Genomic DNA, 120,881 nt, shown 5'->3' with positions numbered 1-120,881 from the left:
TCTCAGTCGTTTGTGCTGGCTTATCCACAAGGACCTCTCTCTGCTCATAGTAGTCTGGCAGGCTTCCCAACTTACATAGCATTCAAGGTGGGTCTGGGATAGGTTCCAGGGGGATGTTGGGGCCCATCTGGAGATAGAGCTCTGTAGTCAATTTCTTTATTGATAGAGGAAATATTTGGAGCAACCTACCTTGAATGCTGTGGAAGTGCCTCTAACTTAAGGATCCATGATAAATCTGAGGACCCACTTGGAATGCTCTTTTGAGTCAGGAAACCCTCCAGACCCAAATGGGAGCAGAGAGAGGTCTCATGGATACACCAGTATAGACTCTCCTGAGGTAAGAATACCAGTGAACTATCCTCTCTTTTCTACCTTGCCAAATTTCCCTACCCTTCGGGGCCTGGCTCAAATCCTCCCTCCTTGGGATAAAGCCAGTGTAGACTGAAGCAATCCCTTCTCTTAACCACACCAATTACTACTGCAATTAATCTCTTAATACCTTGAGGCTACTGGTGTTAGAGGGCTGGCCTTTCATTGTAGTGATGGGAGGGTGCATTTCAGCATGTTGCTTTGTAGCCTGAACATTTGTTAGCCTGGCAAGAACAGCACGAGGACAAGAATTACAAGCCAGGATATGGACCTGGTCGATCTCCACCTCTGTAGGCACCTTCTTCTTTCCCATCAAGGGGGGACAGGCCACAGAGCACCCGCCTTCTTGGCTTCTCCTTGGGAGAGGGTCTGACCAGGTGAGGAACACCAGGTGACCGCATGATGCCGACCTGCCCCTGCAGCAGCTGCCCTGCCTCTTGCCAGGATGTCACCCACTGCCGAGTTCCTGCATGAGGACTCAGCAGCAAGGTCCCTGCTCATAGCCAGGTGAAGGAGACAGACACACAGACTGGAACCTGTGTGTGTGGAATGCTGGACGAACTGAAGGGCTCCAGGGAGGGTGGAGCGCACAACTTCTCCCCCTCTTTGTTAGGTCCTCCCTGTCCTCGACTGGAGAAGGTGTGGGCAGGAGGAAGCCAAGTCACACCTCTTTGTAAATACTGACTCGCCCGGTCTGGAATCACATACAGGAGGAGACAGGTGACCCACAAGCGACTTGGAGAGCTCCTAACGCTGGACACTCGGGAGTTTTCTTGGTACCAGTCATGAATGAGAGACATCATAGAAAAGGTTATTTTTTTATTATTTCAAGGAGGTAATACATAGCTCAATACGCCAAAGCACTAGGAAATTAGAGGCAGCAGATGGCCATAGTTTTTGAGATGAGCCTTACGCTGCATCTCTGGGTCCCCATCTGCCCACAGCCCACGGCTGCTTACAGGAAGGCCAGACCAGCGACATGGAGCTTGCTGTGACCATCGGAGTGGGGTGAGCCAACACCACCCCCACTAACCGAGAAAGGGTTGTTCTGTGTGGGCAGCAGGGGCCCTGCCAGGCTGGACACTCTGGGCAGTGCTCAGCCCTGCCCTGGCAGCATCCAGCTTATCTAGCACTAGGTTTTCTTTCTCTGAGCCTGGAGTAGGCAGGATGTGAATAAATCCTGAGTCAGAAATGAAGGTGAAAGACTTAGTAGTGTTAATACTCGGGGTGAGAGAAGACAACACTGTCTTTCAGAAGGGTGAGCAGGGAGTCGGGGCAAGAAAGACGGAAACAGCCTGGCTGAGGGCTGAAGGTGCTGCCTTGCAGTCTTCAGAGGGGCTGTTCAGGGCACGTGATGGGGTGGCTCTGGGGCTGCTTCCTCTGGCTCAGAGTTGAACAAGAAGTTCGTTTTCCATTCATAATTGGTTCCCGGGTCTAAGCTACCACAACTGGGGCCGAGGAAAATCCTGCCCATGCGGCACGCTGGCCTTGGAGATGTGTGGTCAGTGCCCAGTCTGGAGAGGGAGGGACTCACACCTCCCGAGCCCTTCTCCCCAACCCTAGCTCCTTCCCCTTGCAAGTAATCAGGCTGGGAGGCGAGGACCTTGGGCACCTCTGAGTGAAGCCCCAGCACGTTATTTTCCTGGAGAACTCATTTTGGTGAGACTCAAAGCCCCTGCCTAGGCACGGAGCAGACTTCTTTCCACCCACAGGAGGCCATCTTCCTGGTGACGCAGTGGTAGCACACGTGAGAATCGCAGCAACAGCTCTGAATGCTGCAATACTCAGACGTCATTCATTTCGATGGACAGTCGCGCTGGCCAGCTGGCGGGGCGGGGCTGCTATTCCAGCATGCACTGCTCCCCAGCCAACCCTGGCCGGGCCAGAGCCGGGTCCAGATGCTACACAGCTGGTAGGTTTTTGGTAGGACGGGAGTGGAAAGAATTTTTAAAAAACCACACCAATGTGTTCTCTGAACCAAAAGCCATCAGTTTTGTTCTGTTTAACAAAAAAGGACAAAGAACCAAGCTTCACAGCAGCCAAGGCTTGTGCAGCACAAAATGCAGTATGTATCGACATGTATAAACCTTGGTCTGACTGGGGAGATGGGTGAACACAGAGCTGCAGGACCCCGTGTCCCCTAGTTGGTGGCAGGCTCCGCTGATGCCTCATCCTCGTGTTCCTCAAAGCCTGGAACCGGCTTCTGCAGAAAGTACATGGTAGCCTGGATCACTTTGTCTGGTCCAATATTGTACACAGGGTGAGTGGGCTGCTGCAAAGAGAAGAACAAATGTCAATCAGTCACCTCATCCATGGTCCTTGGACACACGCACAGCCTTTGCCCATTAAATGCACTTGTAAGAATATAACAAAAATCAGAGCTACACATGGAGATTTATCTTACAAGGCCCTAAGGTTCAACAACAGGGTACTGGTAAAAACACGTTCTAGCACATGGGACACAAAGGAATTATAGAGCCATTAAAAAAAAATATGCTTTCAAATATTTGATGACATTGCCAAGTACTTACATTAAATGAGGATAACAGTATGTGTGAGATCCCAAACTTACTTTTTAAAGTGTTTGTAGATGTGATGTATATAGAATATTCCACAATAGGAACAGTGACATGACTATTTAAAATTTTCTAATTTATACTTGTATATATATCTCAATTATGAAAACAATGAACAGGCATTTATATTTATAATCAAGAAAAAGGTACACAACCCTAACATTTAAGTAAATGTGTCAGGCCATATATAAATTATTTTATCCCACTGCACCACAGAGACTCTGGTTTGAGACAGGGTACAGTCCTGGGCCAGTATTCAGGATTCTTCCACTCTGGGACAATGAAGAAGGGGACATAATTGCAAGAGATTAAAAAACTTCAAAGAAAATACCATCCCCAGCTTCATGCCAAAATATAAAAATTTTGATAAACTGAGCAGCTTTATAGAACAATATGGATTTTCAAAACTGCTCCAGAAGAAATTCTTTAAAATCTATATGAATAAGTTAAATACCAATTGTTTATTCTGCTACAACCATTTCCCGCACGCCACCAAATACTAGGTCTACCTGTTTTCTCAAGCAAGTGTTAGCTTATGATCTCTAACTTACACAAAATTTTCCAAAGAAAAAGTAGGGTAGGAAGATACCTATCTAATTTTATGAGGCTATATTATCCTGAAACACAAACTGGAAAAGAACAGTACCATAAGATCAATCTTTCTCATGAACACACATGCCAAAAAAAAAAAAATCCTAAATAAAAACATGAGCCAAAAATACCAGTAGGGCAACTCCAGCAGCGTGATAAACCAGCACACACACACACTCTCTATTATAACCAAGTAGGGTTTATCCTTCTAATGTAAAGTTAACATCACAATGTGTATTAACAAAACATAATACAGATTAAAGGAGAAAAACCCAGATGTGGAAAAAGCATTCAATAAAATTTAACACTAGATTATGATTCAAACAAAAAACAACTCAGCAGACTAGGAAAAGGGGGGAATATCCTTAACTTGACATATTTATCAAAACCTCACAGTCAGCATCTTCCTGAATGGTGGAATTATAGAAGCCTTTCCATTACAATCTGAACACTTTCTATTACCACTTCTGGTCAACACTCCACAGAGCATTTAGCCAACATAGCAAGATAAATAAAATTATCTTACATGGCAAGATAAATAAAATTCTTAAGCATCAGGGAGGAAATGGCAAAACTGTCCTTATTTGAAGATGACAGTATGGTCTAAATAAAAAAATCCAAGAGATTCTGTAGACAAACTATTAACAACTATTAGGAGGATTCAGTAGGAATTCCCTGGTGGTCCAGTGGTTAGGACTCCAGGCTTTCATTGCAGGGGGGCTGGATTTGACCCCTAGTCAGGTAACTAAGATCCCATAAGTTGCTTGCTACTGCTGCTGCTAAGTTGCTTCAGTCATGTCCGACTCTGTGCGACCCCAGAGACGGCAGCCCACCAGGCTCCCCCGTCCCTGGGGTTCTCCAGGCAAGAACACTGGAGTGGGTTGCCATTTCCTTCTCCAATGCATGAAAGTGAAAAGTGAAAGTGAAGTCGCTCAGTCGTGTCCGACCCTTAGCGACCCCATGGACTGCAGCCTACCAGGCTCTTCCGTCCATGGGATTTTCCAGGCAAGAGTACTGGAGTGGGGTGCCATTGCGTTCTCCAATAAGTTGCTTGGAGCAATCAAAAAAAAAGAATTCAGCAAGGCTGCTGGGTGCAAAGTTAAACAACAATTATCAACAGCATTTCTATACATTAATAACAGCCAATTATAAAATAAAATGGAAAAAAATACTGCAGTTACAATAGACCCAAAAACTATAAATTTCTTAAGACATAAATCTAACAAGATATGCTAGTCCTTTGTGGGAAATGATAAAAGACCATTAAAATATAGGTAAAAAACCTGAAAAATATTAAGGGAAGCCTTAATATTAAAGTCAGTTGTCTCCCATTAATATTACATTCAGTGTAATACAAATTCCACTAGCTTTTGTGTTTGTGTGGAACTTAATAAGCTGATCCTAAAATGCACAGGAAATCCTAAAATGCAAAAGGCAAAGGATAATGAAAACAAAAAAAAAAGAATGGGGTAGGTGAGTGAGACTTGCTTACATGCATTTAAGATATGATAAGACAGTGAAGATAATAAAACAGACCCATGGAACAGAGTGTCCAGAAACAGAATCAACTCATAAACAGAAACTTGAGTATGTAACAAACATGTGATACACATCAGTAGGAAAGGTTGTAAACTTCAGTAAATGGTGCTGGTCAACTGGTATCCAAAACAGGAAAAAGGTAAAATTATATCCAACCCTCACTACAGATGGAAATCCATTCCAAAAGAATTTTAAAAATTACATGGGAAAAGCAAAATTTACATTGTTTAGAAGAAAATGTGTTTATGACCTCAGGTAGGAAAAGATTTCTTCAGTAACCCCATGCCCACCCAAACCTTTGAAAACCAAAAAGGCAAATAAAATTATTCACTTCAGAGTTAAAATCTTCTATTCAACAAAAAACACTAATAAGAAGGTGAAAAGTCACAAACTGGAAGAGACTCACCACACACACATACCACTGACAAAGAGCTAGTATCAAGAACACACAAAGAACTACAAATCGTATAAGAAGAGAGCAGACAAAATTACAAATCAGTAAGAAAATGAGCAAAGGCAATTTGCTGGCAATTTACAGAAGACGTAACACAAATGGCCAAAAAAATGTTTGACAAGATGCTTAGCCTCACCAGTAACCAGGGAAATGTAAAACAAAACTGAGATAGCACTAGTCAAGTTAGCGGAAAGGAGATATCTAACCACAGCCTGTGTGCCTGTGTCCCAGAGTCTCGGACCCAGACCACTTGTCATTAATCCCCATCCGAGGAAGCTGGCTCGGAGGCAGTGGTTTCTGCATCTGCAGCAGCAGCCCCTCCCCATGTGGCTGATGTCTTCTCTTGCTTGGTGGTGTGTGAGTGAAAAATAACCCAGTCACACAGAGGCACGGTTCAGGGCCATCCAGTGAAGATGAAGGTGGATGTCCCAGAGAAACTGCAACAAGAATGTTCACTGCAACACCTCGTGTCACAGCACACGCTGAAACCATCTCGATGCTGACCAACAGGAGGCTAGAAAATGCAACGAGTACACCTAGACAGGGGGATACCATACAGCAGTCGAGATGAAGAAATTAAAGCAATATACATGAAGTCGGCTAAACCTCAGGGCAATGTCAGTGAGAAAAGTGATGCAGAAGATACCTGTTATAAAGCAACAGAAAGCATACAAAACAACTCTCTTATTTGTGGATACATACCTCTGTAGTGATAGCACAAAAACATCTGCAGGTATGATCAATGATGGATTTAGGATGGGGTTACAATGAGGAAGGAGGGAGGGAAAGGAACGCAAGAGGGCTGAGTAGCAGGCAACCACATGAGAAAGCTCAAGGGTTGCTACTTGGATTTTCTCAACTAATTAGAGAGGCTGAGCATCTTTTCATCCACCTACTGGCCATCAGCGTTTCTTCTGCTGGAATATTTCATGGCAGTCTGCACGGGCACATCATCTGACGGCCAAGGACAGTCTTAGTCAGAGCGGTGTCTCAGGCTCCTGACTAGGTTCAGAAGCATCACCTGTGGCCAGGCTGGCCTGAGGCTGGATGCCGCAGTGAACAACCCGCCCACAGGGGGCTGATGGTTTTTGAGGGAAGCAGACAAAACCCAGTTAAACACACACATGACAAATTGTGCTGGTGCTATAAGGGGCACAAATCGTGCTCTGGCCGAGCGTTTCTGGGCATCTCATTTATAGACGGTGGTCTGAGAGGGTTTCTCTGGATGCAGGGCTGCACGTTGAGAGCTCCAAGAGAAGACATCAGCCACACGGGGAGGGGCTGCTGCTGCAGATGCAGAAACCACTGCCTCCGAGCCAGCTTCCTCGGAGATGGGGATTAATGACAAGTGGTCTGGGTCCGAGACTCTGGGACACAGGCACACACCCTCCATCGCAGGCTGGATCCCTGCTTAGAGCCTTGAGTTTGCCGGTCAGGTGCTCACAAATGGGGAATGGGCTGCAGACGGAGGGGGTGTGGGGATGGCAAGCTCACCAGCCCGTCCATGGGGGACACTCGTGCCTTCGGTTCTGGAGGCCCCACAGGGCTGCTCTGCCCTCCTGCCAGCCCCGTCCTGGGGGCCCTGCGGAGAAGCGGTGGTAAGCCCCAACCCCGCCACATCCCGCCTTACCAGGGCGTTTTCAGGTACACCCAAGACCACATCGTGCAACATGGCTCCGCTGCCGAAGTGCTGGGCTATGGACAGGCCACTCAGGCAGTAGCAGGTGTGGTAGAAGTCCCGGGACCTGCAAGGATGCGGCAGCTCTCAGCAGGTATCCTCTGCTCCCCACCCACCTCAGCACAGCCTCAGACGACAAGGCCACAGATGAGGCCCAGGAAGCACTCCAGCGACCAAACCTGCCCTCCACAAGCCTAAAAGCCTGGCTTCCCCCAGCAGCAGTTTTCAGAGCTCCACCCTGCCTGACCGCAGGAACTGTAGGTCCTCCTGACTTCCTTCTAGGAAGGGCTCTCCAGGGTAGTGTTGCTAAATCCATAGAGTACTTTAAAAAAAAAAAAAAGCCATCCATAAACAAACCCCACACCAAAATTTCTAGAAATGGGTCAAATTCTTTCTTCAAATGGGTCAAAATTTACAAATGGGTAAATTGCTGGGGGCCAGCCTTCAGCTGAGCCTTCCCCTAGAGGCATGCAGGAGGAGGCAGGGTGTGTGTGTGTGCAGGGGGCAGGGAGGGGGTCGGGTCAGGGGATGAGGGGAGTGAGCAGCAAAGAGAACAGGACTTGACTGGCTTCCCTTTTTCTTTCAGTATGGCACCTAAAGGTGTTCAATCTACTCTATGAAAGCTGTGATTATAATCTCTGTTTATGACATTCTTGAGAGTCCCTCAGACAGCAAGGAGATCAGTCAATCCTAAAGGAAATCAACCCTGACTATTCATTGGAAGGACTGATGTTGAAGCTGAAGCTCCAATACTTTGGCCATCTGATATGAAGAGCCAACTTACTGGAAAAGACCCTGATGCTGAGAAAGATTGAGGGCAGGAGGAGAAGGGGACGACAGAGGATGAGATGGTTGGATGGCATCACCGACTCGATGGACATAAATCTGAGCAAACTCCAGGAGATGGTGAAGCACAGGGAAACCTGGCGTGTTGCAGGTCATGGGGTCGCAAAGCGTCGGACTCGACTTAGTGACTAAGCAACAGCGTGACACCCAGGAGTTTTAAAACCCTGTATCCTGATCTATTTAGGTCAGTTTGGTTAAATAAAAGAGGAAAGAAACATTACCCACGAAGCAATCTGTTTACCTAACTGGTAAGGGGGTGCAGGTAAGCCAGGAAAAGGAGGGAGCTGGAAGCGCAGGATGGACGCATGGTGGACAGGGCTGCTCCGTGCCGGTTGCTCCCACGCCCTGTGGGCACTAAGCAACTGCATGGAAAGGGCTGCCCCGTCGGGGTCTGAGCAGGCTGGCGTGCTCAGTCCCCTTGCCCCGCCCTCCCCAGAGACAAAGCACTCACTTGCCGGGTTTATCCAGAAGCCCCCCGGTGGGGCATTGGCAGCACATCAGGATGTACTCCTGCAGGGCCTGCTGGTGAAACATCCAGCGGCTCATGCTGAGGGCAGGGTCACCTGCAGAAGACAAAGGGTCAGTGCACGCCTGGGCCTGGGAGACGTCCAGCGGCAGATCAATGCCTACTTTGTATTTTATGATCCAACAGGAAGTCAAGGTTTCCCCCCCGTTCTGCTTGGACTAATCTTGAAAATCACATTCTTGGGACACGTCCCTTCTCCGGAACCTTAAAATGGGTCAGAGAGCAGCAGGTCAGAGCAGCACTTGGCTTTACCTGAAGCGTCTCCTTCTCCTTACCTTGGATGGCAGTTCTAAACCACATCCCTTGCAGGCACAGACGAGCTTTTTAGCTCAGCTTTCCACACTGACCTCTGCTACTGTGCCTGACTGGGTTCACAATTCCTCCCCTTGGGCTTCTTAAGACTTTTTCTCTAGCGCGTCTCTCTTGTCAACCAGACTCTTGATTAGCCAAGAGAACTCCAACAGGGGTAATACTGACTGTTGCTTCCATTTCTCTTAGCCTGAATTTAATCCATCTCTAAAGGGAATTCTCCAGCTAGTCTCTTGGCTCAAAAAGTTTCTCTAAGAAGAAATCTAATAACCACCCTCCTGCATCATATGATAGTCTAAGCAGAAATTGGGATTCTGGTGATAATACTAAAGCAACTGAGCTTCTTCACTCTGAAGTTCAACCAGCGGTCAGAGAATCTGTGGACACGGTTATCAGGGGAGGAGGAGGGACAAATTACCACCCAGCAGATGTGCATGGAAACGTTTATATGAGAACTGTTTTTAAAAATACACATATAGGATGTGCATTAAGTCTTCGGTCAATTTTATACTTTGATGCCTTGGCTACAAAGGTAGTGAACACCCTGTAAATGGCAACTGAAAGATAATTTTTCTTTCTTTTTTTGTTTTATGCATTTTTCTATACAGGTATGATATTTTCTATACAGGTATGAAAGACATATGATTATGTCTTTCATTTAACTCTAGAGGCATACACTTTTCTGTTCTGCTACATAATCTTCATAACCATCATTCTGAAAAGCCACACAGTATTTCATAAGCGGACACATGTCACGGCATCAATATAGGCACTGGACCCAAACTCGCACATATATGCGTAGAGAATCTTCTATGGTAAAAATTCATCAAAGTTTATAGCAAATGTGGTACATAAAAAGAACTTTCCAAAAGAGTTAACTTTGGAATATTCATATACATAGACTACTACAGAAAATAATCATTTTCAGATTTCTTAAATGAGAGATGGGAGGAGAGATGGGGGCAGTTGGAAAATGACCGCTATCCCCTGGGTTGAGTCCTGGATGACGTGCACGGTCGGCTGATGTTTGGGGGCCACATACAAAAGCCACTCATCTTCAACACTCAAGTCCCGCCCGGCCCCTGAGATGCTCACACTGGAAGAGGCACACGGGAACTGAACCTAAGGAAGAGGAGCGCAGTCAGGGCCCCCTGCTTGTGCTCAGCCCAGGACACATGCTTCCTGAAGTGCTCACAGTGTTATAATTGCTTTCCTCCACCTGTGAGCACAGCGCTGTAGGAGATACACACAGATATGATGGGACTTCTCTCTAGCCTACTTGTTGCCAAGGCTGTTTCCAGTTCCTTGCAATCATAAAAAATGCCGCAGTAAACACCTCTGTAAATTTTCTTGAAATAGATTCAAAGGAGTGGAATGATTCAGTTAAAAAAGAATAAACATTTTTAAGGCTTTTCATAGATACTGATAAACTGCTTTAAGACTTTATATAGCTGCCAGTAAAATTTAAGATTTTTCCTGTACTACCTCCAGCATTGGTTACTTTTAAAAAGTTCTCAGTGATGCATGTATAACTGAATCACTTTGCCATACACCTGAAACTAACACAGTTAATCAACTATGCTTCAGTATAAAATAAAACATCATATACGGAAATAAGTTTTCAGCATTTAAAATGTTAAAAAGAAAGAGTACCCAATCATTTATCTTGCTTTTAATTACTAATTAGGGTGAAATTTTTTCATAACTTGCTTACTAGTTGTATTTCCTTTGTCTTCTGAGATACAAGAGTCGATTTTATTAACCTAACTTTTAACTATATTTACCCTTTATCTGTATCATATGGTATACTTATTTCTCCCTTTTTGCTCTATTTTTTGGCTAGATGGGTTTTTTTAATTACATAAATATAGTTTACCTATATGCCATATGACACTTAATTTTTCCTTAGTGATTTCTTCTTTTAAGAAGCACATTCAATGGGCACAGGGATTGCGGCGGGGTGTGGAGGGGTGGGGGGGGGTGCATAAAAATTCTAAAACTGATCGCAGGGGTGGTTGCACAACTCTGAAAACACTAAGAACTACTAAATTGTACACTTCAAATCAGTAGATTGTTCAGCCTGTATATTATATCTCAAGAAAGCTGTTATTTTAAAAAGCATATTTATCAAACTTTAGGATTAACTGTATGAAACATTAGTATAAAGTATACCTTTATTTCATATCCTATAATAAATAAAAGACTGTTACCTTAAGGTAAATGATAACCTATCGCTAAAATTGGAAACTGAGAAGAAAATGCTATGTTTATTATTAAATAGATTATAGTGTTGCGGTTACCTCCTACATTTCTCAAAGTTCATAAACTCTACAAGAACTTCCTGAGATCCTGAATTCGCACGCATAATCACAAAGGGATAAAAGGAGATATGATTAGAGAGTGATAACTGTGCCTTTTAAATCCTTTATCCCTCTCCCTTAAAATACAGATCCCCATTATAATGTTATTTTGCATTTCAAACGTTCCTTTTATCTGAGAAATCAAAAGTTTTCCCAACAGTAATTGACAGGTACAGCCACATGGAGCTCAGTCTTGCAGGTGGACAACTATGGAGTATTCCCAAGCCAGCAACTAGTAACTAACAATCCAAACAGAAACTCACAGGCCTGCTATGGTCTTACTGCTCCACATCCACACGAAAAAAAGCGACTTAGCATTGGACATTTTAAATATATTAATAATAATTCATTCTTCTACTCAAATACTGTCTTCTATGCCTAAGGCAGCCACCTCATGGACTACTGACGGCCTGACGACCACTCGCCGAGTCAGGGATGGCCTGGGTTCTTGTGCCACAGTGTGCTGGTCCCACGGCATCGTTTTAATTATCAGTGTTAGCATCATCACCTTCGAAAAACATGTTTGTTCACTTACTAAAATAAAAGTAATGCACATGGTAAAAGAACTGTGGTGTTGGAGAAGACTCCTGAGAGTCCCTTGGACTGCAAGGAGATCCAACCAGTTCATCCTAAAGGAAATCAGTCCTGAATTTTCATTGAAAGGACCGATGTTGAAGCTGAAACTCCAATACTTTGGCTACCTGATGCGAAAAACTGACTCATTTGAAAAGACCCTGATGCTGGGAAAGATTGAAGGCAGGAGGAGAAGGGGATGACAGAGGACGAGATGGTTGGATGGCATTACCGACTCAATGGACATGAGCTTGAGTAAACTCTGGGAGCTGGTGATGGACAGGGAGGCCTGGCGTGCTGCTGGCCATGGGGTTACAAAGAGTCGGACACAACTAAGCAACTGAATTGAACTGAACAGTGGGATATAAAACTTTAAAAGTATATTTCCTGGGACTTCCCAGGTGAATTGCATACATACTGCTTTGAAACCTAACTTTGACTACAGTATATTGTGAATATCTTTCTACATCGCATCTCCTTCTGATTCCCAACATCAGTATTTTGTCCGCCACTCAAAACTTCCTCCCAGATCCCTGCCTGGTCCAAGTCCACTATTTCCTGAGAAGTGAGCTACAGGCCTAATATGGGCCTCCTCCCAGGGAGTGAAAAAAGCTAGAAGCACCAAAATTCACAGACAACAGACTTTCTTCCACAGGCAAATGTGGAAATCTGACCAATCCTCCAAAACTTGTGCTATAAAAAGCAAAATGTAAAGCAGGGACCCTGTGAAGACTTGGGCAGGTAGGGCTCCTGTCATCCTCTCACCAGATTCTCCCGACAGCTACAGAATGACTGCATCTTATCCCTTCCAGGGACAGGCTTGTGAAAGGCGGAGGTATTACCAGAGGTTTGACCTCACCAGTTCCAAAAACAGAGATCACTAAAACCCCAAGTTATTTCTTGTTTTGAAACATTGGACTCTCAGGGAATTTCTGATTTCCTACTATAGTGTCCAAAGCAGAGACCATGCAGGCTCCAAAGTCAGCAGGAGGCCTCAGCTCATCACCTTGAAAACTGGGCTCTAGGCAGAGGAATCTTAGGACAGGCTGCAACAGGGAGGGTGGGGTGACGGAGACACAGGAGAGAGCCTCGGTTTACTTCAAATAAGAAACTAATGCAAGGGACTCAGGAAAAAACAGCCAAACAAGAGAAAGTTGTGTGTCCGGCAAGCGGGTGGGCGGGAGGATGGGGGGCAGTAGAAAAGAATCGTATCTCTACATTTGAGCAAAGAATAACCCAACTACTAAGCTTTCTTCTGGGCCAAGGGCTCATACTCCGAGACTGGTCAGCACGCAGCAGAGCCGCCATGACCTCCCCTCTCCCACCGGTTTCCTTCCTGTTCTCATATGAAGTAAATGAAAAAGATGATTCAGGTGGCGGCCTGAGATTTTGAGAGGTAACAAGGGAAGGCTCCCAGAAATGTGCTATTTCCCTGCTTGGATTTGCATTCCCATCTGAGGTCCCACAGAGATGATGAACCTAGGTCTCTCTACTCCAGTGGTATGGGGGTTGGGGGTAGGGATGCAGTACTAACCTGCATCCAGGATTCTTCAGTGAATTTAAAATATGACACTTCTAAAGGCAGCCACCACGCAGCCAGCCTGGCATGGTGGGTCTTTGCTCCAGGGGTTCTTTCTGCCTTTTTGGCACTGTTGTGACCACATGCACAGTGCGGGTTTTCAGTCTGGCATGACTCACACAAAGCTCAGCATCGGAAACTATGGCTTCACACTCAGCTGAGGTGGCAGTCACCACAGCGCCAGGCACCCACCTCCCCCACCTGCCACAGCCGGTGTGAAGCAGCAATGACCTCTGAACCCAAGGATGAAATCCTAGCTGACACACACGTGCCTAGGGCGAGAGGGTCCACACTGGGTACTCAAAATCCAGGATGGACAGAGCCTGTTTCAACCCCTCTAACCAAGCACCCTGGCCTCCGACTCGGTCAGCAGCGGAGGGGAGCCGCCAGCCCCGCCAGCACCCCAGGCTCACCTTGGGCGTGCAGCGCACGGTGAAGCAGGGGCAGGAGACCCGCCTGCCAGAAGGAGTAGCAGCCGTCCACCAGCTTGTTGCAGCGGCCCTGAAATCCACCTTCAAACCTCATCTGCCGGCTTGTCACCCATTGCTGAGCGTGAGACAGAGAAGAGAGAGGCGCCAGAGGTTAAAAGAGACACGTGATCCAGCCAGCTCTCCAGAGGCCGGTCTGGGAGGGAGAGTTCCCAGGTTTTGGCTTCTCAGCTCCTGTTCCCTTGCTTTGACCTCAGACATCCTTGCCCTCAACATCACAGAGGGCTCTACACTGCAACAGCTAGTTTAACCCTCTGGAGGCAACCAACATGAATTCCTGCTCAGGGCCTAGCAGACAACTAACCGCCTGTCCTGGGTTCCAAGAGGGTTCTGGTGCTGAAAGAACAAAGGGGCCAGCCTGGCCTGGAAGGAGACCTGCAATAACGCCTCTTAATAAACAAGGTGTAACTGGGAAGTTTCAGGCCAGACCACACGGTGGCTCGTTTCTATTCACTTTCCTTGCTCAGGGAAGTTTATTAAAAGCAAATAAATGGAATTTTGTGCCACAGATTATCAGAGGATTTCACACCATTTTTGGCAAGGAAATTCCCCCGAGGTTTCTTAGCACAGCCCTCGCCCCTTGCAGAACCAGGGGCAGAAGCCACCAGCCCTGGTGAACAAGGATGGCTCCGTGGGCTCCAGCCACTCTGCTGCTCCAGGGCAAACTGGCTGGCTGACAGAAGAAGAGCCTTTACCCTGAACCTGTAAAATGGCTCTTGGTACCACTCGGTGGTCACACATGATACATTCCTCCCTTATCTACAAGTTTTCTAAACACACTCTACTTTGAACATCAAGATAGTCAAGGGCTTGGCCTCGAGGAATGAGCAGACCAACTGGCTGAGCAGATAATATTTCCATGTCCCTCCCAGCCCCTCAAGACAGTCGCAGCCACCAGCCAGGATCTCAAGGAGCTGCTTCACCAAACTGAAAGGTACAGAGGAGGGCATTCCCCTGGACCTACGTTTTACTACACTGAGTTCCTGAAAAGAGTCACTGAGGACCTCCCTTGGAAGAACCAGTCCAGGCCTCCTTTAATGAACAATTGTAGAGTTTAGATTATATCCCTGTTCAAGGCAACACCACCCATAGAGTCACAATCCTAAAATTCTTAGAGAGACGCAAAAAACACTGCAGGTACACCCACTAATATATCCGCAGTCAGTCTTACATGAGCCAGTGCTTTCGGACTGATGCCATCTGAGGAAAGTAGGCGAAGCACGACCCAAGAAAACAGGCACTACAGTAGGGAGTCTATGCTTCATTTTTGCTTACCCCACAGATTAAGTGTTTATAAGCCAGACTAAATAATGTTTTCCAGTGCCAAAGCCCATGGGTTTATTCTGTTTCCCTTGGCTATATGAATTCATAAAATCCTTCAGATATGGGTCCTAGTTCTCCCAGAGCAAACAGAAGGGAGGGAGTAGTCTGGGTAAGAAGGATGCACCTACTACATACCCGGCTGTTTTATGCATATTATCTTCTCTGACCTTCAAAGAACTATTACCTCTACCTTATGGAGAAAAAGAGTTGAAGTTAAAACAGATTAGACAATTTTCCCAAGGTCACATGGCCATGAAGTGGCAGAAAAAGGGTTCAAATCCAAAACACTGCTACTGGAACTGAGACATCTGCTTATTTCTTATTTCTGCCTGGTAGATGGGGCTTTTACGTTTCACACATTGTTAGTGATCAGGTTTTTAAATGTCTGATAAACTCTAAGTCTATGCATAAAGTTGACCATTTGGGCATAAACCCTTCAGGCTTTAAGAACCTTCAAGAAGAGTATGCTACAGGAGGAGGCTTCCTAAAGGCCATGACAAAATGCCACTGGTCATATCTGTACAGGGAAAAATATAAACTCTCTTGGGACCCCATGATGGGTCTCACAACAGTTCCTACAATGGCAACCTGACATCTGAACTTAGGGAGAGGAGATGAATGTCAGTTGCAGCTGATGTGCTTTGAGGTCATGATCAGGGAGTAAAAGTTTTACCAAAGACAGCTCCTTGGTGGCTGTGTGTGTGTGTATACCAGGCCTCCAGTGATAATTTAGCTACAATCTAACAAGCCCCTGAAGCTGACTGCACTCTGGATAATAAGTTCACTCTGTATAATGGGCAGGAGCTTGGAGTTGAGACATAAATGCTTGGGCCACCGGCTCCATGTATTCCCAGCTGTGACCAGCTCGTGTAAAGGTAGCTACTAAACACTCACATGGTGCGGAGGATAATAAAACCTCTTCTCATAACTTCTTCTCCCAGGAGAATCTTTCTAAGACACGTGAAAACCTCTAGTTTTAAGAGACTGAAGCTATACTCTCCTAGAAGTAGGAGGCAGGTACTGTGGCCCTCCCCAGATGTCTGAGGGACTCAAGAAGGGTCTGGGGTTGGCCTAACACATGATGTAGAAGGTTCAGAGCAGGAAGAAGGAAAGGCAGGCAGAAGGGAGCCGAGACCGAGAGCAGATGTTCACCCCCTGCTGGGCGATCCAACAACTGCATCTGAAGCTTTGTTAAACGACTGTCAGCCCAGAGCTCAACGTAGGAACTGCTAGCTCTTCACACAGACAAACGTCCCTGAAACCAGCATGTCCGAACGGTCACATCCCAGGGGCCTGGGGCCTGAGGGGAAGACAGATCACCAAGTACTTACTAGTAAGCTCTTCAAGTTCAAGGAGCGCTCCTTCTTGAGGATGACCAGCGCAGCCAGGCCACAGAACGTGTAGCCACCATGGGCTTCCATTCCTGGTACCCCGCCAATTCCACCTTCCCAATTCTGACACCTGGGAGGAGGTCGAGAAAACCCAACTGAGTGTCAACCAGTGAGCACCCTGGATGGCAAAGAGTGAAGTGGCTCCACTTAAGGCATAGACTGCTGCACCTATATTCAGTATCTTGTGATAAACTATAATGGAAAAGAATGTGAAAAAAGAATATATATATATATATATATAAATATATATATATAAAATGGAATTAATTTGCTGTACACCTGAAACACAACTTATAAATCAACTCTTCTCGACATGACTGAGCGACTGAACTGAACTGAATTCTATTTAAAAAATTGCAACTATGAATGGAAAGATGCCAGCTAAGTAACTTTTAGAAATGCCTTTTCCTCCACCTGCAATGTGGGAAACCTGGGTTTTATCCCTGGGCTGGGAAGATCCCCTGGAGAAGGGAACGGGTACCCACTTCAGTATTCTGGCCTGGAGAATTCCATGGACTATACAGTCCATGGGGTTGCAAAGAGTTGGACACAACTGAGTGACTTTCACGCTTTCCTCAAAAAAAAAAAAAAAAAAAAAGGAAACACAGTCTACTAATGAACAAACAGAACCTCAAATCATTACTTTTTGGAAAGAGTTATAAACTCATATGTATACTGTGATAACCATCAGGTTAAAATAAAATTGAAAAATAATTGCTAATGATGGTTATCTTTTAATACAAATCTATTGCTGATACCTTTCTTCTTTATTTTTCTGTGTTTTCAAAAAGCTTCCAGAATGAACATATATACCTTTATAGCTATCCAAAGTAAATTTATTTCTCCAAATTACAAGTTCTTATATTTTCAAATTATTACTATAATAATTATTGGGATTATAAGATAATTAGATAATGCAAGATAATATAGAAAATATGACTGTATTTTCTAGTCATAAAAACTTAATACTCTTTGGCTCAGCAATATTAGGGTCATTTCTAGGAATTAAAGGGATTCCCTGATAGCTCGGTTGGTAAAGAACTCACCTGCAATGCAGGAGACCCAGGTTCAATCCTTGGGTTGGGAAGATGCCCTGGAGAAGAGAAAACCTATCCACTCCAGTATCCTGGCCTAGAGAATTCCATAGACTGTATAGTCCATGGGGTAGCAAAGAGTCAGACACGACTGAGTGACTTTCATTTTCACTTTTCACTTTCTAGGAGTTAATTCTACAAAGTAAGTACAAATGTGTCCAAAGATCAGATTATAAGAATGTTTATTATATCCCCATTTATAATAGTGAAATGTTAGAAACTCAGAAACTCAATAGTAAGGGACTGGTTATATAAATTATGATGTATCCATATAACAGAATAGTATATAGTCATTTAAAATGATATTACAGAAGTATACTTTAAAATGTTCCAAATATATACATGAAAAAGTCATAAAATGATAATGTACTGCATGATTTTTCTGGAATTCTGGAAAGATAAGAAACATGAGTGGTTGGTGACTTTAGATTTTCTTTTTGCATGTCTTAATAAACCTGTTTCATCTGTGATATAAAGAAATTTTCCTTCCTATATATTTTCATATAACATAGAACTTTACTCCCAGTGATCTACAGATGTGTATATAGAGTCACATTCCCTACAGGTATATCTGCCTCACAAATCCTCACAGGTATACAGGTCAATGAGCACTTAATCCAACTTCTGGGTGGAAGAAAAAGGAATCTGTAGTACTTCCTGTCTTCCAGGCACCTCTCATTAAAGGAGAGGCCTTGGGAATTCAGAGGCCTTTTCTGAGAGGCCTGATAACCTCAGATATGCAGATGACACCACTCTTATGGCAGAAAGTGAAGAACTAAAGAGCTTCCTATGAAAGTGAAAGAGGAGAGCGAAAAAGTTGGCTTAAAACTTAACATTCAGAAAACTAAGATCATGGCATCTGGTCCCATCACTTCATGGGAAATAGATGGGGAAACAGTGGAAACAGTGACGGTCTTTATTTTGGGGGGGCTCCAAAATCACTGCAGATGGTGATTGCAGCCATGAAATTAAAAGACGCTTGTTCCTTGGAAGAAAAGTTATGATCAACCTAGACAGCATATTAAAAAGCAGAGACATTACTTTGCCAACCAAGGTCTGTATAGTCAAAGCTATGGTTTTTCCAGTAGTCATGTATGGATGTGAGAGTTTGACTACAAAGAAAGCTGAATGCCAAAGAGTTGATGCTTTTGAACTGTGGTATTGAAGAAGGCTCTTGAGAGTCCTTTGGATTGCAAGGAGATCCAACCAGTCCATCCTAAAGGAAATCAGTTCTAAATATTCATTGGAAGGACTGATGTTGAAGCTGAAACTCCAATACTTTGGCCATCTGATGCGAAGAGCTGACTCATTAGAAAAGACCCTGATGCTTGGAAAAATGAAAGGCAGAAGGAGAAGGGGACGACAGACGATGAGATGGTTGGATGGCATCACCAACTCAATGAACATGAGTTTGAATAAATTCCAGGAGTTGGTGATGGACAAGGAGGCTTGGCGTGCTGCAGGGGTCACAAAGAGTAGGACACGACTGAGCGACTGAACTAAACCGAGGCCTAGGGAGTTCACAGCAGAGTCAAAAACTGGCTGCTGCCCCCTGAATAGCTTCTTCAGCATCCTCCATCTCTCAACCCCATGGCCACCCAAAGACACACAATCCAAATTTTCTCTCCAACGCATCTGGCCTTTTGGAGCATATGAACAGCTCAAGTTTGAAAGGTCTGATGAGCGAAGAATATGCAAGGGACCTCTTAATTTTTTTTCTTAACTTTTCTTAACTCATCTTTAAAACACATACACACACACAATATGCATTTATTTACACATTCCACTTTCCATCCCTTTGTTTTCACATGCATGAGAGCAATTTAGCAAAATTCTTTGGGAATTTCTTCTAGCTAAATATAATGGATTGAAAAGAGCCCAGTAAAATGAAAGTAAAGGAATTTTTAAAAAGGATAAACCCATAAGGATAAAGAGAATAGAAGAGGATATGAATACAGACAGGAAATAACGAAACTGTGAAAGCTGGAAAAGGATGAAGATAAGAAGTAACTGACTTAATAGAGCTGAGAAACTTACGCCAGCCCTGAGAGGAAAGGAGGGATGAAGCAACAAAAAGCAAGGTGATGTTCTCCGATGACAAGTTGAGGGACGTTAGCTACCCCTAAAGTGGGAAGGTTTTTAACTGAGTTGACTGGTGGTAAATTGTTAAAGAGACTCAGTTAGACCTCCAGGTACCTAGCAGATGGGAGGTTGCAGGGGCTTAATCAAGAAGTGTGAATTCCAGGATTTCCAGCACAGCTGAGAGCAGGCGGAGGCACTGTACTGAGCAGGAGGATTCAGTGGAAGTCTCTGACCTGAGCAAAAGCACTCCCAACCCCTTTCCCTGCTGTCATTGTTGTTTAGTCACTATGTCGTGTCTGACTCTTTGCAGCCCCATGAACTGTAGCCTGCCAGGCTCCTCCATCCATGGGATTTTCCAGGCAAGAATACTGGAGTGGGTTGCCATTTCCTTCTCCAGAGGGTCTTCTTGACCCAGGGATCAAACCTGCATCTCCTGCATTGGAAGGTGGATTCTTTACTGCTGAGCCACCAGATAAGCCCCCTTCCCCTATTAGAATTCACAAAGCTGGCTGCCAGCTTCATACCATAACCAGGAGTCTGGAAGGTTCTCCACAGAAAAATCCTATGGACACTGATATATGAGAATTCCCCATGAATGGCTGGATCCCAGGCCACTCTGGCAAACATAGCTCTCCATCAGCTTTCTAGCACCTGACTCTTAAATATGAACATCAAACATTTAAGCAAAGGCTCTTACGTGAAAGAGATTTTTATGTAAACATGACATAGAAATAAAACAAATAAAAATAAATTGGAGGAAATAACATAAGGAGCAGAAGTAAACTTTCTAAACATTGTAAAGACAAAATACCCCTGAAACAAGAACAAGAGGGTACATAAAAAAGAAGTATTCTTTTTCTATATAAATGGAGATTAAAAATAAGCTTTGAAAAATTTTACATAGAATTACAGAAATAAAAACTCAACAGAAGGATTAGAAGATAAAAGGTAAGGGAACCTCTTAGTAAGTATGGAAGTAAAGTACGTGCAATTCTAGACTGAAGATACCTGCTGAGTACCCAGCACCATGAACAACAACAATAAAATCCTATCATGGCTCATCATGAATTTTCCAAACAGCAAGAATAAGAGAAATAAGACAGAAACAGACAATGGATTGGGAATACAGTGGACGGGGAGGCGGTAACGCACAGTGGAAACCGTAACAAGTTTTACCACTTAAATTTCTTTGTATTTCAGCTTAATATCAAATTCAATATCCCATCATTTGACACATATGGAGACTATGACATGGAGAAGTTAAACAATTTGACTAAGCTAATAAATGACAAAACTGGGCTTCAAACCCAGGCAGTCAGAATCCTGCAAATATTAATAACTACATGCTCCGAACAAAACACACTAAAACTACTTCCTGAAGTCTCAGCAAATGAAAAAAGGTAGGGATTTGAAAGTTGGAACAGTCAGTCCCTCCTCTCCCCCATTCCTCCCTTTCTTCTTGATTTGCCCTGAGGATGGCTACAGTTGCCCAACAGTGGCAAGCAGGTCAGTGGAAGGCAGCTGAACTGAAAGCCCCATATTTCTGGCAAGAAGAACCAGAATAACAGAAACTGATGAGGAATCCCAGAAAGAGGAGAGTCAGAGAAGGAAAATACCAAATTCCACGTTTAAACTTCGCTCAAATTTCTACCTGACCCTGAATCACGCCTGTACTGGACAAACTGAAAGAAGTTTCTAAGAACTGACCCAAGAGCTGAGCCCCTGCCCACTGCAATCAACTAACCAAGATGATTGCCTGCTAGAAGAAAAAGATCAACCCTCTTTAAAGCAATCTAATGACTCCAGTTTCTACAACATCTAGTAATGCGAGCTAAGTCATTCCAGTCATGTCTAACCCTGCAACCCTATGGACCATAGCCCACCAGGCTCCTCTATCCATGAGATACTCCAAGCCAGAATACTGGAATGGGTTGCCACGACCTCCTCCAGGGGATCTTCCTGACCCAGGGATTGAACCCATGTGTCTTATGTCTCCTGCATTGGCAAGTGGGTTCTTTACCACTAGCGCCACCTGGGAAGCTGTAATGTCCAGGGTACAAGCCCAACACCACGTGACACAGGCACTCAGGAAAAGGTGACATGTCAACTCCAAGATAGCCAGACGGTGAAATTTCCAGGCAAGAATTTTAAAACAGATATTGTAATTGTATATTTATCTGTATGAAGAAAAATATACTTGTAATGAATGAAAAAATGGGAAATCTCAACTGAGAAACAGAGATATAAAAAAGAACCAAACCCAGGCCATCTAGCTCAAAAGGTTATATTCTCAATGTTTAAACTAGAGCTCCCTTACTATTAAGTATTACACGCGAAGTCCTCAGTAAAGGCTGGCCATCATTACGATCAGCCTTTTTAACAATGACACTGGGAGCCATAAGATAATGGAGCAAGGCTTAAAAAATCTGAACGAATACAATTTATAGTTTTCAATTTAGAAGTCTCTAACCAAATAAACTAGCCATCAAGGGTGAGACTAGAATAAAAATAATTGCAAAATCTTAAAGATCTATCTCCCAAGTTCTCTTTTTGGGGATCTGTTGAAATAAATGATTCATTCAAATGAGTAAGGAAACCAGGAGAAAGGAGGACTGGGGCTTTACCAAAGCAGAAAAGTGAATTTCATGCTGAAAGGAAGCTTCTGGATGCCTGCTGTGCAGCTAGCTGAGATCAATATGTCCAGACTGAAGCAGGAGGGCAGAGGCCCAGGGGTAGACGACTCAAAACACACGAGCACACACACGTACACAAACACACACACACAAAAGAGAACTGATACATCACCTGAATTGTTTGACCATATTGAGAATAATTTTATAGCTCTGGCAGAAAATGTGGGAATCAGGAGGTAATGATTAATTCCAGAGGGGAAAAAAGTCATACAAAAAAAGTAAATATGATCATAGTATATCATTTGGTTTAGCTGAAAATTGTATTTTCATAGCAGTTAAGTACTACTTTGATAAAAATTAAGACATGAAAAATAAAACAATACAGCTTAGATATAATTACTCAATAGTATAGATAAACCTACTATACCTTTTTTTTTTAATTATGAGATAATTGGAGGGATCCTGGAAAGTATAGCAAATAATATATAGAACATATGTGTATCTAACACCAACCTTTGATTTATGCATTTCAGGTTTCTTTTTTAAAAATTTTAAACAAATAAACAGTTACAGATAGAACTGAGGTCTCCTGAGTACAAGTGTGCACGTGTGCATGCCAAGTCACTTCAGTTGTGTTCAACTCTGCGACCCTACAAACTGTAGCCCACCAGGCTCCTCTGTCCATGGGTTTTTCCAGGCCAGAACACCGGAGTGGGTTCCTGCGCCCTCCTCTAGGGGATTTTCCCGCCCCAGGGACTGAACCTGAGTCGCCTGCACTGGCAGGTGGGTTCCTTACCACTAGCGCCATCTAGGAAGCCCGAGGAGAAGTGCAGACTTTCTGTAATCTCATTTTTTGTTTGCTTTCCTCCCAGAAGTAACCACCGTCCTAAATTTGGTGCTTATTCTTTCCAGCATGTTTTTATATTACTACATGTGATTCTGCCATAAAAAATACAGAATTGTTCTGCATGTTTTCAAATTTCCAGTCAATGTGCTAACCTGCATGTTTTCTTTAACATTTTTTTTACACTAGTTTAACACTATCAAACGCAACAGTGTTCTGAGATTCACCCATATTGATACATGTAGCTTTAGCTTATTCATTTTAATAGCTATATTATATTCTAATGTGACTACATCACGACTCATTTACCCATCTCGTGCTTATGAACGTTTACTCCGTTTCTAGCTTTATTTACTATTATAAATGAGTCCTATGTTTGTCTCTCTCATGCATGTGTGTGAGTTGCTGGAGGAGTGGAATTTTGGGGTCATCAGCAAAGACATTTTTGAGATATTTCCAAATTTCTCTTCAAACTGGTTTAAATCCATGTAGACTCTGACTAATACTGTTTACCCAGAGTTTTGATCCTTGCCAATCACATTAAAGAAAACTAGCAAAAAGAAAACTTTTAAAGTATTTTTGAAATGTAAAATCTTTCAACCATAAGATGTCTCTTGTAATTTTACATTCTCTTCTGGTTCCTCTGCACTTCCTTTATTTTTCAGAAGTCTTGACCGCCTGCTGTCTAAGAAATGGGACAAATCCCAGCATCTCTCACCTTGCGATCCATTCAGCAGTGCCCTCAAACAGGTCTGGGGTGATGATGTTGGTCAACGAAGCTACCGAGGCAGCACAGTACGCACTTCTGGAAGGACAGAAACAGAGGGGCAAGGGTCACACTCTCAGGAAGAGCTCAAACAAGGCTCACTGAACTTCTTGGGTGGATTGCTCTCTGCCTCATAAGCTGTAATCACCACCTGTCCTCACTCCTGGTCTCCCACCAGGAGCTCCGACATTCCATTTGGATCAAGTTCCTCACAGCATGGTCCGAGAGAAAGAACATGACATTCTCTTCTCCCTACCTCCACACAGTCAAATCTACACCACACGAAATAACAGCCATATCAATTTATGTCAACAGTGAATTCAGCTCTTCTTCCAAAGACCTACAGTGGCTCCCAGAATTCCATGCTGTCATTCAGGTATTTCTGAGATGCTCCTTCATCCAGCTGTCAGTACTGTCCTTAGATCCAGGACTTGCCATGCTTATGGCATGGCCGCATTAAAGGTTAACCACATTTCTTTCAGACAGACAACCTCCAATGCAGGCTGCCAGACCACACGGCTGCACAGACCAAGCAAGAGGGACCAGAACAGACGAGCTACTCAGATCCATTCCTTAGACTTCTAAAGTGAGAAAAGAGTTTTGATTTCAAGCACCGCTCCAGTACACACACACACACTTTAAATAGAAAAAAGAACACATCCCACTTGATTTGGAATAATTCTTGCCATTCCATCCTGCCAGCCCTAACTCTTCTCAGGACCCATTTTATTTTAGCTTCTCCCTCTATGACAGAACACATCTACAAACTGTCTTTTCTTTTCCACTATGGGCTTCCCAGGTGGCGCTAGTGGTAAAGAACCTGCCTGGCAACGCAGAAGATGCAATAGACGCAGGTTCGATCCCTGGGGAGGGAAGATCTCCTGGAAATGGCAACCCAATCCAGCATTCTTGCCTGGAGAATCCCATGGACAGAGGAGCCTGGCAGGCTACAGTTCATGGGATCGCAAAGAGTCAGACACGACTGAAGCAACTTAGCACATGGTCTTTTCAAACGTCCAACATCTCAGCTTCATTTTATGTTGAAGACAAACCTGTTTGTTCTATTTTCTTTCAAGATCCTTTATCTAAGGGCTCCTAAGGAATATAAAAGAGAGGAGAGAGAAGAGTCTAGCTTCCATATTGTTCAATATGGACATAATACTAAGTCAAGCACACTGAAGGATTCCAGTGAGCTGCAGGTTATTATTCTCCTCCCAGCATTTTAATCAGCCTGCTCACACTGGCCAAAGGCACAGCAGAGGCTGAGTTAAACCAGCAGGCATCAGAAGCATGCAAGAATCCTTTCTGCCAAGTGTTATCATCTACCGTAAGCTAACTTCGAAAGTCTGACCTAACTCCTCTCAGGTCTTGAGTCTCACAAGGGGGTTCAAAAGTATTTGCTCTTGAATGTGAATATAACCTCTGAGGTAGGGAGGCAGTCAGCAGTGTGGCCTGTTTCATAAATGGAAGACCTGAGACCTGCTGCCAGATCTCACACTGAGACAATGAGTGAACAAAATACACTTTTCTTGAGCATCAGCTTCCTCTGTCTCTCTGTCCAGTCATCATCCTCTCAAATTTGTCAGCTGCCCTCTAGCCTCCTGCTGTCACCCAAATCCAAGTCATCTTTAATCTGGGTCAGTTTCCTGTCCAGTCTTCCTCCCTCCAGCCCTGAAACCAGAGGATTTTCACTAAAACACCATAATGCATTCACTTGTTCCTTTTAGTCGCTATGTCGTGTCTTTGCGACCCCATGAGCTATAGCCTGCCAGGCTCCTCTGTCTTGCATGGAATTCTCCAGGCAAGAATACCGGAGTGGATTGCCATTTCCTTCTCTGGGGGATCTTCCCGACACAGGGATCAGGCACAGGGATCAAACCCAGGTCTCCTGCACTGGCAGGAGTTTTCCTCACCGCTCAGCCACCTGGGAAGCCCAATGTATTCCCCATAGAACTTCTAACAAAACACGAATCAGATCATGTCACTCCCTATTTAAAACTTGTCAGTGGCTTCTACTACCTTTAAAATAAGCTCCAGACTTCTCAAGGAGACTGCAGTGCTCCTCGGGCTATTCCCAGCCTGGCCAGCCAGCTTCATTCTCTGCTTGCACCCCTCTGCACTTCAGCAACACTGACCCCCTCCTTCCCCAAACACACTCTACACTCTGTTGCCAAAACTTTTGAAAACGCTGGGTCCCTATCTCCCCACTACCCTCCCGGAATACGCCAGGTTATATAACCTAGATTAGGAGGTCAGGAATAAATAATTGCTCCTTTCTTAAGAACTGAGGGGAAAGATGGTGCTGGCTACAAGTTGGCTTGGATTAGCGGCAGTCCATGGGAGCTGTGAATGCCTGAGTAAGCTCATCTCAGAAATGAGGACTTGTGACAGGCCTAGAATATCAAGAGATCGGTTCTAACCCAGAAGACAGGCTAGCCTCCAGAGGTCCCTATCAACCGCTGCTTCTCTTCAGGTCAAATCCACCTGGCAGCACTCAGGAGTAACTGCTGATGCTCCCAGGCAAAGACAATTAAAGGAAAATCAAGTGAAAAGCGATGGAACTGGGGCACGAAAAACCATGCTGAGCAGGCGAAAGGGACGCAGCCTGCTAGGTTACATCCATCGTTCGCATCTTTAATCCTCTGTAAATGAAAAGCATGGTTCAAATGGCAGGACGTTACCAGAGGAAGCATATGGTTAAAGAGCTCAACAGAAACAAACCTATTTTATTGGAGGAGATTCCTCGCATTTGTCTGGCAGATATGAATAAGAACACAGAAGGAAACCGGCACCGGAATGAATAAGTTAGAGAATAATCATATCTGAAAAAGGTAAGTGATGAAATGCCGAAGCGATCTTGCCAGTGTTTGTCTGCTTTCACCTATAATCTCAGGAAACCTTAAGAAGCTACATTTGGAGTATCTGCACAACAGGATGAAAATGTAGTGACCAAGAGGGGAAAAGCATCCTTTAAATTTTTTTCTAAAGATGTCAACACAATACTGCTTCTCCTCAGTAGTTATATTGGCTTCACCGGCACTGTGATCAGTTGCTAAGTTGTGTCCGATTCTTTGAGACTCCACAGACCATAGCTCACCAGGCTCCTCTGTCCATGGAATTTTCCAGGCAAGAATACTGGAGTGAGTTTCCATTTCCTCCTCCAGAGGATCTTCCTGAACCAGGATCGAACCCATGTCTCCCGCATCTCCTGCATTGGCAGGTGGATTCTTTACCACTGAGCCACCCGGGGAGCCCTCACTGGCATATACAGTGCTAAAAAACAAAACAAGAGGTGCCAAAAGGAGTCCCTTATGCTAAACTCCACATCACCAAACCAAGACTTCATTATGGTTTCTGCTTTCCCAGAAATGGGATCTTCAACCAGTCAGTCAGGAACCACCTGATCAGCATTAGCGAAATGCTCTGCCGGTCAACCCCTGCAGTCCCGTCAAGGAAAGTGGCCTTGCAACAGCCAACCCACTCTTTAAGTGCCTGATGTCACTTTCTTGTCCCTGCTCCCTTCTGCCTACAGAAGTCTCACTGTGCACAGCTCTCCTAGGGCTTCCTTCCTATCTGAGAGATGGGATGCTGCCCTATTCGAATCAATTTTTGCTCAAATAAGTTCATAAAATTTTTAACATGCCCCTGTTTACCTTTTAACAACAGATACTGGGGTATTGTGATATAGTAAAAAACATTATTTGGTCTTTTCAGCACAGAGATCATAAAACTAGTGGAATTTTTCCTGAGTAATGGGGTGAGAGTCTTGTAATTCATAACATGCCCCATTCAACCATATCTGAGTTTATGCTACTGAGGTGACTCCTGGAGGATGGGGGCTGGCTGCCAGAGGAACCAACCATGGGATCAGAGGGTTGGAACTTTCTGCCCCACTCCCCAGAAGACTGAGTTAGTCACCAATGGCCAATTAGTTAATCAATCATGCCTACATAATGGAACCTCCACTAAAACACTCTGGATGAAGAAGTTCAGGGAGCTTTGGGGTTGCTGGCTGCACCCAAGTGCCTGTCAGGAGGGTGTCACACCCCAGCATCATGGGAACAGAAGTCCTTAGACTCTGGACCTTTCGAGACCTCATCCTATATGTATGCCCCTTCATGTGGCTGTTCATTTGTATCTTTATGATATCCTTTATAATAAATGGTATTAGAAAAATGTTTTCTGAGTTCTCTGAGCTGTCCTGGAAAATTACTGAACTGACAAGGGGGTCATGGGGACCCCCGATTTACAAATCAGGCAGAACTGGTTAACCAGGGAACCCACTATTTGTGACTGCTGTCTGAAGCGCAGACAGTCTTGCTGGACTGAGCCTGTAACCTTGTGCCAACTCTGAGTACTTAGTGTCATTACTATGAGGGTAAATACCCCCACATTTCAGGTCAGAGGTGTTGTGGGCAGAGAAACAGTTTTCCAGGTACCCAGGTTTCCAGATACCTAGTCTTATTTTATGGTTTGAACAGACAGGTTCATGAAGGTCTCTGCAGATAAAGGTTCCCTCCTTTTATCTGCAATGTGTTCTGTGCTCCACAACCTTCATGTGTTTTCTTGCCCTATATTTTCAGACCAATAGTTAAGCCAGGGTATTTATCAACTCGTGTAGAGGACAACACATTTACAAATAGGCAATAAGATGGCTTTGCTATAGAAACCTCATAACGATTTATTTATCAGACTAAACAATAATAATTTGGTATATATCTCAATGATCCACTGCTTGTGAGAAATGACTAATTCAGTGAATTCCCTAGATGTTTTATAGGGAACCTCCTGCCAGGTGAGTAAATGACTTGCTAGGTACATCAGACAATTCTTGAAAAAAAAGTATTATTTTGAGCCAATTGATTCCAATCAGTTAATGCCACTGTTTTTCAGAGACTCCACTGGCCCCTAATGGTTTCTGCATTGCCCAAAGCAGTTCTCACACAGGTGTTAAACATTCTCACGCTTTCATCAAATGCATCCAGAAAATATTTACTTAGTCCCCACTGGGCCTTCGCCTCCCTTCCCATACCAAAAAGATGAAAGATTATATTACACTATACAGTTACATCTATGGTATAGCATCTCATGCCAAACAAATGTATTTTTCATTTTTAAAACAAAAGCATTTGATTTTGTTTTTGTGTTACTTATATTTGGCATCTACATAAAAGAAATCAAGTGACAATGAGCCCTGAGGACATCTGGCCCATATTTGCAGGGATGATGAACCATGTCACTGACACGTCTCTCTGTGTGACATTCGGTGAGACAAGGTGGCGATGTCCTGTGTCCTTCCCTGGGTTTGGCATCTCTGATGGCAGATAAGCCTGAGAATCTGCTGATACAGCAGCCTGAGAAAAACCCCACTCACCTCACGTCCACCTCACCTCCATCGTGCATGAGAAAAGAGCCATCGGGTTGCTTCAGCGAGTACAAATACTGGAGAAGCTTCTCTCTTGAGAAGGGAGGGAGGTGATAGTCAGCGCAGCGTCAGCAGATGGGAGCCCGGCTGGGTGTCCGGCCCTGCTGGCTTTGGCTGTACCTGTTAATGACGTCATAGGCCTCCTCGGTGCCAATGATGCACAGTGCGTTGACCGCTGCATACGTGGGTGCAAGGTGTGGGTACTGGCCAGGGCCCCCTCCAAAGCCGCCTTCTGGGCTCTGACACAGCTCCAGGAACTGACACACGCTAGGCACACGGCCAGAGGGAAAAACAAAGACAGCATTAATTCCAAAACACCGAATTCTACCAGAGTCCAGGCCTTTCCAAGGCTCTGCCCTGCCCAAAGAGAAGAAACACCCTCCCACCTAGTGAATATATATTGAATACATCTGTAAAGGATGTATTCTCTATATCCAAAGGATGAATTCTCTACCCTGCCTCGATCAGCTTTGTAGTTAAGCATTTGCCCGGCTGTGAAGCCAGGAACACAAGGCCGGGCAGAAACATATAGCCCTTCAAAGAACTGGAGTGAGTCTCATGCTTCTCGACCCAGTCCTTCCCATACTTTTCTCTCAATTTGCCACCCCAGAGCTATGGAACCAGTCTCTTCTCCTTGCGTTTGGGGTAGCTCCGAGGTTTGGATTTTGCCTAAATCGTGGTGATACTCAATTACTTTTTCCCCCACTAACTATGCTGGTCTAGAGCCCTCACATAGGCCTATCAGAAATATTTAAAGAGGTGCCTTCTCACTCTCGTTGAAGCCTCAGCCCTGGTGGGCTACTGATATTTATTCGTATCACTGACAAGAAACAAGCTTCCAATGGAGTCTGTCTCCATGGTTAGGAGAATGAGAGGTGGGCTTCTGCACACTGAGCTCATGGTGGCAGACTTAAGCACTGCCAACTCCTATCACAAGAATGCATGCCAGGGACTTCCCTGGTGATCCAGTGGCTAAGACTCTATGCTTCCAATGCAGGGGGCCCAGGTTCAAACCCTGGTCAGGGAACTAGATCCCGCATACCACAACTAAAGATCAAAGAGAGTGTGCCACGACAAAGACCTGATGCAGCCAAATAAACAAGCAAATACTTTTCAAAAAAAACAAAAGAAAAGAAAACAAGAATGTATCCCCAGCTGTGGGCTTTTGAAGAACTTTTCAGAAACTCCAGCGCCTTCACTGAGGGAAACTGCTATATTGAGGGTTGGCCTCTAAGCCCTTCCTTCCAAGCATGTTGTCAGTTTGCCCAGAAGTTATCTGCTTGCTCTAGATGAAACCAAGAGAGCCCCTCTTTGTCAGAAGGTCCTCTGAAGTTCATCGGAAAGGAGACCCCAGGAGAATTCTCAAGCTGTTTCCCCAACATAGCAGGATCCCAGCTTCCTATTGGGACAAGGCCTCAGTTAAAAGCATGCGTGCGTGCAAGCTCAGGTGCATCCCACTCTTTGTGACCCCGCGGATTGTATGTAGCCCTCTAGGCTCCCCTGTCCATGGGATTTTCCAGATAAGAATACTGAGTGAGTTGCTATTTCCTTCTCCAGGGGATCTTCCAGATCTGGGGATCGAACCTGCATCTCCTACATTGGCAGGTGGATTCTTTACCACTGTGCCACCTGGGAAGCCCCTCATTTAAGAGAACCAGGGGCAAATCTGAGTCCTTCTAGTGCTCAGACAGCCTTCTTTTCCTGGGCTTTTCCATCTCATTCCTTCTTATCCATGCTGCCAAAGAGATCACACAGTCTTCTTGATCTCAAGTAAGACATGAGTTAATGGCTGCTCTCTCAGGTCATATTTGATTACTTTTGATTTCAGACCTGCTACATCACCTGGGCAGGGACAGCCATAGAAAATGCTGCTGATTTCCTAGTAGAGTCCTGAAACTGTCACAGGTTAAAAGCAATACACACTCACTTCATGTTCCACCCACAATTTTACTGTAGGAAGCACACAGATTGAAACTAAAGTTGATGATCAGAGAAGGAAGACAATTCTGTGGCATGTTTTTAATAGCAGTTAATTTTTGCAAAGAAAATGAGCTTGTCACTAACGTTTCCCAAACCTTCATCAATTCTTATCCTATTTCCCGGAAACAAATGGCAAAGGAATTCCCGGTCTAACAAAAGTTGTCTGCACAAAAAGTTTTCTGTATCACAAAAACAAACTTTTTTTTGACTGATAGGAAACAGCACATGTTAAAAAAAGAAAAGGAAAAGGAAAAGTCATCTAGTTACCCATTCCCTTCCCCAGCTCCCATGACAAAATTACACCAAATGCAATACTCCTGACCCTGAGGCCTAAAGTCTGGAGTAGGCTGGGATCTGAATGTACCAGAGACATCATTAAATCACCCCTCCACGCCAACTGTCCCCAGCTGACAGGCTACATCTGAGTGACTCCAGGGCTGTGTTGGGGAACTGGGCTCGGCTCTTCTCAACTCGGAGGCACTTCCGAACTACAGAACATTTTGATCCATGGGCTTTCCAACTTGTACCTTAATGAACTGGCACACTGACCACGAAGCTACCAGCTGTTGTGGGCACAACTCCAAGCAATTCTGAAAAGCAAAATGTGAATGACACTCTAACTATCCAAAGGGGGAAAAAAACTTAGCTTAGAGACCAGAAATTCACCAATTTAATTTAAAAAATCGCAAGCAGGAAACACTGAGCCAACACCCAGAGGGGCACGCTTTGTGAAAAACAAGTATCATAGATCACTCCCTCACTCATAGGGGTAAGCAATCCAGTAGATCAGTTTTCTTTCAAGTCAGCAAGGCATTTCGTTCTCACTTACACGACAATTTCCAACAAAGTGGGAAACTATCTCCTAGATCAGGGTTCTAAATAAACCCCAAATGCATACATTGGACTCACTGGAGGGCTAATGAAGAATACAGAGACCCAGGCTTGCTGAAGCAGGAAAGAGCTGGGCCTCTGTATTTTTACCAAATTCCCAGGTGATGTGGATATATACAAAGTTTGAATACCACAAGTCTTTGCTGTGTAATTAGAATCACTTTGGGAATGTATTTAAAAAAAATTCCAATGCCCAGGCCATACCTAGTACCAATTAAATCAGAATTGCTGACGGTGGGCCCAAGTGGCAATAGTTCTAAAAGTTCCCCATGTGACTCCAGTGTACAGCCAGGTTTCAGTGCTTCTCTAACTTGAGAGTGTACAGAAGCCACCCAAGGATCTCATCAAACTGCAGATCTATTTCAGCAGGACTAGAAGGACCCAAGATTCTGCACGTCTAGCAAGTTCCCAAGTGACGGAGATACTGCTGGTCTGGGGACCACATTTTGGGTAGCGATGTGATACATCTGCTCTGTCCAACAGGTAGCCACTAGTCACATGAGGCTATTCACATTTTAATTATATTAATTAAAATTGAGCTCCTCAGTCACACAAGCCGCACTGCAACTGCTCCATAGCTACATGGGACTAGTGGCTGCCACAAAACATAAAACATTCCCATTGCTTTAGGAAGTTCTATTGAACACTAGTGCTCTATCATCCAGCTATTAGAAAGTACATAAAAACTATAAGAGGATCAAGTTCAAAGCAAGAGTATCAACGATTTACTCAGACTTTTAGGGGATGATTAAGGACAGATCTAAAGCTGGTTGATTCTGGACAGCACTGTCACCAGTGTGGATGAAGGGCTTAAAAGCAAATAATCAAAACAAGCAGGAAATCTGTAAGGAGAGGAAGCCCAGAATAATAGTAAATCAGAAGTCAACAAGAATAAAACAAATGAGGGAGTTCCCTGGTGGTCCAGTGGTTGGGAATCCTCCTGCCAATGCAAGGGACACGGGTTTGATCTCTGGTCCAGGAGGATCCCACATGCCATGCAGCAACTGAGCACCTGTAGAGACCCACGTGCCCCAGAGCCCATGCTCCTCAAAGAGAAGTGACCACAATGAGAAGCCTGTGTACTGCAACGAAGAGTAGCCTCTGCTCTCTGCAACTAGAGAAAGCCTGCGTGTGAAGACCAGTGTAGCCAAAAATAGCAGAGAATGAAACAAATGAAACAGATGTAAGTAGCAAGTAATGTACTCAGGGATGGCAGAAGTGGGGGACGAACAGAGTATATAAATATAAGGTGGGAAACAACAAGGAACACAGCAGAAAAAGGACCAGAGGTTAGGGTTCATGAGTTGTGAACAATAATGAAAATGCTTCTTAAAAGCATCATAAACACAGTATTGGTCAGAACTATAACTGGTTCAAGACTCCATTTTCCAACTCAAAGGAAGTTGAGAACAGAGTTGTAAAAATGTCTCAATATAGAAGTGATTCCAAGGCTTATTATTACAGAATACCAAAGTGAGGGAGCTACCCAGCAAAGTACCTCAAGTATACAAAGGATAGGGCTTCCTGGTGGCTCAGATGTTAAAGAAACCCCTGCAATGTGGGAGACCTGAGTTCAATCCCTGGGTCGAGAAGATCCCCTGGAGAAGGGAACAGCTACCCACTCCAGTATTCTGGACTGGAGAATTTCATGGACAGAGCCTGGCAGACTACACAATCCGTGGGGTCCCAAAGAGTTGGACATGACTGAACAACTTAAAAAATAAAAAATACAAAGGATAATTACACAAATTTTCGGTAAAGAAATGAGAATTAAAGCTACTCTGTAGCAAGAAGAATTATATCTAAACTAAGATATAAGAAAAAATTAGTTTAGATTTAAGAAAAACTGAAGATGGTTATTTTAGAGCAGAGTTTCACCACTGCGGCACTATTGATATTTTGGGCTGGACAATGCTTTGTTGTAGGGACTGTCCTGTGGAGAACATTTAGCACCATCCCTGACCTCTCCCTACTAGATGCCAGCAGCACCTGGCCAAAAATGCCCAGAAGACAAAAGAAGACATAAGCTATCTTCATTGAAAGATAAGGAAACAGACAGATTAGATTTAAAATTAAAAGGAGAGATATTTTAGGAGCTATTCGAGAGACAAGCTACTGATAAACTTTCTAAAGGGAAATGACAAAACACTGGCACATGAAAATTTAAATTTAATATTTGGGAAAACTTTACAAATGGAAAGGTCCTAAAACAATTTTTAAGTTAAAGATAATTTTCAGATCTTATAGAAGCTAAAAGACCTAACTTAACATTGCCATGGTTTCCCTGGGGTTTTCATTTTACTCCATGTGTTTCATTAAGTAGCTTTCAATAACGAAGCAAGGGATTCTCATTTTTAAAAAAATGCTTCCTTCAGTGCCAAAGTCATTAACAAAGCAAATGTACTTAGTGTGTTTCCAAAATATTAATTTATTTGAGGTAAACACATATATAAATTTATGGATACACTCTCTTAAGAAGGGCACACTTAATTCCTATAAATACATTATTATTGAATATATTATTCTTGAACTGAATATATCATTCCTGAAAGGTTTGACACCAGCAGTAAAAGCCTGGCCTTGCTGGTTCTGGTCAGCCGTCACAGGAGCTGACAAAAGTGGTTTGTCCACTAGAGGGACCTCAGCTTGTCATATTGTTCCCAGGACAAATGGAAGCACAAATGTGAACAAAACAGGAAAGAGAAAGAAACCCATGTGTGTGAATGTGTGTGCGTTGCACACTAGGTCGGGGAGCAGAGACAGAGGACAGTAGAAGAATAAACTCCAGAGCTAAACACACCCTCTATGTCACCTTAACATTTGTATAAAGGAAAAAAAAAAAAATCTGACCACATTTTCCAAGCATTTCTTCTCCCTGTGCAAAACAAATAAAAAAGCAATCTCCAAAATTAGGTAGTCTTTAAAAAAAAATCCCCATATTTTAATAGAAGTCATTAAGATTTTTCTATTTCTTACTAAAAAGAGTTTATACTATTATAAGTCAAGCTACTAGGCTCTGTTCCTAACAAATATTATTAGCACCTAGAATTAACTGCCTGCTAGGCATAAGACAAAGTTCATTATTGGAAAGTCTAGGTAATTCTTTAAAAGTTTGTTAAATCAATGTTCAGAAGAACCACAGGTAAAGCTTTGAAGGTGGCTGTGAAACAGAAAATTTCAGTCATTAACTATCAAGCAGCTCTTGCAATCAGGACAAATCAGCTTCTAAATTTTAAAACATTCTTTTGATTACAAAACAATGGATTCATTGTAGAAATTTTAGAAAATGCAAATAAGATTAGAAAAGAAAAAAAATTACCTTTAACCCCATCGTCCACACAAATAACTCCTATTGTGTTATCCTATACATGTTATGCTATACATCCTTCTGTTTATTTCTATGTGTAGAACCACCTTTAATTTTAATCTATAAAAAATGAATCTTTAACTACCTTTTCTCATTTAAATCATGAGTATCTCTATTAAACACACACATTTTTATATATAAATATAGTACAGTATAGTGAAAGTTGCTCAGTTATGTCCAACTCTTTGCGACCCCATGGACTGTACAGTCCATGGAATTCTCCAGGCCAGAATACTGGAGTGGGTAGCTGTTCCCTTCCCCAGGGGATCTTCTCAACTCAGGGATCGAACCCAGGTCTCTCGCATTGCAGGCAGATTCTTTACCCTCTGGGCCACCAGTGAAGCCCGTATATAAATACACACGATTATGTGTATATACAAATTTTTAAGTGAGGTACAACTGACACGTAACATTAGGTTCAGGTGTACAATGTTATGATTTGATATTTGTATATACTATGAAATGATCACCATAGGCCTACCAAACACCTGCTAACTTTTTAATTTTTAAGTGGCTGCATAATATTTCACTGTATGTATCACGACACAGAGACTTCACCTAAACTTTACACTTACGACATCCCCAACTATTGATATTTATGTTGTCTTCAATTGTTCAGTGTGAAAAGCCCTTCAACGGGGTCCTCTCTTCCTAGCTGATGTTGTCACAAAAGCTGCTCCAACATTTATTTCCTCAGAAAAGCTTTACCAATACAACACCATAATGCACTGAAGAATTGATGCTTTGAAACTCTGGTGTTGGAGAAGACTCTTGAGAGTCCCTTGGACTGCAAGGAGATCCAGCCAGTCAATCCTAAAGGAAATCAGTCCTGAATATTCATTGGAAGGACTGATGTTGAAGCTGAAGCTCCAGTACTTTGGCCACCTGATGCGAAGAGCTGACTCATTAGAAAAGACCCTTTCCCTTCTGGTAAGACTGAAGGCAGGAGGAGAAGGGGACGACAGAGGACGAGATGGTTGGATGGCATCACTGACTCAACGGACATGAGTTTGAGCAAGCTCCAGGAGATGGTGAAGGACAGGGAAGCCTAGCGTGCTGCAGGCCACGGGGTCACAAAGAGTCGGACACGACTGAGAGACTGAGCAACATACAACTCCGAGTACAGAACCTAGAAAAACCCAGAACTGATGCTGATCCAGGTTCTGCCACTTCAGGAAGCCCTTCACCATCTTCCCACTTCCGATCAGCTTACACCCACAGGGGGCCTCCTTCCTGCTCCAAACCGCTGTTTCTCTAGGGGGCGTCTGTACTTCACTCTCACCGACTCCTCCAGAGTCTTCTGTCTTCTCTCACATCCGATTTTCCCATTCCATCTATCTCGACTGTGTATGTGACGGGTGGGGGGAACTTCCCAAACAACCCCCAACCCCCAACTGGTATTTCAAAAACACACAGGCCTTTATTTTGACAATTAAATTCCTGTTACTGCAGAAACTGTGTCCAACTCTACATCCAGAGCTAGAAGCAACTAGGCTTGCAGCAGCTCTGTGATGTGGAAGACAATGCGTATTTTTCCTCTCCCTCTGAAAGCACTGTACACATCACAAGGGTTAATGGCCTAATTCTTTATTATCTTTTCTATCCACATTCATCACAAGACACCCTGCCCAGGAAGGCAAGAATGAGAGGTTATTGTTAAGACGGAATGAATGAGACAATGTGTGGTTCTGTTCGTCTGACCTGACAGCGTGACCCAGGCAGAGGGACTGTGGCCAGGGAGGAGCACAGGCTGGCCTCCACGCACCCCGGCACAGCCGCCCCTGTGCACCGCGGGCAGACAAACCTGGCCCCAGGCCTCCCTCCGACTCTCTACCTTCGGAGCAGCAGGGGATGCTGTTGAGAGAAGGTGCTCTCTCTCAGTGAGAACTAGGGCATCAGAGCCAATTCCTGGTAGCCCCTTACTACCTTGGGTACCCCTCAGACTAGAGTGATGATCAGTTTTTTCCCTTAAAATATAAACTGTGGGGCTTCCCCAGTTCAGAATCCCTGGTTCAGAATCCCTGGTTCAGAATCCGCCTTACAATGCAGGGGACAATGCTTCGATCCCCAGTCCGGAAAGATCCCGCATGTCATGGAGTAACTAAGCCCATGGGCCACAACTCCTGAGTCTGTGCTCTAGAGCCCACAAGCTGCAACTACTGAGCCCACATATGCAACTACTGGAGCCTAAAGCCCGTTTACAGCAACGAAGACACCCAGTGCAGCCAAAAATAAATAAAATCTTTTTTTAAAAAAATAAATGAAGTGTGATGAATTTCTAAGGATGAGAAGCCACAATGAGGACACCCTCTGCGGAAGCACTTTGGGAAGAATCTTATTCAATTAGTTGCTTAGATCTCTAATCATTAACGAGAAGTTTAGGAAAACGATGTCCTGACATCTGTACACCAAGCCAGTAACACATCCACTGCCATCAAGAGCCAGACCGTCCCCCAGGCATTGGCAAGGAGGGACTTCTGGGCAGGTATTTATGGAAAGCAAAGGCATTTTTGTCCACAGGGTTGCCACATGCTTCCCCATAGATGCTATTCAAATGTATACTGTACTTTCTGGAAAAATCAGGTTTTTCCGGCGTTGATGAAGACTTTTCTCAAAGACCAGAGCAAGAGCCCAGAGAAAAGGCCACAGAAGAAACAGAATCCTTCTCTTGGAAGTTCAAAGTCTTGCTCTACCCAAGGGCACACAATGGGCTTCTGAAGCGGAGGAGTTTCAGGAAGTTACTGGAGGTCAAGAGAAGGGCAATGGTTTTCTTTGCAGCACTCTTGTGTTTTTCATTCAAAAGAAATAGAACAGAAACTGAACAAAAAGAACCCTCAAATTCAACACCCAATTTCAGGGGACACCAGGAGCGCCCCAAAGCCAGACTCACTCTGCGGCCACCATCTGGGGGATGGGCTCATCCAGGAGTTCCAGGCTATGCAGGATCCAGTAGCAGAGCCATGGGCGGCTGGCATCCAGACACTGTGAAAGGGGCAGGGCAGAAAACACACCCCTTATTCAGAATCGTTCCAAGACCCTGCTGACAAGGCGACATCTGTCTCCCTCCCAGCCGCCTGGCAAGGAGAAGGGCCACCTTGGAGGGATGAAGGACACTTTGCCTGAAGGCCTTATCCCGGAGCTGAAGTGACCATATGTGAGCAAAAGACAACGGGACAAAGGCGTTTAACCTGAACCCAATGGGTCCTTCCCTGACAGGCACTGAAAGAAGCCAAGCAGAGGACTTTTCCCACGGCAGAAACTCAAGTGCTATTGTTTTCTCAGTGTAGACCCAAGGAGAGCCACAATTACAAGGAAGGATTTCCTGTATTAACTCGTTTATTGATTTAGCAAATATTTAATAAGTATCTCCTCATGCCCAGCACGAGGGGCACAAGAATGAAAAAAATTCAGTTCCTTCTGTTGAGGTGCTTGGGTTAGAATGCGTGCGGTTATCTGTAGAGGAGGAGGGTGTTAGACAGACACGGAAGCACTAGTGTGTTTCTGGAATACGGCAGAACAAAACAAGTGCACACACAGAGCTGGATAAATGCTGTAATGGGCACAAGGAAGAAACTGGCTAATTCTGCCTGAGCAGCTAGAAAATGTTTCCATAGGTGACCTGTGAATAGGTCCTGATCCTAATCCAAGCCATAAATACTCAAGCATTCAAGCCTAGGCAGGCAGGTAGTATTATCGCCCCAGTTTTACGAATCTAAAGTATATAAATGGTGTATAAATGAGATCCAGAGAGATGAACTTTTTCCAGATGACAAAGACAGTAAATGTAAGAAACAAGAACCCAGGTTTTTAGACTCTCGATCCAGTGCTCTTTTCATTGGCCTAAGCTGCCCTCTTCATAAACTTGCTCACCACCTAGGGGCAGCTGGTGTGCTGACAGAAGCTGTTGCCATGGGTTTCAGTGCCAGCTCCTTCTCTCATTAGCTACGTGGTGGTGGTGGTTTAGTCACTAAGTCATGTCCAACTCTTTGTGACCCCCATGGACTGCGGCCTGCCAGGCTCCTCTGTCCACGGGATTCCCCAGGCAAGAACACTGGAGTGGGTTGCCATTTCCTTCTCCAAGGGATCTTCCTGACCCAGGCAATGAACCCACGGCTTCTGCTTGGCAGGTGGATTCTGTACCATTGAGCCCCTCACTAGCTATATGCCTTTGAGAAAATTAATTAATTAATCTTGCTAAGCCTATTTCCTAATATAGAAAAAAATACTTACCTACCTCCTGGACTAGCTGTGAGGATTAAATGAGACAATGAATGACAAACGTTAGCACACTATTCCATGAACTGTTAGCTTTCATGGTATTAACTGTATCAGGACTGACTTGACCCGAACCATTAAGGACTGAATACTGAAAGTCCACAGGCCAGATGTAGCCCATGGATGTGTTCTGTTTGTTCCCTGTAGTGTTTTGTTTGTTTAATTAGGATTAGTTGTAACAGCTACAAGTTGAGAGATCCATAGAGAAATCTGAATTTCTGGCTTCATTTCAAAGAAGAAGAAGAGATCCGGCAACCCTGGGTCTGCAATGCTGCTTGACAGCGGCTGGCAGGAACAGAGCAAAAGCATGGTCCTCCGGTTTGCCTCAGTTCTGCTCCCCCGACCATCACCCACCACCGCAACCCAGCCCACATCCCTGGCTTATGCCACTTGCCTGAGTCTATAGGCCCAAACCCTTGTGGTAAATAATCAAATGTGGCCCAAAGAAAAAGCAAGTTAAAAGCAGAGCTGCTCTGTGGAAAGTGGGGCAGAAGACTGCAGCCTCTGGTTCACATGTACCCTCTGCCTGTCACTCAGCCCCTAGTCCCAACACCCTTCCCCTCCACTTCTGCTGCCCTCCCCTGAGCCCCTCTGTAGACCTCAAGGACTCTAAGGAATATTGACTTAAAATCCACTTCATGTCTGAGCATTTTTACCGTGTTAAATTGCAGAGTAGTTTCTGGGACTTATACACTGGTGCTTTGGCCAGTAGAGAAATTAGATCTGCTTACAGGGCAATGGGGTGAGGATAAACAGGTGAGGATATCTAGACTGCCTTTTAGCTAATAGTCAAAGAGCATCTAGAAGAATGCACATGAACCCCCCTCAGCCACGATGTGGGTGGAAGGAAGCCCCCCGGCCCCGAGCTGGGGGCTCCAGTAGCTCTGAGCAAGGAGAGACTAGAGGAGCTTTAGTTTCAGAAGTAGGTGTCCCAGCTCTGTGGGGCCAGGCAGCTGTGCACCTGGATCCTACCAGAGCCACGTGGACAGCAACCGAACCTGCAACAGGCCAAGCCCACACATGCCTTTTACATCCAAACAGAAAAAAGAAAAGAAAGATTAAGGCGGATAATCTGATAGAGAGAGCTCCTGGGCGAGGAGTTTACCTCGTAGGCATCTGTCAGCTGTCGGAGGCCTCTTTTCAGATAATGGAAGTGCTTCTCTCTCTGCAAAACAAGCCTGGAAAGACAAAGAGCTTTAGTAAAACTACTCTCACAGCCCCTGCTTCCCCCAGTACAGAACACACGTGTGCACACGGGCACACCCGCACATTCACACCCACACACGCACTCTCACCTTCTGGTTACCCCCCCACAGTCAATGAGTAGAAAACAGCAACCTGTTCAGCTTCCCAGGACACCTACACCTGAGAAAAGAGGCCAGCCTCTGAATGCCTCTCAAGTGTCTGCAAATCATACTGACCAATGTTTGGGGGGATCCTCTCCCTTGTGGCTGGTAGATTTGGGCGAGAAACGCCACCATAAGCACACTTAGCCAGGCAGCAAGAAACCACCCAGGAAGTTCCTCTGGGGTCCAGCTGAGAACAGATACGTTGTGGCTCTCCATCCTGAGCCTCGCTGTGTCCCTGACTTAGTTCACCTCTATCGTTCCAGTCATTTCTTCTGGGGTCACTTCTCTGAGGTCTGAGGTTTGTACTCTGCCTGCCCCTCACTCATCCGTCTGTTACTGTGCTATGCTGTGCTAAGTCACTTCAATTGTGTCCGACTTTGTGACCCTACGGGCAATAGTCTGCCAGGCTCCTCTGTCCACGGGATTCTCCAAGCATGAATACTGGAGTTGGTTGCCATGCCCTCCTCCAGGTGATCTTCCCAACCCAGGGATCAAACTCACGTCTCATGTCTCCTGCATTGGCGGGCAGGTTCTTTACCATTAGCACCACCTGGGAAGCCCTCAGGCTATCATTCCCTCCCCACATTCCACTTCCACGTGCTGCCCCACAGTCCTGGCTGGAGGATCATGTCTGTACGCTGCAGCCAGTCGCTCTCCTTGGCCCTGATGTCAGCAGCACTGGCTCTAAGATGGACTGTATCTGCTGTGACCACCTGCACAGGCAGGCGAAGGGCAGGGGGCGGCTGTTTTTTGCTGGGTCTTACAGAAGGGGGTCTGTCTGTGTGGTTACAGAAGGAAAGAAAAAAGCAAAGAATCTGAGACATTCACTGTGCTTGCTGATTCCAGAAAAGAAACGAAAGAAGAAGCATTCTCTTCCCTAGGTATTCAATTCAACAATTGTTTATTGAACTCCCACGGTACTGTGCACAGAATAAGTAGTCTTTACTTCAAAAAGGCTTCCAGTTCAGTACTGGAAATGAGATAAGGACATAAGTGGTTACAAGATGATGAAAAAAAAAAAAAAGGGTAGGTTTCATAAAGAAAAAACATATAAAATGTTCCTGAGGCTCTCAAGTGGTTGGGGGAGGCATCTCATTCAGAAAGAAATGATCAGGGGAGGCTGCGTGAACAGGTGGAACTTGAGGTGGCGGCCCTGGAAGAGGGAGAATGTTTTTACAGGTAGAGGAGAAGAGGAGGTGAAGTGATGGTGGGAAGACAGCTCAGCCGGAAGGAAGAGAAACAAAAGGAACCAAACCAGGGCCATCCGAGAGAACTTGCAGTGATGATGAAGAGTCTTTGTCTGTACTGTCTAACAGGAAGCAACAAGCCTCGTGGGGATACTGAGCACTTGCAACGTGGCTATTGTAACTGAGCAACTAAATTGTAAACTTGGTTAATTTGCGTTTAAATGGGTGCAAGTGGCTAACAGCTTCACTACATCCTACAGATGAATATAAAGCATGCAGGGGAAGTGACAAGTTGGGGACTTGGCCAGGCTGTTAGGAATGAAAGAGGAATGGTCAAGAAGGGACCTGGGATGCCAGCTAAGAAATTTAACACTCAAAGGGAACCGGCAGTAACATGGGGAGACTTGGAGGACATTATGCTAAGTGAAGTGAGTCAGACAAAAAGATGAATACTGCCCAGTCTCACTTGTATGTGACACTCGAGGGCTTCCACCAAAAAAAAAAAAAAAACCCTGAGCTCATGGATACAGAAGACAGACTGGTAGCTGCCTAAGGTGGGAGGTGCAAGGGGATGGCAGTGAAATAGGTGACGGGGGTCAAAAGGTACAAAGTTCTAGTTATAAAATGAGTAAGTCATGAAGAAGTGATGTGCAGCATGGTGACCTTAGTCAATAATAATACTGTATTGCTTCATGTGGCAGCCTGAATGGGAGGGGAGTCTGGGGGAGAATGGATACATGCGTATGTACAGCTGAGTTGCTCTGCTGTGTACCTGAAACTATCACTACATTGTTAATCAGCTATACTCCAATATAAGATAAAGGGTTTTTTTAATTTATATAATAATACTGCATTGCATATTTGAAAGTAGCTACCAGAGAAGACGTTGAAACTTCTCATCATAAGAAAAAGAATTTGTGAGTACATATAGTGCTGAATGGGCTTCCCTGGTGGCTCAGAAGGTAGAGAATCTGCCTGCAGTGCAGGAGACCTGGGTTCAATCCCTAGGTCAGGAAAATCAAGAAGGAGATGGCTAGCCACGCCAGTATTCTTGCCTGGAGAATTTCATGGACAGAGGAGCCTGGTGGGCTACAGTCCATTGGGTTGCCAAGAGTTGGACACAACTGAGTGACTTTCAATTTCACATGGTGCTGAATGTTAATTGGACTTACTGTGGTGACCATACTGCAGTATATACAAATACTGAATCATTACACTGCACACCTGCAATGAATATAATGTTAGGTCAGTTATACCTCAATAAAAAAAACTGGCACAAGAAACCTCTGAGGATTTTCAGCTGAGAAAAAAATAACTACAATCATGGCTTTAGAAAAATTATCCGATCCCACTAGGTACTCGGTACGTATTTACAAACTGGACTGATGAAAACACTTAGGTGGGAAGATAGATGAAGCAGGAAGACGGGGTAAGACACTGTTAAGAATCAGCCAGGGGGTGGTGGGGTGGGAGCTAGGCTCAAGAGGGAGGGGACATATGTATGCCTATGTCTGACTCACACTGGTTTGTTACTAAAGCTAATATACAATACATGGAAGAAAGTAAATCCGTAAGCATGTGAACAGTGAGAATGACTAACCAGAGGGAAGGAAAAATTAACTTTTATGGGAAAGCAGGACGCTGATAAACAAAACTGTTCAAAGCATGGTCCAAAGCCTTCTTGGGATGGACCACCTCACTCCAGAGAAGATGCATGTTTCACAGTCTGAGAGCAAGGAAAACCATTTCTGGGATGAGGAAAAAATGGCAGGATGTAACAACATTCAGCTTCAGCCTTGAATTTCAGCCAAATCTTCTACTTGGCAGTGGCTCTGAAAGGCTGAATAGATGGATGCCTTCTCAGAATCATCCCTGACATCCCTGGGCCAGGGCATGGCCAGTGGTCTCAGGAGTATGTGTGTGTTTCTATCACATCCAATCACCATCATGACCTCAGAGACACAAACAAGCTGTGTCACCTAGATTAATCGCTAACATCTGAATATTCACTGTAGCTAACAAGGAAGGTTTATTCCTGCAATATAATATCAAAATTTTTAAATTTGACTGATGAAATGTTAAATATTATAACTGTGACAGTAATTTAAAATGCTGATTAAATTTTCATATCTCTTCTTATGTCCCAGAAATTCATTCTATGGTGAAGATGTTCGGCCCCAGCCTTATATTGATAAGCTGATTTACATTCTGTTATTCACCCACAATGTGTAATGTCTCTATATTAATTAGCATGCTGTGACATAAGATGCTATTTAGCATCCTTTAAAACACTCATTTTCATAGGCAACAATGATAAAATGGGAAATGTCAGATTCCTGAAATAAATCCAGAGCCCTAATGTATTCTATTTCCACGAAGGAGGAACACTTTTTGTTTTCTACCCACATCTTACCTAAAGACCTATGAATCAAGGGACTTCCCTCCTTTACTGTCCTCTACTACCACTCCCCAAACACAGCTTCTCAGATTATAACCTCCCAATCTCCCTCCCATCTCAGTAAGGATAAAAGGAAAGCCCAAGGCCTCTACTCTTATGGTGGGTGACAAGGGAATGTCAAATGATCAAAGGTCCTCTGCAAACACAGAAGACATATGTCCACAGTGGACAGAGACTCAGAGAACAACAGGTGAGTCATCCCAGTGCAACTCTAACCACAAACCCCTCCTGAAGCCACCATGCCCCACAGCATTACCAAGTCCCACCACCTCCGGGAAAACAGCCTGTACTGGCCAGAGGGCTCCTTCTCCCTGAGCTGTTTACATAAACAGTGCCATTTGCTAAGCTCCAGCTGCCACTCATGACAAGAGCCATAATTCATTTTCTGAGGTCGGGGCTTTGGGTTAATGCAGAGATTTAGGTTAGCAGTTTGGAAAAAGACTTCTCTGCTTAGCTGATGCTTTCCTTCCCCAAGGAAGGAAGTTGAAGAGAATTTTACCACCTGGCTTTCCCTTTTTCTGACTCTTTTTCTATCTTGGCGAATCAGAGTTTTCTAGCTAAACTTCTTTTTTAGGGAAATAGGGACAAAAAACAAAGACACAAAGTTAACTGAGGCTAGAAATATTTGTAATGCTCCAGTAAGTAAAAGTACCCAGAGACTGACTTGCCCAGGAGTCAGCGTGTGAGGAGGCGTCAGGAAGTTGGGAGACGTGAACAAAATCGGGCCAGATTTTAGACCCATAAGCTTCCCACCCAGAGAGAACCAGCCAGTGGCCCAACTACTCTATGTTCAGAGATTGTCTAGGAAAAGTACTGTAACATCAATATAAAACGATGAGCAAACACAACTTGAACTACTGATGAGGAAAGATCGCACAGGGTGATTTCAGAGAAGCAATCTGTGATTACAAGAGAAACGCCCTTATGAAATTCTAGTGTGATACATTACAAAACTGGGGGGAAAAAAGAGAAAATGAAGGTTCAAATTGATAAGTTTCTGTTTATAATCCCCCTTTTGGAATTTCTGCCTCAAAAGAGCCTAGAAGGCTTCAATTTGCTAAGCACCAAGGAAAACAAAAGGCATTGTCTTTCTCACTTAAAGTGTGGCCCCGAGAATCTGCTGCACAGCCACCAACAAGGGCCAGGCTAGGAGAGGCTCAAATACCCCACATTTCCCCAGTCAAGTCATAATATGCACTAAAGGAATCCATCCTTTGCCATCCCCCTGACTCTACATCTGTTTCAAAGTGTTACGTGAAAGAGAAAACTTGAGAGTTCTGAACGCCAGTGCAGCGGGTCAGAACTAAGCTACAGGATCACAAACTTTTTCTCTCTCTCCATCTTCAGAGCTCAGAGTTCAGGCCCTGAGGGGGATCCCCATGTAACACCTGATGGCCCAGCTCAAGCGCACAACTCCTCCAGTCGGTATTTTAATAGTGGCAGAAGCTGGCGTCAGGAGCATCTTCAGGGAGCCACAAGGAGAGGAAACACCAGCCTCATAGCTATAACACCCCAAGGTTGGACAAGCTCAAGGAGGAGAGAAGAAAGGCTCCCACAGGAGATGGTATTTCCCAGATCCACTCAGACAGCTTACCTTGGTACAAGGTGGTTGAACTTGTAAGAACTGAAGACCTCTTGGATCTTTTCTTCTACTTTTGCCTGGTAAGGATGTAGCAGATGGGAGAGAGAAAACAAAAGCAGGTAAGACTTTCATCAACTTTTTGTTCCTCTTGCCACAAATGCCTACTGGCTAGAGTTCCTTGGTGTGGCTTTGAGCCTAACAGCATGATATGACTGCATGCAGGAGCTCTGCAGGATGACAGGTGTGGGACAAGGACAGAAAGAATGATCTGAACCACGTTAACATCACAACCCACTTCTCCAGTAAACTAATCCATAATATCCAAACTAATGGCGGTTCTGTGGTTTGGCATCCCGACACCAGCTACTCGGAGATAAAGACAGATCCCCTTTGCTTGAAAGATCTGTTTTTGCCTGCTCTATGAAGTTGCCTAGGTGTTCGTTAACTGGTCATTCTCAAATACTCAATTTCTGCCAAGGGTCCTCCTTCTTACTGTCAGATTTAATAATTTAAATACAGATTGAACAGTATTAAAATTCCTGAAGGGAATTACAAGAATATCGATCGTGGAGACACCAAAGAAACAGCACATCTGGTCATTAGACCTGTGTCACACAGCAACTCCACAGTCCCATAAAACGGAGAATCTCAGAAAGTCAAGTCACAAAGGAAATGAGATGACCACTCTCCTATGAGGACCACAGCATGATGTAAGGAAAGAGCATAGTAGTGCCAGAAGGGACTGATCAGCAGGACACAGGGTTTCACCTTCCCAGCCATCCTTGCTTTGTGAGGCCAGTCCTTGCTGAGATTACAAGATACGGAATAATGTCCTCTCGCGGCTGTTGTTCAGTTTCTAAGTCGTGTCCGACTCTTTGCGACCCCAAGGACTGCAGCACACCAGGTTTTCCTGTCCTTCACTGTCTCCCACAGTTTGCTCAAATTCATGTCCACTGAGTCAGTGATGCTATCTAACCATCTTGGGAAATATGAAAAATGCATTATTTAATATTTCTGAAACACCCACTGAAGTTAGAGCTTCTAGCTCCTTTGACAAGTGTGCAAGAATCAAGATGAGGGGAGCAATGATGTGTATCAGCTAAAACGGCAGCCAATCTAAAATTCATTTATATTCGGTTTCAGGATATGCTTTGGTATTTGCCTTTGAACATGAGTTTGAGGGATTGTCTGGCTAAGAATTTACAATACTTCGAAAAACAGACTGAAGTCACTGCGAGATTGTCTCACGAGGAGTAAGAAAGTTGTCCCAGACTCCTCAGGATTCTTTCTCCCTGCCAGACACTGATATGGGACTAATGCAAAGCAGCAGACTCGGCGGAACACAGACTGTATGGCCAGTCATGCCTTCCCAGGTATACGCTGAACAAGATTTTAAAAAAAGAAAGAAACATATGTCAGGAAGATCATTACATACAAAGATTTGTGTACTATATACTGGGGGGTTGTTGTTTTGTTTTTTTAATAATATACTGTTATAGTGCAAGTGAACTGATGAATTTTGAATAAAACAAAAAGCAAGTAGGAGGAAAACTCACTTCCTGTACCTAAACACAAATCAATTCACATCCATATGACTTAATAATATTCAGAGGCTAATAGATGAGCATTCTAACTGACACTTAAGACCCCCAGGAGGCGAAGCTTCCAGCCAAGAACTTCTTAGGGAAGTCCCACCATCAGTCACCATTTGGGCAACATAAGCAGCCAGGAACCAGGTGATGAAAACCAAGGTTTATTTCTAAAGTAAGACACCTGACAGAAACACAGGTATGTCATACCTGCAAAGAAGAAATTGCTTAAACCATTCCCAACAGAGTCTCATTTCTCTTCTGGTTTCCTAATCACTCCTCTTCAGAATGAACAAGTGATAGTCCAATGAAGTTAGTAACTGACTTGTGTCTGAAAATATACATTATAAATTTTAATAAATACAAGAGTATTTCAGATCAGCTGTTCATGATAATGAACAAATAATTCACTTTATTTTCTCTTAAGAATGGGTACGTTTTTCCAACAGTTTTATCAAGATATAACTCACATACCATTCAATGTACCCATTTAAAGTGTATCATTCAGAGCTTTTTACTATGTTCACAGAGCTGCATATCATCACCATAATCAATTTTAGAACACTTTCACTACTCCAAAAAGAAACCCTGCACCCCTAAGCAATCACCCTCAATCCTTCCAGCCCCTGTCAATCACTAATCTACTTTCTTTCACAATCCATTTAGCTATTCCGAGTATTTTATATAAATGGAATCAGTTGATGAGCATTTAGGTTGCTTCTACTTTTTGGCTATTATGAATAATACTGCTATGAATATTCTTGTCCAAGTTTTTGGATGGATATATGTTTTTGTATGTGTATACCTAGTGAAACTTCCCAGGTGGCGCTAGTGGTAAAGAACCTCCCTGCCAATGCAGGAGACATAAGAGATATGCATTCAGTCCCTGGGATGGGAATATCCCCTGGAGTATGAACTGGAAACCCACTGCAGTATTCTTGCCTGGAGAATCCCATGGACAGAGGAGCCTGGTGGGCCATAGTCCATAGGGTCACAAAAAGTCAGACACAACTGAAGTGACTTAGCACGCACGCATGCATGAAACTGAGAAGGACCCTTTGAGCCTCCTGGGCACAGGAGCCTTTCTCTGCCAGCACCCTTTACCCATTCCTTGTTTGTAGGGAACAGACACCAGCCTCCACGATCTTCCCTGATTTCCAAAGGGCAGATTCAAACAGTTGCTAATCAGGGAAAGGAGGGAATGCGGAGATAAGGGAGTGTTAGCCAGGAAAGGATGGTGCAGCCTGGGACAGGGTCCTGGTGCTGTCTCAGTTCAGTCCAGTTCAGTCACTCAGTCATGTCCGACTCTTTGCAACCCCATGAACTGCAGCATGCCAGCCTTCCCTGGCCTTCACCAACTCCTGAAGCTTGCTCAAACTTATGTCAATTGAGTTGGTGATGCCATCCAACCATCTCGTCTTCTGTCATCCCCTTCTTCTCCTGCCTTCAATCTTTCCCAGCATCAGGGTCTTTAACATGAGCTAGTTCTTCACATCAGGGGGCCAAAGGATTGGAGTTTCAGCTTTAGCATCAATCCTTTCAATGAATATTCAGGATTAATTTCCTTTAGGATTCACTGATCTCCTAGCTGAGAAAAGAAGAGAAGCTAAAGCCAAAGGAGAAAACGAAAGATATACCCATCTGAATGCAGAATTCCAAAGAACAGCAAAGAGAGATAAGAAAGCCTTCCTCAGTGATCAATGCAAAGAAATAGAGGAAAACAACAGGATGGAAAAGACTAGAGATCTCTTCAAGAAAATTAGAGATACCAAGAAAACATGTCATGCAAAGATGGGCACAATAAAGGACAGGAACAGTATGGACCTAACAGAAGCAGAAGACATTAAGAAAAGGTGGCAAGAACACACAGAAGAACTATACAAAAAAGATCTTCATAACCCAGATAACTATGATGGTGTGATCACTCACCTAGAGCCAGACATCTTGGAGTCTGAAGTGAAGTGGGCCTTAGGAAGCATCACTATGAACAAAGCTAGTGGAGGTAATGGAATTCCAGCTGAGCTATTTCAAATCCTAAAACATGATGCTGTGAAACCCCTGCACTCAATATGTCAGCAAATCTGGAAAACTCAGCAGTGGCCACAGAACTGGAAAAGGTCAGTTTTCATTCCAATCCCAAAGAAAGGCAATGCCAAAGAACGCTCAAACTACCGCACAGTTGTACTCATCCCACACACCAGCAAAGTAATGCTCAAAATTCTCCAAGCTGTCTTCAACAGTACATGAACTGAGAACTTCCAGATGTTCAAGCTGGATTTAGAAAAGGCAGAGGAACCAGAGATCAAATTGCCAACATTTGTTGGATCATAGAAAAAGCAAGAGAGTTCAGAAAAACATCTACCTCTGCTTTACTGACTATACCAAAGCCTTTGACTGTGTGGATCACAACAAATTGTGGAAAATTCTTGAAGAGATGGGAATACCAGACCACCTTACCTGCCTCCTAAGAAATCTGTATGCATGTCAAGAAGCAACAGTTAGAACTGGACATGGACCAACAGACTGGTTCCAAATAGGGAAAGGAGTAGGTCAAGGCTGTATATCGTCACCCTTCTTTTTTAACATACACAGAGCACATCATGCAAAATGCCGGCCTGGATGAAGCACAAGCTGGAATCAAGACTGCCAGGAGAAATATCAATAACCTCAGATATGCAGATGACACCTCCCTTATGGCAGAAAGCAAAGAGGAACTGAAGAGTCTCTTGATGAAAATGAAAAAGGAGAGTGAAACGGCTGGCTTAAAACTCCACATTCAAAAAACTAAGATCATGGCATCCAGTCCCATCACTTCATAGCAAATAGATGGGGAAACAATGGAAACAGTCAGAGACTTTATTTTCTTGGCTCCAAAATCCCTACAGAAGGTGACTGCAGCCATGAAATTAAAAGACACTTGCTCCTTGGAAGAAAAGCTATGACCAACCTAGACAGCATATTCAAAAGCAGAGACATTACTTTGCCAACCAAGGTCCATCTAGTCAAAGCTACGGTTTTTCCAGTAGTCATGTATGGATGTGAGGGTTGGACTATAAAGAAAGCTGAGTGCCAAAGAACTGATGTTTTGAACTGTGATATTGGAGAAGACTCTTAAGAGTCCCTTGAACTGCAAGGAGATCAAACCAGTCAATCCTAAAGGAAATCAGTCCTGAAATTGGAAGGACTGATGCTGAAGCTGAAACTCCAATCCTTTGGCCACCTGATGTGAAGAACTGACTCATCTGAAAGACCCTGATGCTGGGAAAGATTGAAGGCAGGAGGAGAAGGGGACAACAGAGGATGAGATGGTTGGATGGCATCACTGACTCAATGCACATGAGTTTGAGCAAGCTCCAGGAGTTGGTGATGGACAGGGCAATCCATGGGGTCTCAAAGAGTCAGATATGACTGAGATACTGAACTGAACTGAACCAATCTCCTTGCTGTCCAAGGGACTCTCAAGAGTCTTCTCCAATACAATTTAAAAGCATCAGTTCTTTGGCACTCAATCTTTATGGCCCAACTCTCATATCCATACCTGACTTCTGGGAAAACCATAGCTTTGACTATATGGACCTTTGTCAGCAATGTGATGTTTCTGCTTTTTACTACACTTTCCAGGTTTGTCATAGCTTTTCCAAGGATTAAGCGTCTTTTAATTCATGGCCGCAGTCACCCCATGAGCCACAGTGATTTTGGAGCTCAAGAAAATAAAATCTGTTTCCACTTTTTCCCCATCTATTTGCCATGAAGTGATGGCACCAGATGCCATGATCTTTTGAATGTTGAGTTTTAAGCCAGCTTTTTCACCCCCTTCTTTCACCCTCCTCAAGTGGCTCTTTAGCCCCTCTTCACTAGCTGCCATTAGAGTGTTATCATCTGCATTTCTGAGGTTGCTGATATTTGTCCCAGCAAACTTGATTCCAGCTTGTAATTCATCCAGCCCAGTATTGTTTTCTACTTCACCCAAAACTCTGCCTCTGAGATTTGATTTGGCCCTAGTGCCCAGAGGCCGAGTTCTGGGCATCACTAGGAGTGAAACTGCTGGATCGTATATTAATGTGTAATCATTTGAGGAACTGCCAGACTTTTCCACAGCAGTCATACCATTTTATATTCCCATCAGCAGCATATGAGAGTCCCAGTTTCTTCATATCCTCAGCAACATGCTATTATGTGTTTTTATCATAGCCATCCTAGTGTTTCTGAAGCAGTAAGTCACTATAGTTTTGAATGCCTTTCCCTGATGGCTAATGATATTAAGCATCTTTTCACAGGTTTATTGGACACTTGTAGATATTAGTTGGAGAAATGTCTATTCAGATCTTTCTTCATTTTTTAAACTGGGTTATTTGTCTTTTGTCAATGAACTGTAATAAATCTTTATGTATTCTAGATACAAGTTCCCTATCCTACTCCCATTCTGTGGGTTGTTTTTAGGAACTGGTGTATTTTTTAAGAGAAAACAATCCAATCACTTCAAAGCACAAAGTATGATTTTCAGAGTACAACTTTCAAAATAGTACTAGCAATAAGCCTACAGTTTTTTAAACAAATAGTAGTGGACTGATACAGAAACTAAAAACTAGTCATCTGAGGATGAGAAAATGAAAGTAATCGCCAAAGCATGCAACATCCCTTTCTGCTTCCCCTTCTCCGCATGTCATCTGCCACTGTTATATAAATCTGAGTAATTTGGTCACTGAGAAGACATAAGCATTCTTTCAATGTTCTGATTTGCATAGCAGAAGGAAAGGAAAAAAGCTAGTTGTATATAAAACAATTACCATAGCAGGCCTGAGACTGCTATCCTTAGGAAGGCCTCCTTGAAAGATAGATCCTCGCTGGAGTCTGGGAGCCTAGACCATGCCAGGGTTCCCACCATTCCCAGCATTGACAAGACTGGCTCACTGAGCCTAAACTGTATCAGCAAGGTAGTTTATGCTGAGTAGCTACTTTCCTTCTGGGAGCCTGGAATTATTCTAAAAAGAGGGTGCTGGTTTTAGTGACCAGGCACACTAAAAACCATGAGCAACAAGTCTCTAATGGGCTTCCCTGGCAGTTCTGCATGTGCGGTCACAGTTTGATACCGGAGAAATTAAACTCCTTCTCTGTGACTCCACTGGGAGAGGACTCTTGGAAACTTGTCCTAGTTTCCTGCAGACTTCGTCCCATGAGCCTTCTCCCTTGGCTGATTTGCTTTCTAGCCTTTTGCTATAATAAATCATCACCTTGAGTACAGCTATATTCTGACTACTCTGAATCTTTGTGTAAGCAGAAAAGGTAGAGGTCCCCAGAGAAAGAAAATCAGACATGATTTTCCTGACATAAGAGAAGCCATTTTTGGCCTAAGCCAAAGTCATTCTGGGACCTAAGCCTGGCCACAATGCTTGCCCGTGAACAGGTCTTAGTAATCAATGATCTTAAGAGACCAAAGAATGCAGAAATTATCAGGCAAGAAAAATAACAGTAGCAAAGATAACACATCAGTTGGGAAAATTCCTAGTTCTCTTTTAATGGAAAAGAGTAGCTCGAGGCCTCAACCACCAGATCTACTGAAACCAAAGGCTGACCATGCTGACCTTTACTGATCCTTCTGACTTTAATCAACTAAAGCTTGGACTCAAGCCTAATCGTGAATATTCATGTACCCTAGCTTAAAACTTTTCCAGCTTTGCTGTTAAGGGAGATACTGCCTTGGGAAAGATTCCCCAGTGTCCTCCCTATTTTTATTAATAAATATTTCCTGCTTCCAATCTTTGATTTGGCTGTGTCTTTTGGCTCAACATCCACCAAGAGGGAAACCCAGTTTTCAGTAACATTAGTAGTGCTCAAAATCCTCCAAGCCAGGCTTCAACAATTCGTGAACTGTGAACTTCCAGATGTTCAAGCTGGTTGTAGAAAAGGCAGAGGAACCAGAGACAAAATTGCCAACATCTGCTGGATCATTGAAAAAGCAAGAGAGTTCCAGAAAAACATCTATTTCTTCTTTAGTGAATATGCCAAAGCATTTGACTGTGTGGATCACAACAAACTGTGGAAAATTCTGAAAGAGATGGGAATACCAGACCACCTGACTTACCTCATGAGAAATCTGTATACAGGTCAGGAAGCGACAGTTAGAACTGGACATGGAACAACAGACTGGTTCCAAATAGGGAAAGGAGTACGTCAAGGCTGTATATTGTCACCCTGCTTATTTAACTTCTATGCAGAGTACATCATGAGAAACACTGGGCTGGGTGAAGCACAAGCTGGAATCAAGATTGCCGAGAGAAATATCAATAACCTCAGATATGCAGATGACACCACCCTTATGGCAGAAAGTGAAGAACTAAAGAGCCTCTTGATGAAAGTGAAAGAGGAGAGTGAAAAAGTTGGCTTAAAGCTCACCATTCAGAAAACTAAGATCATGGCATCCAGTCCCATCACTTCATGGCAAATAGATGGGGAAACAGTGGCAGGCTTTATTTTTGGGGCTCCAAAATCCCTACAGATGGTGATTGCAGCCATGAAATTAAAAGATGCTTACTCCTTGGAAGGAATGTTATGATCAACCTAGACAGCATATTAAAAAGCAGAGACATTACTTTGCCAACAAAGCTCCCTCTAGTCAAAGCTATGGTTTTTCCAGTAGTCATGTATGGATGTGAGAGTTGGACTATAAAGAAAGCGGAGCACCAAAGAATGATGCTTTTGAACTGTAATGTTGGAGAAGACTCTTGAGAGTCCCTTGGACTGCAAGGAGATCCAATCCAAAAGGAAATCAGTCCTGAATATTCACTGGAAGGACTGATGTTGAAGCTGAAACTCCAATACTTTGGCCACCTGGTGCGAAGAGCTGACTCGTTTGAAAAGACCCTGATGCTAGGAAAGATTGAAGGCAGGAGGAGAAGGGGACAACAGAGGATGAGATGGTTGGATGGCATCACTGACTCAATGGACATGAGTTTGAATAAACTCTGGGAGTTGGTGATGGACAGGGAGGCCTGGTGTGCTGCAGTCCATAGGGTCGCAAAGAGTTGGACACGACTGAGTGACTGAACCGAACTGAACTGAACTAGTAGTGAATCAGTGAATCTAAGAGTGGTCTTGGGGGCCTCCAAACATTAGTAAAATTAGAAATTTAGCCTTTGGGACAGAATTAAGAAAAGCAGTCACAACTGCATAGTGTCTATAAAACAAGAATTATAATTAAAACTCCTTTTTAAAATTTTATCAAAATTCTCACTTTAAATATAGGAGAATTGAGGGTAACTATTTAAAAAGAAAGTTACCTAAATCATGAAGAACTCTAACACTGTATAGCTCTCAAGTCAGAATTAGGAAGGAAGGGAGTAAGAAAGAAAGGAAGGAAGGTTCAGCTTCAATATAGAGATGCTAAAGCATGTCCCCTTTCCCTGGCCTTTCATTTTATCTTGAATTTTATCTTGAATTTCCATGTCTCCTTTTTATCTCAAAGCAAGAGACTATTCTGTTCTAGTTAATCTCTCCTTTCGGCAGCTAGGCAAGGCAGCTACCAACTGGCTACAACACAAAAGGTATTAACAGCCCTACAGTAAAAGATAGTTTTCTCTTGTGTAAACAGCAAAAAGCCCATAGGTTCATTTTCCTTGAGGGCAAAGGACACAGTTTGTGACCATGTTAATGAAAGTGATTTGGCTCTCTTCAGAGGAGGATGACATCGGAAAGCATCTGTTTCAGAAACACTGCTACATGAAATGTTACAAGAAAGGTCATCAGGATTAGTCATAAGAAAATTCAATTCCCAAAGGATTAGCTCTTCAAAAATTTTAAACAACCTGAAATAAAGCATCTTTGATTGGCTCCAGATTCAAAACATACCAGAAAGCTATAAAAAGAATCTTAAGAAATTGGGGAAACTGAAAAACAAATGTGAATATTAGACGGTATTAAAGACTTCTTTTTAATCTTCTTGGAGTTCAGTTGCTGAGTTGTGTCCAACTCTTTGCGACCCCATGGACTGCAGCACACCAGGCCTCCCTATCCATCACCAACTCCCGGAGTTTACTCAAACTCATGTCCCCTTCTTCTCTCACCTTCAATCTTTCCCAGCATCAGGGTCTTTTCAAATGAGTCAGCTCTTCGCATCAGGTGACAAAAGTATTGGAGCTTCAGCTACAAATCAGTCCTTCCAACAAATATTCAGGACTGATTTCCCTTAGGATGGATTGGTTTGATCTCCTTGCAGTCCAAGGGACTCTCAAGAGTCTTCTCCAACATCACAGTTCAAAAGCATCAATTCTTTGGAAAAACGATAGTTTTGACTAGACAGACTTTTGTTGGCAAAGTAATGTCTCTGCTTTTGAATATGCTGTCTAGGTTGGTCATAGGTTATCTTCCAAGGAGCAAGTGTCTTTTAATTTCATGGCTGCAATCACCATCTGTAGGGATTTTGGAGCCCAAGAAAATAAAGTCTCTCACTGTTTCCACTGTTTCCCCATCTATTTCCCAAGAAGTGATAGGACCAGATGCCATGATCTTAGTTTTCTGAATGTTGAATTTTAAGCCAACTTTTTCACTCTCCTCTTTCACTTTCATCAGGAAGCTCTTTAGTTCTTCTTCACTTTCTGCCCATAAGGATGGTGTCATCTGCATATCTGAGATTATTGATATTTCTCCTGGCAATCTTGATTCCAGCTTGTGTTTCACCCAGCCCAGCGTTTCTCATGATGTACTCTGCATAGAAGTTAAATAAGCAGAGTGACACTATACAGCCTTGAAGTACTCCTTTCCCTATTTGGAACCAGTCTGTTGTTCCATGTCCAGTTCTAACTGTTGCTTCCTGACCTATATACAGATTTCTCATGAGGCAGGTCAGGTGGTCTGGTATTCCCATCTCTTTCAGAATTTTCCACAGTTTGTTGTGATTGGAAGGACTGATGTTGAAGCTGAAGCTCCAATACTTTGGCTACCTGATGCGAAGAACTGACTCATTTGAAAAGATGCTGATTCTGGGAAAGATTGAGGGCAGGAGGAGAAGGGGACGACAGAGGATGAGATGGTTGGATGGCATCACTGACTCAATGGACATGGGTTTGGGTAGACTCCGGGAGTTGGTGATGGACAGGGAGGCCTGGCATGCTGCAGGTCACTGGGTCTCAAAGAGTCGGACACGATTGAGTGACTGAATTGAACTAACACAGTCAAAGGCTTTGGCATAGTCAATAAAACAGAGTAGATGTTTTTCTGGAACTCTCTGCTTTTTTGATGATCCAACGGATGTTGGCAATTTGATCTCTGGTTCCTCTGTCTTTTCTAAATCCAGCTTGAACATCTAGAAGTTCACGGTTCATGTATTATTGAAGCCTGGCTTGCAGAATTCTGAGCATTACTTTGCTAGAGTGTGCGATGAGTACAACTGTGCAGTAGTTTGAACTTTCTTTGGCATTGCCTTTCTTTGGGATTGGGATGAAAACTGACCTTTTCCAGTCCTGTGGCCACTGCTGAGTTTTCCAAATTTGCTGGTGTATTGAGTGCAGCGCTTTCACAGCATCATCTTTTAGGATTTGAAATAGCACAACTGGAATTCCATCACCTCCACTAGCTTTGTTCATAGTGATGCTTTCTAAGGCCCACTCGACTTCGCACTTCAGGATGTCTGATCACTAGGTGAGTGACCATACCATCGTGATTATCTGATTATTAATCTTCTTAGATGTAATTTTATTGTCTTTATGTAGAATGTTATTCTTAAGAGATGCATGCTTTATCGTTTAGTGGTTAACTGTCAAAATAACTTCATCTTCTTTCCAAATCCAGGGGCAAAAACAGTCATATACATATAGTCTCATACACACACACACACGCACACACCATGTAAACATACAGACGCAACCCCTAAAGGAAAACTTGTGTCCTGGCTGGATGATCCATTATTGGGTTATCTCTACTAGGTTATTTCTAGTCTAACTGTGAGACTAAACTGTCTCACAACTCTGTAGAGATAGAAGTTAATTTGCAGAAAACTGACAGTAATGCAAATAATTTCTGTCCACAGATATGCAAATTGTATCTAGTAAAGTGCAACTAACTATCACTCTATGACTATTGACCAGTTTTACATCCATTTGTAAATCTATTTCCACATTCCTATCTTACTATAAATGTATGGCATGTTGAGATCTTATCTGAAGTACTGGGTTCATCAGTCAAATAAAATCTTTGACAGGTGTTCATTTTATATCTGTATGAGTCATGATCTTATCTTTTAAAATTTCTCCTTGAACAGTTTATGGGAGTCAGGGAAATTAGGTGGAAGGCAAACAAATACTATCAATTTTTCTGTATATTTGAAAATTTTTATAATAAGAAGTTAGAAATTATTAAGAATTAAAACAAAACACTTAATATCAAGCTTCTGGGCTTCCCAGTGGTGGCAGCGGTAAAGAACCCACCTGCCAATGCAGGAGACTGGGGTTTGATCCCTAGGTCAGGAAGATCCCCTGGAAGAGGGCAAGGCAACCCACTCCAATATTCTCGCCTCGAGACTCACATAAACCATGGAACCTGGAGGGCTATAGTCTACAGGGTGACAAAGAGTTGGACACGACTGAAGTGACTTAGCACGCACACACCAAGATTTCACCACAACTACTTTTTTGAAAAGTCAAACACATCTGCACACACACACTGTACATGTATTTATAGGTATAGCAGTTAAATAGATGTTGAAATCAATTAGAGACTGCTTCTGTCGATTTAGAAGCAAATATTCTACACTGCAACATTGACAGAGACTATTGTTGTTGTGGTTCAGCCGCTCAGTCGTGTCCAGCTCTTTGCGACCCCATGGACTACAGCATGCCAGACCTCCCTGTCCGTCACTATCTCCCGGAGTTTGCTCAAACTCATGTCCACTAAGTCAGTGATGCTATCCAACCATCGCATCCTCTGTTGTCCCCTTTCCCTCCTGCCTTCAATTTTTCCCAGCATCAGGGTCTTTTCCAATGAGTCAGCTCTTCACATCAGGTAGCCAAAGTACTAGAGTTTCAGCTTCAACATCAGTACTTCCAATGAATATTCAGAGTCGATCTCCTTTAGGATTGACTGATTTGATCTCCTTGCTGTCCAAGAGACTCTACTTCATGAAACTTTAATTATGCTCCTCTGAATCCTCCTCCCAATCAGGCCTTGACTTTTGTATTTCTGTGTCCATCTTTGCAGCATGAAAAGGCAAAAAGATAAGACACTGAAAGATGAACTGCCCAGGTCAGTAGGTGCCCAATATGCTACTGGAAAACAATGGAGAAATAACTACAGAAAGAATGAAGAGACAGAGCCAAAGCAAAAACAACACCCAGTTGTAGATGTGACTGGTGATGGAAGTAAAGTCTGGAAAGAACAATATTGCTTAGAAACCTGGAATATTAGGTCCATGAATCAAGGTAAATTGGAAGTGGTCAAACAGGAGATGGCAAGAGTGAACATCAACATTTTAGGAATCAGTGAACTAAAATGGACTGGAATGGGTGAATTTAACTCAGATGACCATTATATCTACTACTGTGGGCAAGAATCCCTTAGAAGAAATGGAGTAGCCATCATAGTCAACAAAAGAGTCCAAAATGCAGTATTGGATGCAATCTCAAAAACGAGAGAATGATCTCTGTTCGTTTCCAAGGCAAACCATTCAATATCACAGTAATCCAAGTCTATGCCCAAACCAGTAATGCTGAAGAAGCTTAAGTTGAACAGTTCTATGAAGACCTACAACTTCTAAAACTAAAACCCAAAAAAGATGTCCTTTTCATTATAGGGGACTGCAATGCAAAAGTAGGAAGTCAAGAGATAACTGGAGTAACAGGCAAATTTGGTCTTGGAGTACAGAATGAAGCAGGGCAAAGGCTAACAGAGTTTTGCCAAGAGAACGCACTGGTCATAGCAAACACCCTCTTCTAACAACACAAGAGAAGACTCTACACATGGACATCACCAGGTGGTCAATACTAAAATCAGATTGATTATATTCTTTGCAACCAAAGATGGCGAAACGCTATACAGTCAGCAAAAATAAGACTGGGAGCTGACTGTGGCTCAGATCATGAACTCCTTATTACCAAATTCAGACTTAAATTGAAGAAAGTGGGGAAAACCACCAGACCATTGAAGTATGACTTAAATCAAATCCCTTATGACTATACAGTGGACATAACAAACAAATTCAAGGGATTAGATCTAATAGACAGAGTTCCTGAAGAACTATGGATGGAGGTTCGTGACATTGTACAGGAGGCAGTGATCAAGACCATCTGCAAGAAAAAAAAAATGCAAAAAGGCAAAATGGTTGTCTGAGGAGGCCTTACTAATACCTGAGAAAAGAAGAGAAGCTAAAGGCAAAGGAGAAAAGGAAACATATACCCATCTGAATGGAGAGTTCCAAAGAATAGCAAGGAGAGATAAGAAAACCTTCCTCAGTGATCAATGCAAAGAAATAGAGGAAAACAACAGAATGGGAAAGACTAGAGAACTCTTCAAGAAAATTAGAGATACCAAGGGAACATTTCATGCAAAGATGGGCACAATAAGGGACAGAAATGGTACGGACCTAACAGAAGCAGAAGATATGAAGAAGAGGTGGCAAGAATACACAGAAGAACTACACAAAAAAGATCTTCACGACTCAGATAACCACAATGGTGTGATCACTCACCTAGAGCCAGACGTCCTGGAATGTGAAGTCAAGTGGGCCTTAGGACGTATCACTACGTACGAAGCTAATGGAGGTGATGGAATTCCAGTTGAGCTATTTCAAATCCTAAAAGATGATGCTGTGAAAGTGCTGCATTCATATGCCAGCAAATCTGGAAAACTCAGCACAGGACTGGAAAAGGTCAGTTTTCATTCCAATCCCAAAGAAAGGCAATGCCAAAGAATGCTATCAATTCCCAATTTTCCTTGCTGTATTCAGACTTGAGCCCAATCTCTCTCCCCCACTGCAAAACACCATCATAGTAGTCCTCCTTGAATAAAGTCTTCTTTAACATGTGTCATGAATCATTTTCTCTTTAACAATACCCCTCCATATCCACTAGCAGAATGACTAAAGTTGAAAAGAGGGACAACACCAAATGCTGGCAAGGGTGTCAAGGAACCAGAGCCCTCACACTGCTGGTGAGAGTGTGACATGTACGATCACTCTGGAAAAGGCTAGTGGTTTCATTTAGAACTAAACATACACCTACCCTGTGATCCAACAATTCCACATGCAGGTTTTTAACCCATGAAAGCACATGATCGTAAAAAGACTTCTACGAGAATGTTTGTAACAGCATTATTCATTATATCCAGAATCTGACAATGGCCCAGTTGTCCGTCATTAGGAGAAAGGATTTAAAAAACCAACAATGGAAAAAAAAAAAAAAACCAACAAGAGAAACCTTTAGAGCAAGTAGCTCAGAGGCAGTGTACCTGCAACCAAGCTGAGCTTGTTAAAAATATAAATTTTCAGGTCATAGATTTATCGAATCAGAAACTATTGGGATGGGGCCCACCCAGAGGATTCTTTTTAACAAGTCCTCCAGAGGATTCTGATGCATTCTTATGTTTGATAGATCAAAAAGGTTTTCTTTAATAGTCACGGTGGATTTCAGCTCAGAGGCTGATGCTTGAGTTTGACTCCAAATAGGACTTTCTTAATTTATAACTATCTTTTTTTTCAACTGGTCACCACACTTTTCTTCTTCTTAACTAGTAAAGGTTAAACAAAGGTGACAAGGTAAAACATTCCTCTGAACAAATATCCTAATACTTTGAGTACAAGATTCAGCAGGTGGTCAGAGTTGACAGAGTCTCTGTAATTAGCTGGCATTCCTCTCTATCAAGGCTGAGATCTTCTGTGAATCCTTTATGAACCATGGGTTCTCAACCCTGGCTGCCTATTAGAAGAGCTTAAAAATACCAATGCCTGGGTCCCACCCCCAGGGGTTCTGTTTTAATTGGTTAGGGGTACAACCCTGGAGGAGGGGATGGGGAGGCCAAAACTCCCGAGGTGATTCTAATGGTCAGCCAGGTTTGAGACCCACTGCCCTCACTGCCAATTCCTTTTTTAGAAAACCTTGTTTTAACATCAGGTGTTCCAGAAGTAATGAAGGAAAATTAAGTTTAAATCATAAACATAAATGAACACTAGAAAAGAGTTCCCAACGGCCACAGATCCACAGCTACATTATCACTAGTAGCCCACATCATTCAAAGGTCAGGCGCACAGCATTACTGGGCTGTACTGTTCAGGAAATGTCCTCTAGTAGCATTTTTTTTTTTTTGGCCACGCTGGGTCTTAGTTGTGTTTAGCTACTGCATGTGGAATCTACTTCCCTGAACAGGGATTGAACCTGGGCTCCCGGCATTGGGAGTACAGGGTCTTAGCAACTAGGCCACCAGGGAAGTCCCTTTAGCTGCATTTTTCATTAAAGAATTCCTAACAGCCCATGTACATACGAAAACTTGGTTTAAGGCAGAGATGAGAAAATCCAATATTAAAGGAAAAAACATGGACAGTAAGTGATGCTAATAAAAACTGCCTTCCAACCTCACATCCTAAAAGTAAATAAGTAAAAACCATGCTGATTAAACTCAAACATGAAAAACTTGAGTCAAGTGATAAAAACAGCATATAGGAGAATATCTTTATACCAAACTATAAGGAAAAAGACAAAGAAGAACATAAAAATAAGCAAGATTAAAGGCAAACAAGAGCCCAGGGGAAGATATTTGAAACGTATGTAAAAGATACTATTTTTCCCAAATTAAGACTGCTGACAACAAAGTCTCAGAGAGGGTGATGGCAAAATAGAACTCCACTAATTACTCACTCAGTCGTGTCCATCTCTTTGCGACCCCATGGACTGTAGCCTACCAGGCTCCATGGGATTTTCTAGGCAAGAGGACTGCAGTGAGATCTTCCCAATCCAGGGGTGGAACCCAGGTCTCCCGCACTGTAGGCAGACGCTTTACCGTCTGGGCCAGCAGGGAAGTCCCGCTAATTGTAGTACACCACTAATTAATGCTTAAATTGCTAGAGGGCAACACAGTAGCAGGTAATAACACTGAAAGGACACAGACCCTACAACCCAGCAATTCTAACTCTGCAATGGAGATATACCTAAAGAAACCCTTGTCTGCCCTCCCAAACCTCTTTAATGAACAACATAACTTAGTCCTAACAATACATCTCTCACTTTCTCCAGTCATGAGGCAACTGGTCACTTAGGATATGGCCAAAAGGGAACATAAGAGTTCAGAGTTAAGTCTACTCATTTGTCAAAAGTTTACCCCTGCTTCTGACAGGGCACAGGTTAAGTGTTTCTATGGACAGAATGGTTTTAAGTTTATTGAAGTCAGATTACACAGATTGAGGAGTCCCAGAATATGCCATCCCAAAACAGGCCTTCTTGGTAGATAGATTATTTTAAGCTAAAGGCCACTGATAACCAGGAGATGAAGGAAAAGCTCTAAAAACAAGGCATCAAGTTTCCTTTTGCAAAGATGTCTCCCTCTCTATACCAGGGAGTGGAGGACTCCTAACAATTTTAATCAATGGAGAAGAACTGACTTAAATCTGAATGGCAAACCTAACTAAACAACTCTTGTTTGCCATACTTTTCCTGGATCGTTCCCATGAGTTGTCTCCCCAGCCCCAAAGCCTAAAACCCTTTCTTTGTTTTAGCCTAAGGTGGCATACAAGGGCATGTAATTACCCTTTGGGTGACCCATCAATGGGTGTTCCCAGGTGTACATACACAATGCACGTGTCAATAAATTTCTGTTTATTTTTCTCTTGTTAATTTGTTTTCGATCAGTCTAATTTACATGGCCCCATCTGGAGAATCTAAGCTGGGTACTGGAAAAGATTTTTTCCTTCCCTACTATATATTTAAATGGATGTACATTCACATGCAACTTTATATAATATGAACTATTAAATATGTGTGTGTGTGCCTAGTCTATGTACACGATATAAACTAATATGTGTATCAGTTTGTGGTTTTCAACAACCAAGAGACGATGTGAGAATCTAGGGATCAGATGCAGTGACTGCCCCCAAGTCCCCAAGACACAGGTGCCATGGCAACACAAATGCACATCTAGCCACCTGCCTGCATTCTCGACAGCTCTGTTTAAAAGACAGCTCATGGAATTTTTCTAGAAGTTCAATCGGAAGCACAGAATAATTTCCATTCATAGCTGAGTGGTTAAAAAAAACAACAACAACTCATACATTTGGTACTTTCTCTTTCACAGCTTCTATCTAAAGCAAATCTCATGCTGCACCAACTTTCATAGCATAGATCATCACTTCCCTTCTCCCTACATCTCCCCCTCTCTCCCAAAAAGGCCCATTCCAGAAAGCAGAGTTGCTGCCTGAGATTCACGCAAATGCTGAAGAAGTGGTAAAAGAATCATTAATAGATTAAATATAAGAAAAGGATTCATCCTAAAACAATTATCCCTCAGAAAAAACAAGTCACCTTATAGGAAAATACTTACAAAGTAACTCTTGCTGTGGGGAGTTCTTTCAATTCTTTATTTTGAATATGAACCAGTTGGGGTTGATACATCAGCCTAGAAGAACCTAAGTTAAGGTTGGTTTTGGCTGCCTACAGAGGTCACCTGATGGTATCAATGAAAGAAGACAAACACAGATTTAAATGCCTGGGGTTATGAGCTCACACTTTCATGTGTAAACGGCCACTGTAAACCCTTTCAAAGATCCCTTTAAAAAGTAATAAAGCGTTTAAATTGTGAAGATCAAAGATATGCACCAACTAGACACATTGTAAAATAATAATAATTGTAACTTGTGATAAGATATTCAGTATCTTTTCCATATTCAAAAGGGATGTACCTAGAAAAACTAAAAGTGTGGCCTGCAAAAACATATTCATAGATCTAAGATGTAGCTCCAATGATAATAAACACATTAAGGTCAAAGATGGATATGACGAATTTGAAGACAATGTTTTATGAATATGAGGAGGAGAAAGAACAATATTTCTAAATTAGTGTGATTTTAATAATGTGATTTTAAATAGTTCAGTTCAGTTCAGTTCAGTCGCTCAGTCGTGTCTGACTCTTGGCGACCCCATGAATCGCAGCACGCCAGGTTTCCCTGTCCATCACCAACTCCCAGAGTTCACTCAAACTCATGTCCATCGAGTTGGTGATGCCATCCAGCCATCTCATCCATAGATACCTAAATTTAAAATGTAAATCTTGTCAGTAGGCTTTTGGTTTGTTTTGTTGTTGTCCAGTTGATAAGTCGGGTCCAATTCTTGGCGACACCATGGACAGCAGCACGCCAGGCTTCCCTGTCCTTCACTATCTTCTGGAGTCTACTCAGATTCATGTCTCTTGTGTCAGTGATGCCATCCAGTCATCTCATACTCTGTCATCCCCTTCTCCTCCTGCCCTCAATCTTTCTCAGCCAGCATCAGGCTCTTTTCCAATGAGTTGGCTTATCCCATCAGGTGGCCAAAGTATGGGAGCTTCAGCTCCTACAAGTATGTGTACTTGTATATACTCCAAGTATACTACAAAGTATACTCCAAGTGTACTCCAAAAAGCACTTTAGGGAGCTTTGTAAAAGGAAAACTGGGAGATTTTGATATTTGCACTGTCTTATAGTTGAGTAACATGATATATGCTGAATTTCAATAAAATAAAATTGATTCACGTAACTAGCCTACTAAGCATTTAACAAGCAAAGCTCTGGTCCCTTTTATCAGAAGCATAAAAAACTAGTTAGTCTGACCATATGTAGGAACTTGTTCCACTTCCATTTAATAATCTTTCAGAGACTAGAGCTTGAAACATGTCATCAGCAGCAGTTCAGGATTCATTCCTGGATTCCCAGTGCTCCCTCCTTCAGGATCTGCAGTAGTGCAATGCCTGGCACTTGCAGCCAGCTCTTTGGCCTGGCTCTCTTCATCCCATTCTACCTTCCCCTCTTCCCCATCTACCATTAGATCAGCCCCCTCATCCATTGATGTAATTCCCTACCACAGCCAAACTGGTAAGACTTCCCTCTTAAGGGCTTCTCAAATTGGCATGGCTGCCCCTCAAACTCCATCTTTACAGCTCGACCCCATCCACATCCTCTATGAAGTTGTTCTGACTCCCTCAGCCCACAACAGATCAGCTTCCACTCCCTGAAACCTCGTGCAACGCTGTCAGAATTAAGCACTTCATTATATGCTCTTGTGAGTCATTCTATGATTGCTTCAGGAGTATTCTTTTTTTTTTTTTTCCTCTAAGAAAAAAGAATTCATCACCGACTCAATGGACATGAGTTGCACAAACTCCAAGAGATGATGAAGGACAGAAAAGCTGTATATTGTCACCCTGCTTATTTAATTTATATGCAGAGTACATCATGAGAAACACTGGGCTGGATGAAGCACAAGCTGGAATCAAGATTGCCAGGAGAAACATCAATAACCTCAGATATGCAGATGACACCACCCTTATGGCAGAAAGTGAAGAGGAACTAAAGAGCCTCTTGATGAAAGTGAAAGAGGAGAGTGAAAAAGTTGGCTTAAAGCTCAACATTCAGAAAACTAATGAGATGGCATCCAGTCCCATCACTTCATGGGGCTGACCATGGCTGATTTTATTTTTGGGGTCTCCAAAATCACTGTAGATGGTGATTGCAGCCATGAAATTAAAAGACGCTTACTCCTTGGAAGGAAAGTTATGACCAACCTAGACAGCATATTAAAAAGCAGAGACATTACTTTGTTAACAAAGGTCTGTCTAGTCAAGACTATGGTTCTTCCAGTGGTTATGTATAGATGTGAGAGTCTGACTATAAGGAAAGCTGAGCGCTGAAGAACTGATGCTTTTGAACTGTGGTGTTGGAGAAGACTCTTGAGAGTCCCTTGGACTGCAAGGAGACTGCAAGAACTCCAACCAGTCCATCCTAAAGGAAATCGGTCCTGGGTGTTCATCGGAAGGACTGATGTTGAAGCTGAAACTCCAATATTTTGGCCACCTGATGGGAAGAGCTGACTCATTTGAAAAGACCCTGATGTTGGGAAAGATTGAAGGCAGGAGGAGAAGGGGACAACAGAGGATGAGATGGTTGGATGGCATCACCGACTCAATGGACATGGGTTTGGGTGGACTCCGGGAGTTGGTGATGGACAGGGAGGCCTGGCATGCTGCAGTTCATGGGGTCGCAAAGAGTCAGACACGACTGAGTGACTGGACTGAACTGAGGGAAGCCTGGCGTGCTGCAGTACATGGGTTCGCAGAGTTGGACATAACCGAGCAATGGAACAACAACAAATAATTCTTCCAGATTTCCCTCCGAATTGACTGTTACTTGACGGAATGTTGTCTAATGACATCATGCCATTTCAGGTGGAGAATGCTTTTGCCTCTGTTCAAGGGCTGTCTAAAAGGAAAATGGGAGTAGTATCTTCAGTAACAACTGCTTTTGGTAAGCCTGCTACCTCTGAGACTGTACTGGTATTACCCTACCAGCCTGAATTATGGAACATTTGCAATGGGCTGGCTGCAGATGACACAAAAAGGAAGACAATCACTAACAATACAACAACATCTTGCTTTGTGGTCATAAAAGGTCCTCTGAGCATTAAGCTCATCAGTTCGTTGAGAAGTAAAACAGCTTGTCAAGACAGAGACCTCCAAAAGACACCCAGAATCTCAGCACTGCTCATTACCTCCACCACCACAGCCCTGAGCAAAGCCATCATCAATATTGCAATAGCCACCTAACTGGTTTCCCTGCAGCCACGCTGGCCTCCTCACAGTCTACTCTGAACAGGGCCCTAAATGGGCCTGCTCAAATGCTCAAAAGATTGTGGAAAAATCCTCCAGTTACAGATCAGTCTGACCTCTGGTAGGAAACAGATGGCACATTCAAAGTGGGTGATCTGAGGAGAGTTCCTATCACGACACGGGGGCTAGCAGCATGGGGTACTTCACCGCCTTCTAGACCTGAAGAATGAAAAGAAGGAGTGGAGAAGGAGACGGAGAGCTCCATGGAGGAGACACTTAATTAGGGATTGACCTTAAGCCTAGCGACTGCCCCACCCACACACTTCTTTGAGAAGAGAATACAGATGCCCATCTCATCCTTCTCTCTCACTCATTCCCTACTAATACTCCCTGTGAGCAAATGCAACCAGAAGTCAGAAAGCAAGGCTGCCTGTCAGTGCAGGTCTGCCTACTGGGACCTGCAGAGCAGGTTAGAAAAGGGTGGAGTGACTCTGGGGAGGTAAATGGAAGCTACTCAGCCAAATGGCTTCCCATCCCAACCAGAATATCTGAAAGACAAGATCCAACCTCAGCTCCTATTCCATTTGCTAACCTCTCTGCTCAGTGGCTCTCCACTCACCAGGCACACCCCTGCCTCAGGTACCCTATACTTGCTGCCTTTTCTGCCCAGAATGCTTTTCCCCCAAATACAGGCATCACTTGTCCCCTCACCTACTTCAGGTCTCAGCCTAAACATCACATCAGCAGCAGCTTCCTTTATTACCAGCGTATATAAAAACCTCCTCTGCTCCTACCCTATCTATCCCTGACACATTCTATCTCCCTTATAGTGCTTTATTTTTCTCCACAGCACTTCTCTCTAACATTAGATAGAGATGGATGGACGGGCACTTTTTTTTTTTTCTCCTTTTTAATTTACTGCCTTCCCAGCCTAGAACAAAAGTTTCATAAAGGCATCAACTCAGCTTCTTTTGTTCACTCCCTTATGTCCAGCATCTAGAATAGTGCCTGGCACAAAGAAGGCACTCAAGTATTTGTTGGGTGAATAATAAAATGAATGAATGCAATGAAAAACCCAAGCTAAGGACTCTTTCCACTGTTTAGAAGTTTAACTTCTATTATCAAATTATTGTTAAGCCAATAGTCTCCTGATAATCAGATGGGAAGCAGGTGACAAGGACTTGTTTTTACTGGCAATGGCACAAAATTGAGCTCTGTCAGTAAATCCCTAAGTATAAATGGAATCTTCAGGCAGAACCAAATGAATAACAGTAGTATCTTCTGTAAACAACTCCTAGCAAGGTTGTTTTTTCTATGACTATATAATCATTAACCTACCAACCTGGTCCTTCTCTAAGACTCAGTCTTCTCATCTAAAAAATGCATAAGAATTGAATGATATATTGGGTATGGAAAATATATGCTCAATAAATGGATACTATAATGATTATTAAAACTACTGAGGCAGCTATGAAAATGAGATACTATGTTATCTTCCCATGATCTGGAACTGTTTATCCTAGACTTAAAATGTGAGCTGGAATAGCAACATGGAAAAGAAATGTAAGATGCTTTACTCTCCCCCACATAGTTGGGCCTAGACTTGAAAGACATCCTAATAGCGCCAATGTTCCATATCAGAACCTAGCTTCCACACCTGGTCCAGACACTGGCCAACACTTTTGTAGACCTGTGTTGCATCCATTTCTGCATCACTCATTATACCTAAGCACTTAGAATGTAAGTGCTGGATTTTCCCTGATAGAAACTAAGCAGGGCCTCAACTGAAAAAAAAAGTAGTGCAGGCAAAAGGGAAAGAACAGATCAGTAAAGTTCCTGATAAGGTTCCTTTTTTTGACTTACCCCTCTAACCCTGGACATCTCTGTTCTCCTCTGTAAATTAGACCAAATTCTGATTCCCTTTTTTCCACTAACATCTTATCTATCCGTAGCCTTATCTGCTGGGTCAATTCAATTAACTGCACAAAAGGTGACCCTATAGTCTTAGGTCAGATAAAAAGAAAAAGGCTTGACGTGGATCAATTCAACAATCCATTACTTAGGAATACTGCCAAGATCCTGGAGCTTTTTTGTTGATGGGAGATTTCTCTGCAATCTTTGGCAAAAGACTTCTGTAGAAGGACACACTGGTGGGCTAACTAACCTGGGACGCTAGATTCAAAAGGTAAGTTCCCTTTCTACCCTAAAACCCATGAAGCTTAGATCTCCAGTTAAAATATTCCCTCTCCTACTGAATGTATAAGTATGTATTCAAACCCTTGTTTTGTTATTATAGTCAATGCTTATAGTCAATACAATATAATACTTATCATTACTAATTTTACCAAAATTGAGGCTTCCAACCTCAGGTATGAAAATCAAAGGTTAAGCCTGGAGACTAATGTTACTAAGAGCTCTTATTTTTAGTAAGCAGCCTGATGCTTATTTGTTGGTGCTAAAAAGAATTGTTCTGATCATTTCTAGTGACAGATGGGTAAGCATTTCCACAATAACTAACTTGGGAACAATTCCAATTGGAGGATGAGAAGAAAAACAAAACCATAGTTCACTACTCATTCCCCAAATACATTTCAAAGTGACAGCTTCTATCTACTTTGAGGCTTCAGTGAATGGCAAGAAGTCCAAAATTCATAGTCTTATTACAGTCTTACTTCCCAAACTGTATTATTTTCCAGTCTGTCTACCCTAGCTGGGTTCTGCAGTGCTCAAGATCAGTGACTATTTTATTTCTTTGTATTTCCAGCATTCAACATTTTGTCCAACACATTGCTGGTGCTCAAATGATAGAAAAACTACTAAACTGCCCACCCAGGAGGCAGGCCTCAAATCTGGCATTGCAGCTCAGAAATTAAACAGAACCTGGAACTGTTGTTAGGGAACTGTTGACTGAAACCATCCGCCTTGGCCAAGCCCACTTGCCTAAGCTGTCTCACAAAAGGAGGTCCCATGGTGCTTCGACCAAACACTAACTGGGAGAATTCAGGAGGGGCCGAAAGAGGAAGGAGATGACCAATCTCCCAGAGTCCTTCTCCCTGGAATCCATCTTGGCTGAGAGATGCATGTGCTACCAGGAAGGACCCTGAATCAGACTACGGGGCAAGCAAGATGATTAGCCAGACAACCTGGAAACTAATCCCATGACCATAAAACCTGAGACCACGAGCCAAGTGGAAGAGAAGTTCTTCTAGGTTCCCTGACCCTGCTAATCTCCACCCAGATGCCTCCTCCCAATAAAGTTTCTTGCTTTGTCAGCAGATGTGCCTTCTCCAACAATTCATTTCTTAGTGTTAGACAAGAGTCCACTCTCAGGCCCTGGAAGGGGTCCCCCTTCCTGTAACAACAGGCAACTCTGGTGGGACCCCTTTGCTACGACTGACAGCCTGACCACTGGGGAACTCAGGGACCAGCTCACTCACCCACAAACCAGACCCAGCAGCTGCTACCAGAGCTCTTTTGTCCCCGGCCTCCCCTTGATGCAGATGACTGGCCAGAATGCCCCGACCAGGTAACAAACAAGAGACTTTGTTGACCTTTTTTCCCTTCCCTCTCTTTTCTCTTTTCAATCCCTTCTATCCTACCCTCCTTTCTTCTGTCCTGGTACTGGACACAGAAGTCTGATTGAAGAGCCTCAGCCTGAGCTGAGGGACGGAGGCTGATCACCTCTGGTGGGCAAAGAACGCCAATGATCTTAACCTGGTTTCTGGTAGGGCCAAGTTCCCATCCTTCCTTCCTATAAGCCCAGGAAAAATCCCTATAATGCCTGGGCATCTGTAGGTGTCAGGAGATATCCATAAGACCACCCCTTTTTGTGCCGCCTTGTTCCCCTCTTCTTTCAATCTGTCCTCCTTTCCTCCCTTTGAAATCTTTGGCAACCTAAGATATTTCCATTTACTGTTTGTCAGTACTGAGGTTCTGTGACTCTGTAGGAGGTTTTCTGAGATCTGAAGTTTTGTGTCTCTGTAGGAGGTTTTCTGAGAGATTGTGATCTTGTGATGAAGGAAGTGTCTGATTACAAAACTGGGCCTGTGTGTGTGTTCTACTCTGTGTCCTGGGTTGTGATTTATGACGGCCATTCTGCTCTGTGACATGGGAAAGTCTGGTTCTGTCCACTGCAGAGCCCTCTTAGATGAATGCTGTCTGACTAGAAGGATTTTACCTATGAGCCTACGAAGAAGGTGATATTTTATTAAGAGATTAAGACGATACTTTATTATAGTCCTGTGTAGCCACAATATTCTTCAGGCTCCAGAGAAACTGGTTTAGGTGAAACTCTTAAAAAATTCCAGAACTGGTTATTTTTGTATATATGGTTAGAAAAAGAAAGCTTGATGAAACATCTTTTCAGAATTTTGACTTTGCGGGAACAAATTCTTCTAGGAGAACTTGCTCATCTCACCCTGTACCTTGAGACCATGGCTCTCAGGATTATTTATCTTATATAGATGATCACTAATTCTTGAGAATTAGGGGGGAAAAAAAAGAGGAAAGAAGCTACTGAATTTTATGTTGTAATACCTGATTCATGATTACGTTTAAAAAATGAATCTATGAGTTCTCTGGTTGTATCTGTCTAAATGTCAGTGTACATTATATATATGTCCTTACCTTTCGATGGTATTATCAAATACCATCCAAATTACCAAATGGTGTTATCAAAATTAATTTGTCAATGAGCTCTACTTAACTGGCTTAAACAAAATTAAGTGCTTATGTAAGTGCTCAAAAATACAGAAAATTACTGGTTAGAATTAATTTCAGGTTTACAAGAACTGGGAAATATTCAGTATAAATTAGTATCTTGTATTAAACCTTGTTTGTTGATTTAATTAACACAGACAAGTCTTTAGAGTTATTAAAGTATAATGCCCTTATTGTACCTAGGTTTGATAGAAATCAAATAAATAATAAATACATAAATTTTTTAAATAGATATTTTTAAAAAGCAAATGTTTTTAGAAACTATCACAGGCATTTATGTTCACCAATCTACAAAATATTAATTTAGAAGACATCATAACTGGTTACTTTCTCAGTTTTCACTAGAAATTAAGGTTTTTAAGACTTGAGGACTCTATAAATATGTAATTAGGGAAGAATTTCAGTATATAGTAGGAAAATAGGATGTGTGTTTTCAGGGAACAAAGTATGAGAAATGGAATTGCATTTTATTAAGGGAAAAGACAGAGAAGGCAATGGCACCCCACTCTAGTACTTTTGCCTGGAAGATCCCATGGATGGAGGAGCCTGGTAGGCTGCAGTCCATGGGGTCACCAAAGGTCGGACACGACTGAGCGACTTCACTTTCACTTTTCACTTTGATGCAATGGAGAAGGAAATGGCAACCCACTCCAGTGTTCTTGCCTGGAGAATCCCAGGGACAGGGGAGCCTGGTGGGCTGCTGTCTATGGGGTCGCACAGAGTCGGACATGACTGAAGCGACTTAGCAGCAGCAGCAGCAGGGGAAAAGAAAGTGAGCCTGTCTTAGAGCTGGTTGTTTCTGTACAGAGAAGACCACGGGGAACAGACTAACACGGGAGATTAACACGGGAGATAAAGACCATCCTGAGGGAGGTCAGGATTGGCTATGTTTAGACTGAAGTTAATTGAATTTTGTTGTTAAAGGCAAGCTGGTGCAAGACTAGATTTGCTTTTCACTCTCTATTAAGAAAACAAAGTTTCCTTTGAATGCTGTTTCGATAACAGGTTGTGTGAGTTTCTGTGCCTTTAAGCAGCCTGCATTTGCTGTTGATCTCTTGCAACTTTGGTTAGGGAATAAGTATTATCTCCCAGTGACCTATGCTCTTACTTGACCAAGTGTTTTGAAATTTTTGACAAACTTCCCACATACCAAATTTTGATTAAAGTTCTTTTGACCTCCAGTTAACTTCGGGACATTTTAGAGGGTCTCTGAGGCATCTTGGAGAGAAATATTTAACTAGTAGTATTTGATAGATTACACGGACAGCATTATCACATGAATGATAAACCTACTTAGAATATACTGTATGTATAAAAATTATTAATATAGACATTCTAAAAATTGTATCATGTTTTTAAATTTGGGTATGTCCTGATATCGGGCTTCCCAGGTGGTGCTAGTGGTAAAGAACCCGCCTGCCACTGTAAGAGATATGCGTTCAATCCCTGGGTATGGAAGATCCCCTGGAAGAGGGCATGGCAACCTACTCCAGCATTCTTGCCTGGAAAACCCCATGGGCAGAAGAGTCTGGCGGGCTACAGTCCATGTGGTCAAAAAGAGTCAGACATGACTGAAGTGACTTAGCACAACGTCCTGATATCATGTTATAATTTAAGCTGTTATTTTAAAATGTGTATCACAGCAGTAACTAAGTTTCTCTCATCAATTACATTGTCAAATGTTTAACCATGACTTCTTAAGTCTTTCTCTCATTTATAGACAGTTACTGTACTCTGATAAATCTCAGATTATACAGGGGAACTGGGTAAGAGAAAAAAATCCTAATAAAAAAATCTGACAGCTTCATAAAAAGTTAACAAAAAGGATTAGTTACATAGGTTTGAGTAAACTAATTAACGTGGTTATAATTTTTATGGTTTCTGTCTGAAACATTATTAGTTTTTAATCTGTGTTTTCCAGATATGAAGAAACACTCTCAGACTTCTCTGGTGGTACAGTGGATAAGAATCCGCCTGCCAATGCAGGGGACACAGGTTCCATCCCTTGTCCGAGAGGATTCTACATGCCATGGGGCCACTAAAGCCCACGTGCCACAACTACTGAGCCTGTGCTCTAGGGACCACAAGCCACAGCAAATAAGACCTACCACAATCAAAAAGAAATTAATTAAAAAATAAGAAACCCCTTCAAACTAATTATGACTTACAGCAAATTCGTAAATTATACCTTTATAAGCAGAATTAAAATTTTCTCTTTTCTCTCTACCTGAGCTCTCTGGAGACTGGAAACTCTTGGGTTCCTAGCAACTTCATCAGATAAATTAGGAAGGCCACTTCCTAACAGGTGCAGGAATCTCAAGGTGTTCTGTGGACCTCAAAAAGGGAGGAATTCACTTAAATCTACAAGGCAAAATCTGTGACAAAAGCCCTCGGTGTGGCCTTCCTGGCATCAGGAGGACTTTCATCAATGAATCAGATTTAATTTGAGGAAAAATTAATTTTGATTTGGCTATATTTGATAAACGGAGAAAGCAATGGCACCCCACTCCAGTACTCTTGCCTGGAAAATCCCATGGATGGAGGAGCCTGGTGGGCTGCAGTCCATGGGGTCGCTAAGAGTCGGACATGACTGAGCAACTTCACTTTCACTTTTCACTTTCATGCATTGGAGAAGGAACTGGCAACCCACTCCAGTGTTCTTGCCTGGAGAATCCCAAGAACGGGGGAGCCTGGTGGGCTGCCGTCAATGGGGTCACACAGAGTCGGACATGACTGAAGCGACTTAGCAGCAGCAGCAGCATATTTGATAAAAATGAGGGTGATTTTAGAGAAAAAATGTTCCAGATAGATACTAAATTCTGTTTATTGAGGCCTATATTCACTAAGATTCACTTATCAGATAATTCATTCCTTGCTGTTATGTTACATTGCTGCAAAGTTTAATTGAATTATTAAAAAGACACACTTTGTTTCTGAAGCTTAACTCAGTAATCTATCTTTGGATGATGACAAGATGTTCCATGATCTGCAACCAGAAGGTTAGCATATGGTCATTTAAATGTAAAGGCTCCCTTATTTTGGTAACAATTAAAGGTTTCCGAGGTGGTGCAGTGGTAAAAAATCTGCCTGCCAGTGAAGGAAACAAGGGAGACGTGGGTTCGATCCCTGGGTCAGGAAGATCCCCTGGAATAGGAAATGGCAACCCACCCCAGTATTCTTACTTGGAAAATTCCATAGACAGAGGAGACTGGTGGGCTATAGTCCATAGGGTCGCAAAGAGTTGGACATGACTGAGCATGCACACAACACACCAAAAAACCACTAGGGATAACCAGACTAGTAATACTAGGAAATCGGGCTGGGTGCTTTATGGACAATGCCAATATATAATTTCCCTTGAAGATAAAGACTGATACAAAGCAGATTAAATCAGATGACCTGGGATATACTGGGCTGCACCTAATAGAAGTTCTTGACTTTAATTTTAATTTGTGACCTTACTAATTCTGCTAGCTGTACTATTTTTTTCTATATTGCCTGTTTTACAAAACTGTTGTTTCTTGCATTTCCAAATATGTGGCTGAGCCTCTGATACAATGATGATACATAGTTCCACGTGAGATCAATGATTATAAAAGCATAACTTTAGATATAGGAAGGAGCAACAGGAAGGAATATTTTCCTGGACCATAAGAGACTAAGGTGGTCTAGAGACTTTGGGCCACTGTTCATAGGGCCTAGTCCATCAGTGAAACCTTCACCAGACCTGGAAATGAGCAGTCCAAGCACTGTGGGACAAAATGGTCATGAAATGCCCCCCAAACTATGGTCGAATTTATGACCCGGAAGGGGCCCTGCCAACTGAAAATTGGCACTTTCCATCTGACTCTGCAACAAAGAGATCACTGGGTACTGTGGCCACTGACCTTCAACACATCCCCGAAAGGAGTTCAGTGTGGAGATCAAGGATGAGGTGCTCTGTGCGCTGGAAAAACTGACAGAACAAGCCTTCAGATGGTTATAGTTTCAAGAGATTTTATGAGCCCAAATTCTTACATCATCTCATACCTAGATAACACTAAAATTTTTATCAGAGACACCTGCTTTGGCCAATTAAGGAGAAAAATGAAACTGAAAGTCAAAGTGGAGTCGCTGTGGTTGAGACACTTAAGGTTATTAATATTAGGAGGCATTATGGACGTGATTTCAGACAAGGCCAAGTACTGCTGAGAACTTGAGTTTTCTGAGCTATGTCAGACATGGGATGTCACCGGCATTTCTCAAAACAATGTCCACTGGTGACTGGTAGCTGTAACATTACGGTTTCAAGGTATCCTCTTGTAACTAAAAAATGAAAGTGCTTTAGATCAGGTATTAACAAAAAGAAGAAATATATGTGTAGTGGCCAATAGCTCCTGTTATGTCAATGCTACATCAGAAGTTAAAACTTACTTAGGTGCAATTAGACAACTGGTTTCAAGTCTCCCAAAGGTGCAAGGTTCAGAAAGGCTTTCAAGCTTATTCTTCTAAATACCTCAGGGAATGAGATTTATTTTGCCTATTCCAGGTTTCACTCCTCTAATTACTTCTAATTAAGTCTGTTACACCAAAATGGTGGAACAGAGGATTAAGATCTTAATAATAAGAGACTCAGATCCAGTACCTGGAACTCAGAAACATTTCCAATTCAGTGTCTAGTCCCTAAACTGAGACAAGACTAGGCCCCATTTCAACAGGAATTTGCCACTGCTATTGTTGTCCCATTCCCTGAAAGACTGAGAAGTATCAAAGAAGGGACTGACACTGAGCAGGAATCTGTGGGGCTCCCACAGAGTACAAATCCTTTCTGTTTCCTGTTTGTAGGTTATAGGTTTCATTCAGCCTCCTTGACCTTCACTGAGTTCCAAAGGGCAGATTCAAACAGCTGCTAATCAGGGAAGGGAAAGGATGCAAAAACAGGGGAGGAACAGCCAAGTGGTGGGACATCCTTGGGGCAGGGTCCTGGTTCCTACTCCAGAAGCATGCATAACTGTATCTTTGAGTTCTAATGACAAACTGCCCCCCCCTTCCTCACAACACACACACACACACACACACACACACACGCACCCCCAAAGTGGAGGATGGTAACTTCAGGCTGAGCCCAAGATTCCTGGAGCACCATACCTCACCACCCACCAGTCAGAAGAAAGTCACACACTCTGCAGCCCTCACCCCAAATGTTGCCTTTCTTCCCCCCCTCTCCTCCAAGCCCCGCAATGAACATCCTATTAGGCCTCCTGTTTAGCCCCTGTCTGTTTCATCTGCTTACAAGGTTTATCTCCGACAGAGTCCAACAGTTTCAGGCCAAATTGTTACTATAAGGGTGGAAGTCAGTTTTAGACACAGAATGCCTAGATTTAGATCAGGTGGAGAGAGATTTCTACTCTAGAAGGAAATGGCAACCCACTCCAGTGTTCCTGCCTGGAGAATCCCAGGGATGGGGGAGCCTGGTGGGCTGCTGTCTATGGGGTCGCACAGAGTCGGACACTACTGAATCGACTTAGCAGCAGCAGCAGCAGATAAGAAGGTGCCCACTGCCAACAGGAAGTAGCTACAGAAGAAAGAAACCTCTGCCCCAATTCCCAATAAGTATGTTGAGTATGAAGTGTCTCAGGGGAGTTAGGTAAGTGTTGACCAAAATCACCCAACTTGGCCAACAAGAGGTCCCCATAAGCAACGTGGTGCTTCAGAGAAAAACTAACCAGGAGAATTCAGGAGGGGCTCAACGATAGAGACCAACCTCCCAGAGTCTTTCTCCCTGGAATCCATCTTGGCTGAGATGCATGCCAAAAAAGGACCCTGAGTTAGGCTATGAACCAAGCAACATGATTGGCCAGAGACAACCTAGTAATTAATCCCAATACCATAAAACCTGAAACTGTGAGCCACACGTGGCAGACCAGTTCCCCTGGGTTCCTTTACCCTGCTGCTCTCCACCCAGGCACCCCGTTCTCAGTAAAATCTCTTGCTCTGTCAGCACACGTATCTCCTTAGACAATTCATTCCCGAGTGTTAGGCAAAAGCCCACTATCAGGCCCTACAAAGGTTCCCCCTTCCTACAACAGAACGGCATGACCACAGTCTGGGCAATTCTCTTCCCCTTCTTTGTCCCACAACTACAATCAGGCTGTAAAAAGTGAACTCTCCATCAGAGAGCCTCCCAATGTCAGGCAGAAAGGAGTGGGCTGTAAATCCGTTTGGGCTGCTTCAGTACTCCAGGTACGGAACAAAATCCTCTCTGCTCCCCAAGGCTTAGGTACTGTTCTCTCGCTCCAGCTTTGACATCGACCCCTCCCCAACCTGGGCCAAAAAACCTCCACTCCCCCAGCCCAAGCCTGGGCGCCCGGAGCTTCCCAAAGGGGAAGCGCCGCGGTGCACCCTGGGAGCTGTAGTTCCCAGGTGAGTTCCGCGCCCCAGCAGCCCTGAAGACCGGACTCCCGCTCCCAGAAGCCCGCGCGCGGGCGCCTCACCCAGTCAAGCCACCTCACCTGTTCTATGGACGTGACTGTTTCCACCGAGTCGTCCTGCAACCGCTCCCGCGCGTGCTCTGGCCTCAGACTGTACAGCGGCTCTGACCAGACAGGGGAGGAAGATGGAGGGCAACAGTAGGTGAAGGAACTCGGAGAAGCCATGATCCGGAAAGCAGCAGGCGGTGTATAGGGCTCAGCTTCGGCAAGCCACAACGCGCATTGAAACTCGAGCGGGCTAAGGCGCTACGGTGAGCGGGTAGAGTCAAAAGATTCTGAACGCGAATTGCTCCTGCCACCTACACATCTTCAGGGAGTGGGATGCTGCCGCCCCCAACTGGACAGAGGGTTTGCTGCAAGAGGCTCAGTTTCCTAGCGGCAGGGAAGAATGTGTACGTCCGAATTTCATTTCACACACACCCCTCTTTTCAACATTCTGCACATTCTCACTTAATTGTTATGTCAGTAGTTTGCAGTTGCGAGTGCCCAAGAGCCCAATGAGTGTAACTCGTAAAGCATTTCTGACAGCTCTCCTGTCTCAGTCATGCTATTACGAATAGAATTATTGTTCACCTTTGTGTACATGACAGCCGCCCAGGAAAAGCCAGCAAGTAGCTTCTCCACAAAGGCATCGCCATCTCCGCACTTAGTGATGGAGGGAAGGGGCACTATAATTTTCTCCTATCTCATTGGGGTTACAGTGCAGTAGCAGAAATGAAAACTCAGTAGAAGGAACAAGTATAAGTGAAACAACCAAGAAATATTTACTCATTCATTTAGAAATTTTAAATGAAGTCAGGGCACCCGTGCAAGGTGCCAGGAATACAAAAGTGAGCGAAGCAAATAAGGCCCTTGCCCGTGGGAATCCTACAGTCTGGTAGAATTGACAGAATTAAGTGAATGAACACAATAAATACATGAAAACTTGTGATAAATTGTATGAAGGAAAAACAACAGGATCTGTGAAAATAAAGGAGGAGGGGACTAATTAGACTGGCTGGTCTGGCCAAGCCTCTCCAGGTAAGTGACATGGAGAATGAGACTTGAGAGATAACAAGGAGCCATCCACGTCAACAACATCAAGAAGAACCTCACAAGAGAAAGGAACAGCAAGTTCCAAGAACATGCAATAAATATGCTCACGTGTGTTTGTATTTAATCTGAAGGTGTTCCAAATAAAATTCCTCTTAAGTGGGGTTAATCATCATATACGTCTCCATTAAATGTTCAAGTAGTGATTTTAGGAAAACTCTGCTACCTTTGGGCAAGCGATAGAAGAGACCCTCTTTCAGGGACCCACAACAAAAAGACTACTCCAAAATTATAATACCAAGAGGTTAAATTATTTAGAGTAGGGGTGGGGGCTTGGGGGTTTGAGACGACAAGATGGTAACAGACTTTCCAGATAAACTTGGACACAAGATCCATTTCCAGCTCAGAGGATTTTGCTCTGTTCCCACTCAATTCCAAGTCACATGTCTAGGACCCAGGAAACCGTGGTATGATATTTCACAACCAGCCATCCCCCTGTTCTCAGTGTCTAAAGATGAGGCCGGAATGGTCCAGAGGCCCAAGGTAGGTAAACACTATCACCATGTCCATTTTAGAAGTGCTGTTGTTGAGTGAAGTCCTGGAGGTGCCAGAATAATTCTAAATCTGGGAATAAGTAGGTCTGTGTGAGTTAGAGTCACGGATATAGCTGTATGACATGAAATGGTCTCTATTCTTTCCTCTGTATTGGCATCTTATTACCTTTTATTTCTGTTTTGGAAAAAATGATCTGTTAAGGTCTGGGTCAAATCTAAGAACGCCACCATCTTTGTAAAGAGTTGTTTTGCTACCTAAAAATTTAAATTGAGCTACTGAAAGAGTAACTGGAACAATTCTGTAACAAATTATAACATCTGTTGCAAGTGCACCTAAAGCAATTGCAAATTGTATTCAAGAAATAGAAATCTATTTCTGAATGCAGTCTCCTCCACAGTGGGATCAGAACGAGGTTAATAGGGAGGAAGCAAGAGCCTCCTGCAGGATAGTGTCTTGACGTGCTGCTCAGTGAACTAAGTGCTGAGGAGACAGTGGTGAATAAGCCACACACGTGCTCAGCCCTTACGGGTCTCAAGATTTACCAGAAGAAACAGACATTAAACAATCTTACAGAACTGACTATTATTGCAGTTGGGGGAAATGGCATGAGGGAGAAAAAAGCACAGGATAGGGTGAGACTATATGGCAGGGGAGACTGAAGGCAGTCTAGAAGATCATGAGCAAATGATGAGGGTGGGAGGACAATCCTAGGCAGAGGGAACCCAGTGGCAACAAAATCAAGTGAAACAAGAAATGGAAAATACAAGGAGTTTATACTCTACGTGGGATTGGGAAGACTTTTCAGCCTTGGATCAGCAATGGCCTACAAGTCATCTTTCCTCTGAGTTTAATAAAAATGGTTTGTTCAAGAAGCACAATGTACATAAACATTGGCAGTATGGCAGAAAATGATATATTTACAGGAGAAAGTCTTAGCAATGATAATAGCACCTCCAGCTTGGACTACAGATGGTTTGGGTTTATTTAACTCAAATGTATGCCATTCTTCTAAATTAAACTGAATTGTAATTGTTTCTTTAAAAAATAAGATGTGGATAGTGCTATTTTGTATTAATACTTCTATCTAGAGCAATAAGAAAAAAGATTAATGGTCCAAATGAACCACTAGAGGGCGCTTCTGCCCCAGAGTAGATTCCAGCTGCTGCTAAGTCGCTTCAGTCTGTGTCCGACTCTGTGCGACCCCATAGACAGCAGCCCACCAGGCTCCCCTGTCCCTGGGATTCTCCAGGCAAGAACACTGGAGTGGGTTGCCATTTCCTTCTCCAATGCATGAAAGTGAAGAGTGAAAGTAAAGCCACTTAGTCGTATCCGACTCACAGTGACCCCATGGACTGCAGCCTACCAGGCTCCTCTGTCCATGGGATTTTCCAGGCAAGAGTACTGGAATGGGGTGCCGTTGCCTTCTCCCAGAGTAGCTTCCAGAGAAAGCTTTAAAACTGCTCTCACTGCATTACTCACAGAAGCCCATATGTCAGCATGAATTGTTTCTTTTAATATCTTGCAAACCTATGTTGTCATACATATTTTGGAAAGAACTCATCTATTATCCTGCTAGGTAATTAATTTTCTCCCCCACAATGACTTCTCTACCAGCATCTGCAGTCTCCTATTCTGCCTTCCCTGTCCCTGGCCCTCCTCAGATGAAAGGGTTACCCAGCTCTTACCTAGGGCCAAACCCTCCCTCTCCCCTCATGCCCATCCTCCCTTACCTCTCCTAAGACATCTAATTGTTCCTGTACTTGATCATAGCCATCACCCACAAACAGGCTACTTCTCCATTCACGGGGGGGGCGGGGGGGGAGACACTTTTAAGCTTCTTGATTCCACTCGTCCTTCAGCTACCTCCCCATTCCTCCTTCCCTCTCTACCAGTGGCTCCAGTTCCTCTCCTCCTCCTGTCTCCTGAACCCATTGAGATCTGGCTTCCCCACTGGCTCTTGTCAAGTCCCCATTAAACTTTTAATTGCTAAATCCAAGGGCCAATCTCAGCGTTCATCCTGACCTCCTAGCAGCATGTGACAGGGTTGATCATTCCCTTCTCCTTGAAATACCTTCTTGCAATGTCTAGCACCGGCCTTTTCTATTTCCTCATCTCCCTCACGCTGTAACTTTGAAGTCCCTTGGAGTTCTCTGTCTACACTCACCTATGAGCTCAGTCAGGTTCAGTGTTGCAAATACTGCCAGTAGATTGGAAACACCCTCATTTACATCTCCAACCTGGATCTCTCTCCTGAACTCGCGTTTGTATCTAACATCCTATTTGCATTTCCACTTAGATATCTAACGTACATCTTAGCACGGTAAACGTGTTCACAACAGAGCTGCTGGTTTCTCTTCCAAACCCGTGCCCTCAGCCTTCTCCCCTCAATTACCGTAACTCCATCCTCCCACTTTCCTACAAATCTCTTGGAGCCATCCTTGATGCCTCTCTTCCTCTCATTCCCCATAACCCTTACTGAAAATACATCCAGAATTTAACCCCTGCTTAAGAAATCCCACAGCTGAGGTCCTGGGCCGAGCCACCACCATCTGCCACTTGGATTCTTACTCTTATCTCTTAACTGTGTTCCCTGTTTCCACTCTTGTCCTCCAACAGTTTAATACAAACTCAAAAGCCAGACTGAACTTCTTCAGTGAAAGCAAATGACCCCTTCGTCTGAAGACTTCTGATTATCTCAGAGGCAGCCTCGAGGTTCTTATCCTAGCCTAGAAGGCCCCACAACTTGGCCTTTTCCTGCACTTGCCTGCTCACTCTGTCCACCACACTGGCCTCCTGCAGTTCTCCGTACACCCCGGGGCCAGCCTCCAAGGGTGGTGCTTGCTCTTGCCTCCCACACAACGCTCCACCCCCAGATGTAAACCTGGCCTGCCCTCTCACTTCTGCTCTTTACTCAAATTTTAATACTCTGTCCCACTCTCCTATATTCTTTTTCCCCAGAGCACATATCACCAGCTGACAAACTCCATACTTTATGCATTTGTTTACTGTTTGTCTTCCTCCCACTAAACTGTAAGCTCTCAGGACAGGGATTTTTATATTGTTCATCGCTTACTCTCTAGAACATAATAGGCACTGAGTAAGTTCAATGACTCGAATGATTTCCAGTCATTGTAATAAACATTTGCGTGCTTATTTGTGTAACGTACTGTAAAAAATGATGACAATGAACATAATATTATACTAGTCTTGTCCTTCAAGAGCTCACTAGCTAATAAATACAGAACCTGTGTAAATATAAATAAATATAAACATACAAAATAGAAACATAAAATGTATAGATATAGACATAAAATAGGACATAACACACACAGAATTCAGTGAAATAAAATAGGAAAGGAATAATTCATTTTAACCTGTGAAGATGGCCTTTTAATATATAACATAAGCGTTTAGTTATATTTTCAATAGAGTAAATATTCTCTGGTAAATATTTTAAATAGTTACATTAGAATGTGGGAATTGTGAAATTCTACTTTTTATTCTTATTTCCTGTAGCACATACAACATATGGCTTCCCTGGTGACTCAGTAAAGAATCTGCCTGCAATGTGGGAGACCTGGGTTCAGTTCCTGGGTTGGGGAGATCTCCTGGAGGAGGGCATGGCAGCCCACTCCAGTATTCTTGCCTGGAGAATCCCCATGGACAGAGAAGCCTGTTCATGGGTTACAGTCCATGAGGTTGCAAAGAGTCGGACATGGCTAAGCAACTAAGCACAGCAGCTTATGACTACGAGCTTCCTTGATAGCAGCATGGTAAAGAATACACCTATCAATGCAGGAGACACAAGAGACATGGGTTCAATCCTTGGGTCAAGAATCCCATGGACAGAGGAACCCGGCAGGCTACAGTCCATAGGGCCACAAAGAGTTGCACACGACTGAAGCTACTTAGCACACATGCATACGTACAACATATACAAATATTTAATTGGTTTGCTGTGCACCTAAAACTAATATAATGTTATATGCCAATTATATTTCAATAAAACAAGGAAGAGAGGATGGGAAGAGAGGATTATTCTATTTACAGCACGCTGCCACTTGCTTTCTTCGGTGATGATGATTACATTCACCTTTCCATGTCAGCCCTCCTCCCTCCCCCTAGTTCCTTCTAACCTCTCCCTGGTCTCTGCTCCATCCTAGATTTTCCATCTGCAGCAACAAGACTACCCCAGCAGATGCTTGCACCAACTACTCTCTGAAATTTCAGAAGGGGACCACTGAGGGGAAAGAAGTTTTTCAAATCACTCCAAAAAGAATAGCTTTCTGAACAATGATTTTGTGGCATTGAGAACAACTGTGAGCTTCTCAGAAATCAATATATCATCAATCATACACACTTGCACCATTGTGTCAAATATTGAGGCAAAATTAACACCATTATATATTACTAATCATTACATAGACTCTACTACTGAAAGCCTGTACAAAAGTATCGACTTTTAGTCCTACTTGGGATTTATTATGGTGAAAACTACTTTACCAGCACACACAGAATGGAAGCCAATTAGCATTGTTCACATTGAGAAAGCGGAGAAATGGTTTTAAAAACTGTTGAGAGGCAATGCCAGACACATACGCTCCAGAGTTAACAAGAGAACTTCAACATCATCTGTGCCTTTAAAAATACAGATATTCCTGGGCATCCGTGAAGACCTACCCAATCAGAATCTCTGGGGCTGGGTCCCAGACACGTGCATTTTTAAAGCTCCACACGTGATGCTGATACACAGGCAGGGTTGGGAGCCACCCCAGCCTTCTTTTTATGTGACGGAAATGCTGGCTATTCACTAAAGTCCTGCTTCCCTCCCACAGCGGGCACTGCAGCTGCGAAGTGACAGCCCAGCAGTCCCCAAATGCATGCAGGCAGAGCCTTCTGAGTGAGTTCTGGCCAATAGAACATGGGCGAAATCAACATCCACCACATCCACGCCTGGCCCTTTACCACCTTCCACTCACCCTCTCCTCCCCTCTCTGCAAGCAGGCGGTTGATGCCTGGGGCAGCCCTCCCTAGGCTGTTAAAATTGAGATTTTTTTTTTAACTTTCTAGGCCCTTCTTAGAAAGTTAAAAATCTCAATTAACAAAGAGATCTTCATGTTTTACTCCACTAGATAATGGTAAAATAGGTTCAAAATGAGTTTCTGGATGAACATTGTGACTTCTTTCAAATGTGTATTAATATTACCACTCCTTCCAAACAGCCTTTTTGAAGCTTGTTAATTTATGACTGGTAGCTCAGCTGGTAAAGAATCTGCCTGCAATGCAGGAAACCCAGTTCAATTCCTGGGTCAGGAAGATCCCCTAGAGAAGGGCATGACAACCCACTCCAGTAATCTTGCCTGGAGAATCCCCATGACAGAGGAGCCTGGTGGGCTACAGTCCACGGGGTCAAAAGGAGTCGGACACGACTGAGCAACTGAGCACAGCAGTTTATGACTACGAGCTCCCTTGGTGGTGCTGTAGTAAAGAATCCTCCTGCCAGTGCAGGAAACACAGAGACATGGGTTCAATCCTTGGGTCGGGAAGATCCTCCGGAGCAGGAAATGGCAACCCTCTCCAGTATTCTTGCCTAAGAGTCAGACATGACTGAACAAGTGAGCACACAGCTTATGGCTACAGGATCAACTCTTCCTACATCTGTTGAATGTCGCAAAATTTTACCTTCCCTACCCAAGTGTCACAGAGCCCCTCCTCCCCTGCCATCTACAAGGCAACCTCAAAGGGGCTTCAGGTGTATATGCACTTGTCTCTGACAGCTTAGCTTGCCCTGTCCCCTTTTCCCTTGTCATTTCAGTCTCTTCCTTTTTCTATTTCTCAGAGACAGAGAAGGAAAAGGATTTGAATAGAAGACGGTACTGAGACAATCAGAGGGTATGGGGTCTGTCTATTTCCTCTGATCCTGAGATAAGGCAGAAATCCTTCTGCTAGGTGAGCACAGTACTTACATTCACCCAGAGTTGGGAACCCGAATGTGAGTCTGGAAGAGGCATGGGATTTTGCTAACCTGGAGTCCCACAGCCCACCTGTGTTGAGTCTCAGCAGCGGGCTGTCTGTTGGCTCATTTCTCCAGTTAATTCAGCCACTGTTACAACAGATTCCACAGCGGTGCCCTTGCTGGCTGTTTAAACACAGAGCACGCTCAGTGTGGCTGGGGTGGAGGTGGTGGGGAGCGGGGAAGGCACTTGTCTCCCTGGTAAAAGAATCAGTTCAATGTACTTGAGAGAATGATTCTCGGAGGCATTTGGCAGGAGAGACATCCAGCAACCATTCCTCGGATGTCGCCCAGCTCTACTAAAGACCGCCCCAGTCCAAACTGACTTCCCTGGAGAGGATGTCAAAATGTCCCACTGAGTGACTGCAGCAAGGGGAGAATTAAGTATTTTCTTTACAAAGACCGCGGTTAAAGCAAGCTTTGTTGTCTTGACCAGTTTTGTGGTTCTTTTGCTAACATTGTCCCCAAATCTCAGCTCTTCCACCTCAGAGTGTGTGCCCAAGGGCACATTCCCATGTGTACACACACACACACAACAGGGATCTCTCTAAGACAGCTCTGAAAATAGGTGAGCTAGTTTAGGCTTCTAGACTATTCCACTATTGATTCTGCTTTTTTTAAAAAGAAATGTAAGCTACCGAATTTGAGGTCAGCCTAGTATGATGAAATCTCTTCTATTATTTTTATGAGTCTGGGCATTCATTTCCCTGGATTTGTTTAAGAAGCCGCACTCCCTTGCCTGTCTTAACCTATGCAAAGCCATTTCCTTCAAAGCCAAGTTTCTTCTTGGACAAGGAACTTACCTCAGGTCTCATTTTCCTTCCCGTTCCCTTAACAGAAGCAAGCAGAGAGCCACTAACGTCCCAGTAAGGAGGCCTGTGGAAGTGCTGACCATTACAGTGCCCATCCATCAACGGGAGGGCAGCTGCAGGGCCCAGAGGGGGCCAGGCTGAGCTGAACCTCCCCCCCGGCCATGTATGGCGGTATGGATGGAAATCACGGCAGGACGATGGGAATGCCTTGAAAACATCCCTGACCATCTGTGGGATAGGCTTACCACCTACGTGGTGGCTCAGACGGTCAAGAATCTGACTGCAATGGGGTAGACGCGGGTTCGATCCCTGGGTCAGGAAGATCCCCTGGAAAAGGGAATGACAACCCACTCCAGTATTCTTGCCTGGAGAATCCCATGGACAGAGGAGCCTGGCAGGATACAGTCCATGGGGTCCCAAAGAGTCAGATAAGATTGACTAACAAAAACACACACATACACACAGGGAAATCAAAGAAGGGTGATTTCCATCCCTCAGCATTTACTGAGTACTGGGGTTCAATAACATGCTCAAGACTGCAGAGCTGGTGAGGGGAAGAGCTAGGACTGGAACCCAAGTGAGCCCAACTCCAGAGCCCACAGCATGTATTTGAAACCCAGTGTAACGCCAGTGAAGAGAATCACACCTGGACATCTTAGAGGATTCTGCAAAATAGATTTCCTTGGCTTTTAATGCCATCTAAGTAACTGTCAGTTCAGGATTTTTTCCCTCTTTATTATAAATTTATACCCTTTGCCTGCAATATAGCTCTTCAAGCCAAGTAAATGGACTTACTGCTTTCCTTGACCTACTACTGAAAAACATATTCACATCCAATACTCAGCCTGAAAACAGTCAAACACACCCAATTTTTCATCACTGTTTAAAGATCTAATGGGCTAGACGTGTTCTCCTTTTGTACTTATTCTCAGGAATAGGCCATTTTCCTGAGACTCCAGAGAGCATTTATTTGCCTCTCTCTGGTGCTAACACATTCAGTGGTAGTAAACTGGGTCTTGAACAGAGGTCTATTCATTCTTTGGAGTCATTGGTGTGCACCAGCAGAAATACTTAGTGGGTTGAAATAATATATTGGCATCCTGAGCACCGACCCTAAGCAGCTTAGACTCAAAACAGACTTGCCTGCACAACACTTCCGAAGGATTGTGCATTTGGAAGTGTTTTTATGATCCGCTGTCTTTTCAGCCTGGTGAAGGTCAGCAGACATTTCCCCTGGGGTTAGTGGGGGAGGGGGAGGTTGAAGGGAGGACACAGTCATGCAAGGTTATGGAGAAGCCAGATGGCAGAGAGGGAGAATTCTAGCAATACTCTCCAGGGTTTCTGGAGGCAGCGACTTCTAAGCGAAAACGCGCGCTTTAATCCAGACCCAGACCGAGGCCTTCCGACCCGGGGTGAGCCCAGGTGAGGACCAACCACAGTCCCTCTCGGGCCCTCTGCCCGGGCCGGGTAAGCTCCCGCGGAGGGCGGGCGCTCGGCTAGGGCGGAGCTATCAGGGCCAGGTTCGGGATGGGATTGGGGAACAAGTGAGGAGTTTGGTGGAGGTGGGCTGGATAGCTCATCCCAGCATCCCAGGCTCCCAGTGCACTCGGAAGGTCTACAGGAAAACAAAACCGTTCCCCAACCCCCTCACCCCTGCGTCTCGGATCCTCGCCCAAAGCGGGCGGGAGGCGGTCGGGCCCCGGCCGGGGCAGCACACCCTGGGGACGGGGCGCGCGCACCGGCCTCGCCCTCGCCCCCGCCGAGGGGTCGGCTCCCCGGCGCGCGCTCCCCGCCTCTTCCCCGGGCGGCGGCGGCGGCGCGGGGGAAGGGGCGGGCGGGGGCCGGCTCTCTCCTCCCACCGCGCTCCCGCCGCACACGCTTCCCAGCACCGAGCTAGCTGCGGCCAGGCGGCGGTGCCAGCCCCGCTCCCTTCTCGCCGCCGGCGCCGTTCTCGGCCGGGCGAGCGCGCGCCGCGATGGCCCCGGCGGAGCAGGGCTAAGCCCGCCGCCCGCAGCCCCCGGCCCTCTCCGGCCCAGCCATGGCGAAACAGTACGATGTGCTGTTCCGGCTGCTCCTGATCGGGGACTCTGGGGTGGGCAAGACCTGCCTGCTGTGCCGGTTCACCGACAACGAGTTCCACTCCTCGCACATCTCCACCATCGGTAAGGGGCGATGGCCGGGGGGCGCCCCACCCTCCCCGCCGCCGCCGCCTCCACCTGTCCGGGCGGCCGTGCCCCTTCTCCATCCCGGGAGCAAGGGTCCGCCGCTCCGGCTAGAGGCGGAGGCTCCAGAGGCAAGGGCGCGGGGATGAACCCCAGGGTGCGGGACCGCCGGCTGGGGATTTAAGCCTGGGTTCCTGGAGATAACAGGCCGCCTACTGCTGTCGGTGACTAGGGTAGGCGCTCGGGCCTCAGGCTGGGGCGCCTCCCCGCAGAAGCCGAGAAAACGGGGTGGCCTAGGCCTGGGTACTCCAAGCTGGGGCAGTGGAGAATCATAGCCACCGATATGACACCCTCACCCCCAGGTGCAGAGGGGGAGGGGAAGGAAAGCTTGTGCTCAGGGTGAGGGGGTTCAGAGTAGAGGGAGCCGAGCCACTGGGTACCCCTCAGTTCAGGGGTGACCCAGTGTGGAGCCAAAGCGGAGAAGAGAGGAGGAAGGGAGGGGCCAAAGGGATTGAATTGACAGGGCGCAGCTGTGGAGGTAAGCCACAAGGTGGGACACACCTGGAGGAGGGCATAGGTAAGGGCGAGCCAGTGCGCGGAATGGGGCATGGCTAGCCAGCTCCAGAAAAACGTCAGCGGAGGCGTTTGTTTTGAAGGAGGCTGAGGGGGATGAGGGCCAGGAGGGTTACATGTGAGGCAAGGGGCTCAGAAGGCAGGCCGGACTCAGAATACATCTCTGCTCCGGCAGTGCCCGAGCCGGTGCTTAGAGGGGACAAGGCCTATGGCATTTGCTGGACAGGACTGTTATGGAATCACTCATTCTGGGAGGGAATGGGTGGCCGCCCCTCTGAGCCGTCTTTCGCCCTGAGTGGCCGCTGCCTCTGAGAGGCCTGAGTTGAGGGCGTTTCACCCACATCTAGCAGGTTCTCTGATGCCGCCCTCGAGTGGCCTCAGCACTGACCAGGCCCTTCTCCCGTCAGGAAGGGCCCCACACTCGGCTTCCACTTGAGACTTCCACCCTCCCTTCCCACACCCACTCCTTGCCAGGAGAGGAGAGGAGGCAGGTAGAGCCAGGAGGAGCAGAGCCCCGAGGTTTAGAGGCAGTCTTTGTTGTCAGACAGACCTGGGAACCTCACTTTGGGGCAGGGCGTCCTTGAATATCATGTAAGCGTCTCACCTGTAGAATGGGGAGGATAACACATTCCTGCCTGTCCAGGTGTTGTAAAGATTAGATGAGGTGATGTTTGTAAAAGCACTTAGAGTCAGACACAGAACCTGGAAAAGGCTGGTCATTACTACTGTCGTCATCATCATGGAGCTCCTAGGATCTCATTCTCTCTTTGCTTCACTGTCTTCAAGGGACTCAGGGTCAGGGGACAGGCGTATTCATCTTCCTCAGGGGAGCTGTTAGCCTAGCTCCTTGGATGTCCAGGAGCTTGGGCTGGGCTGCTGTTTGAATGAGAGACATCTTAGGAATGGGGAGGGTCTGGAGGCCAAGGGAGGGCTACAGGCCTCTGGGGCAGGCTCAGGGAAGAGGAGACGTTGGGGAAATGCCTGGGAGTGGCTGAGGAACCAGATGGGATGTGAGGACAGGTTGCAGCAGGTGAGGACTCTCTCTGTACTCACAGCTGGGCCTGCCTTTCCCTAGGATGCAGAGGACTGTATAGGAGTTTGGATTCTATGGAAGAGGAAGAAACCTGCCTTTCTTCACACCAGCCTTTTAAAATCTGCCCCACTGGGTTTCCTGAATGCTTTCCTATTTAAAGCTTACTGTTACGTTTGTGATTTGCGTTGTCTTGGTCATATTTTTCAGCTGTAACTAAGAACCTAGGGGAGAAGTTGGATGGTCAAGAAAAGCATTCCCTTCTGTGATGCAGAAAGGTCCTCAGGGAGATGGGAGGGGCAGCCAAGAGACAAATCAAGGAGCCACAAGGATGGGTACTACCAAGCCCTATTCATTAGTTTATCCATTCCTCCCCACCACCCCCCACAAAAAACTGTGTTCTGTAACTAGGCTCAGCACTGCGACCTGAAGATTCTCAGATGAATAAAACCTGGAGTCACCTCTCCCGAGCTGCTCCTTGTCTAAGACACATTCTCTTACCATCTTGGACATTGATCTCGGCACCTTTCCCAGGGCTGCTTCTGTGAATAGGGAAAATAGGGCAATTTTCCAGTTACTGCCAAGACGGAGTTCAGATTCTTGGACCATGTCGATTTGTGATTCACTGTTGAGGTCACTTACTGTAAGAGCATGTGACATTCCAGAGAAGAACCTGCAGGGGGTGATGAGGAGGCCTACCGCCACTCCTCTTTCGTAGGTGGGTAGGTGGCCCTGCGCTGGCATTTCTTTCCCATGCAGCTCTGCTGACCTGGAAGGGGGCCCACGCAGAGGAGGGCAGTCAGTGCCATGATGTTCCCTACTATTTCTTCACCTGTTAAACCAATTCATTAAGCGTTCACCATGAAGTACAGTGCCAGGTGTGTTAGATTGCAATCCACCTTTGCCTGCCCACAGAAGCCTGTGATCCAGCTGGGAAAGCAACACAGGCCAAGAAAGAGCCTTGGTCACAGGGAGAGAGTCTGTCTGAGAGCACGTGGTGAAGCATTCTTCAAGTGTAAGGGAGGGATGACGATCCTTATCATTACTAGTAATGAAGGTATCACGCTCGGTACCAGCAGCTGAATAACCCTGGAAGACCTGCCTGAGGCAGCCCGTGAATGGTGAGGGGCCCGTGCACAAGCGCTGATGCTCCCCGAAGCGTTCGATGGAGGAGGCCACAGAAGGAGAGGCGGCCCGGTGGATGGGAAGCGGCAGGAAGGCTCAGGGAGGAGGGGAGGCTGGAGCGAGGCCTTGCAGTGTGGGCTGCCTCTCAGTTCCTCCTGCAAGGGAAGGAGCAGACGGAGGGGCAGGAGCGGAGATGACAGAGGTGGGAGTTCAGTGGGTGTTCACGGAACTCTGGGCAGTCTGGCTGGAACCGAAGAGAGGGAAGGAGTGAGAACATTCCTCTGTTTATCTCTCTGTCTGCCAAACTGTAGTTCAGGTGCCTTGAGGCTCAGACCAAACCTCATTCCTCGTTGTTTGCATCGTCCTACTACAGGGCCAGGCACGCTCTCCATAAACATCCCACTGGTGAGGGAAGGAGGGTAGGGGGTACCGCGGGCCTGGCTGAGGAGCTGGCTGAGCCCCTTCGTGATGGTGTCAAGGGTTTCTGAGCAGGGGGATGACAGGAAGAAGGGACAAAATGGCATTTAGGATGTTGGCTGGGAGACCAGTTAAGGGAGACCAGTGGTAGTATCTGGGCATGTCAGACCCTCTCAGCTCGTCCCTTCTCTCTCTTCCCCCCCTCCCCATCCTGTGGCCCCAACACCTGTTCTGGAGCCCCTCACAGTCACCTGTTCTTGTGTCCCTCCAGAAGTGGAGAGTAGTTCAAATCCATTGACCTGGCCCCTTCCGAGAGGCCTCATGTAGCTGGCACTGCCTGCCCAGCAGGGAGACAATGTCCCGTCCCAATGGACATCTCCGTGCAGTGACCTTTGACTTCCTTTCTGCGCAGCGGCCACATGTCAGCCAGGCATGGAAGCTGTCGGGATGGCCCATGAGTTGGCGTTCTCCCTCCAGTCCTTGGTCTTCCCTTCTTCCTTGGAAGACCTGTCACCTGGTCTTGAGACTGTTTTGTCTTAAAGGCCACCTTCTGGGCTCATAGGAGGCTTTGGCCTATGATTTTCCGGTTTGACTGGTTGAATGGCTGTGGCTTCGGGCCTGGTTCCTCAGCTGGGTTTGCTGATGCCATATCATCTTTCTCAGGAAGTTCTGTTCTCTCCCTGCCTGGGGCAAGGGCTTGTGGCTAACTGAAGAGGGGAAAGTGGGCTGGGGAAGGACCAGAGGGGAGAGATCTGAGCCTGCTGTCGAGTGGCCTAACAAACACGGGGGCTGATGCTTGGGCACCACAGTCCCGAGGTCTCTGGGCCCCCAGACCATAAGGCGCTGTGTATACATGCTTTGTGAACTGTGGGAGGGTCAGGAGGGTCTCTGGGTCCCCCAGCTCCCCCAGACCCTGAAGAAGGGGAGGTAAGAAGCTGAGTTGAACAAAAAGAGCACATGCCTGAGGTTCGCCATGGCCTTACAGACAGTTAACGTCTCTGTCGTTAATTTCCACATCTGTATATTAAAGATAGTAACAGAATCTGCCTTAAGGCTCATTGTGAAGATTACAGGGGCTAACAGATACAAAGCACTTGGCAGAGCTCTCAGAAAAAGGCAGCTGTCCTCATGGTGTTATTGTGGTTATTCCTAGTTCACAAGAACGTTGGAGATGAACAATACGTGCTCTGAGGCCCTCCTGTCCATCACTCATGCATTCGGTCATTCAGGCACTATCGGTGGAGCACCCGCCACTCCAAGCCAGGAGCCAGGCGAGGAGCTGGGGAGACACCAGTGAGCAACACAGGAACTGGGGGGCACATGAGTAGGCTCTGGGTTTTAGTGCAGTTTTGGTGCTGGTTTCCCCCTTGCCCTGGCAGAGCCAGGGGCTGAGAAGGAAGAGTGAGTTTGTGAGGACATCCAGAGGTGGAGGAGTGGGGCAAGAGGTGACCTGAGGGGACAGGGTGGCCCTGCCTTAAGGCTCCGACCTCAGCCACGTGTTGCTCTGCTCCCTGGCCCTGCTGCACACACCCCCTCCCCCGAGGACGTGATCCCCGAGCACGGCTCGAAACCCTGCTTTCGGCTGCTCTGTGCTCCCGTACCACCTGCACAGCTCTGCAGATTCACCCACGGCTTCGAGCACCCTGGTGCCGCCTTCTTGCTCCCTTCTCCTCCTGCCTGCTTCCCAGACAGCTGGGTGAGGAGCTTCATAACGTCCAAATCAATATTTGGCCATTACCCTTCCACCCTGATTGCCAGCTCTTCTCAGCGTGCCTTCTGCTGTAATCTAATATTTGTGCCTGTTTCCCTGTAAAATTGCCAGTTTTCTGCACAGGCCCCTGACCTCTCCTTGGCTGTTGTGCCCTGGGCAATGTGCTTTGTCAAGCGGATCACAGAGCTTCCTGGACACTCAATTCCTCCCACTGAGGAGGAAAGAATGAATCATCGGCCCTATTTTATTACTAGGAAAACTGAGGCCCTAGAGAAGTGATGACTCACATCTTACACGCAGGTGAACCCAACGTGAACCATCGCCTCTCCTCCACTTGCCCCAAACTGCACTGGGCGTGTCCTTGCTCACCCCAGAAGGCCCTCCAAAGGCACGAAGCAGACCCTGTCTCCTGTGAGCCAAGGGGGAGACAGTGCCTCCCTCACCTGCTCTGAGTGCTCCGGGCTGGAGGGCCAGTTGTGCCTCCGCTGTTGGCTGAGTCTGGGGACTGTCAGGGGCCATGATTGAGGAGTCTGGTTGGGGGCACCTCTGAAGTTGAGATCTGAGTATTGCCCTCATGTTACTTTTCTGAGAACATATTTATGGAGAACTCGGTGACTGGAGCCCCCTGTTCCATAGAGAGGGCCAACAGTTGGCTATAAAATAGGGGTCATTCCCTGATCCCTCTTCTCTGATTAAAATTTTCTCTCTACTCATCTTTTCTCCTAGAACGTAATGACTTCATTCATTCACTCATTTATTCCCTCACCTATGCATTCTTTTTTTTTTCTTTCATTTATTCAATTTTGTTGAATAATATATACTGAGTGGACATCCCTGGTGGCTCAGATGGTAAAGAATCTGCCTGCAACGCAGGAGACCCAGGTTGGGAAGATCTCCTGGAGCAGGGAATGGCAACCCACTTCAGGAGTCTTGCCTGAAGAATTCCACGGACAGAGGAGCCTGGAGGGCTACAGTCTATGGGGTCACAACTAGCACACACACACATGTATACTGAGTATCTGCCTTCTGCCAGGCCGTGAGAATATAGAGTAAAAAAGAAGCTGTGCTGCCCTCTGGGACTCACAGTGCTATTAAGGAGTCAGACATCCAAACAGACAACCAGAATATCATGCAAAAGCAATATCAGAATGCTTTGGAATCACAGAGGAGTGATATATTCCCCCTGCATTGGTTGGTGATGGCTTCACAGAAGAAGTGACATTTGAGTGAGGCCTCTGAATTGAGCAGGGTTTCCAAAAGGATGGGGGTGGAGGAAGGGTGTGTGGAAAACACCTCACAACTTGGGGCTGCTACTCTTCTGTCCAGCTGGCCCAGCTGGCAGTGGCTGGTCATAGTTTTGTCAACTAGACCCTTGATGGAGTTTGCTTTGTGGGCTCTGTGTGTGGGCAGACATGTCTAGAGGCCCTGTCCCCTCTGAGATGTTTGCTCCTGAGGCTCCAGGCCCTTGTTTCTTCCCCCTTTGCCTTCTGCTTCTGGGCCACATTGACAGGCCCACCTGGGAAAAGGCTTGGCAGAGGGTGGAGGAGTGGGTGGTCAGAAGCCTGGCAGACCTTGGCTGCCTCAGCAGTACCCACCGACCACTCGGCAGTCAGCTGCCAGAGCCAAGCCCAGGTCATGTGAGAGTGGGTCAGGATGGGGTTGGCTGGAGCGCATGGCACATGGCCTGGAGGCCCAGTGGGGGTCTATGCATGCAACAGTCGGGAGGGCAAGGGGACCGATGTTTCCTGAACACCCACTCTGCACAGGAATGGGGCACTTACACACATGAGGTAGAAATCTCATCACAAAGTGGGCGTGAGGAGTCTCCAAGAGGGCCTTGCCAGCATTGGAGGGGTTTCTCAGCGCTCCCTTCAGTTAGAGCCTCCAGATGAGTTCCTGTGTGCATGAAGGTGTGTGCACACATGAGCGTGATGAGGGTGGGTCCCCAGGAGCCCCCTTGCTGAGCTTTCCCTCTTTATCACAGAACAGAATGATGTGGCTCCTGTGTTTTTCCTCTTCTGAGGAACTGTGAGTTTCAGTGAAATGTGTTCCAGCCTGAGGGATATTTGCCGCCTTCCCTACCTGGGGCCCCGACCCTTCAGACCCTCTCCCGGCAGGTGCCTTCCTGTCATTCCGACCTCAGCTCAGGTATCACCTCCTCTAAAAGGTCTCCTCTGACCAGCCAGTCTAAAGCAGGCCATACCTGGGTGTCCTCACCCTCTACTCCATGATTCTGCTTTTGCATCAACACTTCTTACTCTCTGGAATGACTGGTTTCCCTATTTATTATCTGTCTTCCCCACTGTAATAGAACTCCACTGAAGACAAGGATATTTCTGTGTTATTCAAGGCTGTGTCCCCTGGCTTATTAGTTCCTGGCACATGAACTAACAATAACAATCTGTTTTGAATGGATGAATGAATGCACACATTTCCTACAGAACTTCCCTAGAGGGAATCTGCGGGGACTCACAGACAATAAGAAACTCACTCTGTACTCCTGTGTTTGAGATTGTGAGAAGGTGGGGAGAGTTCTGTAAGCGGTGAACAGTTTCCAGTAAGTTCTCTGCTCAGATACATGCCACAGGATAAGCTCAGACGTAGCAGGGAGCAAGAAGGCAGCTCCTGTGATCCCTATGTGAGTGGGGTCCTCCCTGGTGAATGCACGCATGAGAGGTCAGTGTCTTAGACCAAGGTCAATATTGCCTGTTGCTCAGGGTCACTGCTGGCGTCAGACGACGCCCAGCAGCTTAGCCAGGCTGCTGAAGTGACCCTCCAGGACTCTGGAGTAGGAGCCCCCAGGGCTCAGGCACTGGGGCATGCATTCCTCCCAGCATCATGGGAGTTCACGTTTGACTGGGAAACCCTTCTGCGTGATAACAGCCCTTGGGTTCCTGCATCTCCAGAGAATCTCAAGATCTGTTGTGAAAATAGTTGCCTCCAGAGTTGTTGCCCCTATCATCACGTGCACTGCATCTGATTGTGTCTTAGAAAAGAGGGAGAGAATGTTCTGACATCACCAGTCTGCCTTGTGGGTGGACAGCTGAACCAGGGCCTTTGACCTCAGGTTGAATCACGGCCTTGGAGTTAGAGGATCAGGGCTCTGCCAGAGGCCCTGCTTCCCATCCCTCCAGAGTGTGATGGTTCAAATGCTGCCTGATGCCATTTCTCAGAGAGCCTGTGGACACCTTTCCCCCAGCATGAGGGACAGTCGTCCCAGATCTGGATAAGGGGAAGTCAGTGGCATGCAGCCCCACGGATAGGGAGGCTGGAAGTCCCCAGACAGAAGGGAGGGAGGAAGAAGGATGCAGCAAGTGGCAGGTTTGGAGCAGAGAACACTCTCCCCTGCCTTGCACCTGACCGGTGTGAGGCCTGTTGTGTGGCCTGAGCCTCTGTCTGGAATCTTCTCTCGAGCTTTGTCTCTCAGCTGTCCCTCGTCTTTCCCCTCTCCTTGTTCTTCCCCTTACTTGTCCCTCAGCTGGCGGGGACGTGGTGTTACACTTTGCTCTCTTGCTGAGGGAAGGGCATCACTCTGGTGCCTCGTTTGGGTGGCAAAGTCAGAAAGCCACAGCCCCACAGGGTCTGCCCTTTCCTCCAGACAGTGTTGGGGTTTCTCAGGGTGACCTCCCGCCGCGTCCCCCAGGAGCATCTTGCACCCAGCACATACTGGTTTCCTTTAGGGGACGGGGCTGGGGGCCTTCCTGGGACTTGAGCTTCGTAACTGGAGCCACCACGGCTCCAGGGATTGGGTGTCTGCCTTGGGTTTCAGGCGTATTAAGTGGTTCCTGTGGTGGCGTCGCATTGCTGAGAAGGCTCAGGTCCCCAGGCTGCCGGGCCTCTGGGCTGTGGTTGATCACAATGATAGCATTTGGCACAGAAAAACCCTGTTTCCACCTGATGCCCGTGGCACCGGGCAGGCAGGCACCCTGGCACCTGACGTTAACCCATGAGGTTCTGGCCCGCCAACAGGCTACAGTTAACTTTGCCAGATTTCAGGTTGTAGCCGGACTCCGGGGGCCATCTGGCTCCCACTGCGGGCAGCATTTTCACTTTTTGTTGAAATGCTGTGGCTTAGTGTGGCTGACTCCCCTCTTTGCACCTCTCTCCTTCCTTGTCCTAACCCGAGCCCCTTCCAGCTTTCTAGGGCTCTTTCCATCCCCCAAGCCAGGACCCTAATCGCATCCCCTTCATAGGACACTGATAGTTTCCTCAACTAACATTTAATAAAACTCAATGTGCCAGGCTCTGTTGTGGGTTTATCTCATGATCCTCACAGAAATCCTCTGACAATAGGGAATGTCATCCCCATTTTACAGGTGGGGAAACTGAGGCAAAGAGGAGTTGAGTAGCTTTCCCAAGACCACAGAGGTAATTAGTGGTAAAGGCAGGATTGGAACCAAACTCTGGCCCCACAGTTGTGTTGTTAATGACCTTGCCCGTCTGTTTCTTGAGCTGCACACTCCTGTGCTTTCCAGGGCTTTCTCTGGAGGCAGACAGAGACGAGGAGTGCTGGTCCCCTGGATGTATCTGTCCCCTCATTTCCCTGGTCTTCACAGGCCCTCCGCCGCCAGACTGGGCTGGCAGTAAGCTCCTAAGCTTGTCTTAGGAGTGGGGCCAGTGGCAGCGCCGTGTTCCCTGCCTGGTCCCTCTGCTCCAAGCCTCCAGTCCTCTGACGGCAGTGCTGTGATTGCGCTCCAGGGCGCAGGTGGGGCTTGGCAGGCACCGCAGGTTGCTGCTGAAGGAGAGAGCCCCACAGCCAGGGACCTGGGAGAAGCCAGAGGCCACCAGGGTGGTGAGGGCACCACCATCACAGGTGCATCAGGAGCTGGCACTGTAGCTTCACTGAGGTGTTTTCTTGTCGTTGATGCGAGGTGTTCAGACAGCAGGACACATGCCCTGCTCTTGAGCCATGGGCACCCATCCCTCCTCCTTCTCTCTGGGGCAGGGGGGTGCCACTAATGAAATTGCCACTCTTATGCCTGGCAGCAAGCAGGGATGGAGGTGGAGATTTTGAAAACAGACACAGAATTTTGTCAAATACAAAATTTCTCCCCTGCCTCATTGGTACTGTGCATCTAGTAGGGGCTGGAAGAGAAGAAGTGGGGAGGTGAGGAGCAGGGTACCTCCTCTGTTCCCCGGCCTGTAGCTGAGACCACCAGCCTAGGGGAGCCGTGGGCAAGCACAGGCTGAGGCTCTTCTGGCATTCTGAGACGTGCTGTAAGGAAGGGGTCTATGCTATAAGCACACCCACCAGCTGAGACCTGGAGCCTGGCACGGATGGGTGGCTGTGCTGGGACCCATGCCGCACATCTGTCTGCCTCCTGCTCCTCTCACTGCCAGCTGGCTGGTCCCCTTTGCACCACCTGGAAGGCGCTGCTTTGGTAGGCTAAGCCAGCTCCCCTGCCCCTGTTGGCCAGGTCATGCTGTGGGTCACCGGCAAGCCCATTGATGGCCCTCTTTGGAGTTAGACGTCCATGCTGGCCCAGGCAGGAGCTGCTTCTCCACAAAGAACGTGCTGCGGCCAGCTCTGCTTTCCCAAGCGGAGGCTTCAGGCTATGCAGTTTCACCCAGAACGGATTGCTGGGTGTGGCAGACACCACGACTGATGGATCTGAGGTCCCAAGAGGAGACAGTGAGCTGCTTGTCATGCTTTGGACCCTTGGGTGGGAGACAACCACATCTTGACTTTCTTGTCCCTGGACCCCGCGGTCTCCAAGAAGCTCTGCCTGCACCGTGTGGAGGGAGCTGCTAGTTCCTTCACACCCGAGTGTCCCCTGTGCCCAGGAAGGGATGTCAGCCGCTTGAGGAAACTCTGAGGTGGCGCTGTCCAGGGTGGTGCCTCTGGGCTTAAAATGGAATCATGAACTCTCGAGGAGCAAGAGCTTCCTTGGAAATAGTTACGGTGGGCGTGCTCCACGTGTGCCCACTGCCTCACTGCTAGACGCCTCATGATACAGAACTGGTGTGGGGAATGTGGGGATGAGACAGAAAGGCAGTGGGATTCCACAGTCTCGGAGGGTTGGGAAGCCGCTGGGCAGGAGAGGTGCCCCGGGCAGGTCTTAAGAGACCGATTCGCAGTTCTGGCTTGGCCATAGGATGTGGGAATGGGAGCAGGTTATCTGGGTTCTCTGTGCCCCATGGTGATAATCCCCACCCTGCCTCCTTTGTCGGACTGGTATGAGAACCAAGGGCTCTGGGTCCTCCAGCCAGGAGGTACTGCTTAGCAGTATCTTGAGCCATGCGTGTGGTTCTGCCTGGAAATAGGTTAGAAACTGGTTCTCAAGCATTAGTTTGCCTTAGGAGTAGTAGGTCTGGGGGGTCCAGAAGACTGGCATTTCTAACAGGCTCCACAGTGATGTTGATGCTGCCAGACAAGCAAAGGTAGAGGTGTAGCGAGAGACTAGACTGTGCTGTCTCTCCTGACAAGGGTGTTCTGGGTTTGTTTTTCTGGCTCCTCCCCAGGAACCTTTATTTCGCAAAGGGAACTATCTTCTATCTACTAGGAGGTGTACATATATTATCTAATTTATATCCTACACCGACCCTTAGGAGTCCAGTGATATTCTCATTCTTGTTGGTGTTGTTCAGTCGCTCAGTTGTGTCTGACTCTTTGCAACCCCATGGACTGCAGTGCGTCAGGCTTCTCTGTCCTTCTCTATCTCCTGGAGTTTGCTCAGACTCAGGTCCATTGAGTCGGTGATGCCATCCAACCATCTCATCCTCTGTCGTCCCCTTCTCCTCCTGCCTTCGATCTTTCCAGTGAGTAGGCTCTTTGCATCAGGTGGCCAAAAAGTATTGGAGTTTCAGCTTCAGCATCAGTCCTTCCAGTGAATATTCAGTGTTGGTTTTCTTTAGGAGTGACTGATTTGATCTCCTTGCTGTCCAAGGGATTCTCAAGAGTCTTCTCCAGCACCACAGTTCAAAAGCATCAATTCTTCAGCACTCAGCCTTCTTTACAGTCCAACTCTCACATCCGTACATGACTACTGGAAAAACCATAGCTTTGACTATATGGACCTTTGTTGGCAAGGTGATGTCTCTGCTACAGACAAGAAAACTGAGGCTCCGAGAAGTTGAAAGTTCCTCAAAGTCACACAGCCAGAATTCGGACTCAGACCCAGGTCTTTCTGACTCCAGTGCCAAGGATAGCTTTTCCACTAAATTAGAACCCTCAGACTTTCCTCTATCTAAAAATCACCCATGGGCCTTCCCTGGTGGCCCATGTTTAAGAATCTGCCTTCCAATTCAGGGGACACGGGTTTGATCCCTGCTCGGGAAACAGATCTCACACGCCACAGAACAACTAAGTTGGCGTGCCTCAGCTAGAGAGAAGCCTGCATGCCCCGATGAAAGAGCCCACACGCTGTAACTAAGACCCGACACAGCCAATAAATACATAATTTAAAAAGTAAAATCACTCATAGTCCTGTTAAAAATACAGACTCCAGCCCCTTGCTTTCAAATTCTGACTCATCAGGTCTAGGAAAGCCAAAGTATTGGGTTGGCCACAAAGTTCATTCAGATTTTTCCATAACATCTTAAGCTACCCACTAGTGTCATTTTGTTTAAAAAAAAAAAAATCACTTTGGGCGATTCTAAAGCTGAACTGCAGCGTAGCTGATCTTGAGAATCAGAGAATTCCTATGCTGCCTCCCTTGCGGCAAAGGAAATGCTTCACAGGCAAAGCTTATTTCAGATGGAATCCTCAGTCTTCATTCAGCGTGTACTAGAATCACCTGGGGAGCTTGTTAAACCACAGATTCCTATCCACCGCCATCCAGAGTTTTGGATGCTAGAGATCTGAGGAGCTGGCATTTCTAACAAGCTCTGGCTGAGGCTGAGGGCTTGGGGACCACACTTGGAGAACCTCTGTCCTGAGACGCCTGCTGTCGAGAGTGTGACCCGTGGGCCAGTAATATCTTCCTCACCCCGAGGCTTGTGAAGCATCTCAGGCGCATCTCACGCCCCGACTGAATCAGAATCTGCATTTCAGCACGGTCCCCACGTGATCTGCATGAACTTTAAAGCCTGAGAAGCGCTTCCTTAGAGGAGCCAGAGTGAGAACACTCCGGGGGTGGAGGCAGATGAAGAATCTGTCTTCTCCCAGGAGAGGCTGCAGATGCAACACAGGAGAAACTTGGGATGTGCAGCCAGAGGGGCTGAGGACAGCTGAGAGGTGAGACTCGAAAAGGATAGAGGACTGTCCCCCCAGGGAAGGTGGAGATGGCAGGACGGCCTGAGAAAGTGACATGGGCCTCAGAAGAAAGCTGCATCGTGCAGCGGTCACTTTGCCCGTAAGACAGTGGCCAAGGTGTTCTCTGGGATGCTTTCAGTGCTAGGGGAGGGGAGAGGGTGGGCCGGGGTTGAGCCCTTCGGCGTGAAGGACAGTGGCCGTGAGGAATGTGGTGGGTGAGCCGCCTCAAATAAACAGCTTCTGAGCAGCAGTGAGGGCTGGCTGGGGTGGCAAGGCATGATTTCCTGGGTGACTGAACAAGGCCAGCATTTTGACTCTGCCCAGCAGAGCTCAGCGGTGGAAAAAGCCAGCAGCCACACGGGGACAAGAAAGGGGCCATGGACGGGCCCAGGGCCCAGGGCTGACTGTAGGTAGACATGGTGGAAGGCACAGGGAGTGGGGGAACCGAGTAGAGGAGCAGCTTCCACTGCAAGATCTCTTGGCTGTTACTCTTTCCGTTTAAAAAGGAGGTGAGTGGGTGGGAGAGGAAACCTCTCAGAAGGCTTAGACTTTCTTCCCTCGTGCAGGGGAAGAGCTGATTTTTTTTTTTCCACTTCTCAGAGGTGTGTTACAGTTTTGATGGGTGGTCAGGAGGGCCTTGGTTGCAAGATGGTGGGGTGTGGGGGGGTGCAGTGAGCCCCCAGAATTCCGCAGATTTGCTCCCTGGCCACACGGCTGAGAAGCGAGGGAAGAGAGGAGGCGGCCAAGCCCAGGGCAGCTCCCTGTCTTGTCAGCCCTGCTTCTCCTCAGACCTGCCTTCAGTCTTAGGAGGAAGTTTCCCGGCTCTGGGGGCTCCTCCCCTCGCCAAGTGCTTTTCCATTTTTTTCCAGAGAGAAACAGAAAAGCGTAGGTAAGACCCCTCCGCCTGGGTAACACACAGCTCTCCTCTCGTTTCCCCCACCCCCTCCCGCCCCCGAGAGATAGTGCAAGGGCCCTGCCCTCTGACAGGCCCTGGCTACTTGCTATGCCGACCTGGACGCCTCATCTCACCTCCCTGGGCCTTTGTCTCCTGGCCAATAAACTCTGTACGGGCAGGGGCCATCTGTCTGCTTGGGCACTCTGTCTACCTAGCACTGCACAGGGCAAACAGTTCCCGTGGAAGTTTCTGGAATAAAGGAAATAGACCCTCCCTCTCACCAGCCCCAACTATGTGACCACTTGCGAAAGGCATCCTTGGACTGAGCTGGTATGACGATGAGCCAGGTTTTTTATAAAATGAACAGCATTACTTGTTCTCCTAGGAAGAAGGCACTGTGACAGGAAAGGTTTCTTGATTCCTTTCCATACCACGTGTTGCGGAGAAGCAAATTCTTGACAGATGTTTGTTTAGGGAGCGGGTGACCATGCTTCTGCACCCGCCCCCCTCCGCCACCAAGGCCAGGGGTGCCCTCTCCTTCCTTCTCTCTCTGCTTTTCTACTTTCTGGGCACCCTTGGAAGAATGGCTGCCAGATGTCGCACATTTGGAAAAGTACAGCTCAATAGATATGAATCAGCTTGGGCAGGTGAAAAATGATTCATGTCCGACCAACTTGATTTAGTTCAGATTGTCTGGTCTGAGTCTTCTCCTCCCTTTTAATTAAATGATGCTTGCTCTTGATGCTGAATTTAATCTGTCTGTGTTTGTAGAAAGCTGGGGGCAGGATGGATAAGTGGAGAAGTACTCATACTGAGGTGGGGTGGCGCTGGGGATTTCAGCACTTTGGGGCTGTGCTGTGCAGCCCAGGGACTGTTGTCCAGAAGTCTGCCTTCAGCCTGTTCCCCACCTGAACACCGGTTAATGGTGCCCCTTCCCAACTTGTCTCCAGGGAGTGCACAAAGACCGCAGCTTAGCCACCTTACTAGACATAGCCCTTGAGTCACTGGCACAGCACCTCGCACAATTAGGGCTGGGGAGAGGCACCCCATCTCTGCTGTCACCAGATTGATGCTTGCGTGCTGCTGGTGGCGCTGACTTCTGTCGCAAAAATCCCCGGATATATTTCCTCCCTGGGCTGGTTTGCCAGACCCCTTACGTTCCCTATGTCTCGTGGCAGTTTAGCTCCTCATGCCCCTAGGCAGGTGAGAACCCTGTCTCTCTATACCTCCCTCCCTGATGACGTGCTGTGCCACGACCCCTTCACATGGTCACTGGCAGTCACCCAGGAGCACTGGTGTGCACCAGGGCTGTACTTGGTACAGTGATAGCTGTGACCGAGTGAATGGCCACCAGGTGCCAGGCACAGGATGTCATTTGGTCTCCTCAGTGACCCTCTGAAATGACTGGTAATGTCCCCATTTTACTGATGAGGAAATGGAGGCTCAGAGAAGTAAGATGCCCAGGGTCCTACTATGAATTATGTGGTCAGAGTCAGGATTCAAGTGCAGCCCTGACGTTCAAGCCCGTGCTCCTTCTGGTAAACAGCAGTGCCTCTTGTGGCCAGGCCTAGTCAACAACTCATGCACTGGGCCATCTCCTTGGCGGGCCTTTGCTAGGTGCCGGAGGCTGATACACACCATGGGGCGAAAGTCCTCTTTTGCCACAATCTCTGCCTTTTCCATATTCATGACGGTGCCATTAACCCCTCCTAGTTGCTCATAAGGCAGAGAGAGAAGCAACCCAGGCAAAGGAGGTAGACTATTATTCCTAGGGAGCAAAGTTCCAGGAGGGATGAATACAGGTGGTTCTGTGCAGAAGTAGAGACAGGAAGACTTCTCATGGGATTAGAGTTAGACACGCTTTGGGGCGACGTAAGACAGCGATGGAGTGGATTCTGACTTGCTGTGTGTCCCAGCCCCTTTACTCCTGGCAACTCTAAGCTCAGATAGGAAGGGAAGCCCCATTCAAAGCCCTGGACACTGCCCAGGCTCTGTTTTTGGTTCAAGAAGGCCTTTCCCTCATGCCATCTTTCTGCCAAATTAAACCCAAAGGAGAACCTTCAGGTATGAGTACCCTGGGCCTTACTTCAGGTCTCAGCAGGTACCCTTGCTAACTTCCTTGCTTGCTTCCTTTCCGCAGGTGTCGACTTTAAGATGAAGACCATAGAGGTAGATGGCATCAAAGTACGGATACAGATTTGGTGAGTTAGGTGGGAGGAGAGGCCCCGGGGCTGCACCTGAGCTGCCATGTGCACAACCCCAAGGCTTCATCTGGAGAAACTGGCCACCTCTTTGATGAAAAGATGCAGAAGTCTCAGAGCCCATCTCCTGCTCCCATGAGCCTTAATCTCTCATCTTAGTTCCTCGACCAGGGATTGAACTCAGGCACTTGGCAGTGAAAGCACAGAGTCTTAACCACTGAACCACCCGGGAAGTCCATCTCATCTCTTTCTTAAGAAACTTTATGGGATTGACTGCAAGTCACCAAAAAGCAAGAATTAGAAGGAATTGGCAAACTAAGCACTGTGGGTTTGTCTTCGAATAAAGCTTCTCCGTTGAGGCCAAGCCCCCCACTGCACTGCGCTGCGGTAGGATTAGAAATAGGGAGGGCTTACTCCCCATCCTGGTGTGAGAGTGCCTCGCCACAGCACAGTGCAGTTCCCACAAGTAGCCACCGGGGGCCGCTGTGACTCTAGCCTGGTGCTCTTGGAAGCACTGCCTTTCCAGCGTTGGGAGCCCCCTTCCAATTTCAGAGCGGTATGGGCGTTGCCTTCAGAGGTCCCGGAGGGACTGGAGGTGGAGCCATCCCACCAGTCTGGCCACAGTGGCCCAATCCTAGAGACAGTCCTCCAAGGCCCGCGTATGGTTGTGGCTGCCGGTGCAGGTATAGTTGACAAGGCCCCACAAGCCCCGTCAGCACCTATGACCAGTCCTCTCTCGTGTAGAGTCAGACACGTTTGGATCTACCTGGGGACCAAAGCGCCACTGATTTTTCACTCGTAGCTCTCCAGTTTCTCCTGCGAAGGCACAGGGTCTCCCAGCTCCTGTTCCTCCCCTCCCCACTAGCTCCCACGGTCCCTGCCTTTCTGACCGGCTGCCTTTCTGTTGCAGGGACACGGCAGGGCAGGAGAGGTATCAGACCATCACAAAGCAGTACTATAGACGGGCCCAGGTGAGACACTGTTCTCAGCGTTTAGAGGTGGAGTGCTGCCACCCACCGCCTGGCTCTGGGCATTTGAGACGTTTGTGCCACTGATCCCCAAGTGGGCCCTCGGATTGCCTCCTGGGGAGTGGGGCAGGATGGGCTCAGGGCAGTCTTTCCATCACTTATTGATCATTTATTCACTCATCAGCTCCTCTGTGGGCACTCAACTACAGGCAGGTCCTTACCCTCAACTTCCACCCTCCTCTCCCCGCCAAAGACCCATGTGCCTTCCTGCCTGAGAGAGCTCTGTGATCTAGGAAGCAGTGGCTTGGGGGCACTGAGAGAGAAGGCGATTTTTCTGGGTGCTTATGAATCTTCATTATGTGAGCAGGGAAGGGGGACCCAGCATGTGAGGTGCCCCCTCCCCGCGGGGACCCAGCATGTAACGTGCCCCCCCCCCCCCACCAGCTTCTGGCCCCTTGACTGCACTGTCTCCGTGTGTGTCTGCCTCCCCCATCTCTCTCTCCTCTCAGGGAATATTTTTAGTCTATGACATTAGCAGCGAGCGCTCTTACCAGCACATCATGAAGTGGGTCAGTGATGTGGACGAGGTAGGTCACGCGGCCTCACTGTGGTTGGGGGGGCGGGTGGCAAGGGTGGGGAAGGGTACTGGGAGGGGAGAGCATGGCGAGGCCCACACGGGAAGGGCTAAGGTGGTCAGAGTTGGTGAGCAGACACTACCAGGAACTCTCCCCTTCCTCTGCAGCCCTGGCTGCGGCCCCCGTGGGTAAGACACGGGTGTGAGTCCCCAGCAGCCATGCCCTCATGCTCTGTACCCTGCCAGGCCTCCATGGCTGTGTCTTCCCCAGAAATAAGCTAGTACAGAGCCTCCTCTGTGCATAGCTTCCTACCCGAAATCTCAGGACCAGGTGGAATTGGGAGATTGGGGTTCTGGTCTTGGCTCTGCCACCACAGCTCTGGAGCCTTGAGCATGCCCCTGGAGCTCTGAGTCCCCAGTTCCTCATCTGTAGGGTGAGAAGTTGGACTTAAGTCCGGGATCCTTTCCAGCTGTCCAACCCAAGGGAACACCAGTGTCTTCTATCCTCGACAGTCCCCACGACATCCCTCTAGGACCCCTGCGGTCAGCCGTGGTACTTGGGGGAGCCTGGCGCCTGCACCCCATTGGCCCACTCTGTCCCTGGGGCTCTGAACCTTGGTGCTGGCATGCACGCCTGTGGAGGCTCTATGGTGGGGAGATGGGGTGGGATGGGGAAGGCTGCACTCACTGGCGGTTCTGCCTTCCTCTGGCCCTAGTACGCACCAGAAGGTGTCCAGAAGATACTTATAGGGAACAAGGCCGATGAAGAGCAGAAACGGCAGGTGGGAAGAGAACAAGGGCAGCAGGTAAGTGGGAGTGAGCTGGCCGAATCCATCCCTGGGTTTTCCACGGGCCTCCAGGGACAGTCCTAGGAAGGACGGCCCAGGATTCTGTCACTGTCAGGGACCCCTCCCTCCCACCTCCCACAGCAGCCTAAGGCACTGGTGAGTTGCCATCCTTGAGGACAGTGACTTGGGGTCTATCCTGAAACAAAGCCCTATCTCAGCTCCAAGGCCCCCAGAGTGGGATTACCTCTGCCTGAGAGCCCATCCTGTTAATGAGGAAGAAGGGCTTTAGGTTGCTGCTTCTCTAGCAGCTCCAGGAGCAGCTTTGTCCCACCATCATCTCATCTCACCACCACCCCCACTCCCTGTCCTCCTGACACCTGGACAGAGGTTGGAAGGAAAATGCAGGAATGACAGGCCCACAGTCAGAGAAGCCACAGCAGCAGAGAGGTCAGGCAGATGGTGCTGAGGGAATGTCTGCGTAAACAGGGGGACCCTGCTCCCGGAGAACAGGAGGATCGATGGATGCCACTGAGGCCAGAGTCACCCACTTACTGTAAGGGGTCTCAAGAGTTTTTCTGTCCCTCTTCAGTCAATAGCACCCATTAGCCCTTGAAATAAAATTGTTTCTCAGTTGCTCAGTCGTGTCCGACTCTTTGCGGCCCCATGAATCGCAGCACGCCAGGCCTCCCTGTCCATCACCAACTCCCTGAGTTCACTCAGACTCACGTCCATTGAGTCAGTGATGCCATCCAACCATCTCATCCTCTGTTGTCCCCTTCTCCTCCTGCCCCCAATCCTTCCCAGCATCAGAGTCTTTTCCAATGAGTCAACTCTTCGCATGAGGTGGCCAAAGTACTGGAGTTTCAGCTTTAGCATCATTCCTTCCAAAGAAATCCCAGGGTTGATCTCCTTCATAATGGACTGGTTGGATCTCCTTGCAGTCCAAGGGACTCTCAAGAGTCTTCTCTAACACCACAGTTCAAAAGCATCAATTCTTCGGCACTCAGCCTTCTTCACAGTCCAACTCTCACATCCATACATGACTACAGGAAAAACCATAGCCTTGACTAGACAGACCTTAGTCGGCAAAGTAATGTCTCTGCTTTTGAATATACTATCTAGGTTGGTCATAACTTTTCTTCCAAGGAGTAAGCATCTTTTAATTTCATGGCTGCAGTCACCATCTGCAGTGATTTTGGAGCCCCCCAAAATAAAGTCTGACCCTGTTTCCACTGTTTCCTCATCTATTTCCCATGAAGTGATGGGACCAGATGCCATGATCTTCGTTTTCTGAATGTTAAGCTTTAGGCCAACTTTTTCACTCTCCTCTTTCACTTTCATCCAGAGGCTTTTTAGCTTCTCTTCACTTTCTGCCATAAGGGTGGTATCATCTGCATATCTGAGGTTATTGATATTTCTCCAGCTTGTGTTTCTTCCAGCCCAGTGTTTCTCATGATGTACTCTGCATATAAATTGTTGTTTAGGATTTAATAAAAAAGAATACATGGTTATTGAAAAGTTTGAAAGTAGAAGCTAGCTCCTACTAGAATATTGTATTTGTTGAGTACTGTATGTGTGGCCCTGTGCTAAGCAAGTGCTTAGAGATAGATGCATTTAATCCTTCCACAACCTTGGCTGATAGACACACTCATCCCCTTTGAGCAGATGACGAAGCTGGGAGGCTTAAAGGGAATCAGTAATTGTCATCCAGCTCTTAAATGACAGCACTGGTTTTCAAGTCTGGGTCTGTTTGACCGCCAAGCCCGTGTTTTTCATTGATTCGCCACAACATTTTGGGCCTCTCTGTCTCCTGATACATGATGTGTGCATGCTGGGTGTGTACGTGTGCCTGTGTGTAGCTGGGTGGGGTGGGGGTGCATGGGTGGAGCACCTTCTCCTGAACTCTGCTGGCCTGTGTCTTTGGAGCTCCCAGTCTCATCCGAGAAGTGATCTACTTATCTCCTGAGAAATGGTCACGACATAGCAAGGGCCCTGAGTGCATTGGCAGGAGGATGTGCCAGGCACTGCGGGGCACCTCCCTTCCCTTGCTGACTCCCTTTCAGGAATGTTCTTCTCTTGCAGCTGGCTAGAGAGTATGGCATGGACTTTTACGAAACAAGTGCCTGCACCAACCTCAACATTAAAGAGGTGAGCATTCCTGGGCTGAGTCCAGTGGAGTGGTAAGCAGCTGAGGGGCCAAGAGCAGATGAGCCCTGCTTGGGCAGGGGGCGGGGCAGGGGTCAGCCACAGGGGCACTGGGGAAGAGAGGGAGATGCCCAGCCAACTGTGCTCCTTGCTTTCCCAGTCCTTCACGCGCCTGACGGAGCTGGTGCTGCAAGCCCACAGGAAGGAGCTGGAAGGTCTGCGGACACGTGCTAACCACGAATTGGCCTTGGCAGAGCTGGAGGAGGATGAAGGCAAACCTGAGGGCCCGGAAAACTCTTCAAAAACCTGCTGGTGCTGAGCATCCTGCGTGGAGCACCCCCGCACAACCCCCGCCTCCCCGCAGGAGGCCTGTGGGCACAAGGGAGCCTGGGCCTCGCCCCGCTGCCCCTCTCCTTCGGGTGACCCTGCGGCATGTTGGCCGCTGCTCCTCCTCCCCTGCCTGGCCCCGGGGAGCAGCCTCGCCCCCAGCCCTCCACCCGGGGGGGCCCCACCAGCCTGTGTCCCCAGCCACAGGCCTGCTGTGAGCCCCCCGATGTGTGACGAGCACGTCTTCACTGCCCGGAGCTCCCAGGCGATGCCCGAGTCTGGAATCAAGGCCACTGTAGGCTCCTTGTCTGTCGGTGCGTCTGGTCTCCTCTCCGCTGTTTCTCGCTTCTTCCCACTTCTCTGTCTGTCCCTTCTGCTCGGCTGTACTCGTATGGAAGCCCTCACCTCCCCACGCCCATGTGTCACTGCTGGGGCAGCGCCTTCCCCTTCCTCCTCACTCAGGCCCAGGGCTGCACTCCCCCTTCTCTGCTCCCAGGAGAAGCCCCACCTGCAGCCCCTCATCTCCCCCGGCCACCACCCACCCCTTCTTGTGCCACCCGGCCTGCCTCCCGGGTGCCCAGGCAGAGAGGAATGCAGGGGAGAAAGGAAAGCCCTAACTGGTGGTCCCCACATCTGGGGCTCTCCTCCCTCCCATCCCAGTTTACCCCGTGCTTGGCTGCCTGCCCACCTGCCTCTTGGGGGACCTGAGCTTGGAGACAGGTGCTTCAGAGAAAAAAAATGATGAGGGGTGGCAGGGATAAAAAGTCACCTCCATTCTCTACCTCCCGTACCCCCTGGGCTCCTGAATTTCAAGATGTGGATCAAGGCCTGTGGGCACTGCAGGGGTGAGGAGAGCCCCCCTACCCTACCCCGGAGTCAGCCACACACTGCAGGAAGGGGAGTGTTTGGAAGAGAAGGGCCAGCTCCTGCAAGCTAAGAGCTGGGACAGCAGTTTGCAAACCAGAGGGGAATTGGGCAGCAGCAGAAATTCCGGGTCCCCATCTTCCATTTCTTATGTAAGAAGGGCATTTCCCCAACACCCCCTGGCAGGTGACAGGGGACAGAACCAGGCTGGTGATCTTTCATTGAGCCCAGCCTTCGGCTCTTAAGGTTCTCCCAAGACCCAGAGTCTGTGGGAGAAGGGTGGGAGCGCGTGGGCAGGAGGCAGGCGAGCCCTGGGTGGGAATGCATGGTGCTGTCCCTTCAGCCTTCAGGACCAAGTGCTCATCTTGTTCCTCGAGCTCCTGAGTCAGAGGGTGTGGGTTTGCCAACTTCCCTGTGGCGACAGGTAGGGGGAAGCCGATTCCCTCCTCCGGGGCCCTTTGTTTCAGGAAGAAGTTTCTTTAACTCCATACAGTCCAGAGTAGTTTGCAGGAGGCCCTTTGAGAGGGAAAGCATGTCAGTTAGCAGCCTTAGGAGGGTTCTTCCCCACCTTCCCAAGATGCGAGAAGCCTCGGGAGGAGGATCAGTCGTAAGCTGTGAGGCATGGCTGGTGCTGGAGCAAAAACAAAGAACTAGGCCTTGCACATTCACCAGTTGTTAATAAGAAGTCCAGGACACATGTGTGTGAAGGATTAAGAGCCCCACTGACTCCTCTGGAAAAAATAGTGAGGGATGAAATCGCCAAACCTTCCCTCCTGACTCTTAAGATACCACATCAGGAGAGGGCAGCTCAGGATGTAGGGATGTGGAACAGGTTATATGGGAGGAAAAAGAAAGCCAGAGTAATTGTCGGCTGATGAGAAATGTAAAGAGCTGACTCTCTAGGATGAAGTTGCGACCACAGCTGAGAATGCTCCCTTGAGGACTTGACTCCTCAAACATCTAGACGTAGGCAGCACCACCTCTGGGGTGGGGGGTTGACAGTGCCAGCCCTTGGTGTGCCCTCCATCAGGGACCTGAGGGAGGGGGAGTTTATGCTGGCCATTGGCTCCAGTCTGCGGATCAGTGTCGCCACTTCCCTGAAGGTCTGGCCAAGCACCATTGCCTTCCTCTCCTACCCCCTCAGGAAAGGGACTGTATTATTACTGTGCCCTAGGGGTTCTGGAAGGGAAACCTTGGGGTTGAGACTCTCTGGCCTGAGAAGCTGCATCCACGGGGCCACTGCTGGGGAGAGGTATGGGGCAGGAGGGGCGCTGGGATTTTAGGGTGCAGCTAGGCTCACCAGGTACCAGAGTCGGCCTCTCATCCCTGAACTCTGATCCAGGAGGCGGCCTGGGCCCTGGCCTTAGACTGTTGAGCAGGCGCACCTGCCTGTGGACTCCTGACCACATCTGCATTTGCTGTCTTGAGACTCAGCGCCACCCCTGGCACCTGCTTGTGAGCCCCACCTTCTCCCTGTGATGGGTGAAATTTTGTGTGCTGTGTCTCGGGTCCAGTAGAGGAATTATGAGCAGGGTTCATCTATTTTAAACACAGATGTTTACAAAATAAAGAATATTTCCAATCACAGTTGTGACTGCCTGTGTGAATCCCTGGGAGTGGGTCTCCATGGGACCCTGGTGGTTCAGGGGAAGGGGCAGCGCCGGTAGAAGAGGCTCCAGAACCCTAAAGCAACAGCAGTAGAAGGACACTGTGGGCAGCAAAAGTCATCCACTTGGTGCCTCTCCTAATGCCTCCTGCAGGGAGCCCAAGCACAGCAGCCATTGCTCTGCTGTGGACACACACTGCAGAAATAAGATTGAGTTGTCATAGGTGGGCTGGGAGTGGGGGGAATGCTGAATATCTAAGAGCCAAGAAGGTTCTCATCTCTTGGAATGGAACAGGTCTTCCTAAAGGCATGAGGCAGTATTAAGTAATCTTTCAGAAGTTCATCTTAGCTCTATGCTTGGATGGGCTTCCCTGATAGCTCAGTTGGTGAAGAATCTGCTTGCAATGCAGGAGACCCTGGTTCAGTTCCTAGGTCGGGAAGATCCCCTGGGAGAAGCAATAGGCTACCCACCCCAGTATTCTTGGGCTTCCCTTGTGGCTCAGCTGGTAAAGAATCCACCTGCAATGTGGGAGACCTGGGTCCAATCCCTGGGTTGGGAAAATCCCCTGGAGAAGGGAAAGGCTCCCACTCCAGTATTCTGGCCTGGAGAATTCCACGGACTCTATAGTCCATGGGGTCACAAAGAGTCAGGCACGACTGAGCGACTTTCACTTCACTTCACTATGCTTGGATACCCCCAGAGAACGAGACAGTCTGGAGTCTAGGGGCCTGGGGGCTGGAATTGATGGAAGAGGCAGAGAATGAAGATGAAGCTTAAACAAGAAGGATGGAGTAAAACAAGGCAGGGCAATGGTAGCCTAAAATTTTAAATCTGTATTTTCCAATTTACAGAGAACTCATAAACCTTTATCTCCTCCACTGGAACAATCACTTCTCTGTGAGATAAGGAAGGTGATTATCCAGGTTCAACGGAAAAGGGAACAGGTGCCTAGGTGCCCCAAGGTACAGCAGCTCTAACTGCAATTCTCAATTGCAGCCAGAGTTGGGAGCCGCTGACCAAGTCTTTCTGCCTACTAAGCCAGTGCAGTTTCCAGAACAACAACTGTCCTTGTAGAAAGCTGTGTTAGTGCATGTCCAAAATTACAAGCTTCCGAAAAGTGGGCCAGTTTGAGGGAAAGTTGGAAACAAAGAGCTACCTTAGCAGAGCTTCATCAATTTTATTCAATCATGTAAGGTGAGAGCCCGGGTGACTCAAAGTGTCCTGAAGGAAAGAGATGGCGTGTACCTAAGGAAGACAGAACCCCTACCTCTCATCTCAGGATGTGCGTGGTCTTCCCGGAGAGGGTCCCAGAAGGGCAGTCAGTAAGAGGCTTCTGGAAGCCTGAGAGTACTTGGGGAGTGCCAGGCACGCAGGTGAATCTGGCAAGTTCATGTTAAAGTTCAGCCCACTGTCAGGGCCAAGTTCTGACTCAGCGGCTTCAGGGGGACGTTTATTGGTTTTTCCCAGGAATTCCACCCAGCCTCAGCGGGAACATACTTCTCTCTGTGTTTCCTGCCGCCTCTTCTAGTGGCAAAAGTTTCCCTCCCCACTTAGGTAATAGAGGCTTGTTTGTGGGGAGCAGCCCGTGGAGATAAGTGGGCTTCCCTGTTGCCAAGAACAGCCACAAATAGGCTACAAAACACAGAAAAGCCAGGTGCTGCCTGGAGAGTTGCTCCACCCTCCCAGCAAATCAGATTCTCAAGACCAGCTGCTCCCCAGCCTGGTTTCTTCTTGGTCTTGGAGACGGTTCCCAAGGGACACATACCTGTGAACACACTCTCTAGTAAACAACTGCACTGTTATTGAATTTTCACTCTAAAATCCCCAAACCAGGTAAAGCCTAATTGCCAGCTTTACTGATGGAAAAATCCAGGCATTAAAAAATAAATAAGAACAAAACAAACCCCTGATTTGTTGCATCCGTGGGCGTTTGGAAGGATAAAGTGAAGTTTTAGGCCTTTATAGTTTCTGTGGGCTTCCGGGGCTCTGCTCCCCTGAGAGCCCTTAGCAGGTCCCCAGATGTGTTGAAAAACTGAGTGGCTTAGCTGGGTCTAGAACCACAGCAGCTTCGACTCCATGCACACTTTCTTCTGTGGAGAATGACCAGCACAACCGCCTCTGGAAAGTCTGCAGGACCTGAGCTTTTGTCTGAAAAAAGGTAAACCCCGCCCCGAGTTTACCCACCTGCTCTATGACTCTTCTCTGCTATCCCAGCCACAATCGACTGCATCCTCCTCACCCTTTGGGAGCGGGGTGAGGGGTATTAGAGGAGATGGCTCAGAGTAGGGGCAAGGGCAGATGTACCCTCTGGGACAAGTACCATCATTCACTGAAAGACTTTTCAAGACAAACCTAGCCTCACCTCTTCAGACTGGGTGCAAGCTGAAGCACCGAAAGTCATTATTTTAGAAAATCACACACCATCCTCCCAAGGGTCCCTTTGATTTTATCCTTGTGGAAGGTAATGGCCAAAGAGAGAAATGTGAACAGTAACATGTATATTTCGATGGTAGTCTGAGTCAAGGGGACATGCACCCAATTCCCTTCCTTATCGTTCAGCCCTCGGCAGACCCTGGCCTCTCAATTGCACAGTTCACAACTCAGCACTCAGCTGGCATGCAATAAATGTCTGTGCCAAGTGAAAACCACTTGCTGGGGCAAACAGGAGTCAGTCTTGCTTCCCTCCCTCCCTTTTTTCCTCCTCTCCGACCTCTGGGGCTCTGGTTTCCTGCAAGCAGTGAATTATTGATATCTACTCAGAGATAACACATTGGCCCTTCCCAGGTTGCTAGAGGGGTGGGGCAGGGAGGTGGCTTTGTTCAGAGTCTGTAAATAGGAGGAGCAAGTTTCTTGTTCAAACAGCACTTACAGGTAGGTGACTATTTTTGCTAAGTCATCCTGGGGATGTTCAAAGCCCCATTGTGAGATCCTTCCTGGCTCCTCCTTCCTCCCCACCCCTTTAGTCGACCCTTAAGTGGGCTCACAAGGCTCTGCCGCTCACTCCACACGTCCATCATGGCTTACATTGCCAAGTCCTTCTACGACCTCAGTGCTATCAGCCTGGATGGGGAGAAGGTAGATTTCAATACATTCCGAGGCAGGGCAGTGCTGATTGAGAATGTGGCCTCGCTTTGAGGCACAACCACCCGGGACTTCACCCAACTCAACGAGCTGCAATGCCGCTTCCCCAGGCGCCTGGTGGTTCTTGGCTTCCCTTGCAATCAATTTGGACATCAGGTGAGAGGCCCCTGGAGTTGGACTGCTGAAGCTCTAGGGGACTAAGGAGCGGGGAGAATGGCTGTGTGCTGGAGTGTCTGGAATTATGGGGTATGTTTTGTTAAGCTAGGTCTGTAGGTACAGGTGAGTACCAGGGGGAAGTCAGTTTGAGTCTGTCTATGATAGCACACCAAAGATGTGGATTTTCATGGTTTCTTGTCTTCCTACTACACTTACTCCATGAGGGCTGGTACCAGGTCTGGTTTTCTCTCCATTGTGTCCTCGGCGCCTAGGGTATAGAAGACACTCATTAAATATTTGTTGAATGAATGACTGGAGGAAACAGAAGATAAAGAATCAAATTAGGATTGAACTGACTCAGGAGACCATTGTTCTCACTAGACTTGGTTCTGCTATTTAATGGGTCAGTGCCCACTCAATTTTTCTGTTTTGGTTTCCTCATCCATAAACTAGGGATAATACCACTTGTCTCATATAGGAGGGCTTCCCTGGTGGCTCAGCAGTAAAGAATCTGCCTGCAGTGTAGGAGACAAGGAATCAATCCCTGGGTCGGGAAGACCCCCTGGAAAAGGAAATGGCAACTCATTCCAGCATTCTTGCCTGGGAAATCCCATGGATAGAGGAGCCTGGTGGGCTACAGTCCATGGGGTCAGAAGAGCTGGGAACTAAGGATTATTGTGAGGTTTATAGTGTAAGAGCTACAAAAGTAACTTGGAAAATACAAAGTAATATGAAAAAGCAAGAACTTTATTATTTAGATTGAAAGGTTTTGTTGTTTGTTTAAAACCAGCCAAGTGGAGAGTGAATTTGGGAGAAGGCAAAGGGTTTGTAAAGTGCATGTCTCCTCTGGGTATCATATGCTCCTCAATGTCCCTGATTAATGGGTCAAGTTGTTACACATCTTTAGCCCACACACCTCAAGTTATCTTTTAGGGATTCTTCTATTTTCCCTTAGGATTTTAATAGCACAAGCAGACAGAATGTCCCTAAGTGAAGCCTCCAAGTATAATCCCTTTGGTTCAATTCACAGAGGCCTGAAGGCAAGGAAGAGATTGGCAGAGATACAGGCAGGGAGGCTGAAATGTCATTGGTGTGACAAAGCTGAGCCCAAACCATGAGTGCTCTCACTGTACCTTCCCTGTCTCAATTCCGCTTCTAGGCTTGGCCAGGACAAGAGACATAGAAAAGGCTAAACCTCTTCAGAGGTGCCTCCAGCCATCACTTCAGGCCAGCCAGTTGCTGGAGGGAATTCATAACATAAGAGTAGCCAGCCGGCCATGCGCATTAGGAGATAAGACTTTAATAGCCATCAACTCCGGGCTCAAGATGTCATGATGGCCTGGAACTGACTGTACTAATTGGTTCTAGTAGGTCAGAGGCAGGAACTTTTTCCCAGAGGGAGATATCTGACTCTTAGACTTGGGGGTGGGGGTGGAAAATAAGGGTTTCCATGGGGCTTTGAGGGTTGTCAGGGGAGGAGAATCCTAAGCAGGGATAAGACAGGGCTGGCAGCAGGGAGAGAAGACAGGTAATAGGGCTAAAGCATTCTAGCTGAGGGCAAGGTCTAAGAGGAAGGGACCATAATTACACATACACACTTTTGGCCCTCTTGCACTTCTTTCCTTAACTTCCCCTTCCCCTGGCCTATTCCAGAAGCCTAAGCCCTTTATCCTATTTGATTCATGCCTAGTGGCCATGAAGTAATTTCATATACAGTATATTCATTGTTGGTGCTAATCTATTTTATCTTTATATGGCACCAGAAAGCTAGTCTTCCTTGGATGGGGTTTTCCTTCATCAAAGTTTCCGCCTACTTGTACTTCAGATCTAGGATGAGGCAAGATGAAAGGAAGAAGCTATAAATCCCATTCTTCTAGACCTCGATTTCACCTTTAGTTTGAGGAGCTGAGTAGGGCAGAGGCCAAGGCTATATGCAGCATTCACAGGTAATTAGAAGAGAGGCACAATCAGGGCAGAAAGAAAGGGAAGGTGGCAGCACGCATGTGAGTGTGTGTGCATGCAGATGTGAGTGTGTGCAGCCTGTGTGTATGTGTGTGTGTGCGTGCAGCTACATAAGTGGAAGAAGGGTTCTAGGCAGTGTGATCTGAGCCTCCTTTCCCTTTCTTTCTACTTCCCTGAGCTGAAGGGTTCCTTGAAGACTCAGACATACCCTAAGAACTGCTCAGGGTGGATTGGAGAGAGAACCAACAGCTCAAAAGTGCTAAATCTTCAGTATAAGAACAGCCAAACTAGGATGTTTGAGAACTTTCAGAAACGACAGCAAAGCATCAGGATGATAGCTCTGAGAGGGAAAACTCTGATTCAAGAGTAGGGCAAAAAAAAAAAAAGAGTAGGGCAAAACGAATGAAGAAGAGACGGAATAGGAAGGGGGAAGATACCTAGAAAGAATGACCCTGGGGAGTACAGAAGAGTGAAAGGCTTTGTAGATCCTCCATCTTCCCCTTGCCTTTTCCAAGCTCTTTGTCTCTTTGCTCCCCCAGGAGAACTGTCAGAATGAAGAGATCTTGAACAGCCTCAAGTATGTCCGCCCTGGGGGTGGATTCCAGCCCACCTTCACCCTTGTCCAGAAGTGTGATGTGAATGGTCAGAATGAGCATCCTGTCTTCGCCTACCTGAAGGATAAGCTCCCCTACCCTTATGACGACCCGTTTTCCCTCATGACCGATCCCAAGTTCATCATTTGGAGCCCGGTGCGCCGCTCAGATGTGTCCTGGAACTTTGAGAAGTTCCTCATTGGGCCGGAAGGGGAGCCCTTCCGCCGCTACAGCCGCACCTTCCAAACCATTAACATCGAGCCTGACATCAAGCGCCTCCTCAAAGTTGCCATATAGACACTAGCAGGTCTATTTCCTCCTGCCCTGAGTGTCTTTCCTGAGCATCCACTGTGCCCTCAGAAGACTGCTGGGCCCAGGCTTTCCCTTCAGATAGTCCCCTTCACTGAAGAGCCTTGCCTTTCTGGTCTGCCTGTTTCCTTCCCCTCCCTGCAACCTTCTGGTTGGTGATTCAGCCTGAGGCTCCAAGGCGTGGGTGGGCTCTGTGTCTCCACAAATGATGGCACCGTCCTAAATCTGTATGGGCAGTGTCTGAGAAGAGTGAAGGCCTGGAGCCAGCCTGTGGGCTGAGTCCAATAAAGGGTGGGTGTGGAAACGGCCAGGCTCTGCGTGTCTTCTTCCCTGACCAAGTGGGGAGGGGTGGTGGGGCTGCAGGCAGAACTGAGGGTGGGCAGCACACGAAAGCTGAGGAGAGGGAGCCTCTGATCAAGGGGACGTCCCAATTCCTGTCTGGAAAGCAAGCTCTGGTCAAGGTCTACAGTGGCAGGTGGAGTTTCGGGAAATGTGAATTGTCTCATTCCTTTACGACTCTTCTTCTGGACTGGGGAAAGAAAGTGATAATGAGAAGAAAGGGGAAGTGGCAGAAGCACTGGGAAGGTGGTCAGAGGATTCCAGTCAGGAAGACGTTAGTTTCTCTGTGGGTACTGGGCTGACTAAATGTTATCTGCATCTTGAGAAGGTGAATTTGGTCCACTTACTGACAGCAAGGGTGTGGAGGGTACAGTAACCAGGAACACAAAGAGCTCTTTGCCCATCTCCTGATCACCTTGTGGAGCAATGTTTGTTTTGGATCCATTGTTATATGGACTCGTCCTCCTTTCTAAAGTTTGCGTTCCACCCTTGTCGTTCTCACACGCCCCCACGTTCACAAAAGGGACAGGTTTAGGCGTGAATGGTTGGTTTCACTTCCTTTCCTGTGAGGGTAGGGAAGGGAGAGAGCCTCCCTTCAGTCAGCCTGTTTATAACCCACTGACATGATAGCTGCTCTCTGTGAGGACTGAGTTCTGCCGAACGGCTTGGAAGGATGGTGCCCTAGACTCCTCACCTAGTGCAGGCATTCTCAGAAGCACCACCGAGGCCAGGCTCTGTCATACTCCAGAAAAGATGAGTCACCGCCCCCAACTTTGTCCCACAAACCTCTTCCTGGAAACCTCATTTTGCCTTTCCTTGTTCGATCACTATATGGAATATTTTACTTCTCAGGGACAGTTCTCCCAGCTGGACACATCAGTTTGAGAACCCCACGTGGAGGGGAAAATGCTTTTTCTAGGATGTTCCCCATAACTGTTTCCCAAGCACTCACATCATCTGAAAAGTAAGTGTGGGATAGAGGTTAAGGATCCCCACTGTCTGACCTTCTACTAAAGCTGTCATCCACGGTGCTTTATTTCAAAACGGTAACCTGAGTGGTACAGTGGGAATCCCCTGGCATGTTTCTGAAGGCCTCCTGCTAAATTAAGGTCGCCCTTGACTCTTGAGAACTCAAGCCTTTTAAGATTTCTACTGTCAGAGCCAACAGCTAGGGTATGGGTTCTATTTTTTTCGTAGGGGGCAAGATTAAGCACTGATTCTAGAGTAAAAACTGCTTCCCTGCAGAAGTAAAATGGGACTTCCTGTGGAATGCCGGCATGATTTGTTCATCATCTTCACAGTGCCACTGCCTGCTGTGATGTCCAACAGCAGAGCCAGCTCTCCTGGGCGCAGACACTACGCCATAGGTAA

General features: G+C 46.2%; 3 protein-coding genes across 6 annotated transcripts; 2 read left to right on the top strand and 1 right to left on the bottom strand.

The window, feature by feature from the left end:
• Positions 1–1,173: 1,173 nt before the first annotated feature.
• Positions 1,174–80,278, bottom strand: FNTB (farnesyltransferase, CAAX box, subunit beta). The gene is made up of 12 exons (XM_069596812.1): positions 79,099–80,278; positions 46,548–46,612; positions 41,065–41,137; positions 38,575–38,666; positions 29,567–29,713; positions 29,396–29,479; positions 23,974–24,060; positions 16,543–16,672; positions 13,814–13,946; positions 8,505–8,616; positions 7,160–7,274; positions 1,174–2,641 (listed from the first exon to the last, which is right to left on the bottom strand). The coding sequence occupies exons 1-12, from the start codon at positions 79,240–79,242 to the stop codon at positions 2,510–2,512; spliced, it is 1,314 nt and encodes a 437-aa protein (XP_069452913.1). The 5' UTR covers positions 79,243–80,278; the 3' UTR covers positions 1,174–2,509.
• An 8,746-nt stretch (positions 80,279–89,024) lies between these two features.
• Positions 89,025–113,050, top strand: RAB15 (RAB15, member RAS oncogene family). 4 transcript variants are annotated; one of them, XM_069596814.1, is made up of 7 exons: positions 89,025–89,651; positions 105,737–105,797; positions 106,708–106,768; positions 107,275–107,352; positions 108,056–108,145; positions 110,210–110,275; positions 110,433–113,050. In XM_069596814.1, the coding sequence occupies exons 1-7, from the start codon at positions 89,528–89,530 to the stop codon at positions 110,589–110,591; spliced, it is 639 nt and encodes a 212-aa protein (XP_069452915.1). In that variant the 5' UTR covers positions 89,025–89,527; the 3' UTR covers positions 110,592–113,050. The 4 variants fall into 4 exon arrangements, with proteins under 4 accessions (XP_069452915.1, XP_069452917.1, XP_069452918.1 ...); XM_069596816.1 differs by lacking the exon at positions 89,025–89,651 and adding an exon at positions 102,556–102,683; XM_069596817.1 differs by lacking the exon at positions 89,025–89,651 and adding an exon at positions 102,954–103,210.
• A 2,759-nt stretch (positions 113,051–115,809) lies between these two features.
• On the top strand, positions 115,810–119,475 carry GPX2 (glutathione peroxidase 2). The gene is made up of 2 exons (XM_069596827.1): positions 115,810–116,307; positions 118,809–119,475. The coding sequence occupies exons 1-2, from the start codon at positions 116,086–116,088 to the stop codon at positions 119,157–119,159; spliced, it is 573 nt and encodes a 190-aa protein (XP_069452928.1). The 5' UTR covers positions 115,810–116,085; the 3' UTR covers positions 119,160–119,475.
• Positions 119,476–120,881: the final 1,406 nt, after the last annotated feature.

The sequence above is a fragment of the Ovis canadensis genome, chromosome 7 (genome assembly GCF_042477335.2).
Source record: "Ovis canadensis isolate MfBH-ARS-UI-01 breed Bighorn chromosome 7, ARS-UI_OviCan_v2, whole genome shotgun sequence".
Lineage (NCBI taxonomy): Eukaryota > Metazoa > Chordata > Mammalia > Artiodactyla > Bovidae > Ovis > Ovis canadensis.
The sequence above is the reverse complement of the archived record's forward strand: the minus strand, read 5'-3'. Positions and strand labels throughout refer to the sequence as shown.

Coding starts and splice junctions, on each gene's coding strand:
- FNTB (XM_069596812.1), bottom strand. CDS start 79,242: ATGGCTTCTCCGAGTTCCTTCACCTACTGTTGCCCTCCATCTTCCTCC. Junction 13,947..16,542: donor TGAACTTGAAGAGCTTACTA/GTAAGTACTTGG, acceptor TCTCACGCTCAG/CAATGGGTGACAAGCCGGCA. Junction 7,275..8,504: donor CTTCTGGATAAACCCGGCAA/GTGAGTGCTTTG, acceptor GCATCCTTGCAG/GTCCCGGGACTTCTACCACA.
- RAB15 (XM_069596814.1), top strand. CDS start 89,528: ATGGCGAAACAGTACGATGTGCTGTTCCGGCTGCTCCTGATCGGGGAC. Junction 108,146..110,209: donor GAAGAGAACAAGGGCAGCAG/GTAAGTGGGAGT, acceptor CTTCTCTTGCAG/CTGGCTAGAGAGTATGGCAT. Junction 110,276..110,432: donor CCAACCTCAACATTAAAGAG/GTGAGCATTCCT, acceptor TTGCTTTCCCAG/TCCTTCACGCGCCTGACGGA.